The following is a 136,930-nucleotide window of genomic DNA, read 5'->3' on the forward strand; positions in this document are numbered from 1 at the left end:
AAGAGGATAGTATTGGCTTGGCTCTACTTTTCACTGAAATTTTACACTGTAAGAACCCTCCCCAAACCACCACCTTTGGTCTCCTTAGCATGTCCCTAATGTGCACGGTGGAAAAGGAGTTTGGGACTAAATCCCACGATGAATAGTTGGGGGATGTCTGAGATCCGTGTGATGGTTGGCCTCCAAACCCACAAGGGCTAGAAATGTAGAGTCAGAGGTCAGAGTCAAGACCAAAGGGTGAAAACCATAGGAAGGATGGGGTCTGTCCACAAAGATGTATAAGCAGTGCCTGAGTGACTGCTTGATGGCAGCTGTAGAGATTGAAGCAATGCTTGGAGGGACTGGCCCACTTGAGCTTTCCAGAGCCCTTTCAAGTTCAGACAGTCAGATGTACCCCTGCTAGGGATGCAATCAGAGCATGCACGGATAGTGCCCACCTGAGCAGCTCTACCCCATTCTGGTTCTCCTACTGTCCTCACTGCTAGCACTTGAGCTGCTGGAGGTTGAGGGACACCAGAACCACAGGGTACTTGCCTGAGATGAGAGAAGACTGAACAGCTCTGTTAGATCTCCCACATTCTCAGCACAGATGAGGGCAGGTTGGGCCCCTCTTGTCCTGGCTTTCCACTCCCAGTCCCTGCTTCCAGGGTTGTGGTGTATAACCAAAAGGAGAAAAAGTTGAGATTGGGGGTGTCTAAACCTTCCTCCATCATCGTGAATTGGGGAGCAGCCTCTGGAAGGGAGAGGCTAATGTCCACAGCCTAGTAGTTCAGCCTCCCCTCTCCAGGGCAGGTAAGAAGAAAAAAGGAATGACCCCAAGGGAGGGACTAGGAAGGGGAAAAAACTGTTTCCAAGGGAACCAGATGATATCCTTCAGAAGGTCTTACACACCACTCACCCTCCTCAAATAGCTGAAACTGTTTTAGAAAGGGTAAGGAACAAGGCCCTGTAGTATTCAGCTCCAGCATAAAAAAGACTTGAGGTAGGTGGGTACAGATACTGACAGAGTGGAGTGGGCTGTTCTGGGCTATGGGAAAGTTGTTGAGTTGGATGGTTAATAAACTTCATTAACCCGCATGCTTTAAGGTACATGGAATGTTCTGGAAGGTTCCAGACAGTCTGGGCTCTCTGGTGCCTAACAAATTCTGGAACTTTCTGTTTCCAGGTTTCAGGACCCCAGGAAACATCCCTGGCTGCAATGCTCTGAGGACAAACTTGTACATCAAGGAGCCCCTAAGAAAGGTCCCACCTATTACCAACCACCAGTGTTTTTACAAACCCAAACCAAAAAGTTGTCCGAATAACAAAACTTCTAACCCTTTTTGATAAAAATAAGGAGTTTCTGCCCTTCAAGAAAGTTTGTTATGTCCACATCTTGTTCAGGAATCACTAGCTTGAGTGTTTTCCTAAGTTTCCTCCCTTGTTTCTCAAATATAAAACATAATTTGTGGGGGTGGGGGCGGCAATCAAGACTTACTGAACCAAGCAAGCCTGAACCAGAGTGGGCTCAAATCTTTACCACTGAATTGTGGTGTGGTCACTGCAAAGCCAGGGCTAACAACTTACCCCTGACCTCACCTCCAAGGTTAGAATCAAACAGTTTGAGATCAAGTTAGAGTAGGTGTTGGTTTCTCCCAATTTATACAAGGATTTTACACAAAAGAATTGATGCAGGAATTGATGGTGTAGGAACTGATGTTACTATATGTACCAAAGGACTTCTGGCTTTGTCCAGGACCTTGCCATTGCTGTAGACTTCTCAAAAGATCTTTCTTGTCCCACAATGAAATAAGGTTTACACTCTCCTTCCCTGGTTAAAAGTGTGAGCTCTCATAACATATGATGTAGCCTAGAGGATCTGCAAACTCAAATGTCTGCAGGGGCTAGGAAGGTCACAGGCATGCAAAGCAGTCCGTTTCTACAAATAAATATTTCCTTTCTCATTTTTTTTTTTTTTTTGAAAATGCATGGTCCCTTTTTTTCTGTTCTTGATAAACACAGGGCATAGAGAGAGATTTCTCTATTATTAGAAAAATGGCCAACTGTGTAGACCACTTCCCCTCTGTTGGTGGGAGCATGGTGAACTAGGAGCCATGTCCTCTTTAAAAGGCAGATGTTAACAGCTTCTCCCAGGTGGTAGTACGAGTGTGTGAGTGAATGCACTGGCATGTTTTCTCATTTTTTGAGAGAAGTCAGAAATCTAGACTTTTATACAGTCTCCCAAATTTTGAAAGTTGGCTGAAGTTTTTGAAGACACTGTGCCAGCCATGGCCAAACACTGTGTGCAGGTTGGCTGTGTGGCCCCTGGGACCATGAATCTCAGCCCATTCTTGGTCCTCCTGAAACAGGTCTTCTCTTGTCCACTCCCAGAACTGAGAGTGTGAATGCTGAAGGGGCAAAAGCAGGATGGGAGGGCAAGCGCACCTCAAGTCTAGTTAGAGGACCCCAGGTTCAGACAACTTTAAGATATAGTGGTGAGAGGATGCCTGGGTGGCTCAGCAGTTGAGCCTCTGCCTTTAACTCAGGGCAGGATCCTGGAAGTCTGGAATGGAGTCCTGCAACGGGCTCCCTGCAAGGAGCCTGCTTCTCCCTCTGCCTATGTCTCTGTCTCCCTGTCGCTCATGAAAAAAATAAACAAAAGCTTAAAAAAAAGACAAAAAAAAAAAGAGAGAGAGATAGTGGTGAGATTAAGAGTGATGCTATGATCTCACAGCAAACTGTAAAGAGGACCTCTCTGCACCTGGTTCTTAGGGATGATGGCACTCGGTGTTCTCAGTATATGCAAGTTCCCTTGAGGACGAGACTCAGGTCTCAGTCATCCTCACAAAGTAACTGCTCTGCCCAAGCTGGGCCTAAGAACCAAAGTACTGAAGGTAAGCAAGGCAGGCCTTCTCCTATGATCCTGATCATAGGCAGGTGGCAGTGTGTGCCCTTGTCACAAAACTGAGGAATTGAGAGGAGGCAAAGACCAGGATAGAGCCCATTCTAGTGCACTATTCAAATTCAAGGCAGTGGATTGAAGAACCACCACCACTTATTAGCTGTCCTGTCTCTCAGCCTCTTTTCCTGGGATCTGGTGACCTTCCAGGGAGGCCTAAGATTAAAAAAAAAAAAAAAAAAAGGAAGGCCTAAGATATACTACCCCCACCCTCCTGCCATTTCCCCAAAAGGAAGTATGGTGGCCACTCACTTGGGCTCCATCCTTGTGCCTCAGCTTGTGATCATAAAGAATATACATATATATAAGGGACCCTAAGGAATATATGTATGTATATGTTATAAATTATACACACACACACATACTCCTATATAGTGCCCAAATAGATGGACAACTCATTAGTCTAAGGTACGCTATTCTTGTTTTTTTTTCTTAAAGATTTTATTTATTCATGAGAGAGAGAGAGAGACAGGCAGAGGGAGAAGCAGGCTCCATGCAGGGAGCCCAATATGGGACTCAATCCCGAGTCTCCAGGATCAGGCCCTGGGCTGAAGGCTGCGCTAAACTGAGCCCGGGCTGAGCCACCTGGGCTGCCCAAAGGTAGGCTATTCTTAACTGATCTTGGCTCATGCTAGGATCATTAAGGAAGGCAAGGTGCACTGACTGAATAAAATGCCAGAACCTTAGAAGGAAAGGACGAAATCCTACTCAGTGCTGAGATCTGTAAAGGATCATTTCACCCAGGAATAAACAAAGGGCAACAAAGGGCAAAGTTGGCTCAGGAGGAATAAAGTCCTGATCAAGTCCAAAGACAGTATATCACAATTGCCTATACAAGCACACATTTGACTGCTGTCTTATTGTCCATCTCTCCCCATTAGGACTTGTGTGTGCTGCTCACTCAGCCTCATACTGTACTTGCAACCCCATTCTCACCACAATACAGCCCAAAGCAGGCTGGTTTGCTCTTATCCTTCTTGGTCTGAGGTCCAACTTTCAAGGAAGTTTTGGTTTAGTCTGTGATCAAAAGGAGAAAAAGGACTAAAGTTGAACATGTTCGAGCCTTCCTCCACTATCAGGAATTGGGCAGCAGCCCTTAAGAAGTCAGGGGATAATGTCTATGGCCTGGTTCAGCCTCTCCTTCCCAGGGCAGGTGAGAAACAGAGAGGAACAACCTAAGGCAATCTTGGGGGGGTGGGGGATAGTTGGGAAGGGAGAATACCATGGGAACCAGTTTAGGGGTCCTTCAACATCTCCCCTTCCAGAAGGAGCCCAGGTTCTGTTTCAAGGAGAGTAGTGAGTGGGAACTTAAGAGTTCAGCTCTGGACTGAAAAACAAACAAAAAACCTGAGGCAGGCAGGATGGCACTATAAGAATAGCTTGGTTCTAGGCCTAAGAAGAGGCTTACAATTGGATGATTAATAAACTTTATTGACTAACCAGATTAAAGTAGCATGGAATGTTCCAGAAGCTTCACAAAGTCTTCCTACTCCCACAACCTTCTGGAACTTTCTATCTACCTCTATGTTCTGGGGCCCCAGGGAATGTTCTTGCCTTTGATATTCACTGCAAGGAAACAAACTTGAGGCAGCTATATCAAGGAGCCCATGAGAATACCACTATTATATACCAATAGTGCTTTTACAACCAAACCCCGCTAAGAACCCCAATTGTTTTTGATAGAAATTCTCATAGAATCCTGCCCCAAGGACACTGCTGTGCGCCCAGCTGCTTGGTTAAGATTCACGTTTCTGTACCTTTTAGGAGGCTGAACACTTCCTGTTGTTTGTATTTCAAAAAGAACTTGTTTTCCAAATATGAAACATAGTAGCATTAAATGTTCTTTTTAAAAGTACATATGCCCCTCCCCGCAAGTCAAGGCTAGCTGAGCCACCAAGTCCGAATCCAAAGTGGGCTCAAATCTTTACCACTGAATTGTATGGTCACTGAAAGTACTAAGAGTTTGCCCCAGACCTACTAGGCTAGAATTAAATCATTTCCAAGACACGACGCTGAACTAGCTGTGGCCTTATCCTAATTACAAGGATTTCACAAGAGCAGGAATTCTTATTAATATACCAAAGCACCTCTGGGTTTGTTTAGAACCTATACTTCTGTCCTCACTCTTGTGGTAGATCTCTTGCAAAGGTTTTCCTATTTGTACAGCTTTACACTTAGCCGCAGGGCATAAATGCCTGAGCAGCTAAATCTCACAGCCAACACATACACCATGTGCAAGGACACAGAGTGGAGAGCCTGACGACTACTGCTCCAGCCAAGTAACGACCAACTGCTTAGCTTGACTTAGAAACAGAGAGAAAAAAGCTTCAGCCAGTGCTCTGAATAAAGAACCGTTTCCAGCACATTCCTCCAGTCCCTTAGAAGTACCATTTACTCCAAACTCAAGCAGCCAGGTTTCGAGGACTTGCCACATGGGGCTAAACAAAAGGACAGGCCACATTCCCAGTTTGTTGACCTCAAACTCCCAGTTTTTTGCTGCTTCTGGGAGGGGATGGGCTGCACAGTTAAGTGATGGGGCTGGCTAGCAGAGCAGTGACTAGGAGACAGGCCTACTGCCTCAAAGATAAACCTGCTTTACTAACATCATGTTTTAATCACTGAGCCCATTAGGATTATGGATAGTAAAGTGTGACAGACCTCAAGGGAGCAAATGATTTGTTCCTTTGCTGCCATGCCCACAGTAGTTTCTCTGAGGTCATGCATTAGATAAGTACAAGCACAGGAACAGCCCCTTCCTTACGTGGGGTGACCTTGCTTTCCCACTCCCACATGCCACCAGCAGAAGGGGGAGTGGGGTCTGGGGCTGATCACACAAGAATGGCCAGGTTTCCAAAGATCATATTCTTACCCTACACCAGGTCTCACCTGTGGCTGGGGAACTCACAGAAAGACAAGGTTCGTACAACCCCAGAATTTTTCTTTTGGCAGCCAACAATTGGTCACATTGCACGGTTCAAGGTTACACAGGAGCCCCACGGTACAAACGTGGGGCAGGAGCAGACCATTCTTGCTCAGAGCTCTACAATAGAGCCAGAGCAAGTGTTCCAGAAGTTGACAACTTCAGGAAGGCAACCTCTGGAAGCAGGCACCCAAGGGACTCCAGAAAACCCTTCACTCTCGGGATTTCGGGACTCTTCTTCTTGGGGCCTGTTTCTCTGCCACTGAAACGCCTTCTTTTCCGGGCCGTAGGGGAGGGACGTGCAGGTGGATGGCTAAGCCGGGCGGGCGGGGACGAGGAAGGAAGAGCAGTTCCTTCGGACCCCAGCAGAGGTAGACTATGGAAGGCAAGGGGTTCAAGAAGACAGGAAAGGCCATTTTCTTGGGGCCAGCTGGGGGCTGCTCCCCTTTCCTCCCATCTCTGATTAGAAACGAAAGCCCATAATGATGAAGGCCATGAGGAGAAGGAACACGAAAGTCGTGTCTCGGGTCTCGTCCCAGCGGAAGCCCTTCTTGGCCCGCTCCTCCTGCTGCCTGCGCAGGGCCTCTCGCCGGGCCCTCTGGCGCCGCTCGCGCTCCAGCTGCTCCCCGTAGTGCGCTTGGTAAAAGGCGTCGAAGTCGAACATGGTGCGGCTGGCGCCGGTCGCGGCCTGACCGCGGCCGTGGGCTCGAGAGGCAGGTGGCGGGGCGCGCGGCGAGCCGGCGTCGCCGGCGGGCGCCCTGGAGGGCCGGACACCAGGTCCGCGCAGGTCCTCGTCGCTGAGCAAGCCGCGGTCATACTTGCGACGCAGAGTGGCACTGCCCAGCACCACGTAGGCCTGAGAGATGCGCGTGAAGCGCTCGGCAGCTTCGGCGCTCCCCGAGTTGCGATCCGGGTGGTACAGGAAGCTCTGCCGGTAGTAGGCCGCCTTGATTTGCGCTTGCGTGGCCGTGGAGGGGACGCCGAGCAGCTCATAGAGCGCCGTGCGCGAGTATGGTCTGTCGCCCTGGGAATAAGTCCTCACATCTATGCCCAGGCCGGATCCCGGGGTCTGTGGAGCGCTCGGCAGCAGCCACAACCTCCACAGTAACCGCCGCGACCACCTCAGATCGCGCTTGGCTGCCATCTTGAAAGGACCATGCGGGCGGTGCAAGACGAACTGGCCAATGGGAGGCGCGTGTTGGTCGCGGCGCGTTGGCCCTGTAGCCAATCGAGTAAAGCAGGAGGCGGGGAGAGGGGCGGAGCATGCGTGCTAAGAGGAGGGCGTGGGACCGATGGCATAAAAGCCGGGTTCCTGGCTCGCCCACCTCAGTCTCCAGGCTGTGGCGTGGAGATGGCGTTCCGCGGCAGGAGGCCGGAACACGGCGGGCCCCCGGAGCTGGTGAGGCTTTGGCTCTGGCTCACCTCTCTCCCCGCCTGTGGTGCGTGCCCCGCGTCTTGATTCCTCCTCTACCGCTGTTCTCTTTTTTTTCCCCGCAGTTTTACGACAAGAATGAAGCCCGGAAATACGTGCGCAAGTAAGGGGAGCCTGCATATTGCCGGGTGTCGCGGGGGGCGGGGGGGGGGTAGGGGATTCGGGAACCGACAAGTTGGCTTAACAGCGGGCATTGCTTGGAAAGCACGCGGAATTTGGCGGTGGGGTAAGGAAGGGACGAGGACTGACTGCAGTTCTAAAGTGGGAAGGTCAGCGTCAAGCAAACCTCGAACCCTTTGGGCCTCAGTAAACTTGGAATTAAAATGGGGGTGGATCGTACCTATTTTCTCTAGGTGGTTTTCAAACAAATTTCAAAATAATTTGTTGAAGCTTGTGGTAAAATCGGCAGGGGGCCGTGGATACGTGTAAGGGGTCAGTGGTTTTGCGGGGAAGGAGAGCGTACTCACAGAATGCCGCACGTTATTAAGTTCGCGTGAGAACTGTTGGTGTAGGATTTGCATTTCAGAGGGTAGTTGTGCCACTGTAAAGTCATTTAACAAATGATGGCTAGCACAGGGACTTCAAGCCTTCCCTCTCTGATACACTAGTCTAGATATAACTATTCTCTTTCTTTCCATTCAAATTAGAGTCCAAGACCAAGCTAGCCAGCAGAAATCTCTGGCTCAATTGTCATTATGTCTCCTCTCCATATAAACTTTTTTTCCAGCTGCAGAGCTCTGCGTGATTTTTTCTCTTGATCTTGGGGTAGATAGGGCTACCCCAAAATAGACCTGTTCTTATTAGATGTAGTCATTTATTGAAATAATACTTAGTTTGAATTATTTAGTATGGAAAAATGTTAATATTTTGTTGAACTTTTTTTTTTTTTTTGGTAATGTGTTGAAATATTTAGGGCGTATTAAACTAAGACGTTAAGTAAGGTACGTTATCCAGTGTTATTACAGTTAATTTTACAGGTTTCATTTTAAATACGGTACTAAGAAAGCCCAACGTGGCTTGCATTATATTTCTCACAAACAATACTGGTTTGGGTTTTTGTTGTGCATTGTTGAGTTTTATATGTGAGAGTAACTATGGTGGGGTAGTTCTTCCAGAGAATACGTTAAGTAGTAACTATATCAGAGCCTTACTGAGTTGAAAATCTGCAGTGATTAGTCACTTAGCCAAGTAATTCGTTCCCTTCACATTAGCATCATAACTGGTAGAGTTATAATTTGTGTCCCAAAATAACTGATGTTGTATTACGTGGATTTTTGGGGTCAGTTTTAAACAGTTGGAGTTGAGTATGGTGACTGGGAGAGAGTACCTCAGGATGATTGTTTCTTTTCCTCTTTGCCTTTTTTTTTTTAAACTGAGTGATATTTTAGCTCAGAATTTCTCTATTACTTGATTGTTGTTTTCTGCCTTCCCAGCTCACGAATGATTGATGTCCAGACCAAGATGGCTGGGCGAGCATTGGAGCTCCTTTGTCTGCCCGAGGGTCAGCCCTGTTACCTGTTGGATATTGGGTGAGATCCTGGGGCCCGGTTTAAGTAGTCCAGGTGAAGGACTGTCTTTGCTGCTCACACTGTTGAGTTCCTGTTTGATGTTTTCCAGCTGTGGTTCTGGGTTGAGTGGAGATTATCTCTCAGATGAAGGGCACTACTGGGTGGGCATCGACATCAGCCCTGCCATGCTGGGTAAGTATGTCCTACTTGAATGTGGACTTTTCTTCATGAGCAGGGAGCAGCTGTGCATCCTCTCTCCCTGATGTGCTCTTCTCCGATGCAGATGCAGCCTTGGACCGAGACACTGAGGGAGACCTGCTTCTGGGGGACATGGGCCAAGGCATCCCCTTCAAACCAGGCTCCTTTGATGGTTGTATCAGGTGAGAAGAGTTTTTCACTTACTGCTTTCAGTCCTGCAGGTTAGTGCTTCCCAAACTAGCTGTGTAGCAGAGTTACACAGGAAACTAAAAAATAGACACCCCCAGGTTAGAGTAGTGGTCCCAGTTGTCTATTTTTTTGTATTTTTGAAACTACTCCTTTGATCATCTTGGACTTCCAGGTTTAGGTACAGCTGGTGTAGATTCTCTTCTCTGGGGGTGGGGGTGGGGGTGGGGGAGGGTGGTCTTCTCAACCTCTAGGAGCCATTTTGTGGGTGCCAGCAGCCATCTTATTGGCCCCAGCAGCCATCATTTTAGCCCCAGCGGCCATCTTGTTGACCCCAGCAGCCATCATTTTAGCCCCAGCGGCCATCTTGTTGGCCTCAGAAGCCATCATTTTAGCCCCAGCGGCCATCTTCTTGGCCTGAGGAGCTATCATCTTAGCCCCAGCAGCCATCTTGTTGGCCCCAGCAGCCATCATTTTAGCTCCCAATGGCCATCTTGTTGGCCCCAGCACCCATCATTTTAGCCCCAGTGGCCATCTTGTTGGCCCTAGCAGCCATCATTTTAGCCCCAGCGGCCATCTTCTTGGCCTGAGGAGCTATCATCTTAGCCCCAGCAGCCATCATTTTAGCTCCCAATGGCCATCTTGTTGGCCCCAGCACCCATCATTTTAGCCCCAGTGGCCATCTTGTTGGCCCCAGCAGCCATCATTTTAGCCCCAGCGGCCATCTTGGCCTGAGGAGCTATCATCTTAGCCCCAGCAGCCATCTTGTTGGCCCCAGCAGCCATCTTGTTGGCCTCAGGAGCCAGCTTGTTGCCTTCTTTTTTAATAGCTCTTCAGTGAGGGGGGAAAAAAAAAAAAAAAGCTCTTCAGTGAAGAATGGTCCAGAATTTAACAGTCTCTTCAGTGGCTTAATCATTTCTGGGTTGTCAGGGTCAAGTTTTGAAGTTTCATGTAGTGCTTTGATAACAGACCTTACAACATTGAAATGACTGTTCAAAACGTGAAGTTGTTCTTTGTCTTCTGTGGTAAAGTTCTGTTAAATGTTTGGTGTAACGTGTTGATGATGGGGTGGAGGTAGGGGATGAAGGAGAAGTCGTATCTTTAATCTTTACCTGGGGGGATACCTCCTCCTGTGATTATGGGTTGAGTAGTGGGGATCTGGATGTGAACAGTAAAAATTTGGAATTGAAAATTTTTTCCTAGGGTAAAGGAGGACTTTAAATTTGGGAACAAGGGCAGCCCCGGTGGCGCGGTGGTTTAGCGCCGCCTGCAGCCCAGGGTGTGATCCTGGAGACCTGGGATTGGATCCCGCATTGGGCTCTCTGTATGGTGCCTGCTTCTCTCTCTGCCTGTGTCTCTGCCTCTCTGTCTCTATGAATAAATAAATGAATAAATAAAATATTATAAATACATAAATAAATAAATTTGGGAACAAGACTGAGGGGAGAAAACACCTTTCAATGATAGCAATTGCTTTTTAGTAATGATTGGGTGAGCTGCAGAAAGCCAAAGGTCAGTGATATGGTCTGTATATCTTAGGAATAAGTCATCTTTTTTTTTTTTTTTTTTTAAAGAGATGATATGGCAAGCTGATTATTTTTCTTTTTGTAGCATTTCATATATGTAAGACATGGTACCAGGTGCTGTGGATCTCGTGGAAGTACAACATAGTCCCTGCTTTTAAGACTCCGCATGGTGTATGAGGTGCTCTAAGACACGGGCCACACGACTGAACAGGAATTTGAGTGTGGAGTGTGATGGAGAGTCCTGGGACCCACCAGAGCGGTGAAGAGAAGCCAGAGAGCACAGGGAAACCTGGAGGAGGAGGGGCTGGGGCTGGCCCTTGAAAACTGAGGAATTGCGCTAGGCATGGGGGGAGGGTGTCTGAGTGAAGAACAGTGAGAACAGAGCCACAGAAAGTGGCCAGAGAGTGGCACCTGATAGATCCCCGTGGGGGTAGAATGAGAGATTTTTAAGCTCCATGTTGAGAAGTTTGGGCTTTATTGAGTAGTCGGGAAGCTAGGGAGTGAGTGACCAGATCAGAACTGTATTTTGGGTAGATTATTTACAAGAAGAGAACCGAGATTGTGGAAGCAATGGAGGCGGTGGTAGTGTTGCCCCAGGAGAATGGTAGAGAGAAATAAAAACTGGGAGAGGCAGTGGGACAGACCAGTAGGGTTTGTAGTTCCGTGGATATATGTTCACAGGCCTGAGTGGGGGATGTACCTGAGAGGAGTGTATGATAACCGTTTGAGGTTTTTAAATCTGGGAATGGTGAAGACAACGAACAGGTACAGTCGAGTGAACTGATTGCAGAGGAGAACGAATGAATGAAGGTGTTTTATTCTAACAGTTTTCCCTCGGATAGAGGAAGGGAAAGAAGGGGTAGGTGGCAGAGAGGCTTGACATACTGTGTAATTTTAAATTTGAGATGCATGTGTGAAACAAGGTTGAGAAAATACTTGTTTGGACTGGCTGCACAGAAGTTAATGCTGACTTTCCATTCAACCTTCTCTGTCCAATATTGTAGAACGGTGAGCTGAAGTGGATCTGCACATGCCCAGAAAGAGAATTATGGGCAGGAGGGTTTCACCTGAAGCTCAAGGATGTGTGCATGGTGATAGAGTCTCACAGAGCCTGGGGAGAGTACCACATGTTGGTCCCTCTCCTGACTGGGTCCCTTCTTTTCTCAGCATTTCTGCTATACAGTGGCTCTGTAATGCAAACAAGAAGTCTGACATCCCTGCAAAGCGCCTATACTGCTTTTTTTCTTCGCTTTACTCTGTGCTGGTGAGTATGAGATCTCCTACCTGTTTGGGTTGGCTGTTTATTCCTCCTGTGGATAGTGATGGAGTAGGAAGTATTCCACGGGAAGGCCATTCACGTAGGCCTGCCCGGGGTCGCAGGACCTTGTGGTTATTTCTGTCCAGGTCTAAGCCCTAAAGAGAAATCTCAGCAGTCTGATGCCTCAAATGAAATGCAGAACACGTCAGTGTCAAAATCTGAGACCGATTATAATTCCTATGTCCCAGCTGCACTGAATTTTAATTGTAAGTTGGTTTAGGGGCATGGACACCACAGAGGGAGGACAAAGACATTGTGTGTAGAGCTCACAGAGTGCCCAGAAATCCTCTGACTCCTACTCCTTTCTCCCCGCTACTGCTGATGCTCAGGTGGGGAGCAGGGTGGTTATTTATCACAGAGCCTTTATTAGCTTTATCTGTCTTCATGACTAACGGTCTAGATTTTAGTTGTTTAGTAGGATTAGACAGTAGTTTGAGATTTTAAGTCCTAGGAATGAACGGATCCAGGTATTTCTTGGTATCTCCCCACCTCATCCCTAGTTTTCCTAAGATGGGTTGTTTCTGCAGTTGGCTGGCTGGTCTCATGTGTCATGTGCTTTTCCTCATACACATGCCCTGGAGTTAACCTGAGGTTCTGGTGGCTTCTGTGTTTGCCTTTCTCTCTGCTGAAGTGGTTTTCCCTCCTGTGATTAGCCAGGACCCCACTACATTCAGGACACTGCTCAAGTGTCCCTTCAGAGAGAGGCCTTCCTTGAGCCAAAAGTAAACCCAACAGTCTCTTGAAATTAGCTATTCCTTTGTTCTAATTTATTTTTCTTCTTGGCATTAAATCAATGCTGTAAATTAGCAGCCTTTCATGCTAAAATGTGAACTCTGAAAGTTTGGGGGCTGTCTCTGTTCACGGCTATGTCCCAAGCCCTATGAACAGTGTCCTATACCTAATGGGGTTTCAGATATCTAGTGAGCAAGGAATAGAGAAGCATTGGGCCCTGAGCCCATGGTATGATTGTAGGAGAGTGAGGTCTCTGTTGGTTGCAGGTTCATGGAGCCCGGGCCGTCCTGCAGCTATACCCGGAGAACTCCGAGCAGGTGAGCCCCTTGGCTACTAGAGTTGCAGGGAAGGGGGGAGTAAACCCAAGACAGGTAAGCTGTCCTGCTCCTCACTCACCTGCCCTTGCGCTGCTGGGAGGTGACAAGACAAGGAACTCGTTGCTGACTGGGGGGAAAAGTAGGGAATGAGCCCCCAGGAGAGGTCCCTGTGGCCCCTGATGGCATGTTTTATGACCTGGTGTCCTAGGCAAGAGTAGCGGTACCTGCGGGGGTAGGGTAGGGCATTTGTTTTCTCCTGACAGACATCTGGTGTTAACAGTTAATAGGTTATTTCTGATATACACAATTAAATAGAAGTTGGGAGAGGATTTGAGAGAACAGCAAAGCTGTCCTGTAGAACGTCATGCCATGGGGATGAGTATAGGTACAGATCCTGAAAGACAAGTGGGGAGCTGTCCCCAGCCCCTAACATGAAACATGAGTGAGTTTGCCTCCTGACTGGTGGCCATTCCTGAGATGGGAAGGGGGTAGGTGGAAAGATGGGTCCCTGGGCTAGATAGAAATGGAGACTTGAGGGAATTGCTGATTCCAGCCTACACTTCCTTGTGTGGCTTTCGGGGATTCAGAATGGAGAGCAGTCTTATGAAGACCTTCAGTTCTCCCAGGCAGTCCTGGGAGTAGACTGGCTCCTGGAAGGGAGTGGAGGAAAAGCTGTGTGCTCCCCCAGCCTCCATGCCTGACTCACACCATTCTCTTCTCAGTTGGAGCTAATTACGATCCAGGCCACCAAGGCTGGCTTCACTGGTGGCGTGGTTGTGGACTTCCCCAATAGCGCCAAGGCAAAGAAGTAAGTGCTGAGGGCTAGTGTGCTGTTGGCATCAAGCAGCAGGGTTGTTGGGGTGACGAGCCAGCCAGAGGGTTGCTAGGCTGGGTCCCCCAGGCCCTCCTATTCTGCACCTGTGTGTGAGAGGGGACGTGCTTGAGGACTTGTGTGTCGTCTGTCGTCCCCCCACCCCACCCCCGTCGGCTTTATGAGCCCAGCCCTCACTCTCCTTTCTGCTTTCAGGTTCTACCTCTGCTTGTTTTCTGGGCCTTCGACCTTTATGCCAAAGGTGAGGGACCCAGAGTCTGCTGGTTTGTATCCTTTGGATTCCCTGCTTGTGGGGCCTCGTACCTGTTGAAAGTGCTCAGGCCTGGGTGGCCTGGCCTCCCAGGGCAGGGCAGACGGGTGGAGGGACCCTGGGGATGATCTAAGAGTCCTCTGGTCTCTGCAGCCCCTGAATGACAGTAACGAGAGTAATGAGGAAGAGGAGGTCCAGGAGTCCGTGTTCACAAGAGAGAGGTAAAGCAGTCCGCAGTCGCTGGGGCCGGCCTTGGGTGTGGGGGTCTTGCTGCTGCCAGGGCTGGCAGACGGGGCGGAAGGAAGATGGCAGCGTTCTGCTTTCACGAGGGCTCTCAGGACCAGGTGTGGCTGTGGCACCAAAGTGGTGACAGAATGGGAGACTTTGGGCCTATGCCTGCTCCCGCCCGCCCGCTGGGCAGTGGGGGCCCTCCAGCATGTCTGCGGCGCCCTTCTCCCTCAGGCTGCTGCCCCCACTGCGTCCCAGACCCCCTCCCCTCTGGCTCTCCCTCCGCTCCCCTGCATCCTCCTGTCTGCTCTCCTGCCCACTCCCACATGCACTGTACCAGCTCTCCTGTCTTCGCCGGTAGCCAGCCTTGTGCGTAGGCCTCCCTTCTGGGTCAGATCTGGCACCTGTCTTGCCCCACGCACCATTCTCTCACTGCTGCTCTCTGCTCCTGCCACTGGCCCCACTGGTAGCTCTCCTCAAGGCCACACCAGCTTCTGTCCTGCCAAGGCTGTGGCTACTTTTCAGTCTATTTTCTCTGCTATCCTTAACTTAACCTGCCTGCTCTGTAGGCACCAACTGAGACCTCGCTCCCTTGTTGCTTTCCCTGTCCAGCTTCCCCTAAGCCTTCCCTCAACCCCCATCTCAGTTTGGTCCTCGGCTCTCTGGCTGTTCCTTCTTGGAGCACCCTGGGGCCCAGCCTGGACACACACACCACCACCACCCCACCCCCACCACCACCCCCGTCTCTGCTGCCTTAGCCACCAACTCTAGATTCCTTGCTCCGGACTTAGGCCTGTGGCCTCTACCCCACCTCCAATTTCTGAACCGTCCCCTAAGTATCTGCTTTAGGGATACTTTCGCCGGTGTGGACAAAGCCACTCTCTTGCTCTTCACCCCAAGACTTCCTCCGCTCTCTCCCTATTTGTTTCTGTTTCTCTTACCTTCTCTCCAGCCAGGCCTTCACATCTTGCTACCTTTGACGCAAGTCTGTCCAGGGGGCAGCCCCCTCCTCTCCCTGGGCCCCCACCACCTTTGCCTGGTGTGGACATTGCTGTGCTGGCCTCCCTCTGCTCTTGATCTTTGCCCATTTGAATTTCTCCTACACGGTAGTAAGACAAATCCGTTCTTCCTTTCATTTCTTAAAACGGGTAAATGTATCTTGCCATTTTTCTCTTCCAGTGTCCTTGGTTGAGTTCTCTTTACCCTCTGTTTCCTTCCACCTTTCAGTGCTCTGAATCCTATGTATTTGTTTCCTGGGTGGTCAGGGGGTTTCCCCAGCCAGAAGGAGAACTTGGATATCACTGGTATGTCCCTGATGTCAGAGCAAGATCTTGTCAGTGAACAGTGTCCAGCATTCAGTGGCTGGATAATTGATGGTAAGGCAGTGAAGGAGGTTATTTCTCCCTTCTGGTTGATGGGAGTGAAAAGCCTAAAAATTTTTAAGACGTTGAAGAAGAAAAATGGGTAGAGAATGAATTTAGAAGGCCATGGGTGGTGAAGATCATGAGTGTGTTCATGTCCACCACAGACTGAATTCTTCTGACTCCTTATCCCCACCTCCCACCACAGTCATCTCCCTTAGCTTCCTGGGTCCATTCTGGGGGAGTAGGGGGATTGTGGGGTGGTTTTAGATGCTTTTTGTTCTAAGTGCCCACCACTTGATCCCAGTGAGTAGTACCCTTTCTCCCACCTCCCAGAGGATCTGCCCTCAGTGTAACCTCCTCCATCCACTGTGTATGTAGTCCCTCTAGCCCTCACACTGGTGTCTCCAGATGACATGTGCTAACTGTAAAGTTAGGTAAGCAACTGTTGTTCATCTCTTGAGGGGGTAAAGCGAGCGCTTGGGCAGTGTGTCGAGCAGAGGGCATGTGTGTGCAGGCTCAGCACAGACTTGTCTCCCCAGTTCTGCAGATCCTCCGCTTGGGGGACGGGGGACAGGAGGCTGTTGTCCATTGGCAGGATAATTGGGGCTTCTCCCGTTCTTGTCCTTTCTATCTTAACTGTTCTCTCTGACTGTGTCTCTGCCTCTCTGAGAACTCAGTCCACCTGTGGCATTTGCAGCTACTGACCACCTTCCCTCTTGGCACCTTTGGGTTGGGGCACTCACGGCCTCCACCCACTCCATTATTTGCCGTGATGACTCTCCCCCGTGGTTCGTTCCTTCTGTGGCTCACAGTTGGCCCCCACTTCTGCTTCTGTACACACTGGCTGCTGCTGTGTCCTGTGCTCTCAACCCCGATGTTGGCAGCTGCCTATTTTGCACTTGATTTCTCAGACCCCTGCTCTCTGGTTGTAGGCACTCTTCCGTTTGATTCATGTACCCTGCCTGTCCATGCCGAAGGGTATAAGTCCTGTTGTCAGTCCTTTGCCAAGAGACAGCAGTGACTGCTCCTTGCTTACTGAGGAGAAAACATATTCACTCCTTACCCGTGTTCATATCTTCATGAACTAGCCTAGCCAAGTGAGATTCTCAGAATTTTTTTTTTAGAGTAGGGGGCAGAAGAGCAGAGGGAGAGAGAATCTCAAGCAGACTTTACATTAAGTGCAGAGCACAAAGTGGGGCTTAACGTTAGGACCCTAAGATTATGATCTGAGCCAAAGTGAAGGGTCAGGTGCTCAACTGAGTGAGCCACCCAGGCACCCCCAAGATTTTTTTTTTTTAATTCTGACTTTTGTTATTAGGTCAGAACAGAGGAGAAATAGCAGCAAGCAGGGTCCGTGTTGTAGTCCATGTTGCAGTCTGGCCTGCATTGGCCCTGAGCCAAGGAGGGAACGTGTGCTTCTTGCCATTGGTATCCCACCAGGACTCCTCCCCTTCTCATCCCACACATGGGACTTTTCTGCTCCTGACCTGCTCTGTCCTTTCGGTGCCACACCCCATGTGGCACTCTGGTCCCGGCACTGCCCCTATCTCTGCCTGCAGGAATAGCCACTTGTCTCAGCAGCTCTCTTGTTTCTCCCAGACTGCTCTTCCTTTCTGAGTCACTCCCTCAGCAGCTGCCGGGCACTTGCTTTGCCTAGTGTCACTGGTGCCTGCCGAGGCCCAGGCATGGGCTCTTCAAGGGCAGGCCTGGTTCATACCCACTGTAGGACATCTATGGGTCGTGTACTCAGGTGCTCAGGAAATGGTTAACTCAAATGACCAGCAGCCCCCTGTGGCAAGAATTAGGCTGGAAGCTGTTTGATCCCAGCTGGCAGGTGGGGATGTGGTTTGGGGGCAGAGGCTCGCCCCATATTCAGGGCCTCTCTCTCGTGGGGCTTTATGAGGGGTCCCTTTTCTTCTCAGCCAGGGCTGGAGGCCAAGATCGGCCCTTGAGGGTCATTGTCAGGGCTGCCATGAGCTGGCAGCCGTTACCCTGCCTCAGACATTTGTTGCCAGGAGCCTCTGCTTGGCGTCTGCCAGCCTTGCCAGCTCCATAGCCAGGCGAGACGAGGGTCTGAAGTGGTGGCACTGGGCACAGGACCTCAGCTCTCCTTGGATGGTGGCAGGCTTTCGTGAGCTGATCCTGGCCTGTTGCCTCAGAAGTACCGTGGTTCCCTCCCTGCCCGTCCCACAGGCAGTACCTAACAAGCAAACCGACCTGAGCCAGGTAGTCCTCTACACGGAGATGCCTGGGAGGGAGTTCGGGCCTCTCCCATCCTCTTCTCCTCCCACTCTCCTCCCGAACAGCAGCTCTGGCCTGAGGAGATGTCACTGGGGAGGAGAGTGTCTCTTGAGAGTGGGGACCTCTGTTGCAGAAGGGGCATTGAGGCCACCCGACACGGGGAAGATCACCAGTTTTGCCCCGCATGGATTAGCCTGGGTGCCAGCCAGGCCACTCCACCCATCTGCTCAGAGCTGTCTAACCTCCCTCCCCCCACAGGATCCCATACAGGATCGCATGCCGCGGGGTAGTAAGGAAGAGCCGTGAGTGGGTGCTGGAGAAGAAGGAACGCCGGAGGCGGCAGGGCAAGTGAGTGTTGTGGCCAGGCTGGGCTGCTGAGGGAGGAGGGTGTCCTGGGGGTTCTTTGTTTATTCTGAGACTTTGTTGTTTCCTTGCCACAGGGAAGTCAGACCTGACACCCAGTACACCGGCCGCAAGCGCAAGCCCCGCTTCTAGGTGGTTTGCTTAGGCTGCACGCGGTTATTACAGGCAAGAAGTTTTCTCTGTTGAAGTGCCTACATCCGTCAGCTGACAAAAATACTGTTTTAGAAAAGTTTTCATGTTCTAACAGTTTCTCTTCACTTAACAAAAGTTTTAATAGCATCTTATTTTGTTCTAAAAGCAATAAACCACTTCCTGTGGAATTGCGGTTCTGGCATTTTCCAGCTCTGTGATCCTAAACACATTTCTTGAGTTTCTACTGGGGGGCGGAGGTGGGGGCTGTGGGGGACTATCACCAGGTTCCCCAGGTCCAGACGAGGCTTGAAGAACTTAAATGTATGAAAAGCATTCTTTTAACCTACAAGGAACACCGGTAGATTTAATTTCGGGCTGTTTATTCCAGCATGAGGCAGATTCGGGAAGGATAGGCAAGCGGAAATGTGTCTGTGGGACCCACTGACCTGCAGCTACCACCGGGCCTCTGGTTGCCCTCTAGTTAAAGGCATTCTGCAGCCCGTGGCCTGGGCTGACTTTTGGCCTTGAGCTGCACCAGCTGTCCATCGGGCCAGCTTTCAGGGTTACTAGTGGGCTGTAGCATGCTAAGACTGGGGGCATCTGGGGATCGCTTGTGACTTCTGGGAAAAAGCAGGAGGAGGGTATGGATATGGCCCACGGGACAGAACAGGCATCATCAGCCTTTAAGCTGGGGTGGAGGGGCCCTCTGGGCCCCTCCGGGCCCCTCCTTCCTGTTAGTGCTGTGCACGTTCACCCTGAAATTCTAAGGCTAGGATACTGGTAGCAAAAAATCTACAGCAGAGGCACGGTACAGATACAAATGTTTATTCTACATAAAAATTTCACAAAATGGGCAGCTGGTTGTACCAAGACCTTTGGTGAAGGGGTGAAGGCGGGGAGGGAAGTGGCTGATAGAGAAGGCAACAACGGACAGTGGTCACAGTCACTGGGTAGGAGCAGAGCTGAGGGGAAGGCAGGGCACAGATGGGGCCCCGTCCCCTACTGCATGCACTCGCATGCATACTCCTAGCCTGTCAACGAGGAAGAGGGGTCTCGGGCAGGGGCACATTTCTGACTTGAGAAGCCCCCAAGACGGGGAGGAGGGAGGTGCTCCTCCCTGGCTGGCTGCTGAATACTGCATCCCAGACACCAGACACCCACGTGGCACGTCAGTGGAGGACAGCAAGGGCAGGATGTGATTGCAGGCCTGAAGTAAGTCTGATTTCCCAGAGCACAAGGGAGCAGGGACCACTGTCCCAAACATGCAACGCACGATGGCTTGAGAACCTGACCAAGGCCTGCCGGGAAGAGTGGCTGGCCCAGGGTGTGGGTTTTGGCTATGGCAGAGGCCCTCTGGGCTCAATCTGCTTCCCTAGCTCCAAGGGTGGCTGGAAACCAGGCACCAGACAGCCTCTGGAAGTATGTTACCTGGGGTCAGGGAGAGCCCAAAGGGGTTGCTCCTGGGGCTGTGGGAACATGGGAAGGGGAAATGCCAAGACCCGCTGGACTCTGCCCCTAGGCAGGGGAGGGAGCCCGGTCTTGACACAGCCAAAAGCCACCTGGCCACAGCACCCTGAGCCTCCCTGGCAGTGATGAGCTGTTAGAGGCTTAGAGCTGGGCTGTCTCTCAGGGCCACCCTTCCCCTAACCTGAAAAGCAGCACCATGTGGCCAGCTGGTCCCCACCCCTCAGGGGGCTCGGCTTGGGACAGCTGGAGAGGTCAGGGCAGATGGGCCAGGCAGTAGGAGGCAAGGTTGGGGTCCAGAGAGAGTCCTGGTCCCAGGAGAGGGCAGACCCCAGGCTGGAGTAGAAGGCAAGGAGAGGGGAGCATGGCTACCCTGGGCAGTGCTACCTGGGAAGGGTGAGGCGGCCTGGGCCAGGGCCTGAGTCTGTTCTTTGCTGACCTGCCCCACCCCACCGGCTCCTCAGTACAGACACACACGGTCACAGAGATCATGCACACGACGGCTCAGGGTGGGGTGGGTATGGAGGGCCCGATGGCAGAGAAAGGAGCAGGATAGTATGGGAAAGAAGGGGCTCCCAGCCAGAAGGCAGCAGCAGCCAGGGGGCCTCCTGAGGGCAGACCATCCGGAGTAGAGTGGCAGGTGGGATGATTTTTATCCAAAGATGCCTCCAAAGGTGGAAGCAATGACAATGCCCAGGATCACGCAGCAGATGATGATCATGATCTTCTTCTGCATGGGGGAGGCAGGAAGGAGTGGCCTCAGACACAGGCTGAGGCTGAGAGCTGGGTCAGAGCTTAGAGGAGTGGGGCACACAAGGGAGAAGAGCCCCTGAGTGGCACTGAGGGCTGGGGGTCCGGAGGATGGAAATAAAATTGGACCTGGGGAAGGTGCCGCCCAGAATGGACCCAGGAGGCGGTGATGGCAGGGAGCTGAAGAACTTGGGGTGAGGGCTCAGATGGAGTCAAGTGTGGGGAGAGACCTTGGGGCTCTAACGGGCAGAGGGGAGCTACTGACCCGGCGCGCCTTGCTCTGGTACTTGACAGCCTTCTTGGTGTCAGACACAGCCCTCTCCACGTAGTCTACCGAATGTTCCACGTTGTACTCGATCCTGTCAATCATTTCCCCCTGCAGGGCCGGTGTCCGTGAGCTCCAGGGGGGTCCCCCTCAGGGCAGGACTCTGGGAAAGCACCCTGAGATCAGAGAAAGAAAAGTGGAGGCATAAGGATGGGGTGCCACCTTTCACCTGTACCCCTCGGGCCAGGTTCCCTGGGCAGCTTCCTCCTCTCCCTGGGGAGCAGGCATCCTGGGGAGGAACTGGCCATGCAATCTCAGCCAAGGGGGTAGAGACCATGCAAAGGGCGCTCAGCTGGGCCAGGAGTGAGGCGGAAGGAGGCAGGGCCTGGAGTTGGTGCTCTGCACAGGGTGCCACTCCTCGTGGGCATGGTGGTTCCACTCAGCTCTGTCTTCCGTCTTCAACATTTAAGATACCCTGCCTACCCCTGTAGCCCTTCTGAGCCATCTGGTCCCAGCAGCCCCTAGATGCCACTCCAACCATGATGCTGCCCAAGATCCCCCAGCAGCAGCGATGTGAAAAATGACCACTCCCTTCAAGTCCACTGCTTGCTTCCTCTGGGGTCCGTATCCCCAAGGTCTATTAGCTGATGGCAGCAGCAGCCTCCTCGGGGCCCCCCGGCTTCCTGACTCAGTTCATACCATGCCCATACTCAGTCTAGAAGAGAATCCAGAAGCCCAGAACCGCCGTCTCCCTCTTGTTCACACCCCCTTCCCCTAACCTTAAGCTCTAGCCGTATGACCTCCTCAATGAGCTGGGGTCTTGCCAGTCTCAGGACTGTGCTGCTGCTGGTCCCACTCTTCACACACCATGGGAAGTCTTCCGAGCCCAAATGCCACCTCCTCAGGCCTTCCCTGACCACCTCCATCCAAAGTGGCCACCACAGGGACTCTTACAGTGTTACCCCAAGTGTGGCCCTAGGACTAGCAGCATCAGCATCCCCCTCAAACCTGTTAGAAATGCAAATTCACGGGTCCCCACTCTGACCTACCAAGCTCTGGGCATAGGGACCAGGAAACCTACAAGCCTGCCAAGTGATTCCTGGGCCCTATCCAGTTGGAGGACCACTGCCTTATCACACTGCCTCCTCCTAACATCTCCTGAGCACCCAGCACAACTCAAGAACATTCCATTTGTCATTTACTTATGCTGCCTTTCACCCAACACACATTAGCACAGGCCCTCAGCTGTCCTGGTCACTGCTCGATGTCCAGCTCCTAGAAAAGTGGCTGTCCGCAGTGCTCACGTGACAAACGGGTGATAAGACAGGACAAGGCTGGGTGTAGGGCCATGCAGGACCATGCAGCACCCAGAGCCCAGTAGCAGAGCCATGCAGAGGATGGGGTCCTTCAGATGGGCACGGCCCTGGAGGCGTTTCAACAGGGGGTGGTTAGTTACCTGGAGCCTTGGTCCCTCCCCAGCAGGGCAGCATGTCAGGCAAAAAGGGTAGGGGTTAGTGCAGCCCTGGGTTGCTGCTGTGGGCTCAGGGCGGGTGGAGGGCAGTGGGGCCCGAGGCTCTCACCTGGCTCTCCACAAGCATGGCCATGTCCATGAACATGTCATGCAGCTCACGGATGCTGTTCTCTAGCTTGATGATCTCACTGTGCCGTGTCTCAATCTCGCTCAGAGCCTGCTTTGAGATGCTGGAGTCCATGATGATCTAGAGGGTGGGAGCAGTGGGCTGGGACCCAGGAGCCTGCTCCAGGGGGTAGGGACGGGTGCCAGGGCCAGGACAGCAGGCCAAGAGCAAAGGCATCTGAGCTGGACTTCTCAGTATTAACGTGGGGCTAGTGACACTCCCCGCCTGTGCCTGCCACACAGTAACTGCTCACCACCCTTGTACAGAGACCAACTTGACTGCCCCAAGGACCCAGGCCTTGAACCACCTTTCTCCCCACTCCTTCCGGTCAGCCTCCCAGACAGGGTAACTGCCCCTCCCTCCTCTCCTGGAACCCACAGACCCTAGCTGCCTTCATCCCTGTGTGCCACCTCTTCCAGGATGCCGTCCCCGCTTGCTCAAGCTTCACTTGAATGTAGAGATGGCCAAGGGCACCCATGTCTCCCAAGAGAGGAAAAGGGCCCTGAGGATGGTAGTAGGAGCCCCTGGCCAGTGGCAAACAGGAGAAGCAAGAAAGTAGACCCAGTTGGGAAGAACCAGGAGACAGGTCTTAATTATACCTTTGCCACGTCATTTGCGTGGCCTCAGTCTGGTCCCTCTTCCTCTGGGGCTCAGCCTTCTCTGAAACCTGCCTCACAAGGTGGCGTGTCCAGAGACTGCCCAGCCCCAGCACTCTGGACACACAGCAGGGGTACGGGGTGAGGGGAGTTCACACTCACTCCGGAAGCAAAGATGGCGGGGTTCCCACTCTCCAGCATGTCCTCCAGCTCCTCGCTGGTCGTGGTCCGGCCAGCTGCGTGCAGGGGTCTCAGTGAGCCCTGCACACTCCGCAGGGTTCGGCCGCAGCCCCGCCCCCGCCCTCGGCCCCAGCCCCACGCCCTCAGCTCACTGATCTCCAGCTGCCTTTGGATGCGGCCCTTGCAGCGCTCGCGGTAGTCCGACTGTGTGGCGTTGTACTCGGACATGACCTCCACAAACTTGCGGGACAGCGTGGAGTGCTGGGGGTGTGAGTTGGGGGTACAGGTGTCAGGCCCAGACCCGCAGGGCACCAGGGCCTCCGGTGCCCGATGGCCCGCCCCAGAGCCCCACCCGCAGCACCTGTGTCTTTCGGATCCTCAGGTCTGCGGATGAGCGGTTGAGGCCTTCTTCCTGCTCGATGCTCTGCTCGATGCCTGGAGGCATGGAGGGCTGCTGAGCCATACCTGTCCCCTCACCAATGTCCCCTCCCCATCCCCATCCCCAGCCAGGATCTGGCTCGGGACCTCCCCAGGAGAGGGTCTAGTATGCACTGTGAGGGGGTCTGTGGGCAGCAGGGGGAAGCAGGAGCGCCAGGCACTGATGGGGGCCGACACGCACAGGCATCTGCAAGGCCTCGGCACACAGCAAGCTGTGCGTGTGAGTGCTTGCTTGTGTGAGGCTGGGCAGCTCAGGCCCACCATGCCTTCTGCTCAGGAATCCCATGTGCCCAACGAGGGCCCACACCCAGTAGGGTCAGTCTAGTGGCCCCGATCTGCAGGAGCTCTGCACCTGTGCTCACACAAACACACCAGGGCTTCCAGGCAGGACCAGGCAGTGCTGACCGCCCCCTGAACCCCCTCTTGCTGAAGTGAGGGACAATTGCCCGGGGCGGGGGGGGGCACTCCCTCACTGAAGCCTCAGGCATCTGTCCCAAGGCACGGCCCGAGCCTGGCCCCAGACAAGCCTTGCCAGGAAGCAGCTGTGAGTGGGCACATGACGGCACCCACAAAAAGGAGACCAAGACCTAATGTACCCGAGAGTCAGCAAGACCCCAGGGCCACGCAGGGAAGCGGGCCCAGAGTGCCCCTCTACTGCCCAGACAAGGCCTGGAGCTTAGACTCACTCTTTAACTTGGAGCGAACTTTGTTTGCTGTCTTCTTGATGTCAGACATGAGCTCCTCCAGTTCCTCCTTTGTCTCTGGGGAGGGAGAAGGGGGACAGGGTAAACCCGGGGCTCCCCCTGTGACCTGATGCTCAGGCTCAGCCCGCGGGCAGGCCCAGGTCCCAAGCCTTCCCCTTTCCGCGGGCTAAGGCTCTGCCTGCCCCTCCAGCCCTGGGCCTGGGGCCACAGGAGCTGCAGCCTCACCCCCTCTTGTGCTGCTTCCGAGGAGCCTCCTTTCCTCCTTCTCTGGCTCTCCCACCCCCTGCGGATAACAGACGGGTCTAAATTTAAGGCAGAAATAATTGTGGAGCAGCTGGCAATGCTGGCATTGGCACTGGGGAACATTTACTTGATGCTTGCCTGAGTCGGATGGGGGGGGGGTGCGGGCTTACCTAGAGTTACCTGGTAGCTCTGGGGGGATGAGCATCCAGCCACCAGGGTGACAGAGCCAGGGGCCAGGGAGGCTGAAGTGGGTCCCCCTCCACTGAGCACCTTGGGTGGGGTAGACCCTATTCTATGCAGAGTCACTGCTCCCCCTTTCCAGGTGCTGAGCTCAATGGAGACCAACTGCCGAGTACCAGTGGGTGGATGGGGGCATGAGGCACCTGGCCTGTGTGGGAGTTGATGGAAAAGAACCTCAGGGATGTGGGCCCCCTGGCACACAGGTGGCCCTAGAGCAGCAGGTGGCTGGTCCTGTGACGGCAAAGCTGGGGGATGGCCACAGCCTAGTGTTTCTGGCCCTTGTTCCAGCTGAACTGTCTCTCTAAAGCTGGCGGAGGCCGTGGGGGTACCCAGCTTGCTCCACCCCAGTGAGGGGTTAGCTGGCCAAATGGGACAAGGTGGCTGCCTCCCTCAGCAACCTGCCCCAGCTCAGGGCAACCCCAGGACTCTGCTTCCCGGAAGAAACCAGGACTGAGCTCTTGCTCGGCCTTTCTTACCCACCATCTGCTTTCCTCTGGGGCTGGCTGGCCCTCTCCTAGAGGGTGTTGGAAGGGCATTTACAGCAGTTACTTTGGGTGGGCACCTACTAAATGGATTGGGAGGTGGGGGGCTTCGAGGAGCGGAGGAAGGCGCTTCATTCGTACAAACAAAGGAAACTTACCAGCTGCTCTGACGTCTCTGCCTCTTTTGCTCAGATCCAAAATAGCCCAACCCGGATGGCGGCCCCCAGGGAAGGCAGAGCAGGCCTCGGCCGGGAGAGCCCCCTGCTTGCTGCCACCTTTCCCGGTGACTCCTTGTTAACTGCTCCCTCTGCTCTAGAACCGGTACCGGGGAGCCCCCTCCCTACATCAGTGACCACCGGCTGGTCCTGACTCACGGTGGCAAATCTGAACTAGCTGCTACTGACCGTACGACGCGAGGAGACTTTGTGCGGAAGGTGGCACGAGGCAGCTAAGATAAATGAACAGGCATCTGTTGCCCTGTGCTCACCCCGTCTTCCAGCAGGTGAATGCCCTCGCTCTTTATAGGACTCTGTTCCCACAGGTAGCCCCTTCTGACTCTCATCAGGAGGGACACACACGAACTCAGACACACATGCACATAAAGACATAAGATGTCACATGCTGCCATCCCCAACAAATGTCTGGGGGCAGGGGCAACGCGTGATGGACACCCTGAATGTGTGCTCTGCCTTGGGTAGCCCCTCTCTCCTTCCCACGCATTCCAAGGACAGTCTCCCGGCTCCCTGCGGACTCATTTTGTTTTCCAGGGGCCTGGCACTGCACCTGCTTAGCTTGGCACTGGCCTCAGGTTCAAACACACTTTAGGGGCTGTGGAGAGATTTCTTGTGGGGGCTTGAGGGTGCCAGTGGACTGGGGCTGAGGGGCCACAGATAGGAAGGCCCTGCTGGAGAAACCCATCCCTGAGTGCTTCCCCTGGCCCTCCCATGGCTAGGACCCTCCCCCTTGCATTGTTGGGGCTCCGTGAGCTGGTGTCTTCCAGAGGCGCTGGAGCAGCGAGAGGAGGTGAGCAAGCAGAAGCAGTGTGCACTTGCCCAGGTTATGGGCCTGGGCCCCCAGCGCTGTCACTGACTCCCCCAGGCTGGGAGGAAGGAATCTCAGGCCTGTATGCTGTCAGCCTGGCACAGGGCAGTGTAGTCATCAACACCTCCCCAGGAATTGGGACAGCAGGGTCAGGGGGACCTGTGTGGGGACAGAGTGGAACGCAGACACACAGAGGCTCCCTGTGCGGAAGGAGAAAGGTGACTTCCTGGAGCCCTGAGAATGCCCAGCTCTGGGGTACCAGGGCCAGGTGCCAGGGCTGCTAGCTCTTTCTGGAAGCTCCTCCTGCTTGGCCGGCCTGCCCTCCCACGGTGCTGAGGCTCAGCGCTGCCATCTGCTCCCCCGGGGAGGCTCAGGAAAGGGAGGGGCTGGGCGGAGAGGCTTCCTTTTGAGCTGGGCAGCACCCACCCACCCGGCTTACCTGGAGAGGGCAGGGCTGGCCCGAGGACGGCCGCCCCACTCACACAAACCTGTGTGAGACCCAGGTCCAACAGGGGATCCCAGGCACTAACCCCCACCCCGGGCCTCGGCCAGCTGTGTTCCCCAAAGCTTTCCATGAGGGCCAGGCCCAGGTACCCCTCAGGCGACACACAGTGTGGGTGCTGGGGTTCTAGGAAGCCACCCTCCCCTGCCCCCCCGCCACAGCAGCGCCTTCTAGGAGGCCTGAAAGCCACCCCTCAGTCCTACACACTCACTCTCGTCAGGGTTGGGGGAGGCCAGGATGGCGCTGTGCTTCCGTTTCACCTCCTCCACGTTCTCTGAGATCTTGTCAATGAAGCCTCGGATCTCCTCCACCTGCACACCAAGGCCAGCCGGTCAGGAGGAGATCCAGCTGGAGGCCCGTGGGCCCTGGGCAGAGGCTGGACCAGGCTTCGGGTGGGGTGGGGGTGAGACATGGGCCCCCCACCAAGGTCTGCCAGAGTATTCGAGGATGTGGGGTGTGCTGGTTCCCACCTGTTCAAAGAACTCATCCATGAAGCCATCCCGGTCCACAGTGACAGTGACATCGTCATCATCATCGCTGTCCTTGGCCTGCACAGGGGTGTGTACACGTGAGCAAAACTCTGGTAGGCCCACAGGGTCCTGCTGGACCTGGGACCATAAACTACCCAGCATCCACATACTGCAGGCTTGCAGGCTCAGGTCCAGGGCCCTCACTGCTGCCCTGTGTCCTCTTAGCAGGGATGAGGTCTGGCTGTGCCCTCAGCTCCCAGCCACAGCGAGACCTCAAGGACCCCAGGGGACCCAGCATAAAGACAGAAGCCCTGCCTGCCGAGCTGGTGATGGGGAAAGTCTCTACCTCTAGGCCAGGGACTCCTTCCCCGGCCCAGCTGCCTGCCCCCTCCCCACAGGACTGGGGTCCTCCCAGCATGGCTCTCACCCAAGGGGACAGCTGGGAAGGCTTGGTTCCCTGGCTAGGGGCCCCAACTCACAGACCTTGCCTGAGACAGGCTGCCTGGACACCAGCCTTTTCTACTTTCTGGTCCTGAAGCTTTTTTTTTTTTTTTTAATATTTTATTTATTCATGAGAGACACAGAGACAGAGGCTGAGACACAGACAGAGGGAGAAGCTGGCTCCCTGCAGGGTGCCCTATATGGGACTCGATCCCAGGAACCCAGGATCATGCTCCAAGCCAAAAGCAAATGCTCAACCACTGAGCCACCCAGGTGTCCCTGGTCCCAAAGGTTTTAATTGGGATGGGGCTCAAAGTTCCCAAGCTCCCTTTGGTGGGGGGGTATGTCAGGAGTGAGAGGCCTGAGTGCCACCCACACCTGCCTCCAAAGAGGTGGGATGCTGACACAAGGGCCATCCCATTGCACCTCAAGCAGGCCTGAGAGATACTGCCTGCATGCAGCCTGTGTGTGTGCAGCTCTGCAAACTCAGCTCTCCCCCCGTCATTTTTGTTTTTTAATTTTTATTTATTTATTTATTCACAAGAGACACAGAAAGAAAGAGAGGCAGAGACACAGGTAGAGAGAGAAGCAGACTCCCTGCAGGGAACCCCATGCAGGACTCCATCCCGCAACTCCAGGATCATGCCCTGAGCCGAAGGCAGACACTCAACCACTGAGCCATCCAGGCATCCCTTCCTCCGTCATTTTTTTTTTTTAATTTTTATTTTATTTTTTTATGATAGTCACAGAGAGAGAGAGAGAGGCAGAGACACAGGCAGAGGGAGAAGCAGGCTCCATGCACCGGGAGCCCGACGTGGGATTCCGAGTCTCCAAGATTGCGCCCTGGGCCAAAGGCAGGCGCTAAACCGCTGAGCCACCCAGGGATGCCTTCCTCCGTCATTCTTGACCTCAGACCTCAATTCTCTGTCCCGCCAGGCCCAGAGCTGGGCCCTGACCAGCCTGAGAGGCCAGTCTTCACCTGGCTCAGGGCCTGCCCTAGGCCCCACCCCACCACCCAGGGAGAAGCCGGACAAAAGCCACCCCCATCCGGGGGCAGAGTAATCACAACACCTCCAACTTCCCAATGTGCTGGCCAAGCTCATCCCCCATCAGCCTCACCCTCACCTGCTTGGAGTCGCGGCTGTGAGCAGCCCACCATGCTGAAAGGGCAGGGGCCAGGGTCCCAAGGGTGGGACTGTTCCCCTCAGACTGGGGTGATGAGACTTGGTCACACCCCTTCCTGTCTCAGCACCCAGGGGGAGGTCACCTGAGCAGGCTGGGCACCAGCCTTCACCTGGATCTCTCTTATGTCAGGGTCAGAGCCCAAAATAGGGCCCGACGGAGGCCAAGGGACCTGGCAGGCTGCTGGGGAGGGACAGGTTCTGTGCCCCGCGCAGACAGCGGCTGGCTGAGGGACCTGCCCCTGGGTCTGTCTGCTGCTGGCAGCGGTGGGGACAGTGACTCCTGGCTGCAGAAGGCTAAGACGGAGTGGGAAGGCACAGCATGGTCTGTAAAGGGCTGTGCCCCTGGGGCTCTCAGGGTCCCACTGCCCCACCAGAGTGGGACCAGACAGGAGAGGGGGTTGGCTGGGAGCTTTATGGAGGCGGCTCTGACAGGCCCCTCTCATCAAGAGATCACACCTCCTCCCCCAGCAGCTAAAATAAATCCTCGCTCCCACAAGTGCCTGTGGCTGCTACCAGGTGGCCCCCTCCCCCCAGCCAGGCCCACCTATAGACAAAGAGACTCTAGAGGCCATTTCCACACTTTTGAACGTTGCCAGGCACAGGAGCTAAGCTGGAGGAGGACTTGTTAGAGAAACTGAGGCAGAGTACAGTCTGGAGGAGCCCAGGGCCCCCTCTGGGGCAGCCTGCTAGCCTTCAGCAGGTTGCCCTCTCTGTCTTTTTGGGGTCTAAACAAAGATAGGGATGGACAGGAAAGGACAGAAGGAGAATTTTCCAGCTCTCCTCCCAGAAAGAGTAATGACCGGCTAGAGCCAAAGACAAGGGCATCAGAGTTTCCAGAGACGAGAGCCGTTGCCAGAGACCCCTGGGATCTGGCCTGGAGTCTCTCCCTGGGCCTCGGCTTGCCTGTCTGTAAAACAAGGACATACGTTCTCCAGCAACCAGCAGCTCCAACCTGCTCCCTGCACAGACTTCTCAGAAAACTGAGGCTGGAGTCAGGGAGTTTCTGGGAAGTCAGGGAATGGCAGGAAAGATGCCCACGGTCTCCTCCAGGACCTCTGGCAATGAAGGCAGAGCCGAGGAAGGGGACCCCTGGGCCAGGGCCTGACTGGGGCTCCCAGGTCAGGATCCACCCCGAAGGTACCATTCAGATTGATCCCAAAGTCAACTGGAGGGTTTAGGGCCTGACTTAGAGCCTCGGTCACACCAGTGGTGACTCCAAGCAAAACTTTGAGGGGATTCTCCGTGAGGACCCTTTCCTTACCAAGTCCTAGCACTTCTTCCTCCTCAGGACTTTTTACCCACTGCCCCCCTGCCCCCCATCACCTCACTGCCACAGCCTGAACCTGGACCCTGGCACACCCCACCTATACCCATCTCCCTGCCGCTACAACCTACCTGCTGACATTCCCCTCATCCTTAGATGCCACTTCCTCCCAGAAGCCTTCCCCAGCTGCCCCAGATCAGTCTCTTGCTCCTCCGGTTTCCCACACACTATTCACATCTCTCCTGACACGACAGCCACAGACTCTCAGGCCCTAAGGGACCTGAAAAGTCACCTTGGCCTCAGCTGCCAGCCTCAGCTTGCACACCCCCTGTGATGGAGAGCTCACTGCTTTCCTGGGCAGATCTGCCCACCCTGGCCTGCCTCGATTGTCCCTTTCCTGTGGCATGGCCCCACGCCATAAAGAACCTGTTGGTACCCTCTCCCTGGGATCTGAAGGCAATGTCCACACTTTCCCTGGGTTTTTCTTCTCAAGTTGACCATTCCCTTTCCCTCAGATCCCTCTCAGGGCCCTAAGTTGCAGCCCCTACCCCAGACTCATTTGGTCCAACCTCTATCATGATAGAGTTTGTACATGATACAAACTGAATCTACTGTTGGTTGTGCTCTAAATTGTACCAAAAAGCTGGCCATCCCCTCCCTCTTTTTACATGGTTTACCTCTGTTAATGCAACCAGAGATCAATAAAATTGATCATGTAGTACTTCCTGTCCAGAAAAGCCCCAAGCCCTTCCCCACCAATGTCTACTTGGCTGGATTTTAGGCTCAAGCTAAGGACCTTCTTTCCTGTTTAATGTCTTCATTTGTTCTGATCCTTGTTGGGCTTTGTGAGACTCTGATGGCTCATGACTCTGTTGCCCCCTGCAACCTCATCCACATCTAGGCCAGAGCCCTATGGCACCTTTCTAGAGACATCCTCAAGGTTAAGTAAGACCCCAATCAGGTTTCACTGGACACTAAGGAAATGACAAACCCCAAGCCCAGATGCACTCCTGACCCAAAAGGAAGGAGGAACTAGGCTGGCATGCCATCTCCTAATGTCCTGGGATGGTCAGGGTGGACCACGCCGACACGTACAAAGGGGGCACCCGTATGGTTTTGAATCATGAGGCCCCCAGCTCCCTTGGAAATCTGCCAGCCCTCAGAGAGGGCTGGACTGGGGACCTGAGGTGGCAGCTAGAGTGGTGGTCATAAGCCCCAAGCTGCAAACATCTTCAAGATTAAGCCCCTGAAGGGAAGCCTCTGACACCATATGAGCACCCTACCAGCCACCTGGCCCAAACTGGGCTCTGCCTCCGTCTCCTGTGCCCCTCCTCTGAAACTTCCCATTCCCAAGGACTCCCTAAATCAGAAACTGGGGTATATCTACATTCTTCCTCTTGCTCTCACATCCATCCAACATTTGACTTGTTGTGGTGTTTTCTGTTCATCCATCGGTGGTTTCAATCCTGCTCCAGCACCATAATCCCCTGGAGGGTTTAAAGAACCCCCCCCCCCCCGACCGCCCCGCAAAGCCAGCTTCCAGGGCTCTACCCCACAGACACCCAATCAGAATTTAGGGGTGTAGAGCTGGTAAGGCTAAGTTTTCAAAAAGCCCCCCCTGCCAACTCCACCCTGGGTTGAGAATCAGTGGTCTGATCCTACTCCTCTCTGATAGACTCTGGCCTCATGAGGCCTCTGGTCCAGGCACTCAGGAATGAAGCTGCACTGGCCAGAAGCCCTGAACTTCTAGCGGATGCCAGACAGCTCTGGTGGTCTCTCCTGGCAGAGGCTCCAGGATTCCAGGATACCTTCCTGGAAACAAAAGTGTGATTCCTCCAAGAGGCTCCAAGGCCAGGCAGCCTTCAGGCCAGTCCCCGGGGATGGATGGCGGGAGGCCAGGCAACAGGGTTGATTCATTCCTCCTGTGCAGAACTTGCTGTTGTCTGCCTCGAGGGCTATTTTCCCCCCCTCCTTCTTTTAAATGACGAATCAAAGTCAATACCACTAGAGCTGAGAGACCCAGAGCTGAGTCAGGGGTATGTGAGGTCAAGCTGGGTCTCGAGGAACGAAAGAGGGGCTCCCTGTCCCCACCCGGCCCTGGTCTGATCCCCTCACCCTCTCCCCATTCTATGTATGCCCTTCTCCACCAGATCCCTGCCACTGAGCAGGGCCCCAGGGCAGCTCCAGGAGGTAGCCTCATCTGGTAGAGAGGAGCTGGCCTCTGCCCCACACCCCACAACACACTGTGTGACCCTGGCCCTTTCCAGACCTCAGTTTTCTAATTTGTGAAAGAGGAGGTTGGACTAGATAGTCCCTGAAGGTCATTCTGGCTGCACCCCAGATGAAAATGTGTCTAACCCATTGTTTCTTCTGGGAAACTCTAAGGAGACCTACTCTTATATTCCTATTTCTCCACTCAGCAAGGCGGATCTGGCTGGCTCCACTGTGTGATGAAATGGGCACAGAGAGGTTAAGGCAAGAACCTCCCTGGTGTTGCCCAGGACACCCAGTCTCTTCTCAGCCATGAGAGAGAAAAGGGGGAACAGATGGACAAAGGGGCACACTAGGCTTCCCTACCCACCCAGGCCTACTCCAGTGAGGGGGCATCAGACCACCCACTATTCTCTCTTGTTGGGCATTCCAACCTCTCTGCCTTTACTCCCATGGGTCCCTCCTTTCAGACCACCTTCCCTCCTCCCATTTATCCCCAACTCCTGGACCACCCCAGGCTCTCTTCTTCTAGGAAGGCTTCTTTCAGGGTCTGGCTGCCCCAACACTCCCTCCTCTCTGTCCTCTGTCCTCAGCAGGCCCCATGTGCTGCACATGGCTCAGCACAGAGATAAACACCCTCTGGGCCCAGGGATGGGTGGTCAGCTCCAAGAAGTTCTCAGAAAGGAAACCAGGGAGGCCTCTGAATGAGGGGAAGGAAACATCTGCATGCCAGGTAGGGCTGCCCAGGGGACACCTTGCCCCAAGTCTCTCCGCTTGTGTGACCCTGGGCAAGTCTTTGCCCCTCTTAAGCCCCTGGCTTGCCTTTCTGATCTCCGAGGGCCCCCGATGATCCCTTCACTCTGTACAACTGAAAGATCAGCTGCATGGGAAGCGGGAGCTGGGGAAGGCTGGAGGGCTGGGCCTGGCCTGCAGAGCGCTGAGGAAATGCGCCAGCTCCTTCCCCAAGTGTGACTTTTATAAATAAGCTCCCTTGCCTTCCTTCCAAATGTGGTGGCGTTGGGTGGGGAAAGAGAAAGGGGGAGGGAGGGAGGGCTGGCAGTGGTGCAAGTCACTGCCCCAAGCACCCCTCTGTCCAGCCCAGGCAGTACTGGCCTCCTGGTTCCTGGGGATTCTGATCTGAGAATTCTGATGCCTGGGGTTCGAAGTCTCCCCTAAATACAGAGACAGATTCAGAAGACCTGTGACCACCCCTTACCCTGAGAAACTAGGCTTTAGGTTTTATTATCTCCACTTTCATAGGTGGGAACCCAAGGCCCAGAGGGAGACTTGTGGGAATGACAGCCCCCCCAACCAGACTAACTGTCCCACCCCACCCAGTGTGGGCTGCAAGAAACCCCCAATGGGCAGGGCCACCCAGCAATGGGTTCAGTTGCCTCCCTAGGTTCTGAATGCCTGAGGGGTGGGGTCTAGAGGAAGCCTCAGTGAATTCACAGAGAAGCCAGGCCTTACCATCTAAAGGACCACCATGGCTAGTGTTTATGTTATGTCGGTCGGGGTGTGGGGGGCGGGAGGGGTGAGGGGTCACAGAGACACACACCAAAGCAAAAGATCTGGGTTCAAGCTCCCTACAACCCAAGCTCTCCTGGTGGTTCCCCAGTCCCAGACAGATTTAAATCTGTCTTTGGGACTAGGCAAAGCCCTTCTCTACCATTCCTTTTGAGCTACCATGAGTCCCACTTGCTCTCTTGTTCCTCAGTTTCCCCTTTAGCAGCGAGGATGACAGCTGATGAACCAGAGACCCTGTTACATGTAAAGGACTGTGTTCCCCTACCACATATACTCTTGTCTGACCCACCAGGCACCCAAACATCAGCAAATGCACCACATGGCTATTCATTCCCGAGATAACATTCTTTTTGACTCAACGTAGCACAGGAAGCTTGAGGGCAACCGCAAGGGCTGGCAGGGGAAGTGTTTAGACATCATATATGACATGAGGGACCATCTTCTTCCTTTGAAACCTCCTGAGGTTTACCCTGGGGGCTGGGCTTTTGGCCAGGAATAAATGGTCTGATGGGAGGGTGGGGGCTGGTAGCCAGAGCAAGCGGGGTGGTGGTGGAGATGGAGGCAGGAGAGTACAGATCCCAGCTCCAGACTGCCCAGGAGACAAGCCTGGTATAATGGGGGAGACGGGGCACAAACGTAAGGAACCTCTGGATGGAAAGGTCAAGCCAGGGTATCAAAAACCCAAAGTACACTTGAAACTTTCCATATAAGAGGACCTCAGTCTCTAGCTGCAAGTGGGGTATCTGGGGGAGGGCTCTGCGCAGCCACTGAGCTACCTGCCCCCCGCCCCCAACCCCAGATCAGGACCGTGGGAAGGGCACCTGCTAGACAGGAGGGTGGTCAGCGAGCGGATCAGACAAGAGTCAGCCTGGTCTAGAGCCCTGAGGCCCCCCTCCCCCAAACACAGGCTTCATTTCCTTCTTTGCCCCCACACGCCCCCAGGCTTGCCATCTCTAAGGGCAGAGGTGAGAACGTCTGGTAGACGCCAGACGCCAGGGGAGAGGAGGGAGGGGGGGAATGAGGAGCATGTCAGGGCTGGGAGACGGTGGGCTCTGGTCAGAGCCTTTGCGCAGCCTCTAACTCCCCCCAAACCCCGCCCCAGGAGCCACACCCCAGGGGCCTCGGAGGCACAGGTGGAAAAATAGGTTCAAGTTGGAATCAGACCAGGAACCCCGGAAGGGTGTGAAAACTGCGCCCACCGGGGCTCCCCAGGTGCCAGGAAGGTAGACGGGGCGGGGGTGGGGGGGTGAGAATCTGACCCCTCTGGGGCCGAGGTGGGCAGCAGACCCGGAGCGCGACGGGGGTGGGGAGCCACAGGTGACGGGAGCCACAGGTGACGGAGGCGGCGGGGCGCCCCGCGGGACAGCGCCAGCGCGAGCAGCGCGCCCCTCCCGGCGGCCCGGTTTCCGCAGCGCGCCCCGCGGCGGGGCTCAGGCGGGGGACCGCCCCCGGCCGTCGTCCACACCCGTGCGGGGGACAGGGGGGCCAATGACGAGGCACAGTGGGGCGACAGACACGGGACCGGCTCCGCGGGCCGCGGGAGAGGTCAGCGCTCGTCCCGCCACCGGCACCCGAGAATCGTCCTCCGACCCCCCAAAACAAGGGGGCGCCGAAAAGTTTATCCAGGACCCCGGGCTCCGGCCGCCAGCCCGCGGGCCCACGGCGCCGAGCTCACGCGAGCCCGTGACCCGGAGTGGGTCCGAGGGGCGGGACCGGAGGGGGTCCCCGGCTCCGCACCGCTCCCTCCCGCCCGGCCGGGGACGCAGGGGCCGTCGCCCGGGGGCCGCCGAGGCCGAGCGGGGGGCGGCCGGAGCGCGGGACGCGGGCGGCGAGCGGCGAGCGGCGGCGCGGGGGGCCGGACTCACCGTGCGGAGCTCCTGGGTTCGGTCCTTCATGCTCCCGGGAGTGGCAGCGGCGCCGGCTGCAGCCGTGTGAGCCCCGCATGCGCGGCGGCCGCCCCGCGGCTGCGCAGCGCCCGCCCGGCCCCGCCCCGGCCCCCGGGACCCCGGCCCAGCCCGCCTCCCCGCCCCGGCCCCGCCCCCGGCCCCCGGGACCCGGCCCCGCCCCGGCCCCGCCCTCGGCCCCCGGGACCCGGGACCCCGGCCCCGCCCGCCTCCCCGCCCCGGCTCCGCCCTGCCTTGGCCCCGCCCCAGCCCCGCCTTCGGCCCCCGGGACCCGGCCCAGCCCCGCCCCCGGTCCCCCCGGACCGCGGCCCAGCCCCGCCTCCCCGCCCCCGCCCCGCCCCGCCCCGGCCCCCCGGCCTCCCGGCCCCCGCCCCGCCCCGCCTTCGGCCCCCGGGACCCGGCCCAGCCCCGCCCCCGGCCCCCCCGGACCGCGGCCCAGCCCCGCCTCCCCGCCCCCGCCCCGCCCCGCCCCGGCCCCCCGGCCCCCCGGCCCCCGCCCCGCCCCGCCCCGCCCCGCCCCGCCTTCGGCCCCCGGGACCCGGCCCAGCCCCGCCCCCGGCCCCCCCGGACCGCGGCCCAGCCCCGCCTCCCCGCCCCCGCCCCGCCCCAGCCCCCCGGGACCCAGCCCCGCCCATACCCCAGCTCCGCCGCGGGCCCCGGGCCGGCGCCGTGGGGTCGCAGCCCTGGGACCCGGTTCCGCGTGTCGCGTGCCCTACGCCGCGCGCTCCCTGCTTGGGATGGGGCCGCAGAGCCCCTGCTCCGTCCCTGCACTCAGCCTCCCAGTAGCCCATCCCTCGTTCTTCACCTGGATCTTCACCCCCAGAGCTCCTCACATCCCTGAGGATTTGCAGGAGGTCGAAAACCCCTTGATTTTATGGCCTCGGAACCTCTAGCACTCCGCTCCAAAAACCTCCGCCAGCCAAAAACCTCCTCCAGAGTTCCTACCCTCTGAGCCCTACCCTTCCCACTTTCCCCCAACACCTCATCCAGACTCAGGCTCTGGCCCCTCTTTGCCCAGGGTTTCTCAGTTCATAGGTCTGATGCTGGGTGACCACCCTGTTTCCCTTAGTGTCCACACCCAGCGGGACGCAGGAACCCTTCTCTCTCTGGGGAAGGGAGATCTAAGCTCAAGCCTGCTCTCCTGCCCCTTTCCCTACAATCCCAACCCTGAGTCCCAGCCCCAGGCCTGAGATCCTATTTGTCTCTATAGCTGGGGGCAGTTAAGCCTGGGGCCCAGTTCACTGTGGCACTAATGGAAAGATCTTAGCAGCCTGTAGAGGGCTGGTAGGTGGGGGCTAGTCTGTAGCAGATGCTTCTGTTCTGATCCCTGCCAGCATCTTGTTGACATAAGCAGCCATATACTGCCCCCAGCTGTCCCCTCTGTGTCCTGGCCCAGACCCTCCTCACCTCAAGCCAAGCACTTCCTCTTCCCTTCCCCAGGGCTGCCAAGGTGTTCTGGAGCTGGGCCAGCCCCCTGCTGCCCAGTGTGCCTGGGCCTGGCACTTCTCCCAGACTGGGCACAGGTTAGCTGGCTGGCAGACAGGCTAGGGACACTGTTCCAGCCATCTCTCCTTCCCTGGAAATCTGGCCAGAGACTGACTAGCTTAGATGCCGCCTGGCATCAGAGGCAGCCACACCCTATCCAGTTGTCCAGACCTCAACCTTGAGCAGCCCACAGAGCAAGCATTGGTGGTGCCCCCCATTTGGCAGATGCACAACCAGGACTCATTTGCTAGAGAGACTTGCCAGGGTTACAGAGAATGAGTGGCCGGGAAGGTGCTACCTGACTCTTAGTCCGGAGTGCTTTCCCGTGTACAGGGTGAATCGGTGGGGTGGGTCATGGGTGCACTCTCAGAGCCCAGTGTCTGGCCCTGTGGAGAGAGGGCAGGAGGGGGAGACACAGCTTATGCCCTCAGAGGGCCCCAGTGTCATACCACGCATCACTTATTAATATACATATTAAATGGTAGTATGAAAAATGAATAAAGAATAGATGTGTGCCTTTCACCTTAAACTCTTCTGTTAGAGGTCTTACCCTCAGTCAATCATTCATTCATTTATCAAACATTACCTAGGAAACTATGCTCGAGCCACTGTTTTGCACTTAAGATGTAACATAAAGGGAGAGACAGACATGGTTTCAGTATGTGAGGCATCTTGGGTGGCTTCCCAGAGGCCATGACATCTGAGCTGGGTGTTGGAGAAGTGAGATTGCAGCAGGGAATGGTGGAGGTGTTCGGGACAGAAGGAGTGTGCCCAGACACTGGGGGTGAGGCGGGGAGCATTTGGAGAACCTCAGAACCTTCTGTGGCACTCAGGTGTGAGGGTGTGCATGGGTAAGAGATGAAGCCAGTGAGGGAGGCCTTCCTTGAATGTTGAACTTTATTGTGCAGACAAGGAGGAGAGTATCAAGGATCTGACTTCCATTAACCAAAAATTAACTGAGCTGGGGCTCCTGGGTGGCCCAGTTGGTTTAAGTGTCTAACTCTTGATCTCGGTTCAGGTCTTGATCTCAGGGTCATGAGTTCAAGCCGAGTGGGCTCTGTGCTGGGTGTAGAGCCTATTGAAAAAAAAAAAAAAAAGTTAACTGAGCATCTACAGTGCACTGACTATTCTAGATCTTGGAGACATGGTGGAAAACAAGACAAACAAAAGTCCTTGCCCTCATGGAGTCCATGTCTAGGAGAGGAAAGAGAAGATAAATAACTTCTAAGGTGGTGATAATATGCTATGGAGAAAACAAAGTAGGAAGTAGTAGTAGGGGATGCTAGGTTTGAGGTTGGTTTCCTATTTTGTTCTATTTTATTTTTAAATATTTATTTTAGAGAGAGAAAGTGAGTGAGCAGGGGGAGGGGCAGAGGGGGAGAGAATCTTCAAGCAAGTCTAAAGAGGGGCTCTACCCCAGGACCCTGAGATCATGATCTGAGCTGGAATCAAGAGTCAGCACTCAACCGACTGAGCCACCCAGACACTCCTAAGTTTCCAAAATAATTTCAACGGTCAAGGAGGGCCTTGCTAAGAAAATGACTTTTTTTTTTTAAGATTTCTTTTTTAAAGTAGTCTCTACACCCAAAGTGGGGCTCGAACTTGCAACCTGGAGATCAAAAGCCCCACATCCCACCGACTAGGCCAGTCAGGCTCCATGAGAAGGTGGCATTTGAGCAAATATAGAGCATTCTGGGAAGAAGGAGCATCAAGTGCAAGACCATGAGCTGGAAGCATGCCTTGCATGTTGGAGAAACAGCAAGGAGGCGTGGATGTCTGGAGCATAGTGGGTAAGGAAGACCTTAGAAGAGGTGAGGTCAGAGAAGTTGGGGAGGAGCCTTGTAAGTGACCACTTCCTTTGGCTTTTTCTCTGACTGGGATGCCAGCCACAGGAGCAGATAAGGGACGTGAGGAGAGCTGAGATCCATCTTGGGCTTTAACAGAATTGCTCTGTTTGCTGGGTATAGAATACAGATCTTCATTGAGTTATAGTGGGGTAACACCCCGATAAACCCATTGCAAACTGAAAATATCCTAAGGGGAAATGCATGTCATACACCTAACCTACAGAACACCATAGCTGGCCTTTTTTTTTTTTTCGAAAGATTTTATTTATTTATTCATGAGAGACACAGAGAGAGAGAGGCAGAGACACAGGCAGAGGGAGAAGCAGGCTCTCTGCGGGGAGCCCGATGTGGGACTCCATCCCTGAACTAGGATCACACCCTGAGTCAAAGACAGATGCTCAACCACTGAGCCACCCAGACGTCCCCACCATAGCTGATCTTAAGCGTGCTCAGAATATTTGCATTAGCCTGCAGTTGGGCAAAATCATCTATGATAACACGGAGCCTATGTTATAATAAAGTGTTAACTCTCTCATGTGATGTACTGAGTGTCGTCCAGAAAGTGAGAAGCAAAGTGGTTGTCTGGGCACGGGAGGGCTGTCAGCGCAGAGGTTCCTCACCCTCGTGATTGCTGCAGATGCCACGACCCAGCATCACGAGAGAGGATCGCGCCTCATATCGCTAGCCTGGGAAGAGATCCAGATTCAGAATTCAAAGTATGGTTTCTACTGAATGCATATCTCTTTCACACCGTCGTAAAGGCAAAAACATCATAAATTGAACCATCCTAAGTCTGTGTCTGTAGACTGTGAAGGGCTCTGGGGAGGAAGGAGGGATGCCATTTAGGAAGTGACCGCAATCATGTGGGTGGCTGGGATAAAGGTGACAGCGGTGATAGTGATAAGTGGTCATATTCTGCATACATTTTAAAGGTAGAGCCAAGGGACGCCTGGGTGGCTCAGTGGTTGAGCATCTGCCTTTACCTCAGGTCGTGATTCCAGGGTCCTGGTAATGAGTCCTGCATCAGGCTCTCCACAGGGACCCTACTTTTCCCTCTGCCGGTGTCTCTGCCTCTGTCTCTGTGTCTCTCATGAATAAATAAATAAAATCTTAAAAAAAAATAAATGGAGGTCAAGCCAACTGAGAAAAAAGAAGAATTCAGGATGATTGGAGTCAAAGTTTTTGACCCCAACCCCTGGAAAGATGCTGTTACTGCTTGCAAAGTTTGAGGAAGAACCGGAGGAGGGGTAGGTTGAGGGTGAGAGTAGATCAAGATTTGGGTTTGGGATATATAAATTTTGAGTTGCCCATTACACCAAACTGGGGAGGGCAAGTTGGTCATTGCCCACATGATCTGGATTTCATGGGAACAGTCCGGGCTGAAGGCAGCCGGCATAAGTAGTTCTTGGAGCATGGGAAGAGCTTGTAGCAGTGTGGAGGACAGCTAGAAGTAGTGTCTAGGAGAGAGACCTTGACCAGCTGAACAATCGCAAGACCTGTTGGCCTGGAGGAGGGTCAAAGATGTTCCAGAGACTTATTTAATATTACTATACTGTATTTCAATTATGAAAAGAATGTTTGTTATAAAACAGTAAAACAATTAGGGGAGCCGAGCCTGGCTGGTTTAGTCGGTACAGCATGTGACTTTTTTTTTTTTTTTTTTTAAGATTTATTTATTTATTTGAGAGAGAGAGAGAGAGAGAGCTGGGGGGAGGAGCAGAGGGAAAGAGAGAATCCTCAAGCAGGCATCCCACTGATCGCAGAGCCAGCCTTGCGGGGCTCCATCCTAGGACCCCAAAATCATGACCTGAGCCGAAATCAAGAGTCAGATGCCTAACGGAATGAGCCACCCAGATACCCCAAGCATGTGACTCTTGATCTTGATCTTGGGGTTGTGAGTTCGAGCCCCATGTTGGATGTCAAGATTACTTAAAAAATAGGGATCCCTGGGTGGTGCAGCGGTTTGGCGCCTGCCTTTGGCCCAGGGCGCGATCCTGGAGATGCGGGATCGAATCCCACGTCGGGCTCCCAGTGCATGGGGCCTGCTTCTCCCTCTGGCTGTGTCTCTGCCTCTCTCTCTCTCTCTCTCTCTGTGAGACTATCATAAATAAATAAAAATTTATTAAAAAAAAGATTACTTAAAAAATAAAATATTAAAAAGACGTTAAGACAATGAGAGATATTATGAACTAGAAGCAACAGGTGCTGATGACTGAGCATGTACAGAGAAAAGCAGAACTGGCTCCTGGAGGAGGAGAGATCCAGGGGCAGGGGAGGAGTTCAGACCAGACACCTGTGAGCATTTAAGGTGCTTGCCCAGATATCTGGGGAGACATGCAGATGGTCAATGAGGAGTTCATGTGCAACACCAGCTGGAAGCTCAGGAGGCAGGAGTAGTCTGGCTTGGAATGAAGAGGAAGTTGTGGGCCACAGTCCACAGAGTACACGCCTCCGTGTGCATGCATGTGTCTATGGAATAAGAAACAAGGGATGAAGTTGGAATGGAATACTCTCTGACAGGTGAGGGATGGGCAGAGACAGAGGAGCCAGAAACACTGCAAGGGCTAAAATAGAAACTGCTGTACAAGATGCCATACATCCCCAGAGCAGCCATCTCCCTGGGATCAGGGACTGCTTCCCAGAGTGGGGGCACTTGAACTGAGGCTCAAGGGATGTGTAGGAGATGGCCAGGTGTTCTGGGCCAAGGGTGTGAACAAGGTCAGGCATAGTGAGAGAACAGAGCCTATTCCCTGTGGGAACCAGGCAGTCCCCATAATACACATTCACCTTCTTAAAAAAAAAAAAAAAAAAAAAGAAGAAGAAGTAGGCTCCAAGCCCAGGGTGGAGCCCAATGCAGGGCTTGAAATGACAATCCTGAGATCAAAACCTGAGCTGAGATCAAGAGTCAGATGCTTAACCTCCTTAATCTGAGCTATCCAGATGCCCCACCTCATTCTTTAATGTGGGTAGTTGATGGATATTTGGTCCACACCAATGACCTATAAAACCCTGTCCCCACTTTAGTCAAAGGGGCATCTCTGTGGCATTCTGCACTCTACTTGTACATGGCAGTCAGGTTTCCCTGTTGCCCCCAAGGGAAGAATCCTGATATCCCAATAGAGATTTTTCTTTCCTTTGTGGTCCAGCCCTGTGTCACCTCTCGGAGGCCACCTTCCCTTGATGCAGCCACGATGCCTGATGCCCACTTGGCACATTCCTCTGAGGACTTTGCACTTGCCATAGTTCTCCAGGCCTGGGACACTCTCCTCCCTGTTTCCTTCTTCCTCCCGCAGTCACCTGGCCCTTAATTTTCATGCCTTCCCTACTAGACATCACCTCCTGTAAGAATTCATCCCTGACTGCCCAAGAATGAGGGCTGGACTCCTGTGTGGTCCCACAAAGACCAGTATTTATCCTGATTGTAGCACTGATTGTGCTGTATGGCTATGGTCTGTGTCAGGTGTCTGTCCCCTAATTATGTGGGGACATCTTAAAGGAAGGAACCAGGTCTCATTCTTGTGAATTTCCCAAAGCTGGCCCAGAAAGTGCAATATGAGTGAGCAGTGTTCCTATAAAGGAGCACTGAGGGAAAAGCTGGGCACTTGAAAGATCCCAAAGCCCCTAGGGACAGTTTGGGGTTTCCATCCCACAGGCTGGGAGGGCCCCTTGCCTACCGGATCCTTGAGGTTGGGAACTGCTGCCACCTGCTGGGCTTGGCCGGTGCTGCTTTGCTGACCCCATTGTTGCTGAGCACCTGAGTGTCCAGGTTGGGATGATGAGTCACCACCTGCCCTCTAGAAGCCCTTAGGCTGGTGGGAGAGACACTTTGACAGTGACAAGACTATTATGGGGAATTACATGGGGCTGTAGGGGTCTGGAGGAAGATGAAGAGGCAGCTCGTGTAGAATTTTAAGAACAGAAGTGTCCCTGGGCAGAGCCCATGGAGGGAAGCAGAACAGGAAGGGGCAGCTGACATAAAGAGGGAGAGTGAGTGAGTGTGTATGTGTGGTGGTGATGTTCTCCAGTTTTTCTTTTCTGTTGTTTTCTGTCAGGCTTTCTCTCCTTTCTTGGGATGTCTGGCCCTCGTCCTTTACTATGCAAAGCACTGGTCATTATATGAGGTACCTTACTTAACCCTTACTATGACCTTATTGGGGAGGTCCCCCATTAGTTCCTTTTCACAGATGAGGATGGTAAGACTCAGGGAAGTAAGTACAAACAAGGTCACACAGTTTGTAAGTGACCTGCCCCTGCCCCGCAAATCCCAGCTGTTTTGATCACAGAGCCCCCTGCCCAGCCGGCAGCTCTCTTTCCCACTTCCAGCCTCCACCACCCCAGCGCACCATCAACTTTGTCCATCTTTCAGCTCAGCCCTGAGGCCTGAGCTCAGCCATCCTGAGGAAGCAGGGGAGGAGGGAGACTGGATGATGGGCAGCTGGGGAATGAGCCCTACTCCTCAGTGTGTGGTGTTTGAGATAGGGCTTTGTGATGGAATTGGCTGTAAGCCTGAATCTAAAGTTGTCCCCTCCTTTTCCCAATGAAAAAATTTAAAAGAATTTTGGCCCAATATTCTAGTTTAAACATTTGGGGATGCAGGTGAAATTGGTGACTTCCTGGTTATACTTAGTTGAAATATTTAACAGGTATTTTCAGCCACTTGTTTTTAAGAACAAGTTTATTTCAAAACAATTCTTTTCTTTTTTTTTTTAAGATTTTATTTATTTATTCATGAGAGACACACAGAGAGGCAGAGACACAGGCAGAGGGAGAAGCAGGCTCCAAGCAGGGAGCCCGACATGGGACTCGATCCCAGGTCTCCAGGATCATGTCCCAGGCCAAAGTCGTCACTAAACCGCTGAGCCACCTGGGCTCCCCACAATTATTTTCTTCTCTTGTGGTTTGTGAACATTTATTCAAACCTTTCACTTGCATCTCTGCCTTTCTTTGTCATGTCTCGTGACACTCTGGGCATCTCCTTTGAGTTCTCTTAGCATGGTTTTCTCAAACATATCACTTTTGCTTGTGCTTGGAATTACAGAACTTTTTGAATGCATGAATGATGCTGTCACTGAAAACATTCCAAGTCGTGAGAGAGAGGTGATTTTTCATCTAAGTGGTAGGTTACTATTTGTGATCTTTGTAAGGTAGCACAGAATATAAAATAGCAGTCTCCTGGTCCTCATCATCTTTCCTGGCTTTCTTTTCTCCACGGCACTTCTTACCACCTGGTTTGTGGTCTATCTACCTTCATTAGAGTGTGAGCTTGGTGAGGTCAGAGAATTTTGTCTTCCTGTTTCATGTCCACCCTCTGGAAACATGCCTAGAACATAATAGGTGTTCAGTAAACAACTGTGGTGCGAACAAATCATTTAATGGCTGTAAAGCGGAGATATTTTTGACAGCCCAGTGTCAGCCAGGGCCACACATGAGGATGACATTGGAGTTGAGGGTGCGGGGAGGCAGCCCCATAGGAGCCAAGCCCACATGAGCATCCAGGTCAGGAGGAGGCCCATTGTTTCAGGGAATTAGCTGCAACGGGAAGACCGAACTGATTATGAAATGCACTGAAGGGCAGCCCGGGTGGCTCAGCAGTTTAGCACCGCCTTCAGTCCAGGATGGAGTCCCACATCGGGCTCCCTGTGCAGAGCCTGCTTCTCCCTCTGCCTGTGTCTCTGCCTCTCTCTCTCTCTCTCTGTGTGTGTGTGTCTCCCATAAGTAAATAAATAAAATCTTAAAAAAAAAAAAAAAAGAAATGCACGAAGACAATTGAGAAAGAGGATGAAATATGGAATGGGGAAAAAGCTAGGATGAACCTGTGCTGGTGGACTGGGATTCAGGTCTTGGTGAACTTTTCCTTACTATGTGTAGATTCTATTAGTGAGGGTTCTCCAGGGAACCAGATCCATTAGGATGAACACTGGGAAAGAGGTTTTTTGTTTTTGTTTTTAAGATTTATTTTGAGAATGAGTGGGGAGGGGGGCAGAAGCAGACTCCCTGCTCAGCGCAGAGCCTCACACAGGGCTGGATCCCACCATCCATGAGATCACAACTTGAACCAAAAGCAAGAATCAGTTGCTTAATTGGCTTAGTCACCCAGGTGCCCCCTAAGAGAGAGGTTTATTATGAGGAATTGATTTGGGTCAATTCAACGTGAAGCTGGAGGTTCAGAAAGGGATGTGGTCCCAGTCCCAGTCTGTAGGCCTGAGACCAAGGAGCACAATTCAAACATTCTTCTTCTTTTGTTTTATTTAAGCCCTCCATGGACTGGACGATGTTCATCCACATTGGGGAGTGCTATCTGCTTTACCCTCTCCACCAAGTCAAATGTTAACCCCTTCCAGAAACATCCTCAGAGACACTGAGAAATAATGTTTAATCAGACAGCTGAGCATTCCATGGCCCAATAGACACAAAAATTTATCACACGGATAAAGAAATAAACAGAATATAAATGTGTATGTTTATGTGTGTATATATAGATGTGTGTCTACGAAGTGGGCCTAGTAGAGGTTAGTCTAGTTGTAATGAACACATCTCACAGGTCTTGATTCTCATTTTATTTCATTTTTTGAGAAAGAGAATAAGCGAGAACCAGGGAAGTGGGGAGGAGCAGAGGGAGAGAAAGAATCTTAAACAGGCTCCACATTCAGCCCAAACCTGATGTGGGGCTCTATCTCATGACCCTGAAATCATGACCCGAGCAGAAATCAAGAGTCAAATGCTTAACCGACTGAGGTATCCAGGGACCCCCATTTGTGAATCACTGCAGTAATAATTAATCCAGGCAAGAAACATTGGTGGCTGCTGAACTCTATAGGCAGAAGTGGTGTAAAAGAAAGGATGTGTCATAGTCTCAAAATACCTCCCTTCCCCAGTGCTTATTAATCGTGGTCAAGATATCAGCACTGATCCCATCAGCCATGGTTCCAAATGATATTGGATATGAGAACACATCATCTTTTCTGTGATATTTCTGCCCAAAATGGATAACAGTGGTCTAATCATAAGGAAGGCGTGGACAAGCCCAAATTGAAGGACGGTCTACAAAATAACTTCCCTGTAATCTTCAAAATGTCAAGGCCATGAAATTCAAAGAAAGGCTGCAAATTGTTCTAGACCGAGGGTGACCAGAGAGATGTGACAACTGGGCACAATGTTTGATACCATATTAGATTTTTTTTTTTTTTTGCCCTAAAAGGATATTTTTTTTGGATACCGAAGAGCAGTTTTGAAATTGTTTCGAAACAAAAAGTTAAAAGAAATGCTTCTCCTGGCCGACTCCTGCCAGCCTGCAGGGTTCATTTTGGATAAGATCCTAGAGAACATCCTGTGACTGACTCAGTATGATCTCCTGTGACCTCCTTTGGGCTCCCACTGTTCCTGGGCCCCCTGATATGCTGCTCTGATTATCTATGCTCTATCCCTGCTGGCCTTGGGGGTCCCTGAGACCAGGTCCCCGAGTCCTGTCTGGATCATGGCACAGATCAGCCTCTCAAAACACACTGAATCAATCTCCTCCACAAAAGGGTATCTTTGAGGGTACAGTCCAACCCTACCTCTTTACCTGGGGCTCAAGCAAAGAAATTGTTAGTCTGGCCGTTGGAGGCACACGTCTCAGTGGCACCCATGACAACCAGGAATCATTGCCTGCCAGGAGTTTCCGTTAGAAATATTTACTGTAAAAAAAGAAAAAAGGAAAAAAAAAAAGAAATATTTACTGTTTAGGGTGGAATTGAGGATCTAATCCCCTCGATTTGACCTTGCAGAAGAGGCTTCTCAAGGGGGAAAATTCTCTTTCACATCTTTGATGTCACGGTATGCTTGTCGAGTGCACTAGGGGAGGCAGCGGCTACCTACACACCTCCCCCACTCCCAGCACAGCAGACCCACCAGGCTCAAGGATGGGAATATTGAGGATACTGGAGGAATAATGAGCAATATTGATAGGAATGATGGACATTCAAGAGTCTGTCAGGAATGGCTAAACGTTTTTCCTTCTGTTTTCTGCTGAGCTAAGATATGTGTGGATGATGCTATTCAAGCTACCAAGATGCCAACCTTTCAGGATGGGGGGCTGGGGTACCTTTGCCCCTCAGCATTGAAGCAGTCCTGGCTGGGTCCCTTTCTCATCTCCTGACGTGCACAGAGCGCCCCCTTGGGGTGAAGGATACGTATGACGGTGCAGGAAGGGGCTGAGGAAGCCAGTCTGGAGCTTCCTCAGGGAAGCCTCAGCTTCCAGAGGGTTCCAGGATCCAGGAGGGGAGGCAAGGGCCTGGCCAGCCAGTTGAGGGCGGAGCCTACAAGGGAGTGCCTAGCCCGGAAGGGAGGGCAAAGGGCTATGTTGTCCGCCTGCCCCACCCCACTGACAAGAGTCCCAGTCACCAGGCCACCCTCTCTGTCTGGGGCCCTAGAGGGGTAAGTGTCCCGAAACCCACCTTGTCTCTTTCCTGCGGCTTGGGTAAGAATTCTTTCCTCCCTGAGGGTCCAAACACCCTGTCCTCTCTGTTTACCCTTGTGCCAGGCAGAGGCCACACCTGCCACCCCCTCAGCATGGCACAGTCTTCAGTCTTCCTGCTCTACCTTCGGAGGCCCATGAGATGGGTACTGGGAGAGCAGGAATGGAACTTTCCAGACCTTCCCCTCCTGACATTAATATCAGAACCAAGGAAAGGACAGAAGGGCCCAGAGGCGGGACACCTCATCCAGACAAGCTCTAGATCCCTGCTCCCTTCTCTTGTCGCCCTACAACAGAACCCAGAATTCCAAGTTGCTGGAGCACTGGGGGACATCCAGACAGAGCCCTCACTGGACCAGGTCCTCCAGGAGCGGGATGAAGCCATTGCCAAGTGAGACAGATGCCTGGGGGGGGTGGGGGGTGGAGGGGAGGGGTGTTGGGAGGGCAGTGGGTGGCTCACCCTCAGGGCTCTGTCCTACTACAGGAAAGGAGGTGAGAAGTCAGGTATTCCTGCAAGGAAAGCACTCACCCTGTCCCAAGGCAGGGGCTGTGGCTACACTTGCCTCCCCCCCCAACCCTGGGGCCCAGAGCAGATGTGCAGGGTTCCAGTCTCAGGTTGCTCTTCCCACCACCTGCAGGAAGCAGGCAATGGAGGCTGAGCTGGACTCATGCAGAGCCAAGTTGCAAGCTGTGGAGGCCCAGCTGCTGGAGGTCCTGGAGGAGAAACTGAGGCTGAGGCAGGAGGTGGAAGCCTGGGAGGTAGTGTGGGAATGCCAGCCGGGCCTGGGAGGCATGGGAAGAGAAGCACAGGGTTGGCCCTGAACCTGTTCTCCTGCCCCCAGGAGGACATGCATCAAATGGTGAGGCAGCGGGTCGAGAGTCAGCTGCAGAGAGAGTCCCAGTGCACTCTGGGTGCCCCCGTGAACCCCCAAACTGCCAGGGCCCTGCAGGTCCGATTCCCCCTGGGTCGGTGGGGACGCTGGCGGTAACAGAGCTCAGCCCAGGAGCTTGGGAGCAATGTCTTTATTCATTAAAAGCTTGAGATCTAAACACCTCTGTATCCTCACGCTCTCTCAGTGCCTGCCTGAGTCCTTTTGTGCAGAAACACGGAGCAGGCTGCAGGGCCCGGAAACCTGGAGTTTCCTCTTCTTGCCAGCAATTCCTATGCCAGGAAGCCTCGGATGGCAGCCACAAAGTCCTGTGGGCAGTCAGCATGGATCCAGTGGCCAGCATTGGGCACAGTCTGCATCTGGGCTTGAGGGAAGAGCCGCCTAATCTCGGAATGGTGGCTGGGGCTGTCCATCGAAGAGAAGGCCACCCAGAAGGGGTCAAAGTGGGAAGATGGGGAAAGAGAGAAGTAGAAGAGAGCAGGGAAAAGAGAGCTACATAAGCCCACATGCCCAGTGGTGTTTTGAACTCTCAGGCACTGCCTGCCTGCATGCAAGCCCTCCCCAAGCAGGAGCCCCAGGCTGGGGCCTGGGTAAGTAAGGCATGCCCCTCCTGCCACCACCAGTAAAACTGGCTTACTGCACATATTGAGAGTTTCCACCCAGGAGGAAGAGGGTTGGTCCAAGGTAAGATTCTTGTCGTGGTGGGAAAGCCAAGATCTTGTCCACATGTTGAGCCAGTGCCTCCAAGTTCACCCTCCACACGAAGCGCCCATCCACCTCCACCAGGTTGGTGAGCAGGAACTGACGCTCAGCCATGTCCTGTTGGGGGGAGGGGGTGTCCAGCCATTGGGGGAGGGGAGTCTCTATATGAGGTCTGGGGCCATCACTCTTCCCCTGACAGGTCCCAGCCCACGGCAGAACCCAGGGCCTGGGTGTGTTACTTGGATAACAGTGCTGAGCTGCTCATCGGCCAGTTTTCGGGCAGAGGAGCGGGACACCTCATCTGGGATGTCTACGGCCCTCATGGCTGCCATGTAGGATGGGAAGTCCGAGCTGGATGTGGTCTCCACTGGGCTGATGTCCACGGCAATCAGGCGTTCCACCAACTCTGGCTGGGTGGGAGAACCAGACTTAGGACTGGCCTTAGGGCAGGCACACTGGGTCTCATGCATAGTTCCCAGATCTTGAATTTGGCCATCAGAGGCTCAACCGAGTCCCAGGTTGCCTGTTGGGCACTCAGGGTATACGCTGGGTGGGAGGAAAACCCGTATAGGGACAGCTTACCCTCTGGAGTGCCAGCAGCATGGCTGTCTTGCCTCCCATGCTGTGGCCAATGAGGACGCAGGGCACTAGGCCCAGCTGGGGCAGGAGGTCCTGCAGGTCCTGGCTCATGGCCTCGTAGCTCATTTCTGGGCTGTGGGGGCTGTCACCATGGTTCCGAGCATCCACTGTAAGCACCTGCAGAGTGCAGTGAGGGTGGGCAGAGCTGGCACCCACATTCAGGGCACAGACAGCCTAAGGCATGACATTTGCGCAGGCTGAGGGGAGTAGAGAGCCTGGAGAAAGATCCTGAAGCGGAAGAAGAGACCCAATGGTGAGGGGGCCCAGTTCTCAGACCTAGGAGACCAAATAAAGAACATGGAGTCACTCAGCTAGAGAAGGCCCAAGGAGTGTGGCCCTGTCTCTAAAGGTTTGGCCTGGTTGAGTGAACACCCAGAGTAAGCAGGTGCCAAGAATTTCCAACAGTTGGAGCACAGAAGGATGGACTACTGTAAAAGGTGGTAAGCCCCCTGTCATCCCGGGTGAACGAACAGGGGCTGGCCCCCTTAACCGAAAAGCTATTGGCGTTTAGGCATTGGACGGCTGAGCCTTATGATGAGGACATCTAAGCTCAGCGTGGAGCACACACGTGGAGGTCTATAACACGAATGAAGGACAGGATAGATGCAAGCCTGAGAGAATGAATGAAGTCCACCCAGAGTCAGTCAGTACCGGTGCGCCGGTACTCCTGGGCAGGTGGCCTGCAGGAAGGGCAGAGAAGCGGGCCCCGCCTCGGCCTCCCCCTCTTCCCGCCCAGCCAGGCCCCACCTCCTGCGGGACCCCGCCTCTCCCGGAAGCTCACTCTCCGGCCGGTCTGCTGGGCCAGGGCCTTGGCGATGGAGTTGAAGTTGGTTTTGGAGCCGAAGAGCCCGTGCAGAAACACGAGGGCCGGGCGAGCCGCCTCTCCGTCCAGAAGCTTGTAGGAAAGCAGCACCGACCTGGCGAGAGGAGCAAGGATGGAGGAGGGGGTCCGAGCGGGCTGGGGACCGGGCTTAGGGGCGCGACCTGGGCGGGGGCGGGCGCAAGCGGAGGAGGCGGGGCCATCCCGGCCGGACTGAACGGGGAGGAGCGATGGACGGTCTCCCACATGGCGCCCTTGACTGACCTCGGCTCGGCGCCGCTTCGGCCGCTGCTGCTGTGTGCGACGGGCACCCCGGAGAAGCTGAGGTTGCATGGGCCGAGCGCCCTGACGGGGAGCCTCCAAGCGCGGGCCCAGCGGAGCATGTCGGGCGCTAGCTACCTGCGCTAGCTACCGGCGCGCGCCTAGTCCAGCCCCCTCGCCCCGCCTCCCGCCTTCTCTCGGAGCCCCGCCCGGTTCCGGCTGCAGCTCCTCCCTCTGCCCCGCCCACTACCGCGAATTCCCCGCTCCCGCTTTCGTTTCCTTACGTAATCCCAGAGTACAGTCTGTTCTCCGAGCTCCGCCCCTTGCGTCATTGCGTAATCCGGCAGGCGGGAAAGCCGCCTCTGGCCACGCCCTGGGCGGGGCCACCGAAAGTCCTGGCCACGCCCCTCGCGAAGCTGTGCCCGGCCCCTTCCGGCGCCGGATCCTCTCGGCGAGTCCGGGTCCCGGGGCGTGGGAGACCGGCCCTCGCCGCTCGTAACGCCCTGGGTTTGGGGCGCGAGCTCTGGGCGGCCGCGGGGCACGTCCTTGGCAAGCCGAGGAGGTCCTGCCTTGGCCAGCGCCTCTGCTCTCATGCACCGCCTTGGGTGGGTGCCACACTTTCAGTGCCGAGGGCCGAGGGCCGGCGCGGAGAGGCGCCAGCAGTGGCTCCCGTCGTCGGGGCGCCAGCCTGGAGGCGCCGTGCTCCACAGCCGGGGGCCCAGGCAGGCCAGGGGTGCACCTCTTACCCGTCTTGAAGTCTTCGACTCTAGAAAGAGAAGGAGGGACTCTAGAGAGCTCATCTCCAACCTCCATCCCTGCCCGCCCTTTCCAGATGGGGAAACTGAGGCCAGTGGCTTGTACAGGAGGCAGAACCAGCATCGCTGTCTGATCGCCCCCCCGCCCCCCGTCTGCCATTCTTGATGAGATTGGCGGGAGACCAGGTGTTTGTACTGGAAGGTATTTGCTGCTTTGAGCTGAAATGAGTCAGGTGTGCTCACCCTTTTTACCAGCACCCCTCTTTACCAGTAGGATCCTCCCACCCTCGGAACTCAGCACCTCCTGCAGAGAAATAACGACCGTTTGGAAGCCTGACCGGCTGCCATCTTCTGTCCCCAGTCTGCATTGGTGGCAGTGGTGGCATTGTCTTGTCTCAGGTGTCTTCTGGCTTCCACTGCAGTCCACCCGTCAGCGGCTACGAAGAATAGTTGCTCCTTTACGGCATTCTGTTCAGAAATTTTAAGAGATTCCCCCTCCTTAAACTTGAGAGTTGCATCCTGGACCCACCCTGGTCTGATTCTGCCTGCTTTCCACCCATGCTTCTTATTTCCTTATTCCCCAACCAGAGAACTACATTTGCCTGTATTTGCACACCTCGTTTTTGGTCTTTACCCCCAGGACTCCTGCTGGGATGCTGTGGCTGCCTTCCAGATAGCCAGTGGCCCAACTCCTATACAACTGTAAAGGTCCAGGATAACTGCCACCACCTCAAAAGCCTTCCTAGATTTCCCCAGTTGAAACCAATCTCTCCTACCCTATGTTCTCAAAACATTTGTGAGAATCTACTGTCCAGTATCATAGAAATCGCCTTCTCCAGGTCCACCGTACTCTGGGAGCTCCTGGAGGACGGGAGCCATGTTTTGTTTATCTGGTGCAAAGTGCAATAGTAATCATTTTACTGAATGATCATGAGGAGATTCAGGGCACTCTCTGAGGCATAGGTGAAGGTTCATCTGATGCCTGGGTCAGTGCCCCTTCCAGGAGATGAGATCCAGACCAGCCATGCCTCTCCCTCTTTAGTTAGGGCAGGCTTGATGAAGTCAATCAGTAGGATGCGTCTGAGCTCCAAGGTGTGTAATAAATACCTTGCCCAATAAAGCGCCCCCATCTTGCGTCAGCCTGGGGACTGGCAGTTGTTTTGTTTTAAGGCAAGGAGGCCTTTGAGGTCGCTGGGGAAGCTAAGCACACCAGGTGGTGTAATGATTTGTTGCCAGCATAGTCATTAGGGGAGTAATGAGGACATCTGAGCCCTGGATGGGGGCTGGTCCAATGCATGGGAGGGGGCCTCAGAGGAAACATTAAGCAGGGTGTTTTTCTAGAATTGGCTGATGAAGGGGCATGGGGTTGACATAACATTGGTGATTCAGAAAGGTAGCATTTCAAATCTGGATTCAAACCATCCCCCACCACCACCCGGGCCTACTGTCTAGCTGGGGAAACTGAGCCTGGCCCACTGACCCTGGATCATTGCTCAGAGCCCTGGGTCTGTGGCAGAAGCAGTCTGGAGACATTCCTGAGACCTGGGCCCAAGCCCCGTCACGTGGCTGGCTAAGGCCTGGCAGCAAGCAGAAAAACCAGTTGGCTTGAGGTTTCCCCTTGCATACTCCGAAGCAATTGGTGTGGCCCCAGAGGGGTGATTGCCACCTGGGAAGGACTCTGGTGATGGCTGTTGGGTAGGGGTCAACTTGCGGGCTGCCCACCCTTTCCCAGCTTGTTAGGAACTGGCCAACTCCTAACTGGTTGGTTGGTGGGGGTCTCCCTCTTGGAGGGGGGTGTGGTAGGGGAGGCCTTCTGGAGCCCCTGATATCCGGAGATCATGCGGGGGGGAGAAAAGGGGTGCAGGGAGTCTGTTCCCAGCATCCCTGTTCCCAGCAGTCCCCAAGTCCCTGTGAAGTGGGAGGGTGTTATCCTCATTTTACTGCTGAGAAAATGGAGACGCGAGAGGGGAATAACCCAGCTCCAATCACTCAACACGTGCGCGGCCCAACCCGAATTCCTTCCCGGGAATGTGACTCCTAGCGCAGTGCTCCCGGTAGCCACCGCCCATCTGGCTGGGAACCCGGGACCCGAAGGGGTGTGGCCCGCGGCGACGGGGACACTGTGCCCCGGGGGCGGCGGCGCGTTAGGGGTTAAGGCAGGGAGGCGGCGAGCGTCCCGTCACCGCACCTGGCCCAGTATCGGTCACGTGGCCAGGGTTTCACCTGCCCCGCTGAGCAGGGACAATCGGGTCGCTTGTTTCCAGGTTGGTCGCCATGGTGACAGGAGTGTGCCAGGGGAGGTCAGCAGGGCAAATTCCTGCCTGCTGGCCGGGCGGGGCCGAGATGTCAGTCGTGCGGGGGCGGGGCTCCCAGGAGACCCCTGCTCGTGTCCCGAGGGGGGGCCCTGGGTGGTTCCCTGCCCAGCCTCGACCTGCGCTGGCCGCTCGGTCTTCTCAGATTTCGATCCTGCGTCTTTGAAGCTGCGGTGAATTCCACGTACATTATCTTTGTCTAATCCCTACTGCAGCCTTTCCCACAGGGGCATGGTAATCCCCGTGTCTCCCCCAGACTCACCGAGCACTTCCAGTAGCGGACTGTGTGGAGGTTTTTTTTTTTTTTTTTTTTTTTCTGCAAAGCATGTGGGGAGGCTCCCGGGGTCATGGATAGAAAGCAGGGAGTGCACAGGGTCATCCTGTAGCTCCGGTGTCCAGAGCACCTGTGGGGCCCCTCTCTGCCACCTCCAGCTTCCTCATAACCCCTCCCCTCTAAGCTTCCCTGGCCACACACCTTCATGTCCTGCTTCCCTCCACTCACTCCTCTGCTCCAGAAAGGCCCACAGGTCCTGCTAGCTGCAACCCTGTCAACTTTTTTCCTACCTCCAGAACCATATGTACACTGTACCCCTGGTTAAAGCCTCCTCACAAGCACAGATTCGTAGAATAGTGGGGTGAGGGGTCGAGCTGCGGAGGGAGTCTATGTATTTTGAAACCCAGCAACCTCCATTCTCCTGAAAAAAACACCAGCCTGCAGGGCATATTCCAGTTCCCTACCCTGACTGCATTTTGCAGCCTTTATTTATTGAGTACCTACTATATGCTAGGCAATAGGGATGCAAGGATGAGCCCAGATCTGCTCACAGACCTGACAGTCTGGTGGGGAGAATACTAATGGACGTGTAATCGCACACCCAGTAAATATGCAAAGGAAGGTGGACATAAAAAGGAGGAATCCAGCTGGCCCTGGGATCGGATAGGGCAGCTGCACAGAAGTGATGCTTGAATGGAGGCTGAGAGGATGAGGAGGAGCGGGGCGGCAAAGGGCTTACAGCAGAGGAGGAAAGGTGTTTCAGAAGTGGGAACACCACGCGCAATGGCAGAGGCATCCCCTCTCCCAAGGCAGAATCCTAGGAGTTGTTCTAGATGTGCCTTCCTTACCTCCCTCTCCCCTACCCAATCCCTCACCTAGTTCTTATGGATTTTTATCTTCCAAATAACTCTGATATCCATCCTCTCCCAACCAAATTCACAACCCCATCCCTCTTCGGGGTAGCCGACTCTTCAGTGGACTTGTCCATTTTGGCCTTTCTAGTCACCTCTCCACATGGTGGTCACCCTGATCTTTCCCAAGCATATAATGTATTTCTATGTTAATCTAGTTGATTCCTTCCTACATTTTCCTACTTTTCTGTGCTCATTGCCTCTGGGGATGCATAATGGCTGACCCAAGAGTAGAAAAGCTGGTTTGTGTGTTTCAAAAGCTGAAGCCCTTAGGGGAAGGGAATTCCTCTGCCGAGACAGGAGCTTGGCCCAGAATGGGAGAGGGGGAAGTCTGCCATCTGCTTCTGGGCAGGCTCCCCAGAGAAGAAACAGCTCATGGATCTAAAGTCAGGCAGGATGGGAGGCAGGCAGATTGCAGCATTTCCCCTGGTTCCAAGCTCAAAGCAGACACAGTATGAGGCATAGGACTGAAGGCGCTATTGAACCAAGATGACAGTGTCTTAGCAGTGATCGCTGTTGCCTGAGGGCTGGATACTGTCCAACCTGCCCCTCTTTCAGCCACTACCACCCCCCCCATCCCCAGCAAATTTGGCTGTGCTGAATATCCTAGAATTGTGGCCTGAACTCAGGAGGACTGAAGTTCAACTTGTCTTCAACTGCCCGGGCAGAACAGAGCATCACAGAAATCATGGCATTGTGTGTCTAAGTTCATAGACTGACTTTCATAATTGTGATAATGCCCTGCACATCTGTCCACAACCAACTCTTTTTAAATCAATAGTCCAATAATTCATTTAACAAATATTTACCGAGCACGTGCTAATGCCAAGTATGATTTTTTTAAAGGATTTTACTTATTTATTTAGAGAGAGAGAGAATGTGAGCAGGTGTGAGCACAGAGCCCAACGTGGGGCTCGATCCCACGACCCCAAGATCATGACCTGAGCCAAAATCAAGAGTCAGATGCTTAACCTACTGAGCCACCCAGGCTCCCTGAATTTTGTTTTTAATGCCAAGTATGAATTTTATTTTATTTTATTTTATTTTATTTTATTTTATTTTATTTTTTTATTTTATTTTATTTTATTTTATTTTATTTTATTTTATTTTATTTTATTTTATTTATTTTTTTTTGCCAAGTATGAACTTTAAAGCTAGGGATAGGGCAATTATGTGGCCCTGTTCCTCAAGCAACACAAAAAACCCAAACCCCAAGTCCTCTGCTTTTCTATTCTCCAGTGGGGGAGACAGTCTGTAAACAAACAAATATGAAAGTTCTGCGAGAAGAATGCTGTGTTTGCTAGTCATTAGGTTGGGAGATATTAAGTAGGGTGGTAGGAAAGGCTTCAGGTAAGGTGACATCTGAAGGATAAAAAGGAGGCAGTCATATAAACACTGGGAGAAAGTGTTCTAGGCAGAGGTAATAGTATATGCAAAGGCCCTGAGGTGCACAGAGGAAGCAAGGGGAGAAAGGCAAGAGGTAGGCTGGTGTTAGTCCAGGCAGGGGGATAAAATGGGACCCCTCTATACCTATCACTCAGCTTCAACAATGATCAACTCAAGATCAGTCTTGTTTTGGTCTTTATTCTAAGCAAAATGAGAGCTAGGGAAGGGTTTAAGGAGGGAGAGACATGCATTTTTATAGGACTGTCTGGAGGTAGAGAAAGGTAGTTATGAGATATGTTTTGGAGTTACAATCAGCAGGATTTGATGAAGAATTGGATGATGGGTAGAAAGGAAGATAGTGAGAGAAAGGAAGGAGTTGAAGGCAAGTCCCAGGTTTCTGGACACACCACATGGGTAATTGTGCAATTTACTGAGCTGGGCAAGGCTGGTGAGGAAATCCACCCCCCTCCCCAAAAGGCACTAGTAGGGAGGGACAATCTAGAGTTGTACCTGATGTGTGTTAAGTTCGAGAGGCCCATGAGATATCATAATAGTCAACGTTTATTGAGTGCTTAACATGTGCCAAACACTGTTCTAAGTGCTTTATGTCTATGGACAGATTTCATCCTCATAAGCGCTGTATTATTTATTGATCCTCTTTAGAGCTAAGAGCATTGAGCCACAGAGAGGCTAATTAACTGCCCAGCATCACAAAGCTTGGATGCTGCGAGGCCAGGATCGGGCCAGGATCCAATCCCAAGTGGTGGGCTCTGGGGGCCACGCTGTTGTTAAACCACCGTGCTCCACCACCTCCACTGAGAAGGCAGCAGGATGCCTGCGTGGGGAGCGTGGAGGACAGGTCGGGCAGCGGGAGGGTGGTAAAACCCTGGGAATGGGTGAGACTGTCAAAGGGTGGAAAGCACATCACAGAAGAGAAGGGGGCCCAGGAAGAAAGAATAGTGGGAGGAGGAAGGCTTGGGGAGGGAGGTGTCACAAAGGGCAGGGGACTGAGGTTTTCTGAGGAGGAGGGAGCAATCACCTATGTCAAAAGTTGCTGAGAGTAAGCTCCAGAGAGAAAAGTGACCGTTGGCCATGGCAACCTGGAGTCCACTGGGGACCTTGCCAGGAGCGGCTTGGAGTGGTGACAGAGTGGGGGCAGGAGCAGACAGGAGAGGCTGATTGGCATGTGGGAGGGGAGGAGGAAGCAAAATCAGGAGTTAGCAGAGAAATGAGGTGGCCTTTGTTTAGAGATGTGAAGTCAAGAAAACTTTTTCTTTTTTTTTTGCAAGAGAAAGAAGGTATTTCTGAGGGATATTTTTGTCAATGCAGATCTACCTTTTTTTTTTTTTTTTTACTTTTTTTTGTGAAAATTTTTAAACATATGTGAAGGGGGATAAAGTGGATCCCCCTGTGCCTATCAGCCATTTTCAACCACGATCAACTCAAGATCAATTTTGTTTCATCTATAGCCCATGTATGTGTTCTCCCACCTGCACATGATTTTTTTAAAAGCTTTTATTTATTTATTCATGAGAGACACAGGGAGAGAAAAGCAGAGACACAGGCTGAGGGGAGAAGCAGGCTACTCGCAGGGAGCCCGATGTGGGACTCGATCTTGGATTCCCGGATCACGCCCTGGGCCAAAGGCAGATGCTCAACTGCTGAGCCACCCAGGCGTCCCGTGCACATGATTTTGAACTAAATCTCACGCTCATACCATTAAATCTGTGAATATTTCAGTATGTTTCTCTGGAAGCTAAGGGCTTTTTTCATTTGTTTTTAAACATAAACCACCATACCATTTACATACTTTAAGAAGTCATAATTCCTTAAGATTATCAATTATCTACTCAGTGTTCCAATGTTGAATTTCTCATACATGCCATCAACTTTAAGAGTTTGAATCAGAAATCGATGAAGGGCCACAATTGTGATTGCCTGATATATCTTTAAGTCACTTTTGATATATAGGTTCCCCTCCATCTCAATTTTTTCCTTGAAAAAAAGTCTTTTTTGTTATTGAAGAGCCCAGTTGCTGTTTTGCTGACCTCTGTGGTACTGTGCTCCTCTTTAGCAAGCCCTGTAAATTGATAGTGGATATAGAAGGTTGATGAGATTCATATTTTATTTATTTGTTTATTTTTCTGCAAGATTACCTCACAAGAGACATTGTACTTGATTTTTTTTTTTTTTTTTTTTTTTTTATGGCAGCCCAGTTGTACTGGTTAGGACATCTTTGGCTGGAAACCCCAAGTTGGGGATCCCTGGGTGGCGCAGCGGTTTGGCGCCTGCCTTTGGCCCAGGGCGCAATCCTGGAGACCTGGAATCGAATCCCACGTCAGGCTCCCCGTGCATGGAGCCTGCTTCTCCCTCTGCCTGTGTCTCTGCCTCTCTCCCTCTCTCACTGTGTGCCTATCATAAATAAATAAAAATTAAAAAAAAAACAAAACCCAAGTCAAATTGACTTACGCAATAGGAAAAGCTACATCTTGCCTTTTTGTGACTGGTTTATTGACTGAGCATAATGTCCTCAAGGTTCATCCATGTTGCAGTAGGTGTCAGAATTTCTTTCCTTTTTAAGACTGAATCACATTCCATCGCATGGATAGGCCACGTTTTGCTATCCATTTACCCCTACATGGACATTTGCATTGCTTCTACTCCTTGGCTATTGTGAATAGTGCTATGAACAAGGGTATGCAAACATGTCTTTGAGGCCCCGCTTTTAATTCTTTTCAGTAAATACCCAGAAGTAGAATTGTTTGATCACATGGTAGTTCTATTTTTAATTTAAAATTTTAATTTATATTATTTCCTTAGCTTTTATTTTTTTGAGGAGCCACAATATTGCTTTCCACAGCAGCTCTACCAATTTACCTTTCCAACAGTGCACAAGGGTCCTAATTTCTCCACATCTTCAACAACAGTTTTTATTCTTCCTTCCTTTCTCTCTTTCTATAGTAGCCTTTTTTTTTTTTTTTTTTTTAAGTAAGCTCTATACCCAGTGTGGAGTCCAACAGCGCTTGATCTCATTCATGACCCTGAGATCAAGATCTGAGCTGAGATCAAGAGTCAGATGCTTAACCTACTGAGCCACCCAGGTGCCCCATATTAGCCATCTTAATGGGAGTGAAATGGTATCTCATTGTGATTTTGATATTCATTTCCCTAATTATTAGTACTGTTGAGCATCTTTTCATATATGCTTGTTGGCCATTCATAGATCTTCTTTGGAAAAATGTCTGTCCACATCTTTTGCCTGTTTTTGAATTGATTCTTTTTGTAGGTGTTGAATTTTAGGAGTTCTCTATATACTTTGGATATTTATCCCTTAGCAGCTGATATGATTTGCAAATATTTTCTTCCATTGTGTGTGTTATTTTCTCATTCTGTTGATAGTATCCTCTGATGCACAAAGTTTTAAATTTTCATCCGGTCTAATTTGCTATTTTTTTTCTTTTGTTCCTGTGCATTTGGTGTTACCGCCAAGATATTGGTGCCAAGTCCAATGTTGTAAAGCTTTTGCAGTGTGTTTTCTTCAAGAGTTTTATAGGCTTAGCTTTTTTTTTTTTTAAGATTTTATTTATTTATTCATGAGAGACACAGAAAGAGAGGCAGAGACATAGGCTGAGGGAGGAGAAGTAGGCTCCATGCAAGGAGCCCAATGAGGGACTCTATCACGGGAATCAGGGATCAGGCCCTGAGCCAAAGGCAGACGCTCAACCGCTGAGCCACCCAGGCATCCCGAGAGTCTTGTTTTTTTGTTTTTTGTTTTTTAAAGATTTTATTTATTTGAGAGAGAGAGAGCGAGCGAGCGAGAGAGCAAGCAGGGTGGGGGGAGAGGCAGAGGGAGAGGGAGAAGGAGACTCCCTACTAAGCAGGGAGCCTGATGTGTGGCTCCATCCCAGGATCTTAGGATCATGACCTGAGCTGAATCCAGGTGCTTAACTGACTAAGTCACCCAGGAGCCCCAAGTAGGCTTAGTTCTTATGTGTAGGCCTTTGATCTATTTTGAGTTAATTTCTGTGTAGTATTATATAAAGGTCTACCTTCATCTTCTGCATGAAGATATCCAGTTTTCTTAGCACCATTTATGGAAAAGAGTGTTCTTTCTCTATTAAGTGTTCTTGGCACCTTTGTGGAAATCATTTGACCACATATGTGACCGTTTATTTATGGGTTCTCTGATTCTGTTTCATTGTTCTGTTTGTCTTTATGCCAGTACCATACTGTTTCGATTACTATAGCCTTGTGATATGGTTTCAAATCTACATGTGTGGGTCCTTCAACTTTGTTCTTTTGGCACCCTGGATATGAACCTTGTCTCTCATTTACTGAGCATCAGTGCCATGCTGGCATTAGGTTAAGCTTGGGGCATTCAAAGGTGAACATGTGCTTAGGGTGCCTTCCCAGCAGAGCTAATGTTTTAGAGGCAGGGGAAAGACAAAATGAAGAAGTAATTCTGGGAGGCAGCATGCAGGTTAGTGTGGTCTTCGTGAACTTCCACCATGGTATGTTGTGGCCACTGCCAAAATGCAGAAGGCGATGGTGTAACTCATCTTTAGATCCTTCAGATTTAGCTGTGGCTTTATGAGCAAGTGAACATGTGTGTAGAGGGCTGTATCATTGGTTTTGATGAGTCTCTGCACCTCATGTTAGCTGATGCAGAAGAGATTCATTCTAAAACAAAGTCAAGAAAACAAGTGGGTTGAATCATGCTAAAGGGAGAGCATATTACTCTGTTCCAAAGTGTCTTTCAGTTGAAATGGTCAATGAAGTGAGAAATTGTTAAGAAGATAATGCAGGGGTTTTTTTGTTTGTTTTTGTTTTTAGATGTACTTTGTTGAGAGTGTAGTTCTGAAACATTTATTCATATTGGTGGTTTGTTTATTTGTTTGTTTGAAGTATGATCCATGCCACACGGGCTTAAACTCATGATCCTGAGATCAAGACCTGAGCTGAGATCAAGAGTTGGATGCTTAACCAACGGAGTCACCCAGGCCCCCCGGTCATATTGTTCTGATTATGCTTATGTTATTACCAGATGACAAGAAATGCTGTGGGATTGTTTAAAAGGGGGAAGTGATTCTGGTCCAGACAAATGCCATGATGGAGTCCTGGAGGGACAGCACTCTGTAGGAACAGGCTGGCTGACAGGGAAGCTTCCCTCAGCAAAGACACAAAATGACCTCTAAGCTTGCCAGGAGGGGTGAGGTAAGGGTGGGGAAATTGCCAAGAACAGAGACGGAGCTTGTAGTGAGGCCCAGGGCCCAGAGAGGGCAGGGTTCATGCAGAATTGAAGGGTGTCTGGAGGAGTTGGTCCTAGGTAGTTGGGCTGGGGAGGAGAGGAGACAATATGGAGGTGACCATGGCTCTACCTCTGGAGGAGCTCTTGAGGCATGCCATGGGGTCTGGATGGGATCCTAAGAGCCATACAGGGGTAGGGAACTGGAAGGATTTTCCGATGTTGTCAGATTCAGGACTTTGTCACACAAGTAGTTACTTGGCTATGCTGAGGTGAGTGGCTTGGAGAGGGACATAGCCAGGTTGGGGTGTGGAGAGGGAGCCTGGAGGCAGGAGAGCCTCTGGAGGCTGTTCCTGAACGATGGTGGCCTGGTTGGACTCATGGCAGCAAGTGGGGAAGAAGACAGGTGGGTACTTCTTGAAAATGACCAGGCTGACAGATGAGGAGCTGGTAATTGGCAGGACATGGCAGGGCCTGCAGCCTACTCCCATCAACTTGTGAGCCTTGGTGGTCTCATTTTGCAGTGCCCACCTTGCAGGGTTCTCTTGGGGATCAAGTAGAGCAGCGACAGTATCACCTCTTTTAACAGATGAGAGTGCGATGTGGCCGGTGACTTGCCCAAGGGCGCTCAGTGAGCACTGAGCAGTACTCTTGCTCTCTTTTACCTGCTCTGGAGAGCATACTGGTCTTGGCACAGATGACCTTTAATGGAGCCCTGGTAGGGAGGGAGAAGGAACGTACTGTCTGTTCTTCCAGGCCTGCCACAGACCTTGAGGGAGCCACAATAAATGCTGTGTTTGTTTGATAAAGCACTTGGCTTTTGGTCTGAGCAGGAGGAAGAGCTAGAACAGGTGTGGCTAGAGCAGGGCAGCCTGAGGCACAACAGTAGGAGGGGGAGTGGGACAGAGCCCCAGGCCCTGGCAGGGGTGTCGGGGCTGTGGATTTTGAAGAAACCCAGAATGTTCTCACAACCCAGCCAGCCATTGCCCTCATGTTCCCAGGCTCCTGCCTGGCTGAAGAAACCAAAACATTCACAGTACCACCTCACATTAGTTGAGGTTCTAGTGCATGCCAGGTCCTGTTGTGTACCTAGCATGGGGCCAGGCACGAAAGCACACAGGTGTGCCTTCTTTCCACAAAGGGGTGCTGGCCTATGCCCGGAGCTCCAGACAGAAGCTCAGGACAGTGCCCCTGACCTTGGAGGATGACCTCCTGGTGGAGAAGTCTGACGAGAAACAAAACCACATAGTGCTGTGATGGGGTGGGAATAGGCTGCACAGGAACTCAGACGATGGCTCAGCTAAACCTCAACATGGCCTCATGCTATTACCACACCCATTTTGTAGATGAAGAAGCCGAGGCTCAGAGGCTCAGAGGATCAGAGGAGTGAACTGCCCTGCTCACCCAGTCAGTTTGGTTCTAATTTTCTTCAGCAGGGGGTGATAAGGATAAACATGGGGATGGAGAAGACAAGTTAGGGGGCCCTGATGGATCATCTGGTTCAACCCCCCTGTTGCAATGGTGGAGAAACTGACACCCGGAAGGGGAAGACAAGTGCTCAGAGTCACATAGGAAAAGGGACGATCTAGAAACCACAGACTCCCAGTTCGGGCTGTTCCTTCACACCAAATGCCTGTCTCTCCTCCCGCCCCCGCTGAAGTCTTCCTGGATCCCTCCTGTGAGACTCTCTTCAGCTGGTGGTCTGTTTGCTTCAAGTGCCACCACCCTCTTTGGATCCTAAACTCCAAAAAGTATAAAAACAGGTTGAGTTAGGACAGACCCAGAAGCCAGGCAAGGGTGTGTGTACATGTGGTTGGGGGAGCATTGGATGGGGTAGGATACCTCACTATACCCAGGAGGCCCCAGGGGAGCCCAGATTCGGGGAGACACCAGAGAGCCAGGGGAGGGGCTGACCCACCCAAGGGTCTGTCTCCCTTTTCCGCTAAAATCCTCTGGCTGGGGTGGTCCTGGAGGGTGGGCTGCAGTGGGCAGGCTGACCGCAGGCCCCAGCTGCAGCTCTGCCCTAGTGTGGCCAGGAGACATTATGCTCAGGCTGCCTTCTGGAAGCTGGTGGTGAATGAATAATCTTGCTCCTACCTGCAGGGCTCTCTGGGACAGAGAAGTCACTCAGTGCCCCTCACTTCTGACTTGGCCCAACCGGACACTCCCCTGGCATTCCCCTGGCCAGAGACTGTGGAGGTTTAGGGCAGATGCAACCCCTTTAGCTCTTCGGTACTCCCCTGCCCAGTTCCATCCCAGATGAGCCCAGAGAAACTTCTCTCACTTCCTATTGCCAAATCTGCTCCCTCTCTGACCCTTTTCCCATTGAGCCCCCCATTGAGCCCCTCCCTCTCACGGGGCCCCCTCCCCTCACTGAGACCCCTTCTGAGTCCTCCCCCTTTCCAGAGCCCACATCCCCTTTCTCCAGGTCTCCCTAGGATCGCTTCATCATTTCCTCCTCTTCAGATTCAAGGTCACTCTCCCCTTTTCTTCCCCCTGCCCCCAGGCTAGAAGAGTGGTTCCCCCAAAGCTAATCAAAGCCCCAACCCCAACCCCTCGTCCTTTCCTGGAATCTTACAGAGAATGACCTAAAGCTGGGATGTTCTTACTATTCATAGTAATTTCCTTTCTCTTCTTTGGGTCATAAAGGGTGAAAACGTGTCAGTATTTCTTAACTAAGGAATTTGGGGGGGAGCTGAGTGGAGGAGCATTCTACTGAAAAGTCTGGCAACCCCTGGGACCTTTTGCTTTAGCTTTGCTGCAGGCAAAGAAGTTTGAGATACAATAACTATTTCGAAATAATCCCAAATCTCTCCAATCCCAAATACCTGTCCCTTCTCGCTCCCTGTCAATTTGCTAACTTGGCCTAGATTCCCCTCCCCCCTTTTAAAAGTTTTTATTTACTTATTCATGAGAGACACACACACACACACAGAAGGCAGAGACACAAGCAGAGGGAGAAGCAGGCTCCATGCAGGGAGCCTGATGTGGGACTCCATCCCTGGACTCCAGGATCATGCCCTGAGCCAAAGGCAGACGCTCAACTGCTGAGCCACCCAGGCGTCCCTAGATTCCCTTTTTAAGCAAAGCTCTTGGACACATGGTGTCAACATGCTCTGATATTACTTTTCATCTCCACTTACTTTTCTGCTTGCCACACACCTCTTGCCCAGGCCACCAGGGATCACCTTGCTGCTTTGAATCCCAGGGCTACTCCTTAGGCCTTGTCCGGCCTGACCACTTCCACAACCTTGGACACCTTTACCAACGCCCATCTCTTGAAACCCTTTTTTTTCCTCTTTTGTTTCTAGACTGACCTCATCTACTCTCCTGGTTTCGGGTGCCACCTGTGTGCTAATAACAGTCATGTTTACGACTCCTGAGTCCCAGCTCTCTCTATACGTTCTGCCACTTCCTGGAAGTCTCTGCCTGGAGGTCCCCCAGGCATGCCAAACTCTGTGCATTCAAAAAAAAAAAAAAACAAAAAAAAAAAAACAAAAAAAAAAACAAAAAACAAAACAAAACAAAAAAACCCAAAACCTAACACGTCATCTTGCCCCAATAACCTGGTCTCCTGTTTTGGTAAATGGCACTGCCATTCAATCAGTGACCTAGGGCAGAAAATTGGAGTTACCCTAATTTTTTCCCTCTCCCTCACCCCATATATCCAAATACTTCTCAAGCCCTGCTCCCTTGCTTCCTCACAGGCCCGGTCAAGCTGCATGCCCGGCCCCACTGCCCCTGCTGTGTTTCTGGCTGCACCATCTCAATAGAGATGGCTGCGGAGCCTCTTAGATGGTATCCCCACCTTCATCTCCCTCCTTGAATCCCACTTCCTCTGGAGTGTGCTGGAGACAATATTTTAGAGCATAAATCTGACCAGGTATCTCCTTCCATGACTCCCAAAACACTGGAATAAAGTCCAAAGTTTGTAATTCTGCACATGAGACTCCATGACTTGGCTTCCTCTGGGCCCCTGGGCCTTATCCCACTCTCTCTCACACCTTGCTGTCTGTCCAGCCTTAAGGGATCACTTTTCCCTGGACTGGGGTACAGGCCCCCTTTCCTTCTGCTTAAACCTCCTGCTTGTCTCCCAGACACAAGTGCTTCCAAGCCTCATTAAACTCAAGCCCTAGAGTGCCGCCAGAGGGTCCCGAATCCTCTCTCTCTCTCTGTCTCTCCTGGTCCAGGGAAGGGAATGAGGGCCCTTTCTCATCTCTAGGGGAGAAGATCCTGCCCAGCTTTACTCTTGATGCTGTGTTTTAGGAACACAATAGGACGTTTTGTTCTCTTCCAAATATGAAATCATCCCACTGAATGCGCTCTTTCACAGGCACAGGGAAGATTCGCTGTTCCGCGGCACCGGGGAGGACTCCGAGGACAAACCCAGGTGGCACAGGCTAGAGACAAGGGCCCCGGACACACTATTCCCACCTCCCCCACGCCTTGGTCCACCGAGCGCGCTGTTAGCCATGCCCGGCTCTCCAGCTGGGGCCTTCAACATCTGAATCCTCAGTGAGAAGGCCAGACGGCCACCTAGGGCGCACCGAGCCCTTTCCAACCCCACTTTCTCGGTTACCCAACCTCTGCCCTCTCTAAGCTTCATTCTGGGCAACGGGAGAGCAGAATCCAGCCAAGGCCAACCCTGGGTGGGGGTGGGGGGGTTGAGTGTGTGGGGTGTTCTGCAGGGAGGTTGGAGGCCCTGTCGGCCCTCAGGACAAGGAGGCGCCCGCAAATGCAAAACGAAAGGCTTTTATTGAAAAATATCAACTGGCCCTTTTCAAGACTGCCTGCCGGTCCCTGCCCAACGCGGGCTTTGGGGCCGCGGCCACCGACGGGGTTGGCGAGCAGCGGCGGCCACCCCAGCCTCGCGCTCCAGAGGAGCAAGGTTTCGTTGTCCGTGCGGGCTGGTCCTCCCACCCCCCGCGCCGTGGTCCCACTCCTGGCCCCGGGCCGGGGGTCGGGGGGGGGGGGGGGGGAGGTTGCTTGCCGCTGGGGAAGGGGCCGCCGGGCTGGCCCCTCCCAGTCCCGTGGGAGAGCTCCGGGCGTCTGGAGTGGGTTGGTCTCCGAGGAGAGGCTGCACGCCGGACAGGGGCGCTGTAGCTCGACGGGTGCTGGGGGCTCCCCGCGGCTGCCCCTCACACGTAGTCCTTGCGGTCGTAGGCTGTGCTGGTGCCGGGGCCGGCGGAGCGCGGCGCGGAGTAGACGATCTTGGTGGGCGCGTACTTCTTGTCGCGCGGCGGGCAGGAGCAGCAGAGCAGCGCGCCCCCCAGCAGCTGCAGAGCCGCGGCCGCCCAGCCCACGTACAGGCCCGCGCCCATCTCCCGCTTCTGCGCGTCCGGCACCAGCGGGTTGTAGAAGTCCCGGATGATGGTGTTGGCCGACCAGGACACCGGCACCAGGGTGAGCAAGGCGGCCAGCAGGAAGAGCACTCCCGCCACGATGGTGATCTTGGCCTTGGCCGTGTCGTCCTGCACGCAGTTGGTGCACTGGGCGCCCACGAGTGCCACGAGGAGCCCGAAGGCGGCCAGCAGGATGGACACGACGATGAGGGCGCGGGCCGCCTGCAGGTCCTGCGGCAGCGCCAGCAGCGAGTCGTACACCTTGCACTGCATCTGGCCGGTGCTCTGCACCACGCAGTTCATCCACAGGCCCTCCCAGGTGATCTGCGCCGTGATGATGCTGCTGCCGATGAAGGCCGTCACGCGCCACATGGGCAGCGCGCAGCACACGATGGTGCTCAGCCAGCCCAGCACGGCCAGCGACGTGCCCGCGATCTCCAGGCCCATGGACATGGCTGCCGCGCCAAAGCCGGCTCTGCCCGGCGGCTCAGGGTGCGGGGCGACGAGGGGCCGTGGCCGCTGGGCCTGGGCGGGAGCTGCCGCGCGCCGGCCGACCGATGCCTCGACGGACGGACGGAAGGACGGAGGCACCGACGGCGCGCGCTAACGGCTCCGTTCTGCCCGCTGGCGCCGGGGCAGCGCCTGCACCTGCCTGTGCTTTGTGGGCGGGCGGCGGCGACTGGGCTGGCCCGGGGCTGGGGCCGGTGTTTCTTAGATCCGAGCCCAGCGCTGCGGCGGGGGCGGGAGGGGCGGAGCCGCGTTTCCCGGCCTGGGGACAGTGACGTGGCCCCTCTTCCCACCTTTACCGAGAGCCCGGAGCCCAGGGAGGAAGGGCTGGGCGGGGAGGGGGGGCCGGGGGGCGGGGCCGGGGCCTGCCACCCCGCCCCTCGCTCCTCGTCGCCGACTGGTCACTAGCTAATTCCCCGGGGCTGGCAGGGGCCGGGTGCAAGTCACAGTCTGCTTGACGCTCCCCGACCCGCCGACCTGTTCGGCGCCCTCGGCACCGGCGGTGCGGGGAAGGGGGTCTCTGCCAGCCGGCTGGGATCCTGGGGGCCTGAAGGGCCCAGTGTGGGCGTGGCCGGGGCTGTTTCCGGAGTGGGCGGCCGCCCCCGGGGCTGCGCACCTGCTCCTCGGTCCCTCCGGCCTGGGCCGCGGCGGCAGCAGCACTAGCTGGCGCCCAGTTCGGACTTGATGCGGGCCCTGGAGGTCTGCGCCCAAAAGCCAGGGGCCCGCCTCTCCCCCACAAGGGCACCGGGAAGATGCCCCAAAGCAGTGCTCAACTCAAATTCACTTCCAGCCCTCCTGCAGCTCCCTCAGGTCTTACTCCTCGGTTGATCCTGGGTAACTTGAGCAGAGCTGCATTCCCCTCCCAGAAGTCCCTCCTCCTCGCTGATTCCCCTCCTGCAGAGCTTTGTCTTCCCTCCCTCTGGGCCAGAGTGAGTGCTGTGATCCACCTTAATGAAGGGGTGGTGAAAGGTTTGATCTAGACAAAAGTGGAAAATCCGAGATATTACTTGCAGTGCCCTTGCTCCTATTAACTTTAAAAGTAAAACTGCCAGTTATTTTACCAGCAAAAATGAGTTTATTCGAGAAAAGAGAATCGCAACCCAAGATGAGCAAACTTGCAGCAAAACCGCAGTCAAATCCAACAAACAAAGGAGAGGAACATTATTTTATGGAGAAGGAGGAAGTAGAGAGGGCTTGTTTTGAACAAAAGTCCATTAAAGGGGTGCTTGGGTGGTTCAGTTGGTTAAGTGTCTGTCTTGGGCTCAGGTCATGGTTCCAGGGTCCTGGGATTTAGATCCCCCCCCCCCCCCAAGCTCCCTGCTCAGCCTGCTTTTCCCTCTCCCCCCTGCCCGTGCTCTCTCTCTCTCAAATAAATAAAATATATTTTTTAAAAGTCCGTTAAAGAGAAGCAAGTGTTCAGGGTAATGATGATTTCTCATTGGCTGAGTGACAGGGGTGGTCGATTTTTTTTATAGAAGATGTAATATGTACATCTTACCTTTTGGGGACCTATAACTGATGATTCCGCCTTGTTGGGATTCTTCTGTTGGGGTCTGTAATTGACAATTCTTCCTGTAATTGATATGGAGCAGTAGGCTCCCCAACCAGCCTCCCTTTCCAGCATCCCAGGTACAATCCAGTGCGGTTTCTCTTCATTAACTTTCACATTTCCTTCTTTTAGATCAAGATCTTTCTTTGAAAGCATCAGTGATCAAGAGTCAGGTGTTTTGTACAAAGTGGCTTTGTCCCTCCATGCCTGGAAGGACCTTTTCTGGTTGTCATGTCCCACATTGGAAGGAAGATGCATAGCAGTTGGAAACCACTTAGGGCCACATATGAGTAACAAGGAGAGTAAGGAGGGGGAGCTCTCAGGTACTTCCCATCTGAAATCTGTATCTTCTCAAGGTTATGAGCATTGGAGGTCATCTTGAAGGGGTGAGCCAGCATCACCCTGTCGGATACATTGTTTTTATGAAAGATTGACAGGCAACAAGTACAAAATCAAAAGTAACACGACTATTTCAAACTATATGTTGGTTCTACATTGGGACCCTAGATCTGAAGGTAGCCAACTTAACATGTTTGTTGTCACTCGTTCCAATTTAGGGAAGAAAAGTTTCTCCCTATGAAGGCAAACCTGGACCATGGATGCCTCTGGGAAGTCACTGCTTACAGCAGCCATGAAAGCAGAATAGTAAATACTATAAAAGCATTATATTGGAAAGAACCAATCAAGTGCATTGGGAAGATACAGTGCAGGTATCAACACGAAGCAATATCTAATGTCTTTGCAGAGCAGCAACACATCAGGGACTTAAAAGTATATATATATATATATATATATATATATATATATATATATATAAAATTATCTCTGCACTCCTGGCTAGCTCAGTTAGAAGAGCATGCACCTTGTACTCTCAGGGTTTTGAATTTGAGCCCCATGTTGCATGTAGAGATTCCTTAAAAATCAAATCTTTAAAATAATTTTATTTAAATTCAATTAGCTAACACATAGTGTATTATTAGTTACAGAGGTAAAGTTCAGTGATTAAAAATAAAATATTTTTTTAAAGATTTTATTTATTAGAGAGAGAGCACAAGCAGGGGGAGCAGGAGAGGGAGAAGTAGACTCCTCACTGAGCAGGGAGCCTGATACAGGGCTCAGTCCCAGGACCCCTGGGATCATGACCTGAGTCGAAGACAGATGCCTAACCCACTGACTACCCATGTGCCCCTAAAAATAAAATATTAAAAAAAGGGGGGCACCTGGGTGGCTCAGTGGGTTAAGCCTCCAACTCTTGACCGGGCTTGGGCAGTGATCTTGGGGTCATGAGATCGAGGCCCATGTGAGGCTCCCTGCTCCATGGGGAATCTGCTGGAGAGTCTCTCCCTGTCTCTCTCTGCCCCTCCCTTCTGAAATAAATAAATAAATCTTTAAAAAATAAAAAAGAGAAATAAAAAATAATAAATAAAAATATTATTTCAAAAAATTGGGTTGAAAACAAATGTTATTAAATAATACAGTCTGTAAAGTTGTAAATTCAGAAACCGTGGATTTGAATAAGAATCCATCATCAGTTAACAGTTGGTTTTTATTTTTAAAAAATTATTTTATTTTTATTTATTATTTTTAAAAGATTTTATTTATTCATGAGAGACACACACACAGAGAGAGAGAGAGAGAGAGAGAGAGAGGGGCAGAGACACAGGCAGAGGGAGAAGCAAGCTCCATGCAGGGAGCCTGACTTGGGACTTGATCCCAGGTCTCCAGGATCACACCCTGGGCCGAAGGTGGCACTAAACTGCTGAGCCACCTGGGCTGCCCAAATTATTATTATTTTAAATAGTTTATCTTTTAAATTTTTAATTTTTTGCAGTTAATAGTTTGAAAGAAGGATTTTTATGAATTCTGAACCTTCTAAGCCTTCAGAAAAGGCAAGTGAAAAATTAGTTTGTCCTGGGATCTTGAGGCTCTTCCTGAAGACCCATAATCAAAAGAAGAGGTTCTCCCCTTTGCAAAGGATTGAGAAATGCAGGGAAAAGCATTTCCATTCCATGTAAAAGAGAAAAAGGCATACAGGCCTGGTCCGGACATCCTGGAAAAATTGTCTTGTCAGATGCCCTCTGCTTCAATTCTGGGAAATCTTTGCTTCCAGGTCACCAGATAATGTACAGGTCCCATCAGGGTTTGGTGCCTTTAATTTATGCATTTTTTTTTTAAAGATTTTATTTATTTATTCATGATAGTCACAGAGAGAGAGAGAGAGAGGCAGAGACACAGGCAGAGGGAGAAGCAGGCTCCATGCACCGGGAGCCCGATGTGGGATTCGATCCCGGGTCTCCAGGATCGCGCCCTGGGCCAAAGGCAGGCGCCAAACCGCTGCGCCACCCAGGGATCCCGAATTTATGCATTTTTTAAAAGATTTTATCCATGTATTTGAGAGAGAGAGAGAGAGAGAGAGAGAGAGAGAGAGAGAAAGCAGGGGGAAGGAGAGGAACAAGCAGGCTCCATGCTAAGTGTGAAGCTTAACACAGGGCTCAATCCCATGACACTTGAAGACATGACCTGAGCCAAAATCAAGTCAGACCCTCAACCAACTGAGCCACCCAGGCACCCCAGGGTTTTGATGCTTTATTTAGATGCATCATGTGAATCCAAGAGCCTATTCCCTTGAGTTTGGCAGTCCCGGGGTTGGTTTGCAGTTTCTGATATGGGCCTTTCCAGCAAAGATGATGGGTCTTTCTGGAAGGACGAAGTCTCCAGGGTGCAAGGTGTGATACATAAGGGCATCGATCGTCTCCTGAGAGTGCACTGTGAAAAGATTGCCCTATCAAAGCATGGTCATTTTTAATAGAAGCAATTAGGCCTTTATATTATTAAAGTATATCTCCTTTTATCAACTGTGGGTCAAAGGAGGAAGAGGCTGAGTATTTTGGATGTTATCTTAAAGGGTGAGAGTCTGAGTTCCCAAGGGGGTGGATTTGAGATTTAGAAGATCAACAGCTTTAGGTCAAGATGTTTGGGGGGGTTTCTACATTTTTTTTCTTTTTAAGATTTTACTTATTTATTCATGAGAGACAGAGAGAGAGAGACAGAGACACAGGCAGAGGGAGAAGCAGGCTCCATGCAGGGAGCCCCATGTGGGACTCGATCCCGGGACTCTAGGATCACACCCTGGGCTGAAGGTTGCACTGAACCACTGAGCCATCTGGGTTGCCCCACCAATCAAGTCTTAATAGACCCTTTATTACATGCCACTAATCCTGAAGATTGAAAGCATAGAACTGGCCAAACAGCACAGACTTGTTAAAGCGCCTGACCAGTAAAATAGGTTCCCTGATCACTGTAATGTTTGAGAGGGGTTCCCAGGGAGTGATAATCTTTATTTTATTATTTTATTTTATTTTATTTTATTTTATTTTATTTTATTTTATTTTATTATTTTATTTATTTTTGAGCCTGGGTAGCTCAGTGGTTGGGTGCCTGCCTTCAGCTCTGGTCGTGATTCCGGGGTCCTGGGATTGAGTCCTGCATCGGGCTCCCCACAGGGAGCCTGTTTCTCCCTCTGCCTATGTCTCTGCCTCTCTCTGTCTCTAATGAATAAATAAATAAAATATTTTTTTAAAAAAAGGTCATCTATCAATGGTAAGCAATTATGAGGGGTTTCATCTGGGTCCGTATTTAGACCTTATTCCAAGATCAGATGCCCCAAGTATCTACCCTAAACTTGGGAAAGCTATGGTTTTTCTTTGGAGACTTTATGTCCCTCCAAGACCAAAAGTCTTAAGAAATGGGTGCTGTATTCATTCCCATGAAGAGGTTTGAGGAGGGGAGCAGAGAAGAAAACCATCTGTGTATTTCAACAAAGTAGATCCTGCAGAAAACTTTCTTTTAAAAATTTTTAATGTATTTTTATTTCCTTAAGTAATCTCTAAGACAACATGGGGCTCAAACTCACGACCTCAGGTTCTGCTTACTGAGCCAGCCAGGTGCCCCTGCAGAAAACTTTCTATTATCCAAATCAGCTTTTAACATAAGAAGCACTGTGTGAAATCCTGGGATATTACTGTCCAGGTATATTTCCATTCTTCCAAGTGAAGGCAAAAAGATAGTGACTAGAGGAACCTGGGTGGTTCAGTGGTTGAGCATCTGCCTTTGGCTCAGGTTGTGATCCTGGGGTCCTGTGGTCGAGTCCTTATGGGGATCTCTGCAGAGAACCTGGTTCTCTGCCTATGTTTCTGCCCCTATCTCTGTGTCTCTCATGAATAAATAAATAAAATCTTTTTAAAAAGATATTGGCTATCCTTATGAGCGGAATACGAAAAATGACTACACAGATCAATTACAGTGAAAAATCTGCTTTCACTGGGAATGGATGTTGGTAGTAGCCCATCGGGGTTGGGAACACCAGCATGCTGAGAGATAACTGTTAGTTCTTGCCCTGAAGTCCTGGGAAAATCTCCATGCTTGACTGTTGGGTTTTCTCCCTGGTAAAATGGGGGTGTTACAGGGACTCATGCAGGACATAATGAGGCCCTGAGCCTTGTCATTTATCTGTTATGGGCTGGATGCCTTGAAGGTCCTCTTAGAGGGCATTGATTAATTATGGGAAGAGGTTTTGAGGCATCTCTTTGAATTTTGATGGCAGATGCACTGTGAATTCTCCCAGTAGCAGTTGAAGATTTTGCCCATAAAGAAGATGGTCACTGATCCGATAGTGTCCCCAGATTGACTTATAGTACCATCAGAGACAAAGTACAGAAACATGTCAAAGGATTCTTTATTTCTTTATTTCTCCTGGTTGGCTAATTTAGTGACCACTGTCAACTTTTGGAATTATTCCTCCCTTATCAGAGAAAGAAATTCTGGCGTGGTACTTTTCTAAAAAATATTGGCTCAGAAAAAAAAAAAAATATTGGCTCAGGGAAAGGAGGGAGCAGGGGAAGTAAGGAGAAAAGGGTGCATATCTGTCAAAGGGCCTGGACAAGAGGGAGTAGGTTCAGAGGCAGGAAACTGTTGAGGTTTACTAGGAATCCCTATTATTTGAACCCCTATTATTCTAATACTTTGAGACAGGGGTTGCTTTATAGCAGAAAAGTTGGATCCTGAGAATATACTTGGTATCAATAAAGACAGAGACAGACTCATTCCCAGTCTGGAGAGTATCTTCTCCAAACTGATTAAGAGTGAGGATTGGGAAGAGCCCCTGCCCCTGGCAATTGGAAGGACACTGGAAAGACCCACCAGAGGGCTAAAGTCTACTGGAGTGCTTAAATTTGTAACAATGTTTAAAAAATTGTCTTTTAATGCCCTGGTTCTTTGCAATAATAATAAAAACTAGAAGGTTTGAGGGACTTCATTTGCCAGAGTTGAAAATTGAGAATTTTTAGTGACCTTCCTTTTAGAGGACTCATCTAGGATGTGAGTGAGCCAGTCTAAATCTGGAATGGTCAGTTTTCCATTTCACCTTGGTCCTTCTTCTAACTGAAACAGAAAGATCCTGGTTCAGCTTGTTAATAAACGTAGAGTTAAAATTTCCCCAGGTGGACTTAACATCTAAAGGGAGACCAGAATACTCTTTTTTTTTTGTTTGTTTGTTTTTTAAAGCCCAATGTGGGGCTTGAACTCACTACTCTGAGATCAAGACTTGAGCTGAAATCAAAAGTCAGATGCTTCATGGACTCAGCCACCCAGGTCCCCCCAGAATATCCTTAAAGGACAATTTGGAGTTGACGGTAATAGTTATGAACAGATTTTTGTGTGCAAGCCTGAATCTTGTTTCAGTCTGCAGGTGGCCACTATAATTGCTTGGTGGGGATTTCCAGCAGAATGTTCTGGCATCTTGCCAAAAGTTGGGGGTTTCTGTCTCGAAATCCCCTTCAGGATGTTACTTTCCAGTTTGTTTTATCCAGTGATTGGCCTGGTCCTCACCTACAGGTATGTAGACCGATTGATATAACTCTGAGAAACCAGGTTGGTAGATTTGAATAACTATGTTAGATTCTTCAGCAAGCTACCGGGGTCCTCAGTGACTTTAGGAATCTCTTTTACCTGAAGCTTGTAATCCAGCCTTAGTCCAGGGAATGCAGGAAACTGGAGGTTTATTTATTTATTTAAATATTTATTTATGTTTATTTTTTACTTTTAAAAGATTTTTATTTATTTGTTTATGAGAGACACAGAAAGAGAGACACAGGCAGAGGGAGAAGCAGGCTCCTTGCTGGGAGCCCGATGGGTACTCCATTCCAGGAGCTCTGGAGGCCAATGAATGAATGCCCTCAGAGATTAAAAAAAAAAAAAAAATCAACAAAGACTAAAGCCTTAAAACAGCTCCCAAGTAAAGCCTAGAGATTTTGGACACAAAGCACAGAGCTTGAAATCCAGGAGAAAATGTGCCCTCAACCTCCATGGTCAGTGAGAACGCTGCTAGTTGGGCTCTATGGGTACGGGTGCCTGTCTGCTCACCAGCCCCAGAGCTGTTGGGGGTCTTCTCTGGATCCCACCTCTCATCACCAAGTAGTGCTGACCTTACTGCCAAATAGTTTACCAGCAAAAATGCATTTCTTTGGGAATATAGGGAATTGTAATCCAAAACAAGCCAACTACAGCAAAACCAACAATAGACAGGTCCAACAGAAGAACATTATTTTATGGAGAAGAAGGAGGAAATTGGGAAGGCTTGTTTTGAACCAAAGTTCATTGGAGATAGGAGACAAGTAGGAGCTCAGGACAATGATGGTATCTCATCTGTGGAGTTTCAGGGGTCGTGGATTTCTTTCTTTCTTTTTTTTTTAAGATTTCATTTACTTACTCATGAGAGACATAGAGAGAGAGGCAGAGACATAGACAATGGGAGAACAGGCTCCCTGCAGGGAACCCTATGTGGAACTCCATCTCAGCTCCCCGGGATCATGACCTGGGCCAAAGGCAGACGCTCAACCATTGAGCCACTCTGGTGTCCCAGGAGTCGTAGATTTCTTACAGGAGATGAAATATGTCATGTACATCTTTCCTTGTTGAGGTCTGTAATTGAGGATTCTTCCTGTAATTGACACGGAGTGATAGGCTCCCCCACCAGCCTCCCCTCCTACATGCCTGGTCTACTTCAGTGAGGGTTCCCTTTATTAATTGTAACACTCCCATACTTGAGCTCTCCCTGACCCTGCTTGGAGCCTTTTGGCATTGGCATTGGTGGTATTACAGGACTTTTGTCCTCTCAGTGCCTGCCGTTCTTGGTCATGCCACTTCGAACCAGACGAAGAGTGGTGGGCAGCAAAGCAAGGTTTATTGGGTAAAAGTATAAAGCTCCCAGAGAGGGAGGGGGGGCCTGCATGGATTTCCCTTGGAGTCTCTAAATTTAGGGGTTTTATGAGCTTTTTTGCAGAGATTTTATTTATTTATTCGAGAGAGAGAGAGAGAGAGGCAGAGGGAGAGGCAGGCTCCGTGCAAGGAGCCCGATGTGGGACTTGATCCCGGGACTCAATCCCGGGACTCCAGGATCATGCCCTGGGCTGAAGGCAGGCACTAAACCACTGAGCCTCCCAGGGATCCCCTTTGCAGAACCAAAGCAACCAAAGCAACTCTTAAAGCAACCAGAGTGTGCTAAAAGTTGTGCTGAGATTGGGGCTTTGGTTACGTCTCTGTCTACCTACTAGGTTAAGGTCAATGTGCAGGTGGTCTTTTGCTGACATCTGGGGGCTTAGGTCTTAACTGCCCATTGCCTATGATATGGACAAATGCTTTGCGGTTAACCATCTTACTTTAGGACATTCTGCCAAAGTCATTTCTGCAAAGGCTGCAAAGCAGAATGCTACTACGGTCCTGTCTAAGCTGCAAAACACGATGTTAGTGCTGTTTGATTGTAGCTGTCCTGACTCCATATCTTCTTCTCTAAGTGTTTGCTCCCAGCCAGGCCTTCCCTGACCACACTGTTTAAAACTGTGGCCACTCACCCCACAAGGTCCTGTCTCCTTTACAGATTCTCCTTAGGTTTTAACACTGTCATACTCAATTTTTCTTCTTTTTTCTTTTCTTTTCTTTTCTTTTCTTTTCTTTTCTTCTCTTCTCTTCTCTTCTCTTCTCTTCTCTTCTCTTCTCTTCTCTTCTTTTCTTTTCTTTTCTTTTCTTTTCTTTTCTTTCTTAGGGGGAGGAGATGGGCAGAGGGAGAGGGAGAGAGAAGGGAATCCCAAGCAGATTCCATGCCCAGCACAGAGCCTGACACAGGGCTCAATCTCACGACACTGAGATCATGCCCTGAAGCTAAAATTAAGAGTCACACGCTTAACAGACTGAGCCACCCAGGCACCCCATACTCAATTTTTCTCATTTTTCATTCTCTGTCTTGTCTAGTCTGTCAGCTCCAGTGGGGCATCTAGAATGTCCTAATTTTAATTGCCCAACGGGAGCTTTGTAATCTAGTAGGAGTCAAGGGCAACCTCAGGTGGGATGAGACACTTCATGGAGCTGGACCTAAGGGTTTTTCTGATTGGTATACATCTTGCAAACCACATGCATGCAGCCTGTGTCCTCTTCCCCAAGTGCCCAGGTCCTGGGGTGATAGAAGAATGAGGTAACCAGGGCCAGAGGCCCATGAAAACTAGGGTCCTGCTTCTTGCTGGGGCAAAGGTCTGGGGCTGGGCCTGATGGGGCTGGGCTGGGCAGGGCTGGGAGTGCCCGGCCAGAGGACCCAGCTGGTGCTGGGTGGGGGCTGCCCTGGAGGAACCTTGGGTAGCCTGGGTCCATTTCAGTGGACTGCTGGCTGCTACAATTTCCTGGTTTGTGGAGGTGGCTCTGATCCAGAAGAGAAACAGAGCCCCCAGGCAGCGTGGCTGGGTTTAGGGGGATTGACGTCAGATGCTTTTGGTCAGAGACTGGTCCCCAGCTGCTGGTGCCTGGGTATGGTGCTGTGTGCTCTGTCTCTTGCTGGCTGTGAGGCTTAGGAAAGTCATCTTACCTCTCTTACCTGAGCTGCTTCTTCTGTATAATGAGGAAAACTGTCTGCATGACCTACCTTGAGTGGCTGGGATGAGAATGGATGCAACATGAGTGTAAAGGAGAAATGACCCAGGCAGGACACGTAAATGTGCAGTAAATTTGTGGAGGAAGTGTGGGGTGTAGTTGGATGGACCTCAGTGTGAGCCCAGCTGCCCCTCCCCAACCGTGTGACCTTGAGCAAGGGCTTTACCTTCCAAGCCTCATGTTCCCCACCTGTGAGGAGGGGCTTGTTCTGAATTGCTTGGGTTAGAGGGGTGAGCAAGGAAGGAGAGGTGCCTCGCTCCTGACTGAGGGCGGGGGGGCATGCTGGGCAGGGCTGTGAGCCTATGGGGCAGTAGGACAGGAAGTTTCGTGCCCAGGGGCCAAACTTCAGGGACTCTGCAAATAAGACTTTGGCTCTGGGCAAATAGCTCCAATCAGCTTTGTACTTAATATCTACCACGGTTCTTACAACTCAATAATAAAAAGACAAACAACCCAATTTAAAAATGGCCGAAGGATCTGAATAGACATTCAAAATAGACAAAGGAGACATACAAATGGCTGAGAAGCACTTCAAGAAATGTTCAAAGCCATAAGGCAAATGCAAATCAAAACCACAAAGACATGGGGCGCCTGGCTGGCTCAGTCCATGGAGCTTGAGACTCTTGATCTCAGGGTTGTAAGTTCGAGCCCCACGTTGGGTGTAGAGGTTATTTAAAAATAAAATCTTGGGAAAAAAATAAAATCTTGGGATCCCTGAGTGGCTCAGTGGTTAGCGACTGCCTTCGGCCCAAGGCGTGATCCTGAGTCCTGGGATCGAGTCCCACGTCAGGCTCCCTGCATGGAGCCTTCTTCTCCCTCTGCCTGTGTCTCTGCCTCTCTCTCTCTCTCTCTGTGCCTCTCAGGAATAAATAAATAAAATATTAAAAAATAAAATAAAAAATAAAATCCTAACAAAACAAAACCCAATAGTCACAAAGAGATATCACTTCATTGCCACAAGGATGGCTGGAATCATAAAGACAGACTTGGTGCAGTCCCGGTGGCTCAACGGTTTAGTGCTGTCTTCGGCCCAGGGCGTGATCCTGGAGGCCCGGGATCAAGTCCTGCGTCAGGCTCCTTGCATGGAGCCTGCTTCTCCCTCTGCCTGTGTCTCTGCCTCTCTCCCTCTATGTCTCTCATAAGTAAGTAGATAAAATCTTAAAAAAAAAAAAAAAAGACAGACTTGGGAAGGTGGTGCCAAGGAGCTGAAGAAACTGAACCCCCATACACTGTTGGGAATGTAAAATATCATGGCTGCTTTTGAAAACAGTCTGGAAGTTCTTCAAAAGGCCGAGTTATTATTTGCCCCCAGTGATTACACTGCTAGGTATTTACTTAAGGGAAATGAGCAATATAGTCATGTGAAAGCTTGAACACAAATGTTCTGTGCATAGCAGCATTACTCATAATAGCCAAAAAGTGGGACATCCCAAGTATCAGCTGGTGAATGGTTAGCCAAATGTGGTATATCTATTAATGGAATATTATTTGGCCATAAAAAGGGATAATGCGCTGAAACATGGATACGCTTTGAGAACTTTATGATAAGTTAAAGATGCTGGTCACAAAGCATGACACGTTATATGAGTCCATTTTTTGTAAAAGATTTTATTTATTTATTCATGAGAGACACAGAGAGAGAGAGTCAGAGATGTAGGCAGAGGGAAAAACAGGCTCCCTATGGGGAGCCCGATGTGGGACTCAATCTCAGAACCTCGGGATCACGCCCTGAGCCGAAGGCAGATGCTCAACCACTGAGCCACCCAGGTGCCCTGTGCGATTCCATTTTGAAAAAATATCCAGAGTAATAAAATCTATATATAGATAAATAAGATTGGTGGTTGTCAGGGGCTGGGGTGGGGGTATTGGGAGGAAATGAGGAGTGGCTGCTAATGGGTACGGGGATTCTTTTGGGGGTGATGAAAATGTTCTACAGGTGGTGGTGCTGATGGTTGCCTGACTCTGTGCATATACTTAATAACCACTGAATAGTACAATTTAAATTGTGAGCTGTAGGGTATGTAAGTTGTGTCTCAATAAAGCTATTAGAACAAAAGGCACGATTGTGCTCAGGGCCTGCAGCATGTCTATGTGGTGTATGTGCCCCAGAGGGTGGAAAGGGACTTGGGATGACACCCTCTTTGAAGGGAGAAGGCTGTGGTGGGGGTGGGGGCGGGAGGTAGGAGGAGGCTGAGGCTCCAGGCACAATGCATCCACTCCTGAGCCTCTAGTCCCCAAGTGGCAGCAAGACCCAAGGTGAGACTGACGTTCCAGGGATGGAACCCTGTAGTGCTGAGTGATGGATGTTAGGAGGGGAGTCCTGAGGCTGTTGATCCAGGAAAGCATCCCATAGAAGGTTGGGGAGGAGTGGGTGGAGGATTTGGCTGCTGAAGACACTAGGTGAGATTGGGTAGAATGGGGTGTGTGTGTGTGAGAGAGAGAGAGAGATTCCAAGGAGCAAAGCGCTAGGAAAAGAGGGAGGTAGAGAAGAGTGCCTGCAGCTAGATCAGCCTGTTCCTTATCTCCTGCCCAGTGTCCAATCCCCCATCAAAGCCCCAGACCAGGTTCGCCCTCGGCGGCCTCGGCGGCAGGCTCTGGCCCTTCCTCTACCCACCGGCGCCTCGGTATTCAGTCTCCACTGGCGCCACATTCTTGCAATCTCCAGCCTGGGATGCCGTGAGAGCTGTGTGCAGAGGTGGGGTGTGTGGGGGAGGGGAGAGCCTAAGGCTTGAGGACTTTGGGAGCCCAGATGCCCTTGGTTGGGGGCAAACCATGTGGAGCCCAGGGGCAAGGGTACACAGGGGGCCCGTCTGTGCCACTGTGGTTGCTGAGTCCTTACAGGAAGTGTCACTCTTTAACTGGCTGCAGTATCTAGGTGTCAATGTGTGGTGGAGGGTGTGTGTGTGGGTGTGGGTGTGCAGTATTTGTGTGTGATGTGTCCGGATGTGTGAGGATGAGAAATAAACAGTAATGATTATGCCTATCACTAAATGTGTGTTTTAAACTTTATTATCAATTTCACTCGGTCACAGTGCTGATATATGTGCCCAGTGCATGGCCAAGGGTTGCAAACCACAGCCCAGGGGCAGAATTCAGCCTGCAGAGTTGTGTTTGACCAGCACAAAGTTTTTCTGAAGCCTGAATTAGAATGCTTCTAAGTGGGGCATCTTACAGTTGCTGCCAGTACCTATCATCTTTGTTTCATTAACCTTTTTATTTTGAGACTATTGTAGATTCACAAGCAGTCGTAAAAAACAATACATAGATTTTCACATACAGTTGTAGAAAGCAATGCAGAGGCCCCATGCCCTCTATTGGGTTTACTCCAATGATGACATTTTGCAAAATTAAAGTACAGTATTGCAACCAGGATATTGATATTGGTAGGATACAGAGCATTTCCAAACCCCAAGGCTCCCTCATCTGCTCTTTAATAGCCACGCATTCTCCTTGCCTCTGGCAATGACTCACCTGTTGTCATTTCAAGAATGGGGCCCCTGGCTGGCTCAGTCTGAGGAGCTCATTACTCTTGATCTCAGGTCATGAGTTCGAGCCCTTAGTTGGGTGTAGAGATTATGTAAGTTAGAAAAACTTTTTAAAAGGAATGTTCTATAAATAGAATCACATAGTATGTTCTGTGACTTTTGGTCACCCAGCGTGATTCTTCTGTTGGGTGTATCAATAGTTTGTCCCTTGTTTTTCCTGAATGATATCACCTGGTATGGATATAAATCTTTTGTATAACCATCTAGTGCTTGAAGGACGTCTGGATTGTTTCCAGTTTGAGGCTATTATGAATAAAGCTGCTGAAAAAACACTTATGTATAGGTTTTTGTGCAAACATGTCTTCATTTCTATGGGAAAAATGCCTATGGATGCAATTTTGGGGTTATATGGTACTACTATGTTCAACTTTTAAGAAATTGCCAAGCTGCTTTCCTAAGTGGCTGTACCGTTTTTAATTTTCTTTTTTTTTTTTTTTTAAAGATTTATTTATTTATTCATGATAGACATGGAGAGAGAGAAAGAGGCAGAGACACAGGAGGAGGGAGAAGCAGGCTCCATGCACCGGGAGCCCGACGTGGGACTCGATCCCGGGTCTCCAGGATCGCGCTCTGGGCCAAAGGCAGGCGCCAAACCGCTGCGCCACCCAGGGATCCCCCGGTTTTTAATTTTCATTAGCAATGTGTGAGCTATCCAGTTTCTCTGCATCCTCAGCAGCATTTGGTACTGTCCCTGTATTTTACTGAAGTCATTCTGTTAGTTGCGTAATGGTATTTTGCTATGGTTTTATTTTTTATTTTTATTTTTTTGCTATGGTTTTAATTTGCATTTCCTTAATGACGTTAGATATCTCTGCATGTGCTTATTTGCCATCTGTGTGACTTCTTTATTGAAATTTCTGTTCATAGTTTTGTTCATGTTGTAATTTGCTTGCTTTTTAGCTCTTGAGGTTTTTAAAAAAGATTTATTTATTTATTTATTTATTTATTTATTTATTTATTCATGAAAGACGGGGGTGGGGGTGGGGGAGAGGCAGAGATAGGCAGAGGGAGAAGCAGACTCCTCAGAGGCAGCTGGATATGGGACTAGATCCTGGATCCTGGAATCAGGGCCTGAGCCGAAGGCAGACGCTCAACCGCTGAGCCACTCAGGTGTCCCTAACTATGGAGTTTTAAGAGTTCTTTATATATCCTACATAGTAATCCTTTACTGAGTGTGTGCTTTACAACAGTTAACTTTAAAAAAATAAAACTGCCAGTTACTTATAATTATGTTTTAATTAGGCTCCTTGCCTGATGTTAGGCTTGAACTCAACACCCAGAGATGAAGATTTGCAGGCTCTCCTGACTGAGCCAGCCAGGCGCCCCAAAACGACTAGCAAAAATGGCTTTATTCGAGAATAATGGAGAATTATAACCTATGACAAGCTATGCAAAAACCAAAAAAAAAAAAAAAAAAAAAAAAAACCCCAAAAAACAAACAAAAAAAACCATAAGGGAGTCCATGGAACAAAGGAGAGGAACACTTTTTTATAGAAGAGGGAAAATTTGAGAATGATGTAATAAACAAGTCCATCGGAGGACATTGGGAGCTCAGAGTGTAGTGCTTCTCATTGGCTGAGCAGTGACAGTCTCTCATTGGCTGGACTGTTGCCGGGGCGGAGGAAAGCCTTTCCTGCTCCTGCAGGTTTAGTGAAGCAGAACTAGTTTGCAAGTAAGTCTCTTCCTGCTCTATTTGCAATTGACCCTGCGTGGTAGACATGAGAGAACTCCCCCTGCTGGTGGCCTCCTGGCTCCATTTTAGTGAGGTTACTCTTTATTAATTTTAACACAGTTGTTGCTCCTACTCTAGCTTGTCCTTTTGTCCTCTTTACAGGGTCTTCCAAAGAGCAAAAGCTTTATTTTTATACATTTATCTTGTATCCTGAGACCTTGTTAAACTCCACTTATTCTGGGGATCCCTGGGTGGCGCAGCGGTTTGGCGCCTGCCTTTGGCCCAGGGCGCGATCCTGGAGACCTGGGATCAAATCCCACGTCGGGCTCCCGGTGCATGGAGACTGCTTCTCCCTCTGCCTATGTCTCTGCCTCTCTCTCTCTCTGTGACTATCATAAATAAATAAAAATTTAAAAAAATTAAAAAAAAACCCTCCACTTATTCTAGGAGTGTTTTTGTAGATTTCTTGGGATTTTCTACATAGGCAATCATGTGGTCTGCAAGTAGGGAGAGATTTATTCTTTCCTTTCTGATCTGTACGCCTTGCATTTTCTTTTTTGCCTTACTGCTTTGGCTATAACTCTGGTCAGTAGCTGAATGAGGGTGGTGAGAGCAGTCATTCTTGCTTTGTCCTTGATTTAGGGTGGAAGCATCCAGTCCTTCACTATTGAGTAGAATGTTAGCTGTAGGTTTTGAAGATGCTCTTAATCAAGTTGAGGAAGTTCCCCTCTATTCTTATTCTTCAGAGAGTTTTTTTTTTTTTTTAATTCTATTTATGTATTCATGAGAGACACACAGAGAGAGGTAGGGACATAGGCAGGGGGAGAAGCAGGCTCCTTATGGGGAGCCTGATGTGGGACTCCATCCCAGGACCCGGGAATCACAACCTGAGCCAAATGCAGATGTTCAACCACAAGACGTTCTACAACTCTCTTGCAGGCAATCCCAAGATAGTTTTTTCTTTCTTTCTTCTTCTTTTTTTTTAATCATCAATGAGTGTTGAATTTTGTCAAATGCTTTTTCTGCATGGGTTGAAATTATTATGTGTGTTTTCTTCTTTTGCTTGTTCATGTGGTGGTTTACATTGATTGATTTTTGAATAATGAGCCAGTCTTGCATGTCTGGAATAAACTCCACTTGTCATGGTGTATAATTCCTTTTATGTACCCTGAATTCTATTAACGAATACTTTGTTGAAGGTTTCTGAATCTGTATTTATGTGCAGTAGTGGTCTGAAGTTTTCAATTTTTTGCATTGAACTTTCTGGTTTTGGTATCAGGGTAATATGAAACAAAAAGTTTAAACTCCATGATGGGGTGCCTGGCTCAGTCAGTTAAGTGTCATGATCCCAGGGTCCTGGGATTAAGTCCCTCCACAGGCTCCCTGTTTAGCCGAGACCCTGCTTCTCCTTCTCCCTCTGCTGTTCCCCCTGGCTTGTTCTCTCTGGCTCTGTCTCTCTGTTAAATAAATAAATACAATCTTTAAAATAAAAAAATTTAACAAATCTGCCATGATGACCATTCTGTGACCTGAAACCTTCTTGAGTACAACACCCCCCACTGCCCATTCTTTCCTTTTGTTTAAGCATACCCTTAAGTACACCCTTGGTCCATAATGTGCTTGATCTGAACTGGAGATATGACTATGACACACATGCTTTTTTTTTTTTTTTTTTTTAGCATTTTCTTTTTTTAAGATTTTATTTATTTATTCACGATAGACATAGAGAGAGAGAGGCAGAGACACAGGCAGAAGAAGAAGCAGGCTCCATGCCAGGAGCCCAACGCGGGACTCGATCCCGGGACTCCAGGATTGCGCCCTGGGCAGAAGGCAGGCCTCAAACTGCTGAGCCACCCAGGGATCCCCGACACAAATGCTTCTTAAACATTCTCTTCTTGGGTGGTCCACTAGCATGTAGTCCCAGCCTCTAGGGCTATAAAAGCAGGTGTTAATGGGATTGGGGTTGTGGAGTGGTTGTGGAGATCTACTCATCTTTCAGGAGTCCAAGACATCCTTCTGTTAGTCCTTTTAATAAACCCTTTCTGGTCAAGCTGTACTTGTTGGCTTTTTTCTTCAATCTTACATTTCCTTTGGCCTTCGGAGGTTGTTTTACATATATCTCTTTTTCATAGAACAGAGATCCTTGTTCTCACCACTTGCTTTTCCAGTTATCCAGCTTGCAGATGGCTGACTATGGGACTTCTTGGTCTCCATAACTGGGTGAGCCATTCCTATAATCTTCCTCTCTCTCTCTTTCTTTTCTTACCCTCCCTCTCCTTTCTCTGGATAATCCTGATGAATGTAGGAATTCTCTGGTGAAAACTGGGCCTGGAAATTCTTTTTTAGGAGTTTTATTTTTATTTTTATTTTTTTAAAAATTAAAAAAAAATTTTTTTTAACTTTTATTTATTTATGATAGTCACAGAGAGAGAGAGAGAGAGAGGCAGAGACACAGGCAGAGGGAGAAGCAGGCTCCATGCACCGGGAGCCCGACGTGGGATTTGATCCCAGGTCTCCGGGATCGCGCCCTGGGCCAAAGGCAGGCGCCAAACCGCTGCGCCACCCAGGGATCCCAGGAGTTTTATTTTTAAAAGATTTTATTGATTTATTTATTTAGAGAGAGCATTAGCAGGGGAAAGGTAGAGGGAGAGAGCATCCCAAGCAGACTCTGTGCTGAGTACGGTACCGGATGTGAGACTTGACGGCATTATCTTGAGATCAAGACCTGAGCTGAAATCAAGAGCCAGCTGCTTAACTGCCTGAGCCACCCAGGCACCCCAGGAGTTTTAAAATTACAAATTTAATTTCTTTAATACTTACACGGCTATTCAAATTATCTATCTCATCTTGGGTGAGTTGTAGTTTGTACTTTTTTTTTGAGAAATTGGCCCACTTCATCTAAATTGTTGAATTTATATGTGTAGAGTTGTTCATAATATTTGCTTATTATCCTTTTGATGTCCATAGGGTCTGTATGATAACTCCTGTTGTATTCCTGTTGGTAAATTGTTTTTTTTCTCTCTTTTTTTCCTTTGTCAGCCTTACTAAAGGTTTGTCATTTTTATCATTTTCTTTTGAAGAACCAGCTCTTTATTTCATTGATTTCTGTTTTCAAGATCATTGATTTGTTTTAAGCTTTATTATCTTTGTCCTTCATGTACACTGGGTTTATTTTGCTTCTCTTTTTCTAAAATCTTTTTTTTTCTTTTTCTAAAATCTTGATGGGAGCTTTGATTATTGATTTGGGACTTTCCTTCCTTTCTAATAAATGCCTTTAATGCTATCAATTTCCGTCTCAGTACTGCTTTTTGAGTCCTACAATTTTGATATATTTTATTTTCATTTTCACTTAGTTTAGTGCATTAAAAAAATTTCCCTTGACTTATGGCTTCCTTTTAAGCTGTGGATTATTTACAAGTCTTTTGTTTAGTTTCCAAATGTTTGGAGATTTTCCCATTATTCTTTTATTGATTTCTAGTCTGATTCCATTATGTTCAGAGAGCACACTGTGTAATTCCAATTATTTTAAATTTTTTGAGGTTTGGTTTTGGCCCAGAATATGGTTTATCTTCGTGTATGTTCTATGGGCTCTTGAAAAGAAACTATATTTTGTTGTTGAGTGGAGTGTTCTATAAATGGTGATTAGATCCTGTTGGTTGATGGTGACATTGAATTCTATTCCTTTGCTATGTTCTGTCGGTTGTTGAAAAGAAGGACTTTGAAGCCTCCAATATAATTGTGTTTGTCTGTTTGTCTTTTTGGTTATGTCAATTTTTGCTTCACATATTTGCAGCTCTGTTGTTTGGTGATGCAGCCATATTTAGTTTTGCCGTGTCTTCTTGGTAGATTATATTATCATTATATAATGTCCTTCTCTGTCTCTGGTAATTTTCTTTGCTGTGGTGTCTGACTTTATATCATTAATCTAGCCAGTCTCACTTTCCTTTGATTAATGTTTTTATGTTATATTTTTCCATTTGATCTGCCTATGCCATTATATTTGAAGTGAGTTTCTCATAGACAGCATATCATTGAGTTGTGTTTTTATTTTTATTTATTTATTTTTTAAAGATTTTATTTATTTAGTTGAGAGAGAGAGAGAGGAAAGAGAGAGAGCATAAGCAGAGGGCAGAGGGCAGGAGAGAAGCAGACTCCTCACTGAGCAGGGAGGCCAATGTGGGACTTGATCCCAGGACTCTGGAATCATGACCTGAGCTGAAGGCAGATGCTTAACTGACTGAGCACCCAGACACCCCTGGGTTATGTTTTTAAATCCACTCTGCTAATTTCTTTTAATTGGTATATTTAGACTATTTACATAAAGTATAAATTATAGATACGTTAAAGCTTAGTCTGATTTATTTATTTTTTTTTTTCTGATTTATTTTTGTTTCTGCTTGTTTTATTTTGTGTTTTCCTGTTTTCTTTTTTTCCTGACTTCTAGTGAGTTACTTAAATGGTTTTCAGAATTCCATTTTTGTTTATCTTTTTTCTTTTTTTTTCATTTTTGTTTATCTATAAGGTTTTTGAGTGTATCACTTTGTATAGCATTTTTAGTGGTTGTTCTGGATATTACATTATGTGTATATAGCTTATCACAGTCTGTTGGTGTTATCATTTTACCAGTTTGGGTGAAGTAAAGAAAGAAACCATAATTCCCTTTATGCCTTGTCACCCTCTCCCACTTATAATTATCTTAAATATTTTCTCTATACATTTATTATTTTATTTTAAAAAAAGATTTTATTTATGCGTTCATGAGAGACACAGAGAAAGAGGAAAAGACACAGGCAGAGGGAGAAGCAGGCTCCGTGTAGGGAGCCTGATGCAGGACTCAATCCTGGGACCCCAGATCACGCCCTGGGCCCAAGGCGGTGCTAAACCACTGAGCCACACAGGGATCCCTCTCTATGCATTTATTTATTTATTTTTTTTTTAAATTTTTATTTATTTATGATAGTCACAGAGAGAGAGAGAGAGAGAGGCAGAGACACAGGCAGAGGGAGAAGCAGGCTCCATGCACCGGGAGCCCGACGTGGGATTCGATCCTGGGTCTCCAGGATCGCGCCCTGGGCCAAAGGCAGGCGCCAAACCGCTGCGCCACCCAGGGATCCCCTCTCTATGCATTTAAAATCACATCAGATAGCCTTATAATTTTTGCTTCAACTGCCAAACATAAGTTAGAAAACTCAAGCAAAGAAGTAAATCTATTGTGAAAATTATCTATATTTCTTATGTGTGTATTTTTAATTAGCTGAATTTGGCTATTTATTTAAATATAAAAGCAATACCTCTTTATACGGGAAAATCAAAGTGGAAAAGAACATTAGAAAAATTATAATCCCATCCACTTAAAGATACCATTATTGACATCTGGTTGTGTAAGTCCCAAGACCCTATTCTAGTAATTTCTGTTCAAAGATGGGAATCAATGGAATGTAAACTTAATGACTGTAGGGATCTTATCTGTATACTTATTTGTATGCTCCACCACTAATTTTCCCTTCATAGGAGAATGTCTTGATTTTTCCTTCATCCCTGAATGGTATTTTCACCAAATACAGGATTCTAGTTTCTTTTCTTTCAATATTTGAAAACTATTGTGCCACTTTCTTTTGGCTCCCATGGTTTCTGATGAAAACTTTGCTGTTATTCTAATTGTTTTCCCTCAAAGATGAGGTGTTGTTTTTCTCCAGCTGCTTTTAAGAATTTTGCCCTCAGTCTTTTGTTTTTTTGAAGTACATTTCTTTGTGTATATTTTTGGGGTGGTTTATCCTGTTTGAGATTTGCTTTCCTTGAATCTGTAAGTGTATCTCTCTTGCCCAATTTGGGAAATTTTCTTCAATTACTTTTACAGCTCTGCCTTCTTTTTCTTATCCTTCCAGGACTCTGATGATACAAATGTTAGATCTTTTGCTATAATCCCACAGATACCTCAGGCTCTGTTCATTTTTATTCCAGTCCGTTTTTTCTTGTTGTTCAGATTGGGTAATTTCTGTTCTATCTTCCAGCTCACGGATTCTTTCTTCTGTCCTTTCCCTTCTGCCCTGGACCCCATCCACTGAGTTTTTATTATTTTTTTATTTTTATTTTGTAAAGATTTTATTTATTTATTCATGAGAGACACACAGAGAGAGATAGAAACACAGGAAGAGGGAGGAGAAGCAGGCTCCATGCAGAGAGCCTGATGCGGAACTCGATCCCTGGACTCCGAGATCATGCCCTGAGCCAAAGGCAGACGCTCAACTGCTGAGCCACCCAGGCGTCCCCATCCACTCAGTTTTTAAATTTCAGTTATCATATTTTTCCATTCTAAGGTTTCCATTTGTTTCTTCTTTATATCTTATATTTTTTTGCTGAAGATTTCTTTTTTATTTAAGTGCATTCATAATTGCTCATGTAATTATTTTTTACCATGGCTGCTTTAGGATGATTTTTGTCAGGAAATGTTGACATCTCTATCACCATGGTGTTGACATCTTTTGATTGCCTTTTTCATTCAGTTTGAAATCTTCCTGTTTCTTTGTATGATGAATGATTTTCAGTTTAGTCCTGGGCATTTTTGTACTATGTTCTGAGAGTCTGGGTCTTATTTAAACCTTCTGTTTTAGGTGTTTTATTGTGACACTACAGGAGAAGGGCAAAGGGCTTTCTCATAGAAGTAGAAGTTTCAAGTTCCCCATTTGACCTTGATTGGCATTTGGAGCAGGGAGGAAGATGGCTTGTCTTTATTTCTGGACAGGGATGAAAGTTCTGGGTCTTCCAGTAGTTTCCACCAACGGCATGGTGGGAATGACCTCCTCTGATACAACCCAGTGAGGGAACACATGTGGTGTCTTTTTACTCCTTGGTGAGTGTAGACGACTAAATTCCCCATGTGGTCTCCACTGACACTGAAGGAGTGGGGGTTGTGACACCACCTTGGTGGGGGTGTTGCTTGTTTTGGTACAGCCTTTTGAGGGTAGAAATGGTGTGAGTATGGTGATGGTTGTCTAAAATTTCTCTGTCTTGGCTGTCCCTTTCATGGTCCTTTGACTAGAATTTTCTTTGGGGCTTTCTTTGTCTATGTCCATTGGCATCTCCCAGTTGCCTGCTTCCTCATTTCCATGTCTGGGATACAGGAAAGAAAAAGAAAACCCAGAAGACTCACCATGTGTCCCAAGGAGCCTGGAGGTGGCTAGCAGGATGGTGACAATGAGGGCATAATATGTCCATGGGTCTATAGGTCCCTAGCTGATTTGCCTTCTCTCTACCTTTAAATCTTCTCACGTTTGTTTTACCTATAAAGTCCAGGGGTTTTAATTGTACTTGGCGGAAGGAATAGGGAAATATACATTTACTCCATCTCCTAAGAAGTGGAAGTCCCTCACCTGTCATCTTACACCTGGCTCTGACTATGCATTTTCTTTACCTATCCATCCCCTGTAACCACTTTAGTTTGAGATCCTGACGTAGCTTTTATAGTTCTGTGTTTTGGCCTTGGATCCCTTACTGGCAACCACAATGAGAAAAACGGAAAGGAAAAGAAAGAAACCCAAGGGAAACTCAGTGGGGATAGGCTGAGGCTGAGGGTGCTGCAGTAGAGAGAGGGACGTGCTCTCCATCTTCAGCTTCTGCAGGATCTTGTGTCCTCACCTCATGAAGCCTCCCTCTTCGGGGATGGAGGGTAATAGACTCTGTTGCCTTCTAAGTTTATATAAACCTTGGGGACCTTATCATATCTTTATCCAAGTAGCACAAAGTTAAACAAAGCAACTTTTGAGGCCCAAGGAGAGAGAAGTTGATTTAAGATAGGGCTCTATCAGAGGTTACTCAACCCTTAGTGTTTCTTGCCTTATCACTGACAGAGGCCACGCTCCCTAGTCAGCATAGTCCTGGGGCACTGGTGCCCTGACTCTGAGCTCCAGCGCAAAGGACAGTCCTACTGCCAAAGGTAGCCTTCTCCTCCAGCCAGCCTAGTGGTGGCTTGATGGGCTTGTGCCTGCAAAGGCCACTATGGCAGGGAGGGAGGGGCTTCCTCTCACCAAGGCTTACCCCAGTGCCCACTGGCAGCAAAATAGCACCGATCCTGAATCCAGTGTGGCCCCCTCCTTCCTTAGGGACCAGCTAGCCTAACAAACCCATCACTCCAGACTCCTGTTGGGGCGATGTCAGCAATTTGTCCATAACACAGTCGATGCTTATTTGTATTTGCTTTACTTGTATGTCATGCTTCTGCCAGTAGCACCATTTGTGAACTTATTAATGCCTCATACACTGTTCTGGTGAATCCTGCAATATGGCTTCTGATCTAGAAGCTGCTTTAAGCAAAAGAAGCATGGGTAATGTCCTAAGAGTCCTGCTTTTATCAAAACACCATCATCAAGAAGCATCTGGCCCTGCAGGATGATGAAATGGCCTTCAGAAGACAGCAGTGGCTCCACCCAGGACACAACAGCCTGGGAGCTTGGACTGCCACCTGGTAGATGCTTTTACACCTTGTGCTGTTTCTCCTGTAGGTAGAACACAAGTGTGTTCATCGACTTCCTTCCTCCTGGTCTGCTACAGAGGATTCAATAACTGAAATGGGATTTGCTCCTCCATCTCATCAATTGGAAGGAGGAAGAATTGCTTGCTGGGGGAAAGATGATGTGGATATACATAATAAAATGTTGACAGAGCTCTTTAGACTGGGGGTGGAAAAGAGGTTCTGTGGGAAGCTTCTTGATCTGCTTAGGATCAGTTTGAGGTGTGAGGGAGGAAGAGAGGAGAGGAAAGGAGGTTCTCATCTGTTGCAGTAGACCACGTATCTCCATACTTTTGGCATGTTTCAAAAGGCAGGGATGGGGTAGGGAGTTCCTACATACTTCTAGGTCATACTTTGTGAATGGGACATCAAACCAGGCCTGAATTAGGTCTCCAGGATTTTGGTGTTATATGTGGGCCCAGGAACCGAGGGGCAAACACCAGGGAGCATCACTCAATAGTCCACTCTTAACAGTTTTGTTTTCTGAACACTGCCAAAGGAGGAATGCTCTCTTGGGGGACCGCATGATCACAGGCCCACTACACTGGAAGGGAGGGGGACTCCTGGCCATTTGGGATTCCTTGTGCCCCTATAAGAACAGGCCAAAGGGAATCTTTACGATGGATTAGGTAATTGACTGACCATGGAACGTATATCAAGTCACAGTTACCAGAGGGGCATTGGAGCAGTAATAGCTCAAGGACTCTCCTGAGCATCTACATTTTGCCATAAACACTGATAAATGTTCAAAGAAGCCCACTTCCAAGACCACCAGAGGCTAGGAGGCCCAGGAACGAAGGCCAAGCCATCTCCATGGGAGAAGAGTGCTGGCCCAGCCTCCAAAGCTGAGCTGTGGAGGGAAGGAGGGAAGGCCCAGCCTGGCATCTGCTGCAGAAACCAAGTTTTAAGCCCACCCATTATCTTGCCACTATGCTGTAAAATTGCCCTCTTGACCTTCAAACATATTTTTGAAGTTATGAGATATTTCAAACACACAGGAAAGTACAAAGAATAATGTAAGAAACACCCATGGGACTCCACCACTCAGACTTAGTAAATCTTTTTTTTTTTTTTTTTTAATTAATTTATTTACTCATGAGAGACACAGAGAGAGAGGTAGAGACTTAGGCAGAGGGAGAAGCAGGCTCCCTGCAGGGAGCCCAATGTGGGACTCAGGCCTGGGACCCTGGGATCACAGCCTGAGCCAAAGGCAGATGCTCAACCACTGAGTCACCCAGGCATCCCTTGCAAATCTTCTGCTAAAGCCCTTTTGTGTGTTCCTTCACTATCCCTTTCCCTTCTCTTCCTCCAGGGAACACTGTCCTAAAGTTGACATGTCATCTTCCTCTTTATGTTTTTATATTTTTGCTACTTAATTATACATCCACTTATAATGCTTAGCTCTATCTCTATTTTGTGCTTTTAAAAATTTTACGTCTGTGGTCTTAAATGATACATATCATTCTCCACTTGTTTTTTTTTCATTGGCTTTATGTTTTCAAAATTGATCCACGTTTATGCAAGAAGCTCTAGTTTATTCATTATAACTGCTGTATTGCATTCCATCATGTGAGTATACCACAGTTTATCTCTTTTCTCCATGAGTATTTGGATGGTTTCCAACTGTTTTGCTATCACAAAGACACATGTCTTTATAAATGCCTATTGGTGCATATGCGTGAGAGTTTCTTTGGAAGTGAATTGCTGGATCACAGGGTATATGCACCTTCGACCTTACCAGATATTGCCAAATGATTCTCTAAAATGGTTGTGCTAAAAAAAAAAAAAAAAAAAAAAGGTTGTGCTAATTGGTGCTTCCTCCAGCACATTGGAGAGTATCCCTGCGATAGATACTTCATAGAGTCAGACTTTTTATTTTATTTTTATTTTTTATTTAGTCATCCTGTGTCAAGTGGCATCTCATTATTTTGTGTGCATTTCACTGCCCATGAGAAACCTCAGTATGCATGCTATCACCATTTTCCCCAGTTCTCTGACTATTTTTTTAAAGATTTTATTTATTCATGACAGACACACAGAGAGAGGCAGAGACATAGGCTGAGGGAGAAGCAGGCTCCCTGCAGGGAGCCCAATACAGGACTCAATCCCAGGACCCTAGGATCACTCCCTGAGCTGAAGGCAGATGCTCAACCACCAAGCCACCCAGGCATCCCTCACTATTTTTTTGACTTAGGTTAAACATGGTCAGTTTTTGTTGCTTTCAATAAAAATAATAATCATGTCAATCAAAATAATCATATCTAGCATACCTGCTATCTTCAGCATGGGGGTGTGGGTGGGGGCCCTGGTCCAATTAGAGATGTGGCCATGTCTTTGGGAAGAATTTTTTTTTTAATTTTTAATTTTTTTATTGGAGTTCAATTTGCCAACATATAGCATAACACCCAGTACTCATCCCATCAAGTGCCCCCCTCAGTGCCTGTCACCCAGTCACCCACATCCCCGCCCTCCTCCCTTTCCACCACCACTTGTTTGTTTCCCAGAGTTAGGAGTCTCTCATGTTCTGTCTCCCTCTCTGATATTTCTCACTCATTTTCTCTCCTTTCCCCTTTATTCCCTTTCACTATTTTTTATATTTGGGGAGAATTTTCTGAGGGGACACAGGCCCAGCCCTGGGAAGCCTGTTTGAAGTGGGAAAATATGAAGGAATCATAGGCACTAGAAGCTGCCAAAGAAATCAACAGATACCACAAGCTGGGAGGCCTGGGCCTGTAGGCCAGCACTGGGCTGCGCTGACAGAAATAGCCAGTGTGGTCAGGTGCTGTCGATTCCAGGGATTCTTGGAGGGTGATTTTGCAGCCGGATTTTGTTGTGGACGTGTGAGCTGGGATATAAGAATTTATGATAGGAGACCTAAGCCCAAGGGAGGGAGACTTTGGGGGGTGGTCAGTGAAGGCAGTGAAGGCAGGGCACCTCAGTTTCTCGTGGTCAAAAGATGCCTGGCCCTGGCTTGTCTAAAACCCAATGTGTGTCTTCTTTCCTCAGCTGTGACCACCCCGGTTTGGCATCCCCTCCGCCTCTGCTGCCTTATCTCCTTCCCTGTCTTTCACTAAGGAGCCTCTTTGGCCAGCTGAGAACTGGTTTTGGGGCCAGCCGGGGTGCCCCCCCCTTCCCAGGTCTCATTGTGTCTCTGAGCCGGGCTTTCCAGTCACTCACTGAGGGCTGTGAGCTAGTGATGGTGGGCTTCTGGGTGGGAACCTGGGATCGCCTGTATGTACACCCAGGTGAGTATCTGTGGGTGGTGAGTGTTTACTTTGGGGTGTGTGTGTCTGTGTCTGTGTGGGTTTGTGCTTGTGTGAGAGGGTGTGTGTTTCTCATCCAAGGAATCTACTGTTCCAGGTGTGGTCTGTCCTTTCCTGTGGGTGGCGGTGGGAGGTGAGAGTGGCCAGGGTGGGGTCGAAGCTGATTTCTCTTGGCCTGGCTTGGTTGGCTGCTTTTGGGTGATTCCTGGGCTCTGCAGTGTCACAGAGCCCGGGAGGGAGGAATGAGTCACTCTCCCTCCCTACCTGCTCCGGAAACTTCCCTGTCTTCAGGGCCAGGTTTCACCAAAAGCCATAAAGAGGCCCTGCCCTGCCCAGGCTTCTTCCGTTTTTTCCTGGCCTGTCGAAACCCAGCCTGGGGGCTGCCTGGAAGTGGTGCCGCGGGTGCTGCCTGGATGGGACCCAGCCTTTCTGGCACTGGGCAGCCTGAGCCCATCCCTCAGGGCTTTCCCCTCCTGCACTGAACCTCCTATGCTGTGCCTTGTCTCTCTCTCTTTTTTTTTTTTTTATTTGCATTTATTCTATGCAGAATTTACCCCCGGGCCATAAGTTTTTGTTTCTTCAGTTTCTTCTGGGATATCTTTTTCTTCTGTGCCTTGTCTCTTCACTGAGCTCTTTCTCCCCAGGGACCCAGGGAGGCTGCAGGTGGTATCCAAGTCAGGGTCCATCCCTCCCCACCGATCCAGGACAAAGTGCCAGGGCTGCAGTGTCACCTGCCTCCCTTGGGGTCTCTCCCCTGCGCCTGGGGCCACCCATCAGGTGTGGGCTGCTCCCTTCCTTTGGACTTCACAGCCCTGCCCTGGATGGTCAGCTCCCCACTTTCTCCTTCAGGGCCTCAGTCAGCCACACTTGCTGTCCTCTCTGAGACACCCAAGGGCGCCCACTCCAGGCCTGGCCGCTGGATCCTACCCCCCCCCCCCCCCCCCCCCCCCCGCAAGGCATCGATCAGCTTTTATTTTCCATCATGATGAAAAATCTGTCAACCCCACCTACGGCTCACCATTTACACTGCACGCCCTCCCTTCCCTGAACCCCACCGGGGGCACTTTGGGCGGCCCCATCGCACCACTGGGGACACAGCGCTCCCACTGCCCTGGAGCATAGGAGCGGTTTTCCAAACTCTGCACCCGGGGCGGCCCCCCCCCCCCCCCCCCCGCCCCGCCTTTGGAGGCTGCAGTTCCCACAGGCCAACACACGGGGGCAACTCCGGGAGGGAGGCCACAGGCCGGGGCTGGCCCCACCTGGCCGGAGGTGGACAGCCCGCACCTGTCACCTGTCCGCGGGGAGGCAGCGGCTCCGGCTCCGGCTCCGTGCTGGGCGTCCCCGCGCACTCCGGCCAGGGGGCCGTGGGCGGGGGTGTGCAGAGGCACCTGGAATTTCGGCCCTGCTGCCCTCCCGCACCCTGCCCCACAGCCCCCACCCCTCCGGCGGCCCGGACCTGCTCCTCGGCGTCCACAGCCCACCCGCAGCCCTTGACCGCAGGGCCCTGGGCTTCTGAGTTTCTCCCCAGTTCCAGCGAGCTGGGGGCTCCATAATGTCTCGGAAAGAAGCTTGAGCAGACCTGAGGCTTGTGGTGGTGGTTCCACACTCCGACTTTGTGTTTTGGTCGGTTCTGAGTTCAGATTCTGCCTCCACCAGCTGTGTGTCCCCGGGAAGTCTCTGTAATGCCCCGAGCTTCGGCTTCTTCATTGGTGGGCCAGCCCGGTATTACCAGGTGGGAGTCTCCTGAGGGTGAACAGCAGCTGTGTGGGGGTGCCCGGCACTCGGCAGGCTTTGGGAAAGTGGTTATTATTACTCTTTTTGAAGCCGTTTTATTATTATTTTTTAAAGATTTTATTTGTTTATTTGACAGAGAGAGAGAGACATTGTGCTCAAGTAGGGGGAGCGGCAGGCAGAGGGAGAGGGAGAAGCCACCTGCCCGCTGAGCAGGGAGCCCGATCTGGGGCTCGATCCCAGGACTCCGGGATCATGACCTGAGCCCAAAGGCAGATGCTTAACCAGCTAAGCCACCCAGGTGTCCCCTTAACTTTTTTATTTTGAAAAATTAAAAGCCTACAGAAAGGTTGCAAGAATAGTGCAATGAACACTCACCCTCCGCCCAGGTTCACCAATTGCTAGTCTTCCGCTCCATTTGGCTCACTCTCTCCCCTCCCTACAGACATACTTTTTTAAATTTCTAAACCATCTGAGAGTTCCATGAATACACCATGACAGTTGACTGCCCTCTAGTTCAGCATGCATCTCCTAAAACATGACGGTCCCCGTGAGAGAGGTTCTGGAACATGAGCAGTACTGAACACTGAGTCCTGCCCGCTGGCAACCTCAATGCCCCTTCAGCGCCCAAGCAGAAACCAGGAAGGCTCCCTGGAGGAGGTGGGGCTTGGGCTCAGCTAATTGGCTGGCTCGCTTTTTTTCTTTTTAAAACAGACTTTATTTTTTTAATTTATTTTTTCAGTAGGTTTCACACCCAGCCTGGGACTTGAACTCAAGACCCTAAAATCAGGAGTCACATGATCTACTGACTGAACCAGCCAGGCACTCCAAAATAGACTGTACTTTCTTGAACAGTTTTAGATTTTTTTTTTTTGAACAGTTTTAGATTTACAAAAATTGAGGAAATACTACAAGAGTTCCCATATCATCCCCACACTCAGGTTTAACAGTTTTATTTTAATTCCAGTTCTCCTATTATTAACTTCTTGCATTGGTATGGCATACTTTTTCAGTTAATGAGCCAATATTGATACATTATTGTTAACCAAGACCCATACTTTATTTTGATTTCCAGGTTTTTAAAATTTTTTAAAAGATTTTATTTATTTATTCATGAGAGACACACAGAGAGAGGCAGAAACATAGGCAGAGGGAGAAGCAGGCTTCCTGTGGGGAGCCCGATGCGGGACTCGATCCCAGGACCCCAGGATCACCACCTGAGCCAAAGGCAGACACTCAACCACTGAGCCATCCAGGTGCCCCAATTTCCAGTTTCTACCTAAGGGTCTTTTTCTCCTCCAGGATCCATCCAGGACACCACATGATGTCCAGTCATTGGTCATTGTGTCCCGCGAGGCTTCTCTTGGCTCCGACAGTTTCTCAGATTCTCCTTGTTTGGGGGGACTTTGACAGTTTTGAAGGGTTCTGATCAGATATTTTGTAAGATGCACCTCGATTGGGATGGGTCTGATGTTTTCTCATTATTAAACTGGGACTATTTTGGAGGGAAGCAAGATCACAGAGGGAAAGTACAATTTTTTTTCACATACTATCCAGGATATAGACGACCAACATGGTTCATGGCTGTTGGTGTTGACCTTGACCACCTGGCTGGGAGAGTGTTTGTCAAGTTCTTCTACTCTATAAATTTTCTCCCCCTTCCCGGACTGTTCTCTTTGGAAGGAAGTGACTTTGCAGCCCACATTTGAGGCGAGGGGGTTATGCTTCCCCTGAAGGAGAATGAAGCCTTTACATACATTTTTTGGGAACTTTTCTGTTTCTCTTTTCCTCCCTTTACGTATTCAATCATTTATTTCTTTTTTTAAAGATTTATTTATTTATTCATGAGAGACACAGAGAGAAAGAGGCAGAGACACAGGCAGAGGGAGAAGCAGGCTCCATGCAGGGAGCCCAATGTGAGACTCGATCCGGAATCCCCAGGATCACACCCTGGGCCAAAGGCGGTGCTAAACCACTGAGCCACCCGGGCTGCCCCAATCATTTATTTCTATTACTATCTGCCTTGTTTTTTTCACTCATGTCCGGTGATACTAAGAATTCAGTAGCTAGCCATTGACACCTGTTCAGACACATGTGGGCTCCTCTTGGGAGAGTCAGGGAGCAGGAGGTGGTCATCCTGCTCTCAAGGAGCTCCCGGCCTAGTAGTAGGTGGGTGGGTGGGGGCAACAGAAGCCACATCCACACGCACCGTGGCAGGCACTCCAACAGGGGTGATCACAAGCATGTGGGCAAGATCGCGGGCCATCCCTGAGCAGCCCTAGAGCTGGCATTTGAAGGATGAGGTGGGCTTTGCCATGTTGGCAAAATGATGAATGTGCTCCTCGGGCAGAGGCCTCTGTCTGTGCAAAGGTAGGAGGCTTGAGAAGGATGCAGTATGCGCAGAGCGAGGTGATAAGGGACAAGTGGCCAGTGGACATGGTGGCCGGCCAGGACATCAGGACATTAGGATACGTGGCAGGAGAGGAAGGCTGGGCCAGAGCCTGGGTAGACTTTATGGTCTGCTACCGGGATTGGACTTCTTGTAGCTCACTTGGGGCACCCGGGAAGGCTTCTGCAGTGAGGGCCAGCGTGTGTCTCAACGTCACCGTGGCCTTGGGTGTGGAGGATGAGGCCGCCAGAGGCCAGTGAGGAGGCTGGGGTGGGGGATTCTTGCCTACACCAGTTTGTGTTTGTTCCTTCTCCTATCCCGGCTGCCGGCCTCCACTGGCCAGGCTGGGACTAGGGTGGGAAGGGAGACAGGAGCCTCTGAGAGGCAGAAGCCCTCGCCGACGTAGAAGCCAATGTCAAGAAGAGCCTGGGTTTGGTGTTCTGGAGTAGAGACAGCCTGAAAGGACGGGGAAGAGGTGCCTCCATGGGGAGGCCAAGATTTAGGGGGCTGTGGGCCGTGACAGGGAAGCCCCCACTGTGTGCTCCTGCTACACGCCCGCCAGTGCTATTCTCAGGAACAGGTGATACCTTTTAGGTGATGGCCGTATGGTTCCTGGCCAGTGATTTCTGATTCCTCCATGTAGCTGGGAGGCCACACACAGCTGGCCTGGAAGTCAGGGCCTGGCAATTGCTGATGGGACAAGGAGGGACTCCTGGGGGTCCTGGGACGGAGGGGATCCCTGGGTAAAGAAGGAGCTGCAGAAAGGAGCAAGGTTCGATTTCCTGCCAGCCTGCCAAGATGGTAAAGGCTGGAAGAAGGTGATTGAAAGCAAAGAAGGGAAAACTCGGGAGCCTGGCTGCATGCCCACGTGTGTGTAGGGAGCTTCTTACTGCCTGGGTGGCAAGGCCTGGCCTGGGTCGGCTGCGCGGGGGTGGGGGTGGGGGAGCCATGGAGTGAGGGTGGTGAGACCCTGCCCCCTGGGCATCTGTGGCTCCCCTGGCCTCACTGGAGAGAAGCAGGAGGGTGTGCGGAGGGAAGAGGGGAGGGCACGACTGAATGCTGTGGGTGGGTACTTGGGCACACCTCCGAGGTTCAAACCATGCAGGTGAGGCCCTGCCATAAAAACAATATTGAAAAAGAAAAAAAGTTCAAACCACAAGTGTGGCTGCCCCAGGCTTGACCCCACCTCCCGCTCCCCAGCTGTTGGGGCAGGTTGGTCGCGTGCCCTTCCTCGGGGCTAGATCTCTCAGGGGCCAGGAGCCACAGGGAATGAGGGCTGCTGGCTGGGCTGGGTCCATGGGTGCACCTGGCAGGAGGACCAAGATCTGGCAGCTGGACTGATGGGGTCCAAAGATGCGGGGGGTGGTGGTGGTGGTGGCCAGGATCTGTGGGTGGGGTCCACCCCATCCGGGCCAGAGGCATGCAAGTGGGAGAAAGGCTGAAGGAGGAAGGCCAGGCCTTGGGGCCTCTGCACTGGAAGGGTAGTGCAATGTGATCTCTGAGTCACCTGGGGTTGGGGTGAGATGCCACTCAGGATTCCTAGACTATGGATAGTTTTGTCCCTGGCCTATCACTGCTGACTCACCAGCTGCCAGACTGGGAGTCCCCAGGTCAGCCTGTTGGTTTCTCTCTCCCTCTCGATGTGTCATAGAAACAATGACTTCTCTGCTCTGTTGTCAGCAGGTGTGTACCCTGCCCCAGCTGCTTGGAGGGCAGGGGTGCTGAGTTCCAGGGTCCTCTGAGGCTCCCACCAGCAGGGGTGGAGAGGAAGCAGGTTGGGACGACCCCAGCCCCTGGTTCTGCCCACTGGACACAGGGCCTAGCCTAGCCCAGGGCCAGTGGGCTGCTCTGGGGGTCCAGGCTGGTTCTGGGTCAAGATGATGTCCTCCTACCCCCATGCAGCCCCATCTCCCCTGCCCTGAGGCTCCTTCTTCTACCTGAAAGCAGGGCAGCCCTCCTGTCTCTCATTCTCCAATTAACCTGCCACACTGGCCCAGGTACCTCCCCACCAAGTCACAGCTGGCTGGGCCTGCCCTTGTTCAAAGCCTGTCTGTGGCTCTGTGGTGCCCCCAGAGTCCTGGGCTGGGCACTCAAGGCCTCCCCTGATGGTGCCCAACTTGGTTTCCAGCCCAGCTCCATCATCTGTTGGCTCCAGATCCCACAAACTGGCCCCCGCCCCAGGACTCTCTCTTCTACCTGCCAACTTCTCCAGGAAGCCTACCCTGGGCCCCCAGGAGGAGCTGGCCCTTTCCTTTGCAGAGTTCACACAGAGCTGGCCTCTCTGGTGTAGGAAATCGTCTAGTCAGATCTGGGGGCCTTGAGGGCAGGTGCCAGCCAGATTCCCCACTGAGCTCCATGTCCAGCCCTGGGCTTTTCCAATGCAGGAGAGAGGGTGGACACAGGGGACAAGCCCCAGAATCAGGCAGGGCTAGCTGTAAATTCCGGTCTTGTCATTATTCTGGTGGCCCTGCAGGTCACATCAGTTTTCGGAGCCTCAGTTTTCCCATCTCTAAAATGGGAATGATGATACTCCCACAGACTTCTGTAGTAAGAGAAGATTATTTCTCATAATACTAAGGCCCTCAGCCTAATGCCTGGCCCATGTCGGGTCCTTGAAAACTATTTGCTGACCAGCTGACTGCAGGAGTCTGGTGGAAGCAGGTTCTCCAGGTGGGGAGGGGTGGGGCTGGGGAAGACTAACTCCTCCATCAGAGTAGAGTCCTCAGGAATCCGCTGGCCTTTAGGATCCTCCTTCCACTGCTTCTGGAAAATGAAGACAAGTCCCGCAGAGACAGGGGTGCCCTGAAGGGAGGAGGGGGCACAGTGGGGGAGGGACAGGGGTGAGTGGGAAGCACGTCTCATGTCTGGGGCCCGGGATGGACCTGAGGAGTAGGGCCATAGCCCATGGACGGCTGGACAGTGGGGTGGGATGGTGAGGATGGCCAAGGTCCCCATAAATGGAGGGCTCTTTGAAACTACCACACTGAAGCGGGGATCCAAGGCCCAAATTTAATGGGAAATACTTAAAAATTCAGCCCCGTCCTCTCGTAAGTCTTCCCCTCACAGAATCCTTGCCCCCTCTGACCCTCTAAGCAAGCACGGTCAGGGGGCCTCCAGCCCCTTCCTCTCTCTGAACCCATCCCTGTCCCTCTGCCGCTGGCAGCAGGCAGCAGTGTGGCCTGGCCTCTCTCCCCTGGAGCTGCCACCCTCCACCCCCACCTTCTCCCTCAGCCCACGTGGGGCCCCAGCCTGGGGGCAGCACAGGCTCAGCCAGTCTGGCCAGGCTGGGCAGTCAGGTCTCCTGGGCAGCCAGGCCTGTCATTACCCCATCCTGAGCCTGTGGGGAGGATGGCCGCTGGACTGGGCTGCCAGGCCAAGGGCCAAGGGCTACTCACTCAGCTTGGGGCTCGGCCTTCACTTCTGAGCCTGGGAACTGTGGCTTTCTGGGGCCTGTCCTGGGTCCACCAGACTGCTGTTGGGGTGGCCAGAAGAATCTCAGTGGGCTGACTGAGGAAGGAAGACTCCATGTCTTCCTTGAGCCTCCCAGTGCCTGGGAAAGAGGCATTATATTTCTCCTTACCCAGATGAAGAAATCAGTTGAGAGAATTTAATTCTGTTGCTCAATGTCACAGAACGTGTAATGGCAGACCTGGGACTCGACCCAAGGAGGGCTGGGGTTATTTCAAATGAGAGCCACAAAGGGACCATCACATCCTCCCCCAGATTCTGAAAGTGCTAGTGGAGTGGGAGCCACCCTGGGGAGATCCCTGTTGCTGCCAGAGCCATGCAGGAGGTGGCCAGTCCACCCCAGCCCAGATCTGGAAGTGACCACCTGTTGCTGGAAGCCTCCCTCCCGGAGATCTGCCTTGGAACAATTCAGGGAGATGGCTCTGAAGTGACCTGGTGACACTATCTGTACACTCACCAAAGACTGTGACCATTCCATTGCAGATTATTTACTGACATTTAAACATTTTAGAACTTAATGGCATTGTCTGTGGTTAAAAAAACAGGATCTTGGGTGCCTGGGTGACTCTGTGGTTGAGAGTCGGCCTTTGGCTCAGGGCGTGATCCTGGGGTCCTGGGATCCAGTCCTGCTTCTGGCTCCCACTTCTGCCTGTGTCTCTGCCTCTCTCTCTGTGTCTCTCATGAGTAAATAAAATCTTAAAAAACAAATAAGCAAATAAACCACAGGATCTTAACTTGGCCATGGGCTGAGAAGTTTGTGAACTTCTGCAGAAGTAAATAGTTTTTTATTTTAAGATTTTATTTATTTATTCATGAGAGAGAGAGAGAGAGAGAGGCAGAGACACAGGCAGAGGGAGGAGCAGGCTCCATGAAGGGAGCCCGTCATGGGACTCGATCCTGGGAATCCAGGATCAGGCCCTGAGTCAAAGGCAGACGCTCAACTGCTGAGCCACCCAGGCGTCCCAAGTAAATAGTTTTGGACCAACTTTCAGCTAGACTAATTTTTGAGCTGTGAAGCTGTTTCTTAAAAAAAAAAAACAACAAAAAACCCTGCTTGATTTTATAAGGATTGAAATGTTATGTTTGGGGTGTGTGGGGAAGGGGTGGGGGAATAATTCTGAGCTGGCTCTAGGAAACAAGGAGTAAAGGTCCCAATCCTGGTCTGGTCTGCTTGGCCCATAGAGATTCTTCTGGCCATCCTGGTAAGGGTCTGGTGGGCCGGACACAGTCCCTAGAAGGACACAGGCTATGGGCTCAGTAGGCAGCAGAATGGCCAGGTTTGGGTGGGAGACTGTAGCTGTCCTTTTCCTAGGGATGCCCCAGGAGTGGGAGCAGGGCACAAGATGTGTATGTGTGTGGGGTGGTGGTGGTGGTGGTGGGGGTTGTAATCCTGGGCTTGCTGAGCTCCTCAGGCTCTGGGGACCAGGAGTCTAAGAAGTCCCTGCTCCCACCTGGTGTGAGTGGGACCAGAGCCGAGGGATGGCTTGGTCATCCTCACGGTACTGCACTTTCCAGCTGACAAGGCATTTTCACATCCTCATTCACTTGACAGCTGTCTTCGTTAGGGGAGGAACGCCGATGTCCTCATTTGACAAAGAGGGAAGTTGAGGCTGAGAGGGAACCGGCCTCTCCAAGGTCACATGGCTGGCAAGATGCTTATGGGGTGGACAGGGATGGGTGAACTGATCTGGGGAGAGGGATGACCTTGATAAAAACCAGCATGTCTGATACAATTCCATGGGCATAAAATTATACAGTGAATATTGGGAGAAAGAAAACGAAGTGAGTGCCAACCCTGCCCTCCTCACCCCAGAGGCAAAGATGACGGATGGCAGACCCATCAGAAGATGGCACTAGGAAGCGCTAGCCACGCTGTTGGGGGTGGCGAGCTCGGGGAGCCAGAGCACAGGCAGGAAGTGTCTGGTCTCTGTGGGGTTTTTCCTGCAACAGGTGGGTGGGACCCCGCCAGTGCCTCCTGGCACCAGTCAAGCCTCCACAAATATTTCTCCAGCTCCACTCATGTGCAGAGCTGCTCACGGTCCTCGGGGACCCCTTCCCCCAGCTCCCATTCCTTCTGCACACCTGGGCTTCCCGTCCACCTCGTCCACCTCGCCGGCTCTGGGCCCCTCCTGCACCTGCCCTTCCCCTGTGCACAGCCCCTCCCCCGCCTCTGATGTGCTTGGCTGAACTGGGCAGGGAAGGACAGCTTTAGTCACTTCTTTAGGCCACAAGTGGAAAGTTCTAGGGCCCGTATGCCCCCTCCCCCACTCCTATTTCTCCAAGTGCCAGTTGGCTGTGTCCCAAGAAAACAAGGGCAGGAAGTCGGCAGGGGTGGGGTGGGGTCTGTCCATTTGGCCAGCCCACTTCTGGACTCAGCTTACTGAAGGCCTGGGACCATGGGTAAGGGGCACCTGAGTAAGTAGGCTCTGATGACGGAGTGCCCATCCTGTCCTGGGCAAGCTCTTGGCCTTCTCTGGGTCTCAGTTTACCCATCTGTACAAAGGTGTAAGAGTCCCTGCCCTAGTTACTCTCGGGAGGCTGTGATGAGGTCATCACAGGAAAGCACTCATTGTCAGTCTCGAAGGGTACTTATTTCTGTTGTTCAGCCCACAGGCCTCCACGTGTGCTGTTCCTCTGAGCCTTGTAAGGAAAACCCAGTAGGTGTGGTCCAGGCAGAAACCATCCCTGTTTACATTGCTTGCTGTGTATGCCTGTGGGGGGTGGAGAGGGGAAGTGTAGGGGAGGGTGGGGTGGGAATTTGGGAACCAGAATGCCTCCTGCCTTCCTGAGTGCCTTGGGCATTCATTGAGCACCCCTGCTTCTGTCCTCGGGGAGCCCCCCACCTCGCAGACGGGCCAGCTGTGTTTACTGCCAACCACAATGCAAGACCTCAACTTCCCCACCATGCCAGGTGGTCCCAGCCAGCACTGTGATTTCCCAAGCCATCCACACGGAACCTCCACGGCCTCCAGTGTGCCCAGGGCCCACAGATGACTCCAATCTAAATCACACAAGCTTGCTGATTGTTCCGTAAGAAGCTCTAGGACACGAGGACATGTGGCCACCCCAGGGTGCCGGGTTCGGTGCTGGACAATGCTGGGAGCTAAGGGATGTGTTGGAGCCCTGGTACCTGAGGAGCCCCCAGTCTGGTGGTGACCATGTGGAGGGTGAGGGGTTCCCTTGATCTAGCCGGGGTGAGGCCCAACCACTCTCCCCCATAAAGACCCCCGCAAGCCCCACCCTGCTCTCTTTCGCCTCCAGAGATGTCTAAGGTGTGTGGACACCTCTTTGCCTGGCATCCAATGCCCTTGCTCATCCTGGGGCTTGGTGACACTTGGGACAGAGATTTCTGGCCCTTTCTCCCTCCCCCCACCAACCCCAGGTCTGGTCTGACTGGATTCCTCCAGGTTCCTAGAACTAGCTGCATTTCCCTAGCTCCCGTACCTTTGCCCTCCATGTTTCTTCCCCCCAAATGTCCTCCTTCACTCAGCCCTGCTGCCTTGCACAACTCCCAGGGGACCCATCTGTGGTGATTCCTGCCCTCGATGACCTGTGCACAGAACCCAAGACTATAGCACGGCCGGGGTTGTGGTGCAGGGCTCCTCTCCCTTCCAAGCCCCCTCCCCCTCTCTCCATGTGGTAGGAGTCCTGCCTCCCCTTCCAAGTCCCGTGGGACTTTGCCCCCAACCTGGTTTTATCTGACCACCGCTCTGTGTGTCTTCACAGAGTAAACAGCTTTTTGCTGGGCTTGTGCTCCCAGGGTCTGGGCCACGGCTTGCTCTGGGTGACCTCCCCCAGAATCTGGCCCAGTGGCCTCCATCCTGGCAGCAACCAGCCGAAACTCTCCTGGTGGGGGGGGGAGGGCAGGCTTCCTTATCTCTTCCACCAAAAGACCTCATTCCTCTGGCAGGGCTAGGAAGTCTGGCGGTGGTCAGGGAAGGGCCAACAGGTGACAGACCCAGGAGTCCGCCCCCGCCCCCCCCAGCTGAGTTCCCCAAAGTGCCCTCATTAGGCATTAGGCCAACACCAAAATCGCTGGTGAGGCAAGTGCACAGATGATGAGAGTCAGAATAGGAGTGATCAGGTCAGAGGGGAAGGTGATAAGGATGGGGCTACAGTAATCAGGGTGGGGCTTTTTGACATTCCCAGGACTCTGCCCTCAGATCCTCTCTCTGACGGTTCCCCACTCTGTCTGCCCACCCAAGCCTAGAACAAGGGTGCCCCTAGGGTTGGGGATCCTGGTCTTTAGGACCCGACCCTGGCTGGGGCTGGCTACCCCATGCGTCCAGGGGCCTGTGGTCTGTGACTCAGTGTCTTTCTCCAGGCTGACCTCAGCATGGGCCTGGGGGCTGGGAGACAGGGCAGTTTCCCCTGAGACTGGCTCTCCAGGATCTTGACTCAGGGGCCCAAGGCTGAGGTCCTGCAGTGCCTTTGTTGGCCTTGGCTCAGGAATCCAGATAAACTGGTCAGGGGGCAGGCCCCAGGGACCGAAACCCCTCCCTCTGCTCCCGCCCTCCCACACAGCCATATAACTGCTCCTGTCTTGGGGCGAGAGCCACTGGCTGAAAGGAACTGGTCTGGGTCCGCTCACCTGGCTTGTCCTTCTGACTGCGGAGAGCTGGGGAGCTGATCCAACCGCCTCTGCCTCTGGACTCCAAGTGAAAGTCTTCCCTGTGGACGCAGAGTGTCTGTCCTCACCGCTTGGATCCTACAGCCCTTTGGGTCGGACCCGCACAGGCTTCCAGGTCGTAGACCCCAGCGGACGGCGAGCCATGGCCTCCATGGGGCTGCAGGTGATGGGCATCGCGCTGGCCGTGCTGGGCTGGCTGGGCGCCATCCTGAGCTGCGCGCTGCCCATGTGGCGCGTGACGGCCTTCATCGGCAGCAACATCGTCACGTCGCAGACCATCTGGGAGGGCCTGTGGATGAACTGCGTGGTGCAGAGCACCGGCCAGATGCAGTGCAAGGTGTACGACTCGCTGCTGGCGCTGCCGCAGGACCTGCAGGCGGCGCGCGCCCTCATGGTCGTCAGCATCATCCTGGCCGCGCTGGGCGTGCTGCTGTCCGTGGTGGGTGGCAAGTGCACCAACTGCGTGGAGGATGAGAGCGCCAAGGCCAAGACCATGATCGTGGCAGGCGTGGTGTTCCTGCTGGCCGGCCTGCTGGTCATGGTGCCGGCGTCCTGGACGGCCAACAATATCATCCGGGACTTCTACAACCCGCTGGTGGTCTCCGGCCAGAAGCGGGAGATGGGCGCCTCTCTCTACGTGGGCTGGGCCGCCTCGGGCTTGCTGCTGCTCGGCGGGGCCCTCCTCTGCTGCAACTGCCCTCCCCGCGCGGACAAGCCCTACTCGGCCAAGTACTCGGCCGCAGCCCGCTCCGCCCCAGCCAGCAACTACGTGTAGGGTGCGGCCGCTCGCCACTGCGCTGTCCCGCCACTGCGCTGTCCCGCCGGCCTCGTTTCTCCCCCGACTGAAGGTGCAGCCCTCGAGCCCAGGATGGCCCTGCGTAGGCCACAGGCTGCCCGGGGCTGGGCGAGCAGGGACTGAGCCGGGCCCCATCTAGTCCCCTTGGACGTCTACCCGAGGCCCCCTCTACGCCAGCAAGAGACTCCTGTGCCACCGTCCACCCGCGGATACGGAAAGGGGACAGAAGTGACAGGGTGTGGCTGGGGAGGAAGAGCTGGCTCCTGCTGGTCAGGACGGCTCAGCCCTGAATTGGCTCAGGCTCTGCCTCCCCATGGGGCCCTGCCCACTCCTGTGTTGGCCAGGAGGATGGCTGGGGCCTCACTTACCCACCTGACCATGGAGCCAGAGTTGACACAGAGTTGACAGACGGGTTTAGAGGGGAGGGGTGAAGGTGCCACAAACTGGTTTGGGTAGTGGTGGGGAGGAGGCCGGGGAGGCTGCCCAGACCGCCCGCACCCCTTCCTGCCCCCACCCTGCAGCCTCAGGGCTCTGCCTCAGCAGCAGGACCCCCAGGCCTTTTGTGACTGGGCGACATCTGGATCCTGCCACCCCTGCCAAGGTCACTGGGAGTCCTGGGGACCTGCTGTGGGGGGGTGGGGGGATGGTCTTTCTCGGGCCTTCACTCCCAGGAAGTCCTGGGCCTCTTTGCTGCCTCCTCTGTAGTTGGTTTTGTAACTTATGTAGATCTGTTTGTCATGGTAATTACCATTATTTTCTACAATAAATGGGACCTGTGCACAGGAAGACTATTGTTTCTGATTTCTGCTGTGAAGGTGGGCAGGGCAGGGCTGGAAGCCTGGGCAGGGGGTCAGTGAGGAGCAGGACCACTGTGTCGTGGCCAGGACAAGAACACTTAAAAAAACTGGTTTGGAGGAATTGTGACAAATCAGAACTTAGCCTCACTTTTGGAACGACCTTGCTCAAAGCCGTTCTTTTGTTTGAAGGTGAAGCCCTATGTAGGAAATGCACTGTATGCCCAGGACTGTGGTAAAGGGTTGGGGACCCCAGGAGGGAGGCTCCGTGAGAACACTCAACCTTGGGGAGTGGGCCACCTGCCGTTCTCCCCTCTTTGTCCAGGTTTTGTCTGGAGGCCATGGTGGTCCGCTCACCCTCCAGGTCCCCTGTCCTGGTCTTGGCCTAGGACGTCCCTGTTGTGGGTCTGGAATGTCCCGTTCCCTTTCTCCAGCCCTCTGAATCCTGCTTGTCCTGAAGTCCTGGCTCTAGGGCTCCTTCCTAATGAGCCTCCAAGACACACCTGGAGCCAGGCTTCCCAACTCTTTGGAGATGAGGGAACAGAATCCTGGACACGCCAAAGTATTTGCTCAAAGGCCAGAAGCACGGGCACGGGTTTCCTGGTCCTCCTGTTAGGGTTAGAGGACCTGCCACCCCGGGAGGAGTCACATCACATCTGCGGCCCTATCATGCCTGGCTCAGGGACAGCCTGGCATGATAGGGCGTCATCTGTTTTCTTGTCAACCTCTCTCTGTCTCAGGGATTGATGTCATGTTCCTGGGTGAGAGAAGCAGAGCCAGAGTCCTGAGACCCCTTCTGGGATTCATTTAATAGAGTAGAACTCCCGGAGGGGCAAGTGGACACAGGGGCCCCATTTTACAGATGAAGCACAGGAGGCCCGAGGACGGGCCTGGCTGAGGTCAGGTAGAGGGTCAGAGGTCAGCTGGGGGCTGAGGACTGGGGCCCACTCCCTCCTCCTGGGCCATGTCCTGCTTTCGGTACAGGTAGATGATGCCAGAGATGAAGCCATCCCTGTCAGAAGTTCCAGGGCCCATCTCAAGCTCGGAGGTGGCCAGTTCCCACCGGTCCACAGGCCAGGCCACAAGGCGTTTCCATGCCCCGGCCTGCTCCAGCCTGTCCAGCACGGTCTCTAGTGCCTCCTTGTAGCGCAGGTTGGATGGGTTGGTCCTGGTGGTCAGACACACCAGCCCCCCTGGGGAAGGGGGCGGGCTGAGTGAGGGAGGGGCAGGAGCCATGGTTCCAGGCTCAAGGCTCACCCTTTCCTGGGGAGGGTGGTCCCTTTCTGCTCCTGCCCTCAAGGGTGCCCTCAAGGGCTCTGTCCTCCCAGCCTTGTCCCTGGGCCAGACTTTCCCCACCTCCATGCCTTTGGCGCTCACTGCTCCTGCCCCAAGGAATACCCTTTTGTTTCCTCAGCCTGACAGCCCCCTACACACCCTTCCAGGCTGATGTGTCCTTTACGCTGGGAATTCTTGGCTTAAGCCCTTGGATGGAGGGGACTCTGTCCTTACTGCTTACCCAGCCCCTTCTGTTGGAGGATGTGGCTGTGTTTGGAGACACAGGAAGGAAGCACTTTGGGCCTCTGGCAAGTCCCCTCACCTCTCTGAGCCTGTTTTCCCAGCTTATGGAGTGGGGCTGATTCCCCTGGTGTCATAGGAACGACTGCACCGTCATTAAATGCTGGCTGCATGAATGACTGACCTATGGCTATAAGTCTTCTCCAGGTACCCACAGCATGCCCAGTGCGGGCTCAGATACACATAGGGGCGATGGTGTCTGGAGAGCTTCCTGGAGGAAGGGTAGATGGGGCTCTGTGAGAGGAAAGGCTCCAAAGAGCCTGTATGATGTGGCTGGACAGACAGGGCTCTGGCCAGCTGAGGGGCCTGACAAGCACGGGCTGAGCTGGTTCTGATGGGAGCTTCCTGTTCTCTTGAGCCCAGTTACTACCTTTCTCTCTGACCCCACTCAAGACCCTACTTCTGTCAGCTTCCACAGCTCCCCAAGGCTGAAACCTGCCCAGACCTGCCCAGGCTTAGCCATGGGCCCTGCTGGGCCCAGTGGGGGTGAGGGGGGGCAGGGAGAAGATGCAGCCTTGCTGCAATCGGAGCACGTTTGGGGCTTTCCGATCCTGTCCCACAGCTGAGGCAGGGTCTCAGCATCCTCCTACTCCGCCATTCTCCCTCCTGCCTGTGACTTCCTGTGGCTGTCTTCCCTGTTTCTGCCTGTGGCTGCATTCCTGTGTGTGCTGCCCTCCGTCCCCATCCAGCACCCAGAAGTGCCGTTCTTCTCTGGGTGCTCAGAGTGGCCTGGCCCTCTTCCTCAGGTCCCCACCTGGCTTGGCAACTCACAGAAAGCTCAGGTCTGGCAGTGGGTTGGTGATGGAAGCCCAGAGGGCAAAGGCCAGTGAGGGACAAGGCACACGGTTGGAGCAAAGCAAACCCAATTCTCAGCTGCATATCGACCCCTATGGGGGAGTTTACAGAAAGCACTCACCCCAGTCCTGTGGGGGAAGGGGCTCCACCACTGCAGGCAGGTGGGTAGGCGAGGAGATAGAGCCAGAGAGGAGAGTGGAGTTGCCCAATGGATAAGAGGCAGGCTGGCTACCTGCCTGCCCTGTCTGTTTGCCTGGGTCTGTTGATGGTGGCTGCTGGTGGCTGGGATGTGAGGCTAGGCTATGTGACCCTGGGTAGGGTGCTGCCCCTCACTTTCCCTGGGAGGTTCTGAGGCTGGTGTCTCCTCATGTGGAGGGGGGGGAGGTGTGTGCCTGGGGTTGAACAGGTTGCTCCTCACCTGGCTTGGTTACTCGCAGAAGCTCAGGTATGGCACTGCAGGGCACCTGGCCATCACTGAGGGCCCCCACTATCAGCACCGCATCGAAGGTCCCTATGCAGAAGATGGAGATGCAGTGTGAGGGTTTGTCTTTGTTATGGCCTCATGATGCCCATCAGAAGGGACCAGGCCTGCCACTTATGGCAGGGGGATATGATAAGTGTGGCCGTATCCTGGGCTGATGTCAGATCATGGGGTGGAGGGCTCAGACAGAGGGGCTCAGAGAGGGTCTCAGTGAGGCTTTGGGGGGCTCAGTGTGGGAGGTGGCTTGTGGAGGGTTCAGCCAGGGGTCTGGGGGCTGGGCAAGAGAAAGGGGCACTGTCAAGTTGTCTGGTTGGGAGAGGAGGTACCTTCAGAACTGGGCAGAGGCTCCTGGCCCAAGGTGCAGAGGCTGAGGTGCTGGTAGAGGCCCCGGGCTTGGGCCTGTTCCAGCATCTTTGGGCTCCCGTCCACTCCATGCAGCTGGAGGAAGCCCCGAGCCTGCAGCTGAGATGGAGGAGGGGGAAACAGTCACAGTTCACACCTGTCATCTCTCAGCTGGGTCCCTGCATCTAGGGGGGGCAGTGGGCCCACAATAAATTGTAGTCCAAATGTTTGGGAACAGTGAGTCTGATGGGGGAGGCAGAGTTCTGGGGCCAGAGGTGAAAGGAAAATTTTGAGCAAGTGGGTAAAGAGAGGGCAGGGGATCTGGGGAGGCCTCACCTCAGCAGCCACCAGGCCGGTGCCACAGGCCACATCCAGGATCAGGGCAGCATGAGGTGGGACTGGAAGGGCTTGAGTGAGGCAGTCCACTGCGAGGCATGGGGCACGGTACTGCAGGGTGGCCACGTCCTGGGGACAGAGTGCTGAGCCAACTGGCACCCTCTGCCCCAGCATTTGGGGGACCTCAGTGTAAGATTGTCTAGGAGTCAGGCAGTCCAAACTGTGTGTGCATGTGTGTGGTGTGTGGTGTGTATGTGTGTGTGCTGGGCTCACTAGGGCTCCAGCCCCATGGGGATACAGCACGAGGTGCTTTCCTCAGTCAAGGGGCCAGGATTAGAGAGTCGGCACCCAGCCCACTGCTGGGCCAAGGTAGTGCTCTCTCCTTAGTCCACGGTGATCCCTCAAGTGGCACTCCCTCCAGGCAGCCCCTCTGGCTGGGCTGCAGTCCCAGGGTGGCGAGGTCCTGCTTCCTGATTTCTAGGGGCTGCCAGCGTGGAGCCTGGGGTTGGCCAGAGGGCAGGGCTGCTGTGGGCGAGCAGAGGAGGGGCTAGTCCTTGAGGGGGCAGGACCGCAAGGGCTCACCTCATTCTTACAAGCCACCCTCGGGTGGCGGGAGGCTAACTGTTCCTACTTTGCAGATAGGAAAGTTGGGGCTGCGCGAGCCGACGAGGTGGAAGTGAGGAGCCTGGCCAGTTTACCTGGTCATAGTCCGGAGCCCAGCGCTCATAGAAGTGCAGTTTGTGGTCCAGGTCGGTGATGCCGTGTAAGGCCCCCACCCGAGCCCGCGCCTCGGCCAGGTTCCCGGCCTCCGCCTGAGCCATCCTCCTGCGGATACATAGCCTGGTGTCTCGAGGCCCACTGCGGTCTCTCCCATTCCCGCCCGACACCTGCAAGGCCACTGCATGGGCGGCCACAGCACACACAGGGCGAGACGGGACACGTGGGGCTCAGGGCTGGGCGGGGGGGTGCTCCCTGCAGCGGGAGGGAGGACCTGCCCGCACCTGCCCGCTCCCGAGGCCGCGAGCCTGACGCAGTGAGCCGGATTCCATCACCCACGGGATCTAAGAAGGTCGAGGGAGTCAGAACTCACCGCGGATCCCACTCGCCTGCAGGGCTGGGAGCCCCGGAAGTGGGGCGGGGCCTGCAGAGCGAGCCTGGCCCCTCCCCCACCGCCCACGGTGATTGGCTCTCCGCTATGAGCAACTACCCAATCAAAGGAAAGCGCTGGCAGCCGCCCCTCCGCCACCAGCCAATGAGCTCAAAGTTCTTGGCCTTTCTCTAGCCCGGGAAGATCAGACTCAGACGCACTTGCAGGGTTTCCACTTTTAGGAGCATCTCTGTGGCTCCCTCTCGAGGTCCTTTGTATGCCTTTACTTTTAGGAAGTGAGAGCCTCTGGAAAAAAAAATTTTTTTTAAAGCTTTTATGTATTTATTCATGAGAGACACACAGAGAGAGGCAGAGACATAGGCAGAGGGAGAAAAGAAGCAGGCTCCCCATGGGCATCCTGATCCGGAACTAGATCCCGGGACCCTAGGATCACCACCTGAACTGAAGGTAGACGCTCAACCACTGAGCCACCCAGGTGCCCCGAGCCTCTGAAATCTTATGGACAAGAGGGGGACCTAAGATCGGCCTTCATTTTTTGAACAGTCACCTTGGTCTGGGCAACACGATCCAGTAGAACTTTCTGTGGCCATGGAAATGTTCTATACTCGACGCTGTTTGATATAGTAGCCACTAGCTACATGTGGCAGTTGGACATCTGAAATGTGGCCAGTGCTCCTGAGGAACTGAATTTTAAGTTTTGTTTTAATAGTTTAAATAGCCATCTGTGGCTAGTGGCCTCCATATCGGACAGTTTGGGGATTCTTGTTACCTAAAGTCAGTCCAAACACTTGCAGCCTCTGTCCCAGCATCTTTAGCTTGGGTTGCTCCAGGGGATGTCCTGAGGTGAGCTTGTTAGACATGCAAATTAATGAGCCCAACCCCAGACCAAGTGGATCAGAATCAGATTGTAAGGGGGTAGGGAGGCCCCAGAAAATCCTCTTGAAACAGATTCACCAGGTGAGGTGATTTCTCTTTTTCAATTTTTTTTTTTTTTAAAGATTTTATTTATGGGCAGCCCCGGTGGCGCAGTGGTTTAGTGCCGCCTGCAGCCCAGGGCGTGATCCTGGAGACCTTGGATCGAGTCCCAAGTCAGGCTCTCTGCATGGAGCCTGCTTCTCCCTCTGCCTGTGTCTCTGCCTCTCCCTCTCTCTTCATCTCTATGAATAAATAAATAAAATCTTAAAAAAAAAGATTTTATTTATTTATTTGAGATAGCACACAGGCACGATGGAGAGGGGGAAAGGCAGACAGAGAGGGAGCAGCAGACTCCCTGCTGAGCGGGGAGCCCAATGCAGGCTCCATCCTGGGCCCCAAGATCATGACCTGAGCCTAAGACAGATGAGAAACCAACTGAGCCACCCAGGTGCCCCTCTTTAAAAAAAAAAATTTTTTTTTAATTTTGTTTATTTATTTGATGGAGAAAGACAGCATGAGCAGGGGGAGCTGCAAAGGGGGAGGGAGAAGTAGACTCCCCACTGAGCAGGGAGCCCAACGGAAGACTCTATCCCAGGACCCTGGGATCATCACTTGAGCCAAAGGCACATGTCTAATTGACTGAGCCATCTACATGCCCCTCTCATGATTTCTGTGCCTCTAGGTTCAGAAGCACTAGGTTAAAGAACCCTTGGGGATCAAAGTTTGGGCAGGCGGAGTCTGGGAGCCTGTTGCAGTTGTCCAGGAGGGAGGCGATGGTCGCATGACCTTGGGCAGTGGTCATGGCTGTAGAGAAGAGTGGATGGAGTTCAGAGATGTTTTGGTGGTAGAAGTAGCAGGGCTTTGGTGATTGAGTGAGTGGTGTGGGGAGGGGAAGCAAGCTGTGGGGAGTTGAGCCTTTGGGTTGATGTGGTGCCATTCACAAGGGAAGCCGGAGAGGAGGAGCAGATTTGGGGTAAAGAGGATAATAACAGTTTGGGGGTGTTGAATTTGAGGTGTCTACGTGAAGATGTCCAGGAGGCTGTTTGATGCCAGTCGTGGGCTCAGGAGAGAGATCAAGCCGGAGATAGATTCAGGGTCATGAGTAAAACCGGTGATGATTGAGGCAGCCGGTAAAGGTGAGATGTGCAGGGAGAGAAGAGAAAGAGAAGAAGATAGGGCTCAGGGTCCAGCTTGAGAACTCCCAACCTTTCAGGGAAGAAGAGGAGTGTCTGGGAGAGCTGGAGAAAACCCAGCAAAGTTAGGAAGGATGCCAAGAACAGAGTGTTTCAAAAAGACGAGGAATGGCCAACCGAGGTGGTTAAAATGAGGCTTTGGAAGTGAGCACTGGCTATAGGGATGTGGAGGTCTTTGGGGCCGAGAGAGACCTTGTAAGTGTACACTATTTACCTTCTCTTCCCTAGTTAGACATCGTGTCCCAGCCTCCCTTATCTGTAGGTGTGGCCGTATGGCTGAATTCTGGCCAATTAAAGGCAGATGGTGATGAAATGCTCTATTTCCAGACATGGACCATAAACATCCCCTATCTGATCCTCTGTGGAGGGGCGCCAAGCACCCATTCCCAGATAACAGAATCTGGGACCCTAAAGGACTGTGCATAGCCGTGCCCTCCCCACCAACCTACATCGGACTGTAACATGAGCAAGAAATCAATTTCATTGTGTTGAGCCATGGAGATTTCAGGATTGTCGGTGACAATAACTTGTCATTTCTCTCAATTAATACAGTGACATTGGCAAGAGCAGTTTTGGGGGAGTGGAGGTAGTGGAGGAAACCCAAATTTCAGCTGTCACCTCCCAAGATCCAAACCCAGATCTGTTTCAGTCCAAAAGTGTACAGTGAGTGTGTTGTGAATCCATGTGTTCAGCTGCAAATAACAGAGCGTGGGCACAGCTACAGCTGAAACACACAGAGAGAGATTGACTGGGTTCATCAAGGAAGCTGAGACTGGGCAGTCTAATCAGAGGCTCAGTTATGCCATCAGGGACCCACACTCTTGTCATCTTCCTTCTCTGCCACCTTTTGCACAGAAGCCTTTGTGCTCATGACTGTCATCTCATGGCTGTTGCACCTCCCGACAGGACAGGAGGCAGAGGAAAGGGCAGAAAGCTAGGCCAGCTCAGACTACACATCATCACAAAAGCTTTATTGGAAACACAGGATCGTGAATCTACTTCATCCTATTGGCCACTCTGGGTCACATGGCTGCCCCTGAGCCATCACTAGCAGGTGAGTCGGGAGGGAGAGGTTGGGAATGGGGACTGGCTCAGTCAGCTGACAGTGTGGGCCCCATCTCTACAGCCTCCTGTTCTGTTTAGGCCCATAAATATTTATTGTGTACCTACTGTTTATCAGGCCCTGGGCAGGGCACTTGGAGTCAGAGATGAGTCAGAAACAGCCCCCACTCTACCCTGGTCTAGTGGGGTGGGGGAGATGGGTGTCTTCTCCTCTTCAGGCTCTAGTCACTATCTCCTCAGTATCTGAATGCAGGATTTTCCTTCTAAGTCACTTGCCCCCTCTCTGGTGTCCAGGACCCCTCTTTTGTCTGGTGGTAGGGGCTGTGGTGTTGAAAGATGTTATTGGAAGGATTGACTCTTTTTTATTTTTAAAGATTTTTATTTATTTATTCATAAGAGACATACAGAGAGAGGCAGAGACATAGGCAGAGGGAGAAGCAGGCTCCCTGTGGGGAGCCTGATATGTGACTTGATCTCATGATCCCAGGACCCCAGGATTATGATCTGAGCCGAAGGCAGACACTCAACCACTGAGCCACCCAGGCATGCCAGGATTGACCCTTTATGTAAAGTGGATAGCCCTAAAGGATGTCCTGCTGGATCATCAGAGGGTGGCCTGTCTGGCTCCAGGATAGAACCTAGGGGAGGCCCTGGAGGGACTGCATATCTGTCCCCAGAGTCCCTCAGTGCCTCTGCTCAGTGGTACCCCACTCACTGATGGGGTGCTGCATGGTCTGTGGACACCAACATGGCTCCTGTAACAATGGCTCCTAGGCCCTGGTGGAGAATGAGACTTGCCATGCGGGGTCCTGGTGGGAGCTGGTGGTCTCAGGATGTGCTCTGCTACTCCCAAGCATGGACCCCAAGCCCCACTGACTTCTTGCCACAGAACCCACTCCATTTCTTCCTCTCCAGAGCCCCAGGAAACTATCCTCATGGAAGGAGGTATTTTTCTGACCTATTGACATTTTCTTTTTCCTGTTATCAGCCCCCTTAAATCCTAAACTTTGGAACCCCAAAGCCTTTCCTGTGTCTTTTGCTGACAAAGACCCTCCCCCGAAACACTGGACACCATCCAGTCTGCTCCAAAAACCAGGGTGTGAAAAGGAGCAGTTTATTTTTCAAAACTATTGCATGACCTCATAGATGGGCAAGCCAGAGGTCAAGGACTGCAGGTGGCTGAGGCCAAGTGAGTCACCCTGTGGCCAGAGTGAGTGACAGGAAAGGGTCAAGTGGACAAAGGTGAGGCCATGTTACGTCAAGATGGCCCACAGGCAAGACATAGGGATGCCAATGGGCAAGAGTTCTGAGGGGGATGGCATGACTTTTGGGAGCCAGGTGTGGGAGGGTGGGATGTTTACATGCGTGAGGATGTGCGGGTCAGTTGGGATGCTTCTAGATGCAAGTGCTGGACTGGGATTGAAATCCCAATCCTAATCCCAAAAAATTTTTTAAAAAATTTTTATTTATTCATTCATGAGAGACACAGAGAGAGGGAGAGAGAGAGAGAGAGAGAGAGAGAGAGGCAGAGACACAGGCAGAGGGAGAAGCAGGCTCCATGCTGGGAGCCTGATGTAGGACTCGATCCCGGGTCTCCAGGATCAGGCCCTGGGCTGAAGGCGGTGCTAAACCACTGAGCCACCGGGGCTGCCCCCAGATGGTTTAAATAATTGGGGTTTGTTGTTTAGTCATATGAGAAGTCTGGTGGTCCACAGTACAAGGCTGGCCCTGGGGCCCACTGATTTTTCTTTTTTAATGATTTATTTATTTATTTGAGAGAGATCAAGGGAGCAGGGGGAAGGGCAGAAGGAGAGGGAGAGAATCTCAAGCAGTCTCCTCACGGAGCATGGAGCCTGATGAGGGCTCAATCTCACGACCCTGAGATCATGACCTGAGCTGAAAGCAAGAGTTGGATGCTCAACCGACTGAGCCCCTCAGGCGCCCCGTGGCCCACTGATTTCACCAGGGACCTAGGCTCTGGTGTCCTATTTGTGTGTTTGCCACGAGGGTTCCTTCCGGTCACAGGATGGTGGCAGCAGCTCTGACATTCGTGTGTCCTCACATACAAACCCCAAGGCAGGCTGGGCCCTGTCTCCTTGATTCTCTCTCATTTTCTTTCTTTGGAGGGAGGACGCTTTCCCAGAAGCCCCAGAGGTTGGGAAAGCCTGGTACTTCCAGGCTCGGGCGTGGGAAGCGAAGCCCTGTCTGTGGGAAACAGGGAGAGGGCAGGCCAGGGTGGTGGTCTGGCGGGGGGTGGGGGTGTGGCTGCTGGTGCAAAGTGAAGACCCTGCTCACGGGTGTGTGCAAACACGTGCGCTTCCACCTGCATCTGAGTCTGATGGGTGGGAACATCCCCAGGGTACGTGTGCAGGGCCCGGGCCTCAGGGCCCGAGGTCACCAGGCTGGGACTGGCTTTCTAACCCTGCATGGGGCTGCGGGGAGTTATAGCGTCAGATCTGTGTTTCAAAAGGCACCCAGAAGGCAGCCTAGGAAGTGCGTCCTGGGTTCCCAGCCTGTTGTAATGATCCGGGTAAGAGCTGAGGCTGCCATGGGATTGACAGGTCGGAGGGTGGTTGGGGACAAGAGAGCAACTTCCCTTCTTCTGGTCTCCTGTCTCCTTTGCTGCCTCTTCCTTCTTCTCTCCTCTTCCTCCTCCAGTCAGGGAGCACCCCTGACTCAGTCCTGGGCCCTTTCTCCGCATCTAGCTCCACGCACTTCCTATGTGATCTCATCTTGTCCTGTGGTTTCAAATACTTTTTATATGTCAGTGATCCCCAAAGAGGTGACTCCAAGCCGCGACTCTCCCCTGAACTCTGGACTTGTGCCCCTGCTATCTCCCCATGGAGGCCATGAGCCTCTCTCTGGCATCGCTTCCAAATCCAGTTTTCCTTGTTCTCCTCCTCCTCATCCTCCAGAACCACTGTGCACCCAGAGGCTAAGCCCAAGCCAGCTTTTTCCCATCCCACTTTCTGTTGTGTCTGCAAATCCCGTGGCCTCATCCCTCTACTTGGGCCTCTGCTACTCTGGTCCTGTTTACCCTTTCTTCTCACTCTGACCCCTGCTGCAGCCTCCTCACTGGCCTCCCTGCCACCCTTCTGGGCCCACCCACAGTCCATTTTCCTCAGAGTAGCCAGAGGTAGTATTGATTATTGTTTTTCAAAACTTTAATGGAAAATTCCAAACACATAAGAGATTAGCCCCATGTTTTGGTTCATCACTCAGTTTCAAAGTTTTAGTTAACAAAATACACCCAACCAGAATGATGTTTTTACAGTACAAATTTGTTGAGCTTACTCCCCTGCTTAAAGTCCAAATTCCTGGGCTCCCTGGGTGGCTCAGCGGTTTGGTGCCTGCTTTTGGCCCAGGGCATGGTCCTGGAGTCCTGGGATCGAGTCCCATATCGGGCTCCCTGCATGGAGCCTGTGTCTCCCTCTGCCTATATTTCTGCCCCACCCCTCTATCTGTGTCTCTCATGAATAAATAAATAAAATCTTAAAAAAAAATCCAAATTCCTTACCAACCTCATCCCTAACCTCTCTCCTCACTCCACCATCCTTGTCTCTGCTGTTCCTAGAACATGCCATGGTTACCTCAGGGCCTTTGCACTTCTGTTTTTGGGCCCAGATCACTCTTCCTTCAGATCTCTGCTTGATTGGCTTGGTTGAGAACAAGGCATCCTCTACCTAGAATGAACAAATATTAGCATTTTGTCATTATTGCTTCAGAATATGTGAATGTAGAAAAAGACAAGATAACAGATTAAACTGAAATTCCTTCTGAATTCCTCCCTCCTCTCTCTGCTGCTGCAGGGACCCAGCTACCACCCTGAATGGCTGGGACCTTCCAGGTCTTGTTTTTATATTTTTACTATATATGTCTGGAACGTATAATATTGCTTAATGGATTTAAGAACATGTATATGATCGCTATCGCTTTATAGCTATTACTCTGAAAATTCCCTCTTTTACTTAACTTCCTCTCTATTTACTATGTTTTTGAGATCTTTCCACATTGGTGTGTACAGGTTGCATTGATGGTAACCACTGCTTAGTCATCCCTCAAACAGATACACCCAATTCATTTATTCATTTTCCTACTGATGGAAAATGATGCTGCCACAAATAGCCTTGCATATTTTTTTTTTGTGTGTTATTGTTGTTCACAAATGAATACTTCTGGAAGTAGTGCTTTACAGAATGGTGTTTGCTTCCTGGTATGGGGTAACGAAAACAATTTAGTTCATTGTAAAAGAGAATGAATAGAAAATTCACGTTGCACATAGTAAGGGCAATTATTGTCGTGAGCTCATTTCAGTTTCACATATGTGTGCAACGGGCAGTTGTGAATAATACCTTTCTTAGCATGGTTGGCTCTCAGAGTCTGAGAACTAACATGAAAGTGCCAGGTGGGGGCACACATCACATCAGATGCTCTGGTTGCCTCCATGGACTCACACACTTTATCAGACTTTTTGGTTTTTGCAAATGAGTAGGAGAGAGTATTTCATTTTAATTTGCATTTCCCTTGATTACTAATGAAGGTGCACAAGTTTTCATAAGTTTATTGGCTTTTTGGGTTTCCTCTGTGAATTGTCTTTGCCTATGTGTTCTATTGAGTCACTTGATTTGGTCTTATTTATCTTTATGTTTGTAGGAGTTCCTTAAATGTTTTGTGTATTCTGGATACTGATTCTTGGACTGTTTCATGAGTTGCAAACATTTCTCCTAGGCTGATGCTACCTTCTGGCTTTGCTCATGGTGTCTCCATACCAGGTTCAGCAGTAAAGAGCTTATCAGTCACTTGGACCAGGACAGTGGTGGTGGGGGTGTAAGGGCAGAAGCTAGATGGCCAGTGGCTGGTGGTGGCAGTAAGATGTCTGCAGAATTTATTTCAACAACATGGTTTAAGAGGTCCTTGGCATCCTCAGCTGTCTTTTCTACATAGTAGCCTGTTCCCACATTGATGAGTACTTGTTCCACATCATGTAGCTTCCCAGGACACACATAGAAGTCGTCAGTGGGACGAGTATCTCTTTCCCCTTGTTGTTCTTGTTCAGCACGTTCAGACAGTCCTTGCTCCCATGGACTTGGTCTGTACCACCTTGAGCTGGGCAATGGACCCGTGGACAGGAGCTCCACTTCCTGGTCCAGCTGGTTCTTGAGCATTTCTAGCTGTGGCAGGTTCAGCTCGGTGATGTTAACTGACTGCACCATGTTGGGAAGGAGGCATTTTTTTTTTTTTTTTTTTTTAGTTAATTTTAAGGTATCAAGGACCCTTCTTTAGTCAGATTGTTCTGGAATTTCAAAATGTAGTCTCAGCCTCCAAGTAAATCGCCAGAAAGTGGTTTGGTTGAGATGAAAAATTTCCACATATTGCCTTATGAATCAATACAATTTGTGCACTTGGAGGCCATTTCTTTTTACACATTTGTGCATGTTTTAAAGCATTTTTGCCTAGCCTGTAGCTTATTTTGTTTTTAAAAATTCTTTTTTTATTTAAAAAAATTATTTATTTTTTCATGAGAGACCCACAGAGAGAGAGGCAGAGACACAGGCAGAGGGAGAAGCAGGCTCCATGCAAGGAGCCCAACATGGGACTTGATCCCCAGGACCACGCCCTGGCCCGAAGGCAGGCGCTAAACCCCTGAGCCACCCAGGGATCCCTAAGAATTCTTTTTTTAAAAAAGATTTTATTCATTCATCAGAGAAACAGAGATAGAGGCAGAGGGAGAAGCAGGCTACCCTTGGGGAGCCTGATGTCGGACTCGATCCCAGGACCCTGGGATCATGACCTGAGCCGAAGGCAGACGGTCAACCACTGAGCCACCCAGGTGCCCCTTGTTTTTAAAAATTCTTGAGTTAACTTTCCAATCCACAGGGGTTGGCTTCATTGACTCATCAACCCCGAAGCATTGGTGTGGGGCCGGGTGCTGCTCCAAGCACTTCCCAGACCCTGTTGGAATGACTTCTCCCCATAACCTCACCCATTTGACTCTACAAAATGTATCCCAGTTTTCCAGATGAGGGAACTTGGGGCCGAAACAAGGACCTGTGATTAAATGTCATAGGTCAGTTCAAACCGAGGGCAAAATGTTTTCCTTTAACCAGGATAGGCTCCTCTTGCATCCATCAGTTCTTAATTATTACTTTTGTATTTAAGTGGCTCCGATAAAGCCATTTTTGGAAAGTCAAAAATACAAATCACAATACATATGAAAGGGATATTTATCATTTTTATGTACTTCTGCGGGGGGGAATATAATGATTTGAAATAAAGTGAGATTTTAACACTGGTATGTGAAAGGAGAAAAGTGGTCTGGATCATTCCCCGTGGTTTCGCCTCCAGTAACCCAGACATGACATGACTCGCACCAGGCCAGCTCCTCTGGATGACGCACGGTTGTTGTCACGGGGAAACCAGCCTCCCAGACTGGCAGGGGACAAAATAGCAAATGAAAAGTTTTCCAAGTCCAGCAGCGAGCGCAGGTGCGCTGGGCTCTGCACCCCCGGTGTGTGCTCCCCCGCGCGGCCGCACTGCTGTCCTGCACCTGCAGGGTAGCGCACCTGTGCGCACCTGAGAGCCGTTGGGCTGCCGGCAATGGGAGCAAGGCCGAGGTAGACTGCCTGCCCTCCTCTAGCGCTGGGTCCTGGGCTGGGGAAGGAGTCTGCGCAGCGGGGCCACTGATAACTGGGTTAACCCACCTGGTCCTCCCTGTTACCTGCAAGGTGTAGACAGGGCCAGGGAGGGGAGGTGGTTATTGCCCAAGGCCACATACACGATAGTGCACGGATGGCCTTGAGCTTAGGTGTTGAGTAGGAAAGAAAAGAGGATGGAGGGTTCCTAGCCTAAGAACCCACATCTAGGGGCTCCTTATGCAGCAGCTTGGCCTGGCAAGGGGCTGAATCTCCAGGCAGTTACTCCCTTATTCATTGGTTAATTCAACAAATACTTCTGGAGCTCCTGCTGTGCACCTGGCACTGTTCCAGGCATGGAGCACTGTCGTGAGCAAGGCTCTTGGTCCTGGCCTTCAGAGGTGGCGTGGCAGGAAGGTAAGGAAGGAAGATGACAGGGGTGACTCTGGGGCTTCTGGTAACTGGTACTGCATGGCTGAGGCTAGGCTATGGGGGGACTGTGTTAGCAAGTACAGAGCCACAAAGAAGACTTCCCGAAATTTTGCTTGGGGGCCAAGCTCTGGAGGGAGGAGGGCACAGCTGATGGAGCTGGGACTGAGACCCAGCTTGGTCTTGAGAGATACCCCGAGGGGCTGCCCTGGCAGCACTGGGGCAGAGTGAGGTCCTTGTGATCCCGTCTCCTGCCTGGACCACATGACCAGGGAGTTTGGTTGATGTGAGATTGAAGACCATCAACTCAGCTTAGTGATAGTAGAATTCTTGGTATGGAGGTGCTGGGTGATAGCTTGGAGGAGGGGAGCAAGCCAAGAAGGGGAGGAGACAAAAGAGGGGAAAAAGACTCACAAATCCTAATTTCTGTCCCTACCATGTGATTCCCAGCAACCTGTCAGGCCCTTCCCCAAACCCACCATTCCTCTCCACCGCCACATTGGTGGACAGCATCACCAACCACCCTTCATTCAAACCTTCTGAGGGGTCCCTTGACCCCTGCTTTGCTTTACCTCTCTTCAGGATATCTGTGTGTCAGACAACCTTGGAATAAATATATGGTGTCCCCCTCTGGGGCAAAGCACAGGTGTGCTCCAGCGTGATGAAGATGATGTCTATCCCAGGAGCAAAGGGCTGGCTTGCTTACTGCCTATTAAAAAGATTTGGGTTCTGTAAGCTTAGATTTATTCTCTCACAATATACCTGCTGAGTGGACAAGTGTCACATGGTCCTGTCCACATCCCCCTGTGGGATTTGGGACTCTGAGGAATCAATGCTAAACCCTTGGCAGCTAGTGCTGTGAGCAGTAGATGGTCCTTCCTCTCTGACCCAGGAATCTCATGCTTCTGCCAGCAGCCAAGGCACTCGGGGAGGCTGGCTGGTCAACCTGCAGGTAGGGTACCACCTTGGACCTTTCCTGGTACATGACTGCTTCCCACCATGTTGCTCTACATTCTACGTGTCTTTGGCATCTGTCCACTTCTCTCCATTCCCGGGGTTTATTGTTGTGGATTCCTAGCTGATCCGTCCCCTGCCCCACCTCCTCCCCACCCTCGCCAGCCCAGACCCCTTCTCCCCAGTCTCTCCTCCTCCCGAGGAGGGACAGTCCTAGAGCACACAGGAATCTCCTTGCTGCCTCAGCTCTTCTACGGCTTTCATTGTGTGATAGAATATTCTGTGGCTGGACGCCTGGGTGGCTCAGTGGTTGAGTGTCTGCGTTTGGCTCAGGTCATGATCCCAAGGTCCTGATGATCAAGTCCCACATCGGGCTCCCTGCATAGAGCCTGCTTCTACTCCCACTGCCTATGCCCCTCTCTCTTTGTGCCTTATGAATAAATAAATAAAATCTTTTTATTATTTTAAAGATTTGGCGTTTGCCGACCTCACCACTTGCCTTGTGCTCCTCCCTGCCTCCCGCTTTCTGCTCTCAGAAGTGTTCAAATCATGCTGCTTTCCCTGTCCGGACCGTCCTTCACAGTTTCTATGGGAAGTTCCTAGCCATCCTTCAAAACTTAATGCAAGGAGGCCTTTTCGAAGCCCTGGTGACCCCTTAGTGCCACAATGTCGCGGGTACAGAGGGAGGGTGGGTGATAGGAAAGGCAGAGGACAGAGTGGAGGGACTTTGCACACTTCACCCTCCAGACCCCAGCTGTTGTCCCAGGAGAGGAAAGGAATTGGTGGACAGACTGGGCTGAGGTCATCCTTGATGTTGCAGGGACTGGGTTCCCACGTCCAGTTGGGCAGGTTACATCCTGCACAAGGGTGCCTGGCCGAGGTGGCAAATGAGGACTGAAGACATGGTGTGGGCGAGCGCTGGGGTGGCAACCACCCTTTCCAACCTGCACCAGGGTGCCCTCTAGTCACCGAGCCCCGCATTACAGTAGCCTTTCCAGAAGAGGGCGTGCTTCTAAAAATTTCTAAAAGGCTGTGAGAGCCTCCTCTTGTGGCCTCCTGGAGCACCTGCGGGGGGGGGGGGGGGGGGGAGGGAGGGGGGAGGGGGGAGGGGCGGGGGGGGGGACCCAGACAGGAAAGCAATCTGAGGCACTCTGTACTAAAAGTTCTGGATTCTCCCAGAAAATCCTAAGCCTTTGACCCTAATTGCAGCCTCCGGCAAGCTTTGCAAGATGCTCCAGGCAGCCTGTGGCCTCCTTGGAGTGGGCGAGTTCAGCAAATTGTTGCCTTTCTTTCATTCCCCCTGCCTCTCTCCAGAACTCTCTGGAGCGTTCAGGTCAGCACACTCTGTCTCCCCTGCTTTGCTGTAACGGAGTCTTAGGTGTCACTAAGATCTGAGGGGAAAACTAGCAACTTCATTTCTCTGCTTTGTGGTGGGGTGTGTGCGTATGTGGGGATGCATAGAGGGGCTTAGGTAGGGGTCTGCAGGTTTGGGCAGCTGAGGCTCCTATCTGTCTCCAAATACAGTGTCCCCTGTGGCCCTGGGATGGTGTCAAGATATCTATTTCCTGGGCCTTTGATTCTTTGGGATTTCCACAGACGTGGGCAGGTGCAGCCCCCAGCCACCCTCAGCCACAGTTTCTGTACACAAGGACTGCCTCAGTTCCCACTGCAGGCCCCGAGGCTGTCCCTCTGAGAACCTTCTCTGGCGCTTGTGTGGGTGTCTGGGCAGTCTCCAACCAGGAAGGGGACAGGATGTAGAAGACAAATACCTTAGTTTTTGCACATTGCAGGGTGGGGGAGGCAGGTAGAAGGGGGTCTTTTATGGCAACCGGGTCACCACGGTAACTCAGCCCCACCCTGCAGTATCTGTGAGGTCACCCTTCCTCTCCCAGCTGGAGGAGGGGGAGAAGGGGCAGATATGGAGGCCGTCCCTCCGGTCAGATCCAGCCTCTTGGAAATTCTGCTGCTGGTAGTGAAGCTTTCAGTGCTGGTGAGTGGGAAATGGGGGCCCCCAGGCCTTCCCAGTTACCTCAGAGCTGTTGGACCCCATGGACCTGTCCCATCCGGTGGAACTAGGTGACTGCCTCCCTCAGAAGCCTCACCCACAAGCCACAGTGCCCGTAGTGGGGTACATAGCCAGTCCCAGATGGCCGTCTCCCATGCCGCCCCCTAGGGCTCCAGGTGGTCCTCTGGACAAAGGTGTGTGGGGTCTAGATGGGGTGCTTTAGGGCTCTGATGAGGGCCCGTTCAGCCCCAGGAATGGTGGAACTTTCCCGTTATAGTCTCTTTCCCCACTCAAGCTTGCACTTTTCTTCCATTAGATGGGAAGCATCATATCCACCCTGTCACCCAGGACAGAAGCCTGGAGATCTTGGGTCCCACTCTCTCCTTTACCCCTCTCTAGAGGTCACTCAGTCACTGCCCCTGCACTTCGCATTTTTCTACCCCAATGCCACTGCCATTTGTCCCCAGCTGCCCTCATGACACCAACAGGTAGCCGGTGGGCAGGAAAGCCCAAGTGCTTGGGAGAAAAAACCGCCTGGGGTTCAAATCTGCAGGATCAGAGGGCTGAGGGGGTATGGTCACTCCTTCTATTATCATAATGAACCACTTCCTTTGCTAGACTTCTTTTTTTTCAGTCATTTATTGGCAAAAGAGGTTATAGTAATCATAGATTATCTAAATTACAAGATATTTTCTCATATAAGCATAAATATTTGATTAATAAAATTTTTAAAATTGGGGTTCAATTTGCCAACATATATCATATCACCCAGTGCTCATCCCGTCGTGCCCCCCTCAGTACCCGTCATCCAGTCACCTCCACCCCCCCCTCCCTTCCACCACCGCTTGTTTGTTTCCCAGAGTTAGGAGTCTCTCATGGTCTGTCTCCCTCTCTGATATTTCCCACTCATTTTCTCTCCTTTCCCCTTTATTCCCTTTCACTATTTTTTATATTCCCCAAATGAGTGGGACCATATAATGTTAGTCCTTCTCCGATTGACTTACTTCACTCAGCATAATACCCTCCAGTTCCATCCGCACTGAACCAAATGGTGGGTATTCGTCATTTCTAACGGCTGAGGAATATTCCATTGTGTACATAGACCACATCTTCTTTATCCATTCATCTTTCGATGGACACCGGGGCTCCTTCCACAGTTTGGCTATTGTGGACATCACTGCTATAAACATTGGGGTGCAGGTCTTCCGCTTTGCCTAGACTATTATCAATAATCACTTCAAGGGAAAGAAAACCAAGATAAAACGAAATACTTTCTAAAGCGAATGGACTGAGAATGGAGTCCTTAGAAGTAGGCAGATAAAGATCTTTCTTGTTGGGGAAGTTGAGACCTCCAGAGAGGGGGGACCTGGCCTATGGTAGCCTGGCGGCCCCACCCCTACAATAAAACCGGGGACAAAAAAAAACTAAAAAAAAAAAAAAACTAAAAAAAAAAAAACTAAAAAAAAAAAAAAAAATAAATAAATAAAACCGGGGACAGGTAGGGTGCATGAGTGACAATGGTGTGGCTCTCCCTCCTGCAGCTGGTCCAGAACCGAGTCCACCTCTACAATTTCCTGCTGCTCAAGATTCTCCTCTTCAACCACTGGCTGTCGGGGCTGGCCCAGGAGGCTTGGGGGTCCTGCAGCGGCCAGGTCCATCCCCCCGCTTGGCTTGCAGCCAGCCCCTTGGGCCGGCTGCTACGGGCGGGGCTGGTGCTGATGGAAGTCCCCATGTGGCTGGGGCTGCGGGGACCCCGGCTGATGGGGGCGGCCGTGCTGCGCTGTGCCCGCGCCTTGGGCCTGGCCCCGAAGTGGCTAGGCCTGTCTGCAGCCACCTGCATGGACCTGCTTCTGTCCTGTCTGCATGGCCTGATGCTGGCGGTCCTGCTGCTGTCAGTGCTGACCTGGAGGCTGTGCCGGAATGCCCATCGCTGCGGCCTGGGCTGGCTGCTCAGCAAGGTGGGTGGGCACGGCTCAGGCCAGGCTGGAGAGGGCAGGCCTGGGACACTGGGTCTGGCAGCCGGGCAGCGCCACTGTGGGAGCTCCTGATGGCCACCTCCTGCCCCTCCACTTATCCCCTCCAGGCTTTGCTGGGCAACCATGTGGTGCCAGAGCTCCTGACACTGCTGAAACGTCTGTACTGGTGGGTGGAGAACACAACAGCGTTCACCTCCTGGCACCTAGCCTATCTCATCACCTGGACCACTTGCCTTGTCTCCCACCTGCTGCAAGCTGCCTTTGAGCACACGGCCCAGCTGGCCCAGGCCCAAGAGCCTGAACCCTCGAAGGGCTCAGGACCCTTGTCTGAGTCCCCGCTGCCTGAACCTCTGGGCCCTGAGGCCAGGCCAGCCCTGCCAGAGCATGGGATCCCTGGAGAATAAGTGTGTCCCCATCTGTCTTTCTGGATCTGGTCTGGCTTGGGGTCTCACTCTGTGTCCCTCTCCTCTACTGGCGTATGTGTGCATGTGTGTGTGCGCATGCATGCCCTAGGGCTGCCTCTGGAAAGGAACTCAGATTCTGTGGGCCCCTGATCTGTGCCAGATAACTCTCCCAGACACTTTCCATATATAATTTTGTTTAAATCTCATAGCATTATGGGCATCAGGTTTGATTAGCTCCATTTTCCAGATGAGAAAATTGAGCCTCAGGAGGTTGAACATTCCCAAAGTCTCAGAGTAAGTCAGGGAAAGAGCCAGCACCGGACCCTAGATTTCTTGTTTCCCCAAACCCCTAACTTTCTCTAGGTCTGTGCCTTTGATTCTCAGGACTGTCGGTGCCCAGGACTTTAAGGGAGATGGGTCGTTAGAAACTCTGGCCTCTGGGGGGTGCCAAGGCCTCACATTTCAGAGATTCAGAAAGTTCCTTTGAGAACTAGTGACTCCCGAGCTAATCTGCAAATAGCCCAACCATTCATTTACACTCTTAGCCATTCACTTTACCACTCACTCATCCATCCAGCCATGCATTCATTTGCCCATCTATCCACCCATCCACCCACCCACCAACCCATCCACTCATCTATCCATTCATTATTCAGCCTGTTTACCCACGCACCTACCATCCATCCACTGCTCACCCACAAATCCACCCATCTATCCATCTCCTCCAGGGAGAGAGAAACAGCCCAAATCTGAGCCAATGGAGCTAGGCAAGCTCAGACAGCAGTGGGTCAGACTTCCCCTGCCCCTCAGGTTAGTGATTCTGTGAGAGGAGGGGAAGGGATTGTTTCATGGGAGTTAGCAATCACCTGCCATTCATTCCCAAGCCCAAGGATGGTGTGAGTGTGGGAAGATGTTCCACAGAGTCCTGCCCCATGTTCGCCTTCTGTATTTTGGTGCCTGGGAAAATTAGGGCCAGAATCCTGCCTTGCTTCCCATATGGACCTGCAGATGGCCCAGGGTAGGTTTGGGGTAAACTTCTGGACCTTTGCTCTGAATCTGAGGAGCAGACCCGCCTGCCCCTGCGGGGAGACATCTGAAAGGCTCCCATCTGGCCAGAGGCAGAACATCTGCTGGGAAGGTGCTGCACTAAACGCTGAGATTCCAGAACACCCAACTTTTGTAGGGAAAGCTGTGTGCTGAAGTGTGTGGAGTTGGCCCATTGCTGAGGCTGGGGACAGGGGGACTGGGAAGCAGGCCCCAGGGCAGGCATTTGGAGTTGCATGGGTCCTTAGGTGGGGAGGAGGCACACCAGTGCTTGACAGGACTGTGGCCTGCGGGGCCCGGGGTGCTGGGAGGGAGGGAAGGGGTAGATGGAGAGGGGCCTCAAGGGCCGAGGGGGGCAGGGAGGGTGATGGCCTGCGCAGGGTCGGGGGCAGGGAGTGGGAAAGGATGGGGAGCCAGGACGGAGCTGGGGGCTGGGCTGGCGGCTGGGCCCTGCCCTGGGTGGTGGCAAGACCGTGTATGTGATGCTAGTATCTTTCCTTCTAGTAATTTCTTTAAAAATTACCCACAATACAGACATGTTAAGGTACCAGTGTTTCCTTCCTCTCTGTTTCGAAACTTAAGAGAAGCAGGGTGGTCTGTGTGTTGTGTGTTTCCAGCTGAGACTCTGCATCTATGCAAGCTTGCAGGTATGCTCTGAGTTAAACCTGTAGACCAGTCTCTGGCGGAGACCAATCCTACTGTGCCCATCGTTCGAAGAAAGGCTTTTTTGCCTATGATGACATGCCACCCACCCATCCAAGTCAGTCTTTGGAATGGCTGCATTGGGGTCAGCTTCCAATTCTGCCCACCCCCCTGCCTCCACAGGAGATACAAAGCATTAGAGGGGGTGGGCCCCAAATAAATTGCCTGGGGGCGGGGAGGGGTGCATGTTGGGAGGCAGCCCCTGCCCTGGGGAGCCCCTTTGTGACCCTCCACCTGCCAAGCTCCCACCCTCCTGCCAGATCCCAAGGGTCTGGGGCTGAGACCTCTGGGCATGAGGGACCAGGACTGGGGAAGGGGCTGCGCTTGCAGAGGCAGAGAGCCTAGCCTGGCCTTGGGCCGGAGGTGTGGTGTGGGACCAGCAGACCAGCTGGGACCCAGGATGCTGCTGCTCTTGAACATGCACCTGCTTGATTTACCCCCTCAAACAGCTGGCTTCTGAATCCTTGGCTGCTGGCGGGAATGAGGCCACAGCTGGAAAAGGCCTAGCCTCTACTTTCCACACTGGGGCATTGCATGGGAGAGGGGTGGGGGGACATTCCAGTGTGGCTGCCAGGGCTAAGTGCCCACTCACATGACACACTAGTGAGAGAATACCTCAAGGCCTGGGAGGCGGAGTAGGCCTGAGAGCAGACTAGGAGCCCAAACTTCAGGGCCAGGGTGGCTGGAAAAGCTTCCTGGAGGAGGAGGCATTTGAATTGGGTTTCCGAGAGAAGAAATGCACCATAGCTCCTGGGTGCTGACCCCAGATCTGCCCCGTGCTGTGTGAATGTTGTCAGGCTCTGAACCTCTTTGGACCTGGCTTTCCCTAGCTGCTGTTGCTGACCTGTGCCTAGAGGAAGGCCCCTGACTAGGTTCTAAGACACAGGTTGACACCTGAATCCACCCTGGGAAGCGTCCAGGCCTGGGAGCTGGGGTGGCACTGAGCAAGGGGAGGCTTGCGAGAGGGTCTCCCAGGGCCTGATGAGAAGGCCTAGCGGCAGACACTTGGCTCCCTGGCTCTGGCTTCTCGCTGCGGCCTTGGATGGAGCTCTGCCCCGGGTCTCAGTTTCCGTGTCTGTGCAATGTGAGGTGACCAGATTATCCCCAATGACAGATAATCCCTAGATTATCCCCAGCCAGCACCCGAGGGACCTTAGTGACCTGGATGTTCCTGCTGGGAGGTGGTCTGGAGCAGGGGTGGGGTGGGGCAAGGCTGGGCCTGCATGTGCATCTTACCCAAGCTGGGGTCTGGCTATGCTTCCTGGCCTTGACTGTAAGTCCTCCAGGACCTTGTGAAGGTTTAGGAGGAAGGCAGGAGGTCAGGAACCTGCCCCTGGCTGCCCCTCACACACAGTGGGCAGCTCAGAGGCCTTGGGGTCAGAAAGCCTCGGGTTTGAATGCTGGATCTGCAGACTCCCGGCTGTGTGACCTTGGGCAAGTCTCTTAACCCTGTGGGCTTCAGTTTCCCTACCTATGAGCAGGACTGATCATAGCACCTTAGGCCTCACAGGGCTGTTAGGGGGTCTGTGCATGAGGCAGGAGGGACGGGGAACCCCAGCTCCCTCTCTTGAGCCTGCTGCCTTCCCAGGGGCTGCAGAAACCCCATTCTGAGGCCAAGGGCCAGGGTGGTCAGTCCATCTGCTCTTGAGCCTGTGTGTATGGAGGGGCCCTGGCCTGCCTGAGGAAAACAAGTAGGGGGCAGTGGGGGGGGTTGCTGCGGGCAGGGTGGGGGGAACTGGCTGAAGGGCTGGCCAGCAGCTCCACGCAATCTGTCTGCTATGCAGTCCTGGGCCTGGCCTGTATTTATTTATGCTGAGCGTATATTTATATCAGCCCCTTTCTCATTAATAGGGCAGGAAATGGCTGGAATTGTTACATACCTGGCCGCCCAGGGGTCCCGCTCCGCCAAGACACACAGGGCCCTGGCTGCCCAGCCACAACTGCGAGGGCCCCCCTCCTCAGTCGCTGGCCTGAGTTGCTGGCCTTTCACTGACCTTGCTTGCAGTGAGCGCCCCCTCCTCTTCCTTGAGCTCCCACTCACCCCCTCAGCCCACAGCCCTCAGAAAGGGGTTCATTTGCTGGCTTCTCCCTGTCCCCTGGCTTCGGACACCATCCTGACCTCAGGAGAAACAGGGGGTGTCAGATGCTGTCTAGGTGAAGTTTGAGGGAAGGGGGAGTGCTGGGCAGATGCAGGCAGAGCCTCGGAGTGAGAAATTGGGGTCCCCTGCCTGGGCAATGGGGTCCTAGAGCCTGGGGTGGGGTGTGGGCAGCAGCAGGGGAAGTGAGGGGCTGGCTAGCAGAGGCTTCCCTGCTAGCGCCCAGCAGCCCCCTCCCAGGCCCGCATGCTGCACTCAGAAACAAGCCAGCGTCTGTCTCTCCAGGCTCCGAGCTCTCTCTCGAGGGCGAGGGCGGGAGTGGGCCCCAAGTGGGTCCCTAGAGCTGGGCGGCATCGCCCCCTCCCCAGAGCACTCCCCTGACATAACCTGTTAGTGCTTTAGTCTCAGCTTGCTTCCCTGGCCAGCCTCCCCACCCAGGCCCGACTGTGCTGTCCTGCTGTCCCTCCTCCCGGGGGCTTTGCTGAGGCAGAGTTAGAGGAGCCTGCAGGGTGCCCACCAGCCCTGGGGTAGGGGGCAGCCTGGCCTGCTTACCCTCCTCCCCTCAGGGGCGAAGGGGAGCCTACCCTGAGGCTTCTCCTGGGCTGAGTTTCCTGGTAGCCCCCCGCCCCCCCCCCCCCCCGGGCCCGTGGTCAGTTGGGTCTGGCCTCTGACTCCTGCCCTCTGTGGCCTCCATGCCCTCTTGGCTCAGAGCTCAGAGAGGTGGCAGTGTGCAGAGATGGTCACTGGACCCGCTCTTTGCCCTATCCCTGTTCTCTCAGCAGTACATCTAGGGTCTGGGGAAAGGGGGTGGAGGGGCAGCTCCTGACACTGAGGAGGAAACACTGAGAACTTCCAGTTTTCTAGGCTGAGGCCCCCCTGGGTGGAGGGAGGGGCTGCTGCATGCCTGAGGCTCAGGCAGGGCTCTCTGGGCTTCTGGGGTGGCCTCACCATACAGGGCAGATGTGCTCTATGGGGACAGGAGGGCTAGGCCCCAGGGACATCACCTCACCTGGGCTTCTTTACAAAGGTTCCCCCAGATGCCACATTGAGACACGGCCTACAGAGACCCAAGTCCATGACCAAGTCCTGGCCAGTGGCAGGTCCCTGATGCTCCTCTGGCCCTGCCTGGCTCTGCCTGCCCAGCCCGGGGGTCTTAGGCAGGCTGGCTCCTCTGAGAGCTGTCCCTTTACAAGATAAAGACCCCACACCCTGCATGGGGGTTGTGGGGACCCAATGAGGCAGGTGAGGGGCTTGCACAGGAGCCAGCACATAGTGGGTTCTCAGAGAATAGGGACATCTCTTTGACCACCATGCCTTGTGGCTAGGTGCCTGGGGCCCGGTGGCCAGAGGTTAGCCCAGGTCCTCTGCCTGGCTGTGTTCCTGTCCCTTTACTTCCCAAATGGAATAGCCCTGTGTGGCCTGGGGAGGGGCAGCCAGGTCCAGAGCAAGGCAGTATTCTCAAGGATTCTCCTGGGGCTGGACTGTGTCCCCCACCCCAGATTTTGCCTCGATAGGACAGAGCCTCTTCTCAATGCTTGGACAAGGACGTCTGGGTCACCTAACTGTGTGGGGCTGAGTGCATCCATGTGGGTGGGGACAGGCAGGCAGCTGTCCCCCAAGTGCCCTTCCCCCAAGCTGCCTGTGATTTGAGAGATGTCAGACCCTCTGCTCCCATTGGCGTCCTGCCTGTTTCTGGCCTGTGTGTACCCAGGCAGGTCTCCGGGTTCAGTCCCTGCTCACGCAAGGAGGCATGACCCTTTGGGCTCCGTGGTTCCCGATCAGTGTTTTTTTTTAAATTTTGTTTTGTTTTTGTTTTTTTTTGTGAGCCTGGAACCCCCCCTGGCCCTGGGGCTGGGGGTGCCTGAGAGGGCGAGTGCGGAGGCCCTTTGTCCCGGTCCTCAAAGCCCCAGACCCCTATGGCCAGGCGCTGTGGCTGAGCCCTGCAGCGCTCCTGCTCAGACTGCATACATCTGGAGCTGTGTCCCACCCCCAGCCCAGACCCACATCTGGAGCCCAAAGCCGGCTAGCCGGCTAAACACGGAGCATCTGGGCCCCAAAGAGTCTGCTCCCAGGTTAACGCGGCCCATCTGGGCCTCTGGCTGCTGCTCCGCCCTGTCTCCACAATGGAATGCTGGCTGCACATCTGGACGGCGCAGCCCCGCAGTCCCTCTGCCTTGCCCGTGCCTGGCAGGTCCAGGGTTCATGCTGCCTGGGGTTTCCTCCCGGAGGTGGGGGTCCTGTGCACAAGGGGTTCACTCTTCCTCTCTTGGATGACACAGCTCATGGGGCTTCTCCTGGCAGTTGCCTTGGGAATAGCATAGTTTTGACATAATGTGGACACATGTCCCTTGCCAGGAGTGGTGACAGCTGCCACTCTGCACCAACTCAACCCGGCAGCCCTTGGCATTGCCTGAAAGGGCCTCCGGGGCCCCTAGTGTCGCCGACCTGCCTTCCCGCCCCCCCCCCCCCCCGCAGGGTGCTGAGGGTACCACAGGGTATGGCATCAGCTGTGGGGGAACCGTACTGGGTTTCTGTCACGAAGCCCACCTCACACGATGCGTCCGGCTGTCACTTCTCTTCTCTTCCCCAATTCCTTGCCAATCCCTGTGCTTGGCAGGATGGGGGTAGAGGTCTCCTCAGAGACCGCAGATTCAGAGAAGAGGGCCTGGAAAAGGAGGCTGCCCAGGGGAACCAGGACTGGCATGCAGGAACGACTTCGTGGGGCAAGGAGCTTCTGTGGGGGGCCAGAGACAGACCATGGGGCAGTCAGGGGAGGGACACAGGTCTGGGTTGCAGGAAACTTGTGAGCTATGGGAACTGCCCAGTGCTGGCCAGGACGGGTTCGTCTTTAGACTGCCCATATGACCTCACTGGGGACACAGGGCCCTACTGAGTCAAAGCACAGGAGTCTTGCCATTGTAGTAATGGCAGTAGTGAACTCTCACTGCACTTAGGCCCTAGAATCCCAAGATTCTAGGCTTCTGAGATTCTGCTTTGTCAGACTCTGAGCTTTCTGCAACAGGAGGTATAAACAGCCATTGGGTGGAGGCCAGATATTGGGCATAGACGGTGGGGGAGGCCGGGGGTCAAAGAGCGTTGGGCATGCAAAGAAGGGTCTCCAGCCTGTGGCCTCCCTGCTCAGAATGGCCTCGGCTCGGCTGCTGGCCCAGGCCTGGGGTGTGAACACAGAGCCTGCCGACTCTGCATCCCGTGGTCGCGCTTTATCGGAGCATCACTGGCCCAAATTGAAAGGAATCCTTTATTGCTCTAGCCTCCAGCCCGGAGGACCTGGAGCAACAGGCAATTGAAACCACAGAGCCTCATGCCTCCTGCTCTACCTCCTTACCCATGGAAAATTTGACTCAACAAACATGCAGGATGGAGACATAAATAAAAAAAAAATCACAAGGACTAGAATTTATTGAGTCTTCACTATGGGCCAGATACCGTGCTGAGGGCTTCCCTTGTATTTTTTTTCTAAGATTTTATTTTTTCATAAGAGACACACAGACAGAGGCAGAGACAGGCAGAGGGAGAAGCAGGCTCCCTGTGGGGAGCCCAATGTGGACTCATCTTGGACCCCGGGACCATGCCTTGAGCCAAAGTCAGGCACTCAACCGCTGAGCCACCCAACCACTGCTCCTCATGGCCCCTCTCCGCACGTGGGCAGGGGAGAAGGGGTGGAGGCAGGATGGAGAAGAGACAG

General features: G+C 52.0%; 8 protein-coding genes, 4 long non-coding RNA genes and 1 other non-coding gene across 16 annotated transcripts; 7 read left to right on the forward strand and 6 right to left on the reverse strand.

Moving 5' to 3' along the window:
• Nucleotides 1-4,348: 4,348 nt before the first annotated feature.
• On the reverse strand, nt 4,349-7,258 carry DNAJC30 (DnaJ heat shock protein family (Hsp40) member C30). The gene has a single exon (XM_072837468.1). It carries the CDS (start codon nt 7,000-7,002, stop codon nt 6,322-6,324), a length of 681 nt encoding a protein of 226 aa, XP_072693569.1. The 5' UTR covers nt 7,003-7,258; the 3' UTR covers nt 4,349-6,321.
• BUD23 (BUD23 rRNA methyltransferase and ribosome maturation factor) lies at nt 5,762-18,673 on the forward strand. Of its 2 annotated transcripts, none has more exons than XM_072837465.1 (12): nt 5,762-5,854; nt 7,356-7,393; nt 8,724-8,819; nt 8,908-8,990; nt 9,082-9,178; nt 11,876-11,972; nt 13,025-13,075; nt 13,798-13,883; nt 14,103-14,148; nt 14,311-14,378; nt 18,249-18,338; nt 18,431-18,673. In XM_072837465.1, exons 1-12 carry the CDS (start codon nt 5,777-5,779, stop codon nt 18,483-18,485), a joined length of 885 nt encoding a protein of 294 aa, XP_072693566.1. In that variant the 5' UTR covers nt 5,762-5,776; the 3' UTR covers nt 18,486-18,673. The 2 variants fall into 2 exon arrangements, with proteins under 2 accessions (XP_072693566.1, XP_072693565.1); XM_072837464.1 differs by lacking the exon at nt 5,762-5,854 and adding an exon at nt 6,900-7,257.
• On the forward strand, nt 17,626-17,756 carry LOC140639248 (small Cajal body-specific RNA 20). The gene has a single exon (XR_012036040.1).
• A 621-nt stretch (nt 18,674-19,294) lies between the features above and the next one.
• On the reverse strand, nt 19,295-36,109 carry STX1A (syntaxin 1A). 2 transcript variants are annotated; one of them, XR_012035930.1, is made up of 10 exons: nt 35,990-36,109; nt 27,498-27,575; nt 27,239-27,338; nt 24,502-24,576; nt 23,739-23,812; nt 23,530-23,638; nt 23,360-23,433; nt 22,545-22,682; nt 20,965-21,140; nt 19,295-20,679 (listed from the first exon to the last, which is right to left on the reverse strand). XR_012035930.1 is itself a non-coding variant. In XM_072837466.1 (10 exons), exons 1-10 carry the CDS (start codon nt 36,017-36,019, stop codon nt 20,602-20,604), a joined length of 867 nt encoding a protein of 288 aa, XP_072693567.1. In that variant the 5' UTR covers nt 36,020-36,109; the 3' UTR covers nt 19,295-20,601. The 2 variants fall into 2 exon arrangements, 1 of the variants encoding a protein (XP_072693567.1); XM_072837466.1 differs by having other exon boundaries at nt 20,965-21,075.
• Nucleotides 36,110-47,589: 11,480 nt separating this feature from the next.
• Nucleotides 47,590-48,865, forward strand: LOC140639075 (uncharacterized). Its single transcript, XR_012035932.1, has 4 exons — nt 47,590-47,775; nt 48,112-48,206; nt 48,454-48,574; nt 48,658-48,865. It is a non-coding gene; the product is annotated as an uncharacterized lncRNA (long non-coding RNA).
• On the reverse strand, nt 48,824-51,430 carry ABHD11 (abhydrolase domain containing 11). Of its 2 annotated transcripts, none has more exons than XR_012035931.1 (6): nt 51,131-51,325; nt 50,828-50,963; nt 49,990-50,163; nt 49,647-49,813; nt 49,343-49,524; nt 48,824-49,110 (listed from the first exon to the last, which is right to left on the reverse strand). XR_012035931.1 is itself a non-coding variant. In XM_072837470.1 (6 exons), the coding sequence occupies exons 1-6, from the start codon at nt 51,247-51,249 to the stop codon at nt 48,978-48,980; spliced, it is 915 nt and encodes a 304-aa protein (XP_072693571.1). In that variant the 5' UTR covers nt 51,250-51,430; the 3' UTR covers nt 48,824-48,977. The 2 variants fall into 2 exon arrangements, 1 of the variants encoding a protein (XP_072693571.1); XM_072837470.1 differs by having other exon boundaries at nt 49,647-49,817; nt 51,131-51,430.
• LOC140639077 (uncharacterized) lies at nt 49,552-53,021 on the forward strand. Its single transcript, XR_012035934.1, has 2 exons — nt 49,552-52,115; nt 52,523-53,021. It is a non-coding gene; the product is annotated as an uncharacterized lncRNA (long non-coding RNA).
• Nucleotides 53,022-54,159: 1,138 nt separating this feature from the next.
• LOC140639076 (uncharacterized) lies at nt 54,160-65,952 on the forward strand. The gene is made up of 2 exons (XR_012035933.1): nt 54,160-54,367; nt 65,322-65,952. It is a non-coding gene; the product is annotated as an uncharacterized lncRNA (long non-coding RNA).
• A 794-nt stretch (nt 65,953-66,746) lies between these two features.
• Nucleotides 66,747-68,142, reverse strand: CLDN3 (claudin 3). Its single transcript, XM_072837471.1, has one exon. It carries the CDS (start codon nt 67,803-67,805, stop codon nt 67,149-67,151), a length of 657 nt encoding a protein of 218 aa, XP_072693572.1. The 5' UTR covers nt 67,806-68,142; the 3' UTR covers nt 66,747-67,148.
• Nucleotides 68,143-106,043: 37,901 nt separating this feature from the next.
• Nucleotides 106,044-109,167, forward strand: CLDN4 (claudin 4). Its single transcript, XM_072837473.1, has one exon. The coding sequence runs from the start codon at nt 107,728-107,730 to the stop codon at nt 108,358-108,360; it is 633 nt and encodes a 210-aa protein (XP_072693574.1). The 5' UTR covers nt 106,044-107,727; the 3' UTR covers nt 108,361-109,167.
• Nucleotides 109,168-109,957: 790 nt separating this feature from the next.
• METTL27 (methyltransferase like 27) lies at nt 109,958-113,877 on the reverse strand. The gene is given in 7 exon segments (XM_072837472.1): nt 109,958-110,246; nt 110,248-110,368; nt 111,964-112,056; nt 112,353-112,488; nt 112,705-112,833; nt 113,403-113,529; nt 113,795-113,877. Coding segments are annotated over 6 exon segments (870 nt in total). The 5' UTR covers nt 113,526-113,529; nt 113,795-113,877; the 3' UTR covers nt 109,958-109,978.
• Nucleotides 113,878-123,194: 9,317 nt separating this feature from the next.
• Nucleotides 123,195-126,837, reverse strand: LOC140639081 (uncharacterized). The gene is made up of 3 exons (XR_012035935.1): nt 126,767-126,837; nt 124,616-124,752; nt 123,195-123,411 (listed from the first exon to the last, which is right to left on the reverse strand). It is a non-coding gene; the product is annotated as an uncharacterized lncRNA (long non-coding RNA).
• Nucleotides 126,834-129,407, forward strand: TMEM270 (transmembrane protein 270). The gene is made up of 3 exons (XM_072837475.1): nt 126,834-126,987; nt 128,544-128,960; nt 129,086-129,407. Exons 1-3 carry the CDS (start codon nt 126,916-126,918, stop codon nt 129,380-129,382), a joined length of 786 nt encoding a protein of 261 aa, XP_072693576.1. The 5' UTR covers nt 126,834-126,915; the 3' UTR covers nt 129,383-129,407.
• The last annotated feature ends 7,523 nt before the right edge of the window (nt 129,408-136,930 follow it).

This window comes from Canis lupus, chromosome 8 (genome assembly GCF_048164855.1).
Source record: "Canis lupus baileyi chromosome 8, mCanLup2.hap1, whole genome shotgun sequence".
NCBI lineage: Eukaryota > Metazoa > Chordata > Mammalia > Carnivora > Canidae > Canis > Canis lupus.

What these genes read in the sequence shown, in the direction of transcription:
- CLDN4 (XM_072837473.1), top strand. Translation starts at nt 107,728, where the DNA reads ATGGCCTCCATGGGGCTGCAGGTGATGGGCATCGCGCTGGCCGTGCTG.
- TMEM270 (XM_072837475.1), top strand. Translation starts at nt 126,916, where the DNA reads ATGGAGGCCGTCCCTCCGGTCAGATCCAGCCTCTTGGAAATTCTGCTG. An exon ending in TAGTGAAGCTTTCAGTGCTG is followed by an intron (nt 126,988 to 128,543) that starts GTGAGTGGGAAA and finishes TCCCTCCTGCAG; the next exon opens with CTGGTCCAGAACCGAGTCCA. An exon ending in TGGGCTGGCTGCTCAGCAAG is followed by an intron (nt 128,961 to 129,085) that starts GTGGGTGGGCAC and finishes TATCCCCTCCAG; the next exon opens with GCTTTGCTGGGCAACCATGT.
- STX1A (XM_072837466.1), bottom strand. Translation starts at nt 36,019, where the DNA reads ATGAAGGACCGAACCCAGGAGCTCCGCACG. An exon ending in TGGATGAGTTCTTTGAACAG is followed by an intron (nt 27,339 to 27,497) that starts GTGGGAACCAGC and finishes CTTGGTGTGCAG; the next exon opens with GTGGAGGAGATCCGAGGCTT. An exon ending in ACCAGAGCAAGGCGCGCCGG is followed by an intron (nt 20,680 to 20,964) that starts GTCAGTAGCTCC and finishes TCCCCCATGCAG; the next exon opens with AAGAAGATCATGATCATCAT.
- ABHD11 (XM_072837470.1), bottom strand. Translation starts at nt 51,249, where the DNA reads ATGCTCCGCTGGGCCCGCGCTTGGAGGCTCCCCGTCAGGGCGCTCGGC. An exon ending in TGCTGCTGGCACTCCAGAGG is followed by an intron (nt 49,818 to 49,989) that starts GTAAGCTGTCCC and finishes TCTCCCACCCAG; the next exon opens with CCAGAGTTGGTGGAACGCCT. An exon ending in GGAAACTCTCAATATGTGCA is followed by an intron (nt 49,111 to 49,342) that starts GTAAGCCAGTTT and finishes TTCGATGGACAG; the next exon opens with CCCCAGCCACCATTCCGAGA.
- CLDN3 (XM_072837471.1), bottom strand. Translation starts at nt 67,805, where the DNA reads ATGTCCATGGGCCTGGAGATCGCGGGCACGTCGCTGGCCGTGCTGGGC.
- BUD23 (XM_072837464.1), top strand. Translation starts at nt 7,015, where the DNA reads ATGCGGGCGGTGCAAGACGAACTGGCCAATGGGAGGCGCGTGTTGGTC. An exon ending in ACCCGGAGAACTCCGAGCAG is followed by an intron (nt 13,076 to 13,797) that starts GTGAGCCCCTTG and finishes TTCTCTTCTCAG; the next exon opens with TTGGAGCTAATTACGATCCA. An exon ending in TCCGTGTTCACAAGAGAGAG is followed by an intron (nt 14,379 to 18,248) that starts GTAAAGCAGTCC and finishes CTCCCCCCACAG; the next exon opens with GATCCCATACAGGATCGCAT.
- DNAJC30 (XM_072837468.1), bottom strand. Translation starts at nt 7,002, where the DNA reads ATGGCAGCCAAGCGCGATCTGAGGTGGTCGCGGCGGTTACTGTGGAGG.